This window comes from Aristolochia californica, unplaced genomic scaffold, assembly GCF_029961685.1.
Source record: "Aristolochia californica isolate CCGP_79_NKW_82.1479 unplaced genomic scaffold, dmAriCali1.0.hap1 SCAF_13, whole genome shotgun sequence".
Lineage (NCBI taxonomy): Eukaryota > Viridiplantae > Streptophyta > Magnoliopsida > Piperales > Aristolochiaceae > Aristolochia > Aristolochia californica.
This window is the reverse complement of record NW_027181804.1, coordinates 23,362,924-23,507,102: the sequence shown is the minus strand read 5'-3', so window position 1 is coordinate 23,507,102 and position 144,179 is coordinate 23,362,924. Positions and strand designations below refer to the sequence as shown.

At 38.7% G+C, this 144,179-nt stretch overlaps 7 protein-coding genes, 1 non-coding gene and 1 pseudogene across 16 annotated transcripts; 4 read left to right on the top strand and 5 right to left on the bottom strand.

Moving 5' to 3' along the window:
- Positions 1 to 7,748: 7,748 nt before the first annotated feature.
- On the bottom strand, positions 7,749 to 9,301 carry LOC137948345 (inositol-tetrakisphosphate 1-kinase 1). The gene is made up of 2 exons (XM_068794410.1): positions 9,212 to 9,301; positions 7,749 to 9,079 (listed from the first exon to the last, which is right to left on the bottom strand). The coding sequence occupies exon 2, from the start codon at positions 9,030 to 9,032 to the stop codon at positions 8,028 to 8,030; it is 1,005 nt and encodes a 334-aa protein (XP_068650511.1). The 5' UTR covers positions 9,033 to 9,079; positions 9,212 to 9,301; the 3' UTR covers positions 7,749 to 8,027.
- A 9,027-nt stretch (positions 9,302 to 18,328) lies between these two features.
- LOC137947720 (E3 ubiquitin-protein ligase AIP2-like) lies at positions 18,329 to 19,382 on the bottom strand (annotated as a pseudogene).
- A 22,888-nt stretch (positions 19,383 to 42,270) lies between these two features.
- On the top strand, positions 42,271 to 45,247 carry LOC137948559 (uncharacterized membrane protein At4g09580-like). Its single transcript, XM_068794646.1, has 4 exons — positions 42,271 to 42,980; positions 44,287 to 44,557; positions 44,666 to 44,836; positions 44,958 to 45,247. The coding sequence occupies exons 1-4, from the start codon at positions 42,787 to 42,789 to the stop codon at positions 45,081 to 45,083; spliced, it is 762 nt and encodes a 253-aa protein (XP_068650747.1). The 5' UTR covers positions 42,271 to 42,786; the 3' UTR covers positions 45,084 to 45,247.
- A 230-nt stretch (positions 45,248 to 45,477) lies between these two features.
- Positions 45,478 to 96,209, bottom strand: LOC137949102 (uncharacterized). Its single transcript, XM_068795377.1, has 6 exons — positions 95,500 to 96,209; positions 95,326 to 95,384; positions 59,600 to 59,684; positions 59,350 to 59,475; positions 59,112 to 59,228; positions 45,478 to 46,104 (listed from the first exon to the last, which is right to left on the bottom strand). The coding sequence occupies exons 1-5, from the start codon at positions 95,935 to 95,937 to the stop codon at positions 59,205 to 59,207; spliced, it is 732 nt and encodes a 243-aa protein (XP_068651478.1). The 5' UTR covers positions 95,938 to 96,209; the 3' UTR covers positions 45,478 to 46,104; positions 59,112 to 59,204.
- Positions 65,247 to 65,353, bottom strand: LOC137949153 (small nucleolar RNA R71). Its single transcript, XR_011111725.1, has one exon. It is a non-coding gene; the product is annotated as a small nucleolar RNA R71 (small nucleolar RNA).
- Positions 96,210 to 101,589: 5,380 nt separating the features above from the next.
- Positions 101,590 to 103,755, top strand: LOC137948818 (protein WVD2-like 3). The gene is made up of 6 exons (XM_068794995.1): positions 101,590 to 101,720; positions 102,053 to 102,492; positions 102,635 to 102,752; positions 102,857 to 102,928; positions 103,015 to 103,122; positions 103,242 to 103,755. The coding sequence occupies exons 1-6, from the start codon at positions 101,697 to 101,699 to the stop codon at positions 103,680 to 103,682; spliced, it is 1,203 nt and encodes a 400-aa protein (XP_068651096.1). The 5' UTR covers positions 101,590 to 101,696; the 3' UTR covers positions 103,683 to 103,755.
- A 3,621-nt stretch (positions 103,756 to 107,376) lies between these two features.
- Positions 107,377 to 109,245, bottom strand: LOC137947719 (uncharacterized). Its single transcript, XM_068793491.1, has 3 exons — positions 108,595 to 109,245; positions 108,280 to 108,452; positions 107,377 to 107,951 (listed from the first exon to the last, which is right to left on the bottom strand). Exons 1-3 carry the CDS (start codon positions 109,243 to 109,245, stop codon positions 107,879 to 107,881), a joined length of 897 nt encoding a protein of 298 aa, XP_068649592.1. The 3' UTR covers positions 107,377 to 107,878.
- Positions 109,246 to 113,387: 4,142 nt separating this feature from the next.
- On the top strand, positions 113,388 to 135,906 carry LOC137948872 (uncharacterized). Of its 9 annotated transcripts, none has more exons than XR_011111666.1 (7): positions 113,388 to 113,458; positions 117,348 to 117,645; positions 117,744 to 117,882; positions 119,622 to 119,707; positions 119,845 to 119,979; positions 125,832 to 125,921; positions 135,645 to 135,906. XR_011111666.1 is itself a non-coding variant. In XM_068795068.1 (6 exons), exons 2-5 carry the CDS (start codon positions 117,379 to 117,381, stop codon positions 119,977 to 119,979), a joined length of 627 nt encoding a protein of 208 aa, XP_068651169.1. In that variant the 5' UTR covers positions 113,388 to 113,458; positions 117,348 to 117,378; the 3' UTR covers positions 135,653 to 135,906. The 9 variants fall into 9 exon arrangements, 7 of the variants coding, with proteins under 7 accessions (XP_068651169.1, XP_068651167.1, XP_068651164.1 ...); XR_011111667.1 differs by having other exon boundaries at positions 119,845 to 119,998; XM_068795068.1 differs by lacking the exon at positions 125,832 to 125,921 and having other exon boundaries at positions 135,653 to 135,906.
- On the top strand, positions 124,215 to 124,883 carry LOC137947717 (3-ketoacyl-CoA thiolase 1, peroxisomal-like). Its single transcript, XM_068793490.1, is given in 1 exon segment — positions 124,215 to 124,883. A coding segment is annotated over 1 exon segment (669 nt).
- Positions 135,907 to 144,179: the final 8,273 nt, after the last annotated feature.

Below are 144,179 nucleotides of genomic sequence, written 5' to 3'. Positions count from 1 at the left end.
GGCTCGAGCTCGGCTCGGTTCCGGATTGGTTCAATTCAATTTATCTTGATCTTGAACCAAGTTCAAGATCTAAGGCTCATTTGAGTTAACGAGTTGAGCTCGACTGAACCATGGTTCACGTGCAAGATCACAAACACGTGAAAAAAACTTTGTTTCTTGAACTCCAGCTGTCTCTTCCTCGTGGCTCTTGGAGAGACTCAAATTGTTTGAGGTACTCTCTTAATGCTAACTCCACTCAAGTTTTTCAGAAGAACAGATTGGTAACATTTCAAAATTGGTGCTGTATGAATCCATGCTCCGAAGACAAAACGAAAATGGGCATACAATTAAGTCATCCAAAACCATTTTACTTAAACTTTTTCTCTGTCTCCATGATCTGGTTTTCCAGTCCTTAATCAAAATGATATGATTGAGTACAAATGGAAAAAACTAGCTTTGCTATTAAAAGGAATGTTTTTGTGTTTGATTATTGAATAAAGTATATGCCTAATTATGCAACTTTTATGAATAATTTTATGCATAGTGTATAGATAATTTTATATAGGGTTAATATACAGAGGTTATGTCCAATTTTAAGTAAAATATATGCATAATTTTATATACAATTTATTTACCTTATATTTTATGCAAAGTTTTAAATGTAGGTTGGAGCTCAAACTCGGTTAAAATTATTGGGCTCGAGTTCAATTAAAATTTTAGGCTCGAGGCTAGGCTCGGCTCGGGCTCGAGTTCAAAATATTTAAATCAAGTTCGGCTCGAACATAGGCAAGTTCGGGCTCGGCTCGATTCGATGCCACCCCTAGTTCTCCCTCCCCGTCACTCACTACCCAAAAACCCTAAAGTTATCAATTCACCATTCACCATGTGTTTCACCTCATTTTAGAGTCCCTTTAGGCCACTACAACTATAAAATTTTATATTCCTAAATCTTAGGAGAAACCAACTCCTCAATCCTTATTTTCTTTCCCTATCTTGTATTTTCTAACCAACCTCCCTAACATCTCTATCAAGATATTCTCAGCCAAACCCACAACCTTATACCTTTCTAAATCACATCTCAGCCATGGTCAACATTAGAAACAAGGAGAAAGAAAAAAAACAAAAAAACAAAAGCAACAACACTTACAACCCCTAGCATCGAAGACTTTGCTCAAATCATAGCTAAGCTTGAAGAAATTGGAAACTGGATTTCCATCGAACACAAAAGTCGACAGTGTCAACAATGATTCCCGACGGTGAAGCAAGACCATTGAGTAGCTACGACCAGAGTTTACGCTCTAGTTTCTCGGGAACGAAGACGACATTCGTTGGACAAAGGCTGAGGGTACAGTGAGATCTCTCAACTCTTACAACGGTGGACGGAACCACCACCACCTCACGGGACTGACGGAACAGTCCAGACAGAGAGCGTCGCGCCCTCTAGACTCTCGACGAAGAGGACGGAGCTGGAGAAGATGAACAGTCTCCAAAAATGCTCTTGTGCCTTCCTCTCTCTTCATTAGCTATTTAACCTTAGGTTTAAGAGATTTTTACAAACCGGCCCATGGGCCCAATACAATGCCTACTCTAACTACCTTATTTACATTATCCAAATTGTAGAAATTCTATCTAAATTACAATGCAAGGTATCGTAACAGACAAATGCTCGTTTTCGGACAGAGTCATGCATAGAATCAAAGGTCTAAGGCCTTCTTCCCCCTCACATTAGTTTTTTGCCAAATAAGACACATCTAGGTCAGTGCTTGTTTTTGTCCACCCCACTACCACCCATGTTGCCTACACCACCCATGGTCCCACTAGTCCAAGTTTCCCATCAAGCTTCTCTCTTAGTCTCTCACCCACGTCTCTCATATTCTTCATCCATCTTAGCCGCTCCCTCTTCTCCCTCACAAAATTCTCTCTACCCCCACCACTACAACCATGCACTACTATGCTACACTTTCAGCCACCCACCCCCATGACAAACTCCACCATAATCCTTCCATAAACCACGACACACATTACAACCCTATTTTCTAACTCAACTCTAGTTGAATTCACTTTCCAAACCCTAACCCTAACTGCCCCCAACAAATGAACTCTCACTCATAGCAATAACCAAACACAAACATCCATGCACCACCTTTGTATCAACTACATGCACATTTCCCACAACTCCTCCCAATTGTCCAAGATTGGCTGGACCAAGATCTGGCCTCAAGCTCATCAAGTACTTGCTCAACTTAGTACATTAGCCTCTCTCAGCAAGTTGGGAGCTTGAAGAAAAAATCTTACAAGGATTCCCCTGTCAGAGTGGTTCCATCTACTCTTGTAGGCGGTAGCTTTCCGCACCTAATTGATCGGTCTGTTGGGTTGCATTGGCTAGCCGTTATCATGGTATCAGAGTTGGGCACGCCACGTCCCACATTCAAATCCCATGAGAGGCGGTAGAGAATAGGTGAGGTGGGTGTCAGAGTAGTTCTGTCCACTCTTGTAGGCGGTAGCTTTCCACACCTAACAGATCGGTCTGTTGGTTTGTACTGGCTAACCACTGTTATGGTACCAGAGCTGGGCATGTCACGTCCCACGTTCAAATCCCGTGAGAGGCGGTCAAGAATGGGCGGTGGGTGTCAGAGTGGTTATGTCCACTCTTGTAGGCGGTAACTTTTCACACCTAACAGATCGGTCTATTGGGTTAAATTGGCTAACCGCTATCATCCCCAGCACCTCAACCTTGAGGGCAAGGTTCATCTTTTATGAGGATGGAATTAGATACCAAGTTTTATGTGAAACTATGTGTATCCTAAGGAAGGGTACAAATTGTAATTTGACAGATTTATTTTTAGAAAGTCTTAGGGGCACCATCTTAAGGGTAAAAATAGCAATTTTATTTTAATTTCTAGAAATCTAGGGGGTGCAACTTTGTGGAGGGTAATTCCCTCTTTTTCTTATTTGAAACATCAAAAAGATAGCCAAAAAAGAGTCCCATGAAAGAAAGTCATGATTAGGGAACAATTATTTTCCTATTAGGATTTGTAATTTCCTATTTTATGTAATTTCTAAAGTTAGAAGAGTTAGAGTTTTAGAGTCATATTGTAGTTGTTATTTAAGTCATAGTTAAATTAGAAATTTCTTATTTTGAATTTTAATTGAAAAGCTACATATAGAAAGAGTTAGGTTGGCAAATTAATCAATTGCCCAAAGTCCTTATTTCATTTTGATTTCTAATTTCTCTCTCTCTCTCTCTCTATCTCTCTCACTCTCTCTTCTCTCTCTCTCTCTCTTTCATTTTTAACCTCTATTATTCTTTAATTCCTTCTTGTAATTTTTTTAATTAAAAAAAGTAGGACTTAAAAGGTTTCTATCATCAACCCATGTGAGTTATTGTCATTTAGAAGGGTCCAACATCTATCTTGCCAAGGTAGCACACCTGAACAGCATGGTGAAGATGGTCGCAGACTCTGTTGATGCAGATGGGGGTGGCTGATGAGCTTCCAGGATTGATCGATCTGTTGGTGACCTTTCATCATGAGTTTGAGGAACTGAAAGGGCTATGCCTCCCCATAGCCATGGCCACAGCAATGCCACTACATCATGAGCCATGTCGCTCGGTGTACGACCCCAGTGGTATGTTGATTCCTAGAAGGCCAAGATCAAGAAAATAGTGAAAGAGATGTAGATGATGGACATCATTTATCCAGATTCCATATTCTTTATTGCTTCTATTCGATCTATATAGACTACTAGGAAGTCAACAAGAACACAGCGAAGGACAAACTCTCAATTCCAATAGTTGATCAAGACCTATGGGATATATTATGACTTTCTAATAATGCCTTTTTTTATTTCCTGAATCTCTCTTTTCCACGCACATACAAAGTAATTCAGCCCTATTCCCAAAAAGTTTGTACTCATTTTTACAGTTATATTTCTAACAATTTGGAATCAACTTTAATATGAGAATATTACTCTGCTCCAACTGTAAGTTGCCCTGGGTTTCTCCACGCGAATGTCCGGCTCTTGCTGAATTTTCACGAGGGGTTGAAAGGTGGCGTGAAAAGGTACGGGGCCATTGTTCAAAGGGTTATCACCGTCGAGCTGAGCCCGAATTTACCTATGTTCAAATTTACCTATGTTCGAGTTGAGTTTGATTTAAATATTTCGAACTCAAGCTCGAGCCAAGCCTAGCCTTAAACCTAAAATTGTTATTGAACTCGAGCCCAATAATTTTAACCAAACTCCAACATACATTGAAAATTTTTCAAAAAATATAAATTACATAAATTGTATATAAAATTATGTATACATTTTACATAAAATTGGACATGATCTCTACATAAAATTAGGCATAACCTCGACTTAAAATTATGCATTAAGGTGGCAACGAATTGAACTGAACCCGAACTTTCCTATGTTCGAACTGAGTCTGATTTAAATATTTCAAACTTGAGCTCAACCTGACCCTAGCCTCAAACCTAATAATTTTAACCGAGCTCTAGCCGAGTTCGAGCTTTAACCTATATTTAATACTCTACATAAAATATATGTCCAATAAATTATATATAAAATTATGCATACATTTTATTAAAAAAATGATAGGGGAGGTTCAGGATTGAATCTTGATAATGGATTTGAATCTGGCCATAAATTTACTATGGCCTCCTTAGTGCCCCTAGTTGAAAATTTATATTCTAGGAAAAACTAAAAAAAATTTTCCTATGATACATTTTCAAAAAAAAAAAAAACTTTTAAATAAAATCTTATTACTATTAATGACTTACTAGAAAATTACAATAAATATTTTAAAATTTTCTTAGGAAAATTAAATGGACCATTTTATTGCCTCTTCTAGGGAAATAAATAAAAATTTATAATTAATCTAATATATTACTATACTTATAGATAAATTTTTAATCAAATAAAATATTAAACGCAAAATTGCTATAAAAATTACCTCATACTAAAAGTATTACAGTATCAACTATCAAATACTTATTCAAAAATTTTCTATACAGTTTTCAAAGGAAAATCTTACTTAAAAATTATATGATTTTTTAATAAAAACTTCCAATTAGAAAAATATTTCAAAAAAATACGAGACACTAATAGTCCCTAGAAACGTATTTCTACTAAAAATATTTTTTCAACATTTATTAAAAAAAACCACTAATAGTCCCTAGAATTTTTTTTATTTTTTTTTCTCTTGTTTATGATCTCGCCCATGCGAATTCTTCTTCGGGGGAGTCCTCTGGTTTCTATCGAGGATGAGGAACGACGCGGAGGGAAAAGCTTCCAACGACGCCGACGAGGAACTTTCGTCGAGGATAACGGTTGCGACAGAGGCTGCGGAGCAGGCGGCGGCGACGACGGAAGTGACGGCGATAGAAGCGACAGCGACAAAAACAAGGGGGAAGAAATCGAGCGGCAGCCAAAGAATCGGCAACGACGAAAAGGCAGAAGGCAGCTGTCGACAACGACAGAGGCGGCCACAACAGCGAACGGGAGGGGCTTGGCCGTGACGAGGGGAGGAAGAATCCCCCCCCCCGGATTTCGCTCCCGCTCCGCTCGACCCTCCAACTCTTGGTCTCACTCCCCAATCCAGACTTCCCCAAATACCCCAAATCCCGTGCCACTAGTTAAATTAACAAGCCAGCTCACGAGATTTCGAGCCGAACCTTGATTTGGTCGAATTCGGCTCGTTAATTTAAACGAGCCGATCCCTGATCCCGAACATGGCTTGAAATCAAACCGAGCCAAACTTGAGCCGCTCACGAGCCAGCTCGGTTCAAAACCACCCTAGTAACCGGAAATATGAACATCATTGCCAACCAGGTTGCACCAACTTTGGTGTCGGCAGAGGTATGGCGATCTAAACATTTCAATGCTTGCCACTAACCAATATATGCGTATTTTTTGTCCCTAGCTCGAATAGTGGAGGCATTTGTGAACATCCTAAGACAGGCACCAAATCAATGTCCCAATCACTATGCAGCCAAGATTACCATTTCAGGCCCGATATGGTTGGGCAACGCCAACCATGGCAACCTACATTTGCTCAAATAAGTTAGCGCCTGTCCTTTACTGAAACTTGTCACGATGTGCTTCAAGTGAAGCTCGATGATTCTCAACCCCAAAAGATGTGGGTCAAACACCTTATAGTATTCCTAGCCATCAATGCTGATATTTTACACACGACATGGAAAACAGCATCATTAAGACGCAGAGAATTGGGAAAAACCCTCGCGACTTTTCCCTTGATTGCTATACTTTGTAAAACATTGCAAACGAAGGATCACTTTTGACTTCTTGTGTTTATGTCATTTGAAAGAAAACACCAAAATACAGCGAAAGAAGATTTAAACATCCAAGAACCGAAGCAGAAAGATTACCCAAAGGTCCCACCACATTTCCTACGTGTGTCATCTTCACTTAAACTACAAAGAAGAAGATCAATCTAAATCCATGTTAAGATGGAAATCAGTTTGGAGGAAGAAAGACTCACCACCTATTTATGACTGTAGTTTGGTGTGTATTTCTGAACAGCAACCCACTCATTCCTGTGCTTATGCATATATATATATATATGAGAAAATTCATGTGCCATATGGTCCCAACAATTGCTTGTAATTGCTTGTACCAACCAAAGCTTTCTTTCCTCCACATTCCTCTGGTTTTAGTGCAACCCCGGTCACTCCACATTTCCTAGCTTATATTCTGAAGTTATGCTGCCCTATTCTTTTGCATCTTTACAATTTAGATTCCATATTATCATTTAGAAAAGAAACTGGACCCCCCACCTCCCTGAATATCATTCCTATCACAAGCAGCAGCACCTGAGCAATGCCATGCTGTACAAACCAACCTAACTCCATGAAATATTGCACTTTAATTACTTGAGTCAGTCCCCACAACTCTGGTTCCATTGGTCATGTGGCAGGCTCCAGGTTGCCAGTTTGTTTGCCAGTAGACTGGTTCCCTCACCAGAGAGCTCGTTCAAGCACCCTTCAAGTCCTCCTAAGTTAACACCAGATGCTACAAGCCCATATAATCAGTCTAACTAAAATTGCAATCCCCAACTAAAATCCTAAGAATCTACAAAAACCTAAGAAACTTAGTTCTTCATAAAGCAATAGCATCAGTATCAGCATTAAAACAGAAGATCAACTTGGTTAGCTGCAACGAGGATAATGAGATGATAAATTCGCCCACATATATTTTAAAAAAAATACAAGATTATCTTTCTGAATTTGCAATTCACCTTCATAGGAAATTCTAAAACATAACTCTAGCATAACAAACTTGGTGTAGAAAATTAGTGAAGCACTTCACCAGATTTTCAAACTCTTAAACTAATCTGGATGGCAGACCTTCGTAATTGTGAGACCAAGTAACCTAAGGTAAAACAAGTAATTTGACCTAGTTTACAGAAAACCCACATATGATTACAGATAATTTTTTATATCTAAACTGAAAGAATACCCTGTTAAATATAAAAACAAAAGTAAAATATAGTTCAGCAGGAGACTTCAGTAGTTTAAGTTCCCCCTGTTTATAGAAGAATGATATTGATGGAAATAAAATGCACAAAACAAAATAAATTAAAAAAGCAACAATGCACATTGCGAAGGAAGATAACCATGGTAAGATTATAATCATGCAGTGAAAAATAAAGACATTAGAAAGATATACACATCAAGAACAACACAAAAATACAGCTAGGCAAAATTTTAAATGTGCTGCATTGAAGCTTTTTACTGAAACTTTTAGGTCAATGATAACCATCTTTTGCCACAATGGCATAATACACAAGATTAATGTGTTACTGGCCTCGCACACTAAATCAATGGCTTACAATTGTATTTTATACTAATGTGCATATCATGCCATGGAGGCAGAAAGGCATTCCTGATATCTCAGCAAAAAGCTTCAATGCTTTTCCATCCATATAATATTTTGGATGCTGTATTTATGTGTTACGAATCTTTTAAGTCTTTCTTCCAATATGCCAAATGACAACACCAAAACGTCAAAACATAATTCCCTCATTCTTAAAAACAATTGTTCTTCACAGGCTTTCTCGCCTCTGATTTGTCTTCCTCAGTTTTGGGGTTAACAATCCCCCAAAAGAAATCAGTTAAAACAGTCTCATACTCTGGCATTTTTGCATAGCCAGGGAAGTAGTTTATATCAATAACAAGATACCTGTTCCCGACCTTCACGTCACGAATCACATCAAAATTGAAGAGTTTAAGTCCCATGGCTCTGCCTAACCCTCGTGCAATGTCTGTGATGAAGCTAATAGGAGGCATCTCCACCTCTTCTACTTTCATACTTTCGTAGTAGTTCTCGTTCTTATCCTCACTTCGATCTTGCGTGGGAATATTTGAGACCTGGGAGAAAGATAAGGAAGCCTCGGTAGTACCCAACTTTTCCTCCGATATGTCTGGTAAAGATTTCCTAGTCACACATTTCACGTACTCCCCCACCACATAAACCTTGAAGATAACGCCGCCATGATTAATGAATTCTTGCAAGACTACAGGCGGTTTGAGCTTCAGAAGACCATCACGATTAAAAACCAGAGCCATTTTGTGAGACTTGGCGCTTCCGTCTGCCACCAGAGGCTTCGCGATCACAGGAAAATTCAATCCGTCCAAAGCAGTGGTGTCCGATAAAGCAGAGGAATCATAAATCACGATTTGCTTGGGAATTCCAAATGTGTCGGGCTTCTGTGGAACATGCAATTCGGTAACTACTTGTAGCATGGAAATTCGATTGTGAAGCCGTTCAATGGCGTTTGGCGGATCGATTATGCAGACAGCGGGGTTCTTCGAGGAGTACTCTTCCAATTGACTCTTCCATTCCGGTCCATATAATTTGTGGATAATGCAGTCGAAGGGACCCTGGTCGACCAACGGACGGGATAAATCGATGCGTATGAGATCGATACCTCGTTCTTTGGCAAGATTGATCAAAGAGTGCTGAATGAAGCTCTGCTGCTTCTTGGGAGCGAGGGCGTAACCTATTCCAAATCTTCTAGGAAGCTCCGACATCGTGTTTCTCGATCGTAAGATAAAATGAAACGTCAGTCAGCACAAACCTGAACCACAAATGCGAGCATTTTCCTCAGAAGAGCAAATCAAAAAAGACGAACACGCAGATAGGCAAGAGCAAATATGTTCACAAGAAGAAAAAAATACAAAAAAAACAAAACTACCGTCAGTACACGAACCAGAGAAACATGAGAAAACGCGCGAGGAAAAATTAGGGTTTGGGAATCTCTTTTTATTTTTCTCGTTTTCCTTTTCCAAGGAGCACCGGATGAGAGGCACAAAACCCAGTGAGTTAAGAAGCGCAGCAGTATTTATAACTGGGAAACCATGGTTAGGCATGCCAGTAACCGTGGTTAAACTCTAGCCATGCAGAAAGTGTGAAGCAGTTGCCATATTCTCGAGATCCCCACCAAGCTGGGCGATGCCGATTCGCGGCGCACCATCAAAATGCTAAAATGCTCACCCGAAAAGGAAAGAAATTTAAAGCTCGAAATGGACGGTCAGATGTGGATCGGATTATCAACCAGGAATTAGCAGGCGTCAACTGGGAGAGAAGCAACGTGGCTGGGTTTGACTTTGCGTCATTTGGACGAGAGTAACCGCGTAGGTGCGTGGTGCGTGTTTTTCTTTTTATACTAATCTATTCCATGTGAGACTACTTATTTTCGTCTGTCTCTCTACTAAACTCTCTCATCGTTGTCCCTCGCAGATTGCTTCCGAAATCTTTCATTGCAAATTGTTTCTACTGGGTAACTCTCTAATTGGCTCAGTATTATCCGACTGGGGCTATCCCATTCAGGATGGTTAGATCAGGAGGAATAAAAAATGATTAGATGAGGAGGAATCCATCTTCCAACCAACATTGTAGTATATTATATCCACTTAAAAATGAAGCTTTTCATTCCATCATCATTGCTTATTTTATTTAATTTTGCCCCGAAGTGATGGACCCTGTTAGACCGTAGATCGTAGATTATGGTATTCGCTGGAGACCAGAATTTGTTTAATTCGCATTCCATCCATTAAAAGAGGCTCATACATGACCTGTTACCTTTGGAACAAGAGCATCACTTGATATGTATTGGGAGATATGACAATAACTCTTTCCATCCGAAAAAAGAGGGGTGGGGTAGACTGTATCCCTCTCTCTCATCTATTTGTCAGCTTTTTTTTATTGCATAATAGTCACTTATATAATATATCTAAGTGAGATGTAACATGTAGCCCTTGATACTCACATTTTTAAAGGGGTTACGCTAATACGACCTGATATAAAGAGTATTGAAACTTAGGATTCTAGGATGTATAATCACGATAGAAGAGAATTAAGGGGTGAGAAGAAGAAGAAGAGTAATTGGAGAAAAAGTTTTAGGACGACAAGAGGAAGAATGATGAATTTAGAGAAAGAGGAGGAAGATTAGGGTAGTGGACTATCCAAAACCTCCCCCTTAAATTGTATTTATAGATATTAAAAATACTAATATTACAAGAATATTTTTCACCCTATTAAAAATGAATAAGAGATATAAATCATAAACTAATTACATCAGTGTCATTTTTATGAGATGATTCTTTATTTACCATTATGCCACCACTATGTGGGCCTGTGGACCTTCTCCTTGGTATGTGGATTTGGGCCTATCTTCCAACAAATAGCATAACCTATATGCCCCTCCTCAAATTTCGATATGGAATCAACCAATACCTGATTCACATTGTCAATAAATCCACGCTATTAAGAATGATAACAATACTTCTCTTCAAAAGTAAAAAATAAAAAATAAAAAGAGAGGAGAGGCTGCCTCCACTACTCTCTCTCTCTCTCTCTCTCTCTCTCTCTCTCTCTCTCTCTCTCTCTCTCTCTCTCTCTCTCTCTCTCATCAATTTCTCAACTTTTCCTATAATAATATCATGAATCAAGTGTATCAACTCACATGTCATTTTAACCCCTAATATACACATTTTTTAAGGGGGGTATGTTAATTTGACCTGATACAAGAGTATAACTTGTAACTCCCTCCTCAAATTCCAATGTTATCAGTCAATATCTCATACATATTACCGATATGTTGTTAGGCTCTCTAGCCATGGATCGAGTTACCCGGCGATCTCCTCTAGCTTCCAGATTGAATGACGAAGAAGGGAAGGATTTGGGGTTCTTGGAATGCCCAATGATGAAGGGACGTGAGCCTTTGAAGGAGCTCCAACCTTAGGCCTCTTTAGAGAGAGAACCTGATCTCATTTAGACTAATGATCAATGCTTGCTTTCATTCCATCACTTGACACCCTAAATAGGTCAAGGAAAACATCAAAGGTTCTATAATTACAATTAGACCCTTATGGAACTTCAAATTATAATTAAACCCCTAAGGTACTGAAATACAAGTTTACTCCATCTCTTCTCTTCTCCGGTTAGCCACTCTTGATGCTAAAGAGTCCATAACATCACCCCCCTCCTGAAGAAAGACCTTGTCCTCAAGCTCGAAAGTGGGGAATAGAGTCTGGAAGGACTCGAGTGTCTCCCAAGATGCTTCTATCAATTCCTTGTCTGTCCACCGAACCAGCACTTCCCAAGCGTTGTTAACTCGCCTGGCTTGAAGGATCTGAGCGGGCGTGGGCATGGACCTGCCATCTTTGAGAGGAGGCAGAGGGGTATGCAGCAGTAGTGAGTCTCCCTTGAACAGCTTGAGAAGGGAGACGTGGAAGACGTCATGGAGCTTGGCGTCTGGTGGTAGTTTCAAACGATACGCCACAGTGCCAATACGCTGCATGACCTGGAATGGCCCATAAACTTTTGGAGAAAGCTTATGGCGTTTGATGGCGGCAAGAGATAGTTGGCGGTATGGTTGAAGTTTGAGCCAAACAAATTCTCCAGGTGCAAAGGAAAGGGGACGATGTCCTTTGTCATAAGTATGCTTCATAGTTGCTTGTGAACGTTGTAACTGAAAGCGGACTTGCGCAAGCATTGCATCTCTGTCGGCTAATGCTTGGTCCAATGCCGCTACCCGAGAAGACCCCGGTTCATAAGAAAGTAGGCGCGGAGGTTCGCGTCCATAAACGACTCAAAAAGGGGTAGTACCCAGTGCGGTGTGGTATGAGGTATTATAACAATATTCCGCCCATGCTAACCAACGAACCCACTGTCGGGGCGTGTCCCCCACAAAGCACCGCAAATACATCGCCAATGTGCGGTTAACCACCTCTGTCTGGCCGTCTGTTTGAGGGTGGTGTGCTGAAGAAAAAGCTAACTTAGAGCCATGGAGCTTAAATAGTTCCCCCCCAAAATTTACTGGTGAAGATAGCATCACAGTCGCTGGTGATGGTCTCTGGAAGGCCATGGAGACGGACAATATTATCCATGAAGAGCTGAGCGACTTGTGTTGCTGTATACGGATAGCTGAGGGTCATAAAGTGGGCATATTTCGAGAACCGGTCTACCACAACAAGAATAACAGATTTCCCTGCAGAAGGAGGATGACCTTCGATAAAATCCATTGAGAGATCTGCCCATACCTGTGAAGGAAGTTGAAGTGGCTGGAGCAAGCCGGCGGGTTGTAAGGATTCAGACTTATTCCTCTGACAGACCTGGCATGCTGCAACATATTCAGCAATGACCCGCTTCATACCTCTCCAATGAAACTCCCGACTGAGGCGGAAGTATGTCTTCTGCTGGCCCTCATGTGTTCTATCATGAAAGGAGGCAATAATGGCAGGAAGGAGTACCGACGAAGGATGTAGATATATGCTTCCTTTATATAGAATGAGACCGTCCTGTAGTGTCCAGTTCTTGTCCTTGGAATGGTTTTCGATTTGAGCTTGTAATGCAAGGAGATCTGGATGATGGCTAGTATCCTGACGGATTGTGTCCAGCAAAGGGGACTTGGGGTGGCTCAGTGCGTGCAAGTGTGAATCCCCTAGTTCTCTGCGGGACAAGGCGTCTGCTGCCCGGTTGAGATAACCCGGTTTGTATTCCACCTGAAAATCGAATCTCATTAATTTGCTGAGCCAATGTTGTTGTGGGGATGTAGTAAGGCACTGCTCCAATAAGTATTTGAGGCTACAGTGGTCTGTCCGGATCACAAAAGGTCTGCCCCACAGATACGGCCTCCAATGTTGCACGACTTTGGCCAAACCGATGAGTTCCCTTTCATAAGTGGCTAACTTGTGATGGTGAGGAGCGAGATGGCGGCTGAAATAGGCAATGGGGTGACCCTGTTGCTGCAAGACGGCACCTATCCCTCCCCCGGATGCATCGCATTCGATGATGAAATTTTCGGCAAAGTTGGGCAATTGGAGAACTGGTGCTAACGCTAATGCCTTTTTTAAGTTGTTAAACGAGGAGTCTGCCAACTGAGACCACTGAAAGGCATGCTTCTTCAGTAAATTGTGCAATGGCACTGCCAGGTGACCATATTCTTTGATAAATTTTCTATAATACCCTGCGAGACCAAGGAACCCTTTCAAAGCTGTAACGGAGTGAGGTGTGGGCCAATCCATAACCGATTGTATCTTGCTAAAGTCTGGTTTCACCCCAGATGCCGAGATCACATGCCCCAAATAAGCTACTTCGGATGTGGCAAAGTCACATTTGGCACGATTGAGAAATAAATGGTGTGCTCCGAGAATTGTGAAAACCTGTTGCAATTGGTGCAAATGTGTTTCCCAAGTTTTGTTATAGACCAGTATATCGTCAAAAAAAACTAAGACATGCTTCCGTAAGAAAGGGCGAAATACTTGGTTCATAAGCGCTTGAAAGGTGGACGGGGCATTGGATAGCCCAAATGGCATCACCAAGAACTCGTAGTGACCATGGTGGGTGTAGAAGGCAGTTTTTTCGATATCCTCCAAATAAACCCGAATCTGATGGTAGCCAGATTTCAAGTCCAACTTTGTAAATAATTGAGAGTCGTGTAGCTCATCCAATAATTCATCGACCATTGGAATTGGAAATTTATCTTTGATGGTGCGAGCATTGAGTTCACGGTAATCCACACAAAAGCGCCAAGATTTATCTGATTTCTTTACTAGCAATACCGGGGAAGAAAAAGGAGAATGACTAGGCTGAATAATACCTTGTTGGAGCATCTGTTGACATTGTCTTTCTATCTCATCTTTTTGCACATGGGGATAGCGGTAGGGACGCACTACCACTGGTTCGGTGCCCATTTTCAAACGAATTCTGTGATCACACTCTCGTATAGGAGGAAGGTCAACAGGGTCCTGAAATAAATCAGCATATTCTGCTAACAATGAAGCTAAGTTATCCCCTTTTGAAGGATCCAACGAAAGTGTTTGGAGGCTGCATGGCCGCTAGGCGCTATTGCCCTATAGGGTGATCGGATGGGTGTCTTGTTGAAAACTCATGGTAAGGGATTGGAAATCCCATAAGATCGGACCCAATCGTTGTAGCCATTTAATGCCCAATACGAGGTCAAACCCAGCCAGCTGTATGACCAAAAAATCTGCTACAAAGAAGTGACCTTCAATACTAAAGGGCACTGCTAAACCGAAACCCACAGTGGTGACCTTGTCACCGTTAGCCACTGAGACTGATATTCCTGATTTCTGCTGTAGTGATAACCCCAACTGTTGTGCTGCCTAGCTGCTTATAAAATTATGTGTGATGCCTAAGTCCACGAGTGCTAGCAGAATATGATGGTTCATGGTGGCATGGACCTGCATGGTATTGGTGCTCTGCAGGCCTGTCATGGCATGGAGGGAGATTTCTGGTGTTTCCTCCTCGGTTTGGTCCATATCCTCCTAAAAGTCATCCTCTAAGGGGTCTTCTATTTCTACCCAAAATAGTCTTTTGCATTGATGGCCCTTGACGAATTTTTCATCACAATTGAAACATAGGCCCTGAGCCTTTCTCTGATCAATTTTTGCTTTTGTCAGACGTTTGATAAATCCCGGTGGGGGTGTAAAGGCTGGTGGTGGTGGTGGTGAGGGGTGGTTGGGCTGAGGCCTGGGGTTAGTGGAATAAGGACCATGGGGCTGTGGGCGAGGTGGCCAAGGGGGACGTTTGTTTAATGACTCACAGAAGAGGCGATGTTTGGTGTCCAATGCTCGTGCCAAATTCATGGCGTGGGCTAGGGTGGTGGGGGCTTCCAATTCCACTTCTAGGCGAAGGGGTTCTACCAGGCCAGCTATGAACAAATTGACATAAAGTTCAGGTCGGACCAAATGACTTGCACGACCAAGTTTTTCTTGGAACAATTTCTGATATTGTTCTATAGTGCCAAGCTATTTTAGATTGACCAAATCTCCAACTGGGTTGCTGCGAACCGGAGGACCAAACCATAGCATACAATTTTCTTTGAAAAATTCCCAATCATAGACCACAAACTCGTTTTTGAATTGATGAAACCACATAAGCGCTTCATCGAGCATGTGGAAGGCAGCTAATTGAACCTTGCCTTCGGGCAGAGTTCCTTGATTGGAAAAGAAATGATCACACCTGTGCAACAACATTAAAGGGTCGGAGGACCCATCATACGTTGGAAAATCAAGCTTTGTGTACCTTGGCACGGTAGTGGGTGCTGGATTGAGGCCCCCACGAGGTGGAGGTGTTTGGCGCAGGGGAGGAGGTGGAGGCGTTGGATGAGGGTCGAGATGATCTGTTGGGCGTGAGGAGGATGCCATCTGGACTGAAAGCTGGGTAAAGCCCTCCTCCATGCGTGACAGCAACATCTGGAATTTGCCCTTCAGGCCATTGATTTGAGATTGTAGATCAGCATGGTTCTCTTCCACAAAATTTCGAATTTCTGTAGGGGAAGAGGAATCACCAAGGGTGGTCCTGTCTGATACCACGATGTTAGGCTCTCTAGCCATGGATCGAGTCACCCGGCGATCTCCTCTAGCTTCCAGATTGAATGACGAAGAAGGGAAGGATTTGGGATTCTTGGAACGCCCAATGATGAAGGGACGTGAGCCTTTGAAGGAACTCCAACCTTAGGCTTCTTTAGAGAGAGAACCTGATCTCATTTAGACTAATGATCAATGCTTGCTTTCATTCCATCACTTGACGCCCTAAATAGGTCAAGGAAAACATCAAAGGTTCTATAATTACAATTAGACCCTTATGGAACTTCAAATTACAATTAAACCCCTAAGGTACTGAAATACAAGTTTACTCCATCTCTTCTCTTCTCCGGTTAGCCACTCTTGATGCTATGGAGTCCATAACATATGTCCATTACTAGTGTTAGATTCTAGGGCTTAATCTACTGTAGAGGTTAGTAGTAAGTGAAGAGAGAAGGAGAAGGAGAAGAGAAGAAGAGAGAAAGAGGGAAAAGGGAGAGAGAGCATTTCTCCCTTGGCCACTTAAAGAGAAAAAACAAATATAGACTTAATGACTAATTACATCATATTCTCTTAACACTCCCCCTCAAGGTGGTGGTGCAAGACATCAAACACTTCAAGCTTGTAACATGAATATTGAAGTGTCCTGTTGCAAGTGCTTTGGTAAAGATGTCGTCTATAAGCTGGTTCTTGTAAGGAATATAGTTCATACTAATAACTTCACTCTTAAATTTTTTATGAATAAAATGACTGTCAATCTCAATGTGTTTTGTCATTTTATGAAACACTGGATTTGTAGCAAAACTGAATGGTTGTTTGATTGTCTAAATGAAGTTGTATAGGGGGTCTCCATTGGAAAGCTAAGCTTTGTAAGTAAGGATTGAAGCCATGACATATCACTAACTACTTGTGGCATAGCCTTGTATCCAGCCTCTATACTCGACCAAGCCACAACAACTTGTTTTTTACTGCGCCAAGTCACTAGGTTGCCACCAACCATTATATAGAAACCAAAAGTAGATTTCTTATCATCAGAAGAACCTACTCTTGACCCAGGTGGCTTCTAAATTGGCTTATTCATATTAAAACTGATTTGTGCAAGTAATAAAAATATCATGCATATAATCAATTCAATGTAAGTATAGACATGAACACACCATAGGGACAAAAAAAATTGTTCTTGATGTTTAGTCATCACCCAAGAACCCTTGCTCGGTAAAATTTAAGCTATTACACTCTAATAACTGGAAAAATTACAAAAAGATTCCAGCTCTCTTCAACCATAAATAGCTCAATACACGATTTTCATACAACCCAATCTTCACAAGAGATTGTTACTAGATTCTAGCTCTAGCTAGGTTTTTCTATCTAGATTATCAGGTTCTAGATGAACCTTTCACAAATACATAAAAGAAATGGAAAATTTACACCCTTACTTGGAGAGACGCTTCTCCTTGAAAGATTTCAAGTTTCCTCCTCCTTTGTATCACATTGTAGAATGATCAAGGAGCTTGTACTATTATGCATGCAAGGATGATTGAAAGAGATGAAGGTTTTTTAAAGGTAGGATCACTATCTTTCTCTCTAAAGCACTTTTGAAAGGGAATTTTCAAGATAAAGCTTTGTCGCTTGAATATATGCCAATAAATGCTCTTGCCTCCTTTTACTCTCAGTTTGGTGGGGTATTGTTAAGCGCCTAGCCAATACTACCCAAAATACCGGCTTGGTAGGTAGCGGAAAGCCAAGTACTTAACCTAGGACCATAACATCACACACTCCTTGGAGAAAGAGTTTGCCCTCAAGTTCTTATGAGCCGATGCTCAACAAGCTCCTCTATTACGAGCCGACGTCCACAACGGCCCACTCTAGCAACACCACTAGGTTGCCCCCTTCAGGATTCGCACTTGCAACGTAAGTAATGGCTTCGTTATGGACCCTGATATAACACAGTGGAATCAAGCCGAAGGGAAGCTTAAAAACCCTAGGTTCGTTAAGGAGAACGCACACCCCTAAGCTCGTTGAGGAGAACTCAAAACCCTTGTTTACTCTAAATCAAGACTTACCTTTTTGCATTCCTTTCACCACTTAAGTAGGGTTTACGCTAACAAAGGTTGAAGAGAAAGAATTACAATAATGCCCCTACGGCATATTAAATCATTAAAAGTAAATAGAAATAAAAACAATTAACTTAATACTAAATGACTGAGTCACTACGCCTCTGCATGACTAGGCCGGCTATTGAGTTCATAACATTACACCCCTCCTAGAGAAAGAACTTGTCCTCAAGCTCGAAGGTATGGATACGTGTCTAAACGTCGCCACATCTCCCCAAGTAGCATATGTGGCATCCGCGTCAACCCTCAGGATGACACAAGCGGTGTAAGCATTGCAATGTAACACCCCGGATGGAAAGATTGTGGTATTGAAACCCTACACTAGTTCCCCCTGTTGGCAGAAAGTTTCCTCTGAAAATTAAAAAAATAAAAATCCAAGGACTATACTATGGTAGAAGTACCAATAGTATTCAACATATATTCTCCACCTCGGAGTCTATTTCCTGCTCCTTTCCTTTTGTCTTTAGCCTTCTTTTCACGCTTTTTCCCGCTCTCATATGCATGGTCATCTGTTTGTAGCTCATGCCTACAGATCAGGCACAAATTATGCTCATCCAGCCATGGCTTGAGGCAATTTGGGTGAAATAAACGCTTGCAAGGCAACTCCTGCCTCTTGTCATCTATAACCAAGTGCTCCCTACAAACTGCACATTCTGTCTCTCCCTAGTTTCACTAAGATTTCATGTGTGACGGTGATAACTAGAAGCCTTGCAACCACTTCTTTTGAGGCTGGAGGTGGCTTCTTTGGTCCAACACCAATTTCCTATAGTGAAGCTTCAATGACAGAATCAAGGTCCTGCAAACCACTGATTTCTTGCATAGTATTTACTAACTCTTCCAGCATTGCAGAAGAAGCATCAGGACCACAATTGTTTGGTCTATTACTCTCCCCATGGGATTGAGAAGAGTCAGCAACACTAACCTGCTCTTGTGTGGTAGCAAGATTTGTAAGTAAATTATGTGCCACAAGCCATGCAGTTGGTCGGGGCTCAGGTCCAACTATTAATTGTCCTTCAAATAGAAATAGAGAATCTTTGTGTTGAGTATTTGGAGTGAACGAGTCAGTAAAAATTTGTTGGGAGGGAAAACTGTGTTGGTTGCTGCACCCCCGTGTTGTCAAGGTACATAGAGAAATATGTGCACCACACAGGTTCACAATTTTATACTCTACCAGAATTGACTGTATGGGCAGCACTGGTTTGTAGACAACAGTCAAAAGCACAATATCACACAACTCTAAAATTTGCAAGTGTTCCTCAAATCCAGAAATTGCATCACTATGAAAAACAAAAGTAATTCTAGCACTCAACCCAACCACTCTCTCTATGACAACATCACCATAAGAAATTTGTGCAATCTTCTCTACCAATTGGTCATACACATGTGTAGAAGTAATGCTACTAGTAACTCTCCAAATTAAAGCTCTATCACCCATCTCAATTTTCAAGATTCCTATCATAACTCATAGTCTCACAGGAATTTCCTGACCAATGAACTAATATCCCATGAATACCTTGATGTAGACAAGTTAGAGAAGATGGCATGTAGAAACAACTTTAAAATCTTCCATTGCACAACCAACTCAAAAATGGTAATTATCTACTTATGAATAACACAAAACAGGAAATTATCAGCTATAGCCTTCTTGATAACAGCCTTGAACTTACCATGTCTCCTCACCACATCCATAAGTGAAGTCAATGCAGTGTCACCAACATGCCATTGTGCAACTAGAGCACCCACGTTTGTAGTATCACTAGTTGAATTGTCAATGGAGGGGGGTGAAGGCACTACAGCAGTTGTTGCCAAGGTCATCCCAGGATGAGTCTCTGTACTACTCAAATTCATTTGTGCCAATTCCTCTGTTCCAGGTATAATTCCATGGTTATGGCTGTCTACAACAGAAACCAGTGTGTCACAAAATGGAGGACTGAAATGTGTTGACTCTTCCATCTCCTTCCAGTCCCTACTTCCTTGAGACACATATCCAACCACTATAGTAAATTGATCAGGTTGTAAACCCAGTGCTTGTAGTTTTGGAAACCGAATTAAAGCCTCCTTGAAACAATTAACTTGTATATTATGTTCCCCCAAGTTGCGGTAACCCTCAAGGAGAGCATTCCATGCTTGTAGAACTTTCTGGTTCATGCTATCAAATACACAATGAGTGTCCCCTCTCTAGAAAACAATAGATGACACATCAGGTTGAAGACCACTTTATGTCACCCCACTGAAAAATTCTTGTGCAATTATTGGGTCATCATGTTGTATGCAGTGAGCATAGAGTTCCATGTTACCAGATCTCTGCCATGCCATGCCTCTCCTACCCAACCCAACTTTGCATACATATGAATCAATGCATTCGACACAAAAACATCATATTCAAAACCAATACCTGCAATGCTTGCTCCTGGTAGAAACAAGTTTGTGGATTTGAACTTGTGAAAATTTTCACACCACTTCATCATAAAAAAAAAAATCGAGAGTTTTTAGAGACAATACTCCTATCCGCCATTCTCTCAAACACCTTCTCAGCGGATTTTATAAACTACATTGGAGTTTCAATCTCGTCCCTTCCAAACCCACCCTGATTTCTATAAGGGTAGGTAAATTCGGATGACATCTCTCTGTATTTGCACTTCATCACTCCGACAGTATCTCCCTTGAATCCATAAGGGTTGCTACCATTGGCATGATCCTAAAAATAATCATAAATGCCGGAATGAACATTGTGGCTGTCGGAATCAGAGAGCTCGTTCCCAAGTCACTGCAGTTTGCTGGAATAAGAGAGCTTGTGCCCAAGTTGGTTTACCGCTTGGAGGTCGAGAGCGAGAAACTGACCTGTTCCCGACGGCAAACAATAGCCATATGGGGCTTCTCCGCTTGGAAATTTTCCATCTCCTATTCTGGGAGGAATTTAGGTTGTCGTGCAAAGGGGCGATTTGAGGTTGAACCCAGATCAGACAGTTCCGATAAAATCTTCTTTTCCACAAGTTCTAGAGAAGATGGATTCTTGCGTAATGTCAAACCAAGAGGACTGGAATCCTCATTTGCGAGGGCCCTTATCACTTCAGTAACGCGATTTGCACAAGAAACCTCCGTCTTCGGTTTTCGAGCTTGGAGGTCGAGAGTGAGATCAACAACACGGGGTTGGCACTTGTCAGACTGTTCCGAAGAGCCCTTTGCCCCATAACCCTCCGATTTCATATTTCCAAGTTCCACTCATATTTCCAAGCTCTCGACTTCGGCTCTAGATTTCTCTGCTTAGAGATTTGAGGTCGAACAATCTTCCTCTTTGTGACCTTAGCAAGATGCATCTCGATTGCGGCCCATTCCTTAGACATTTTAATGGAAGATTGATGCATCTCCTGCTGCATATTACACACTGTTGTGCACAAATCTTGATGCATCTTACATATTGTTTTTTGCATATCATGGAGTAGGACAAGTATTTCCTCTCAGGTTGAAGAATCGTTCATTATGTTCCTACTCTGATACCAAATGTTAATCACCTAGCCAATACTACCCAAAAGACCGGCTTGATAGGTAGCGAAAAGCCAAGTACTTAACCCAGGACTATAACATCACACACCCCTTGGAGAAAGTGCTTGCCCTCAAGCTCTTACGAGCTAACGTGCAACAAGCTCCTCCGTTACTAGTCGACGTCCACGACAGCCCACTCTAGCCACACTGCTAGGTCGCCCCTTCCGGATTTGAACTCACAACATAAGTAGTGGCTCTGATACCAGTTTTTATAGTCCTTGATCTAACATAGTGATTCATAGGGAAGAAGAAAAGAAAGAAGAATCAAGTCGAAGAGAAGCTTGAAAATAATAGGTTCGTTAAGGAGAACGCACACCCATGAGCTCGTTTAGGAGAACTCCAAACCCTTGTTTACACTAAATCAAGACTTACCTTTTCTCATTCCTTTCACCCCTTAAGTAGGGTTTACACTAACAAAGGTTCAAGAGAAAGAATTAAAATAATACCCTTGTGGTATATTAACTCATCAATTGAAATAAAAATAAAGTAAAAGTAAATAGAAAGAAAAGTGATTAACTTAATACTAAATGACTCAGCCACTGCGCCTCTGCATGACTTGGCCTACTATTGAGTTCATAATAGGTATTTATAGCTTCCCCAACTCAAACTAGCCGGTATTTGCCTGTTGGTAAAATCATACCAGTGGTTGATCGATCAATTAAGATTACCTCTGGCTATGTGATACAAGTATGATAGATCGATGTATTTTCATTTTATAGATAAGGCTTGAAGTCTCTTTCTGGTAAGGTTCTGACTGATCATTCAATCTGAAGAGATGATCAATCATTCCATGTTAATTTTGTTTGCCTGGACAACTATTATAGATCAATCTCTATGGGATGATAGATCATTCCATGTTAATTTTGATTTGCCTAGACAACTATGATCGATCAATCTCTATAGCATGATCAATCATGTATTATAGTATACAATGGCCATGTCCTAGATGATCGATCAATTGCCTATGGTTGATCAATCATGCTTTATATTTTTTCCTTGCACAGTTCTAGATGATTTCTCTCTAAGTACTTTAACACATTTCTATGTGTATGTATGGTGATTCCAAACATGTCTATATGCAATTAAATATCCTAAAGCTCCAATCTCACAAGTACTTAAGGAATAGGAGTTAAAATACTCTCTTGCATAAATTAACTAAGTTTAAAAATTTGTCTATTGAAGATTAAAGTCTTCATGTTGACTTCTTCCTTATGGGTGCTTCTTCAAAAGATGTTCTTCATTTTGGGCTTGAGGTCTTCATTTTGGCTTTGATGTTTTAGACCTTGAGATGCTCCTAAATTTAAGTATCTGAAATACTAGATTTACAAGTTATTAGCTCAATTAAGTTTTGTTATCATCAAAAAAAATATCAGAGTCATTCTATGGTCAACAATCTCACCCTTTTTTATGATGACAAAACTTAATTTGGAAAAAATAAAGATAACACTTCCCTAAGGTTCAAGTTACATGAATATGCAATTATATCATATGCATTCCCATAATAATGATGCCAGCTGAAGATTGACACGCAGAGATTTGCCTAGAATCTAGGGTCGGATGACTACAGAGACGAGGTAGAGAGATTAACATAAACAAGTACGAAACATCAACAAGAATTATGGGATTGCAGCTCTTACAAGGTGGGACCCACCATGATCACGTAAGGTGGCATGTTGACTCTCACAATAAGAAGTCTTACAGAGCCAAAATTATTATCGAAGCAGGTCTCACAGAAGAGTTTTAGTTTAAAGGTGTTTTAGTTATGTTAGTCTTCTATTTATGTTCAGTTATTTAATTATGCTATGACTTATCTTTGAGTGTTAAATTTTGGCTGTAATTGGGACAAAGGTAGTTTAATTATAATTGGACTCTAATACTTTCCTCTATTATAAATAGGGGTTCATGTACTCTTATTACATCAAGTCAATGAAGCTCTCCACTTCTCAACTCATGAAGAATATCTCTCTAGCCTAAATTCCTTTTCTCTTTGTTCTCTTCTCTCCTTTCTACCCAAATTTTCTCTCTCTCTCTTGCTCTTTTCTTCTCCATCTCTCATCTTGCTTGAGCTTTCAATCATGGGGTCCTAAATTCAACATGGTATCAGAGCATCAAATTCAGGATCCCCACATCAAAAGTTGTTAGAAGTCAACTCCTTAGCGCCTCTACTATTCCCACCTTTGATGACGTATGTGTCACATTACTCCGCATTCCGGACTCCTTTTCTCCTTCTCCTATTGAAGTATCATCCACTATGTACTCCGGGCCTAGGGGAACATCAATCAACGGTGACCAAGGTCGTGGAAGAAATTAGAGAGGAGGGCGAGAAAGAGGTGGAAGGAATAGTTTTGTCATAATAGACAGCAGGGAATGCACCCATTGTGAGAAATATGGCCACACTAAAGATTAGTGCTTTAAAATCCATGGCATACTGGATTGGGTTAAGGCTAATCAACCCTCAGTAAGTGACACAAAGGAGGACCAATGTACCCCCACCAACAGAAAAGAAAACCCTTACTGATGATGAGTATGATTTATTCCAAAAAATGAAAACTTTGATGGCTTTTCCTCCAAGTTCCTCCTCAACTGTTGTTGCAACCACTGCTTCAAGTATGCTCTCTGCCACTTCCTCCTCTTCATCCTGGATAATTGACTCAGGGGATTCCAAGCATCTCACAGGTAACAAAAATCTACTCTACTCAATTTCTCCTTGTCTCTCGAATAAATTGGTTACCATAGTTGATGGTTCCAAAACTAAAGTTCTTGGGAAAGGATCCACCTCTGTTACACCCGTCACTTCCACTCATATATATTCTCTTTGTTCCTAGTTTTCCCTTGAATCCGTTATCTGTTAGTCAACTAACACAACATTTTAATTGCTCAATTACCTTTCTACCCACTTCCTGTGTGTTTTAGGATCATACAACGAAGTAAGTGATTGGTGGAGGCCGTTAACAAGAGGGGGGGGGGGGGGGGGGGGGGGGGGGTGTTCTACTTCTTGGACGTGCCTCAAATAAATGCCATCTCAACCAAGGAAATTGGGACAAGTCTATGGCACAATCGGTTGGGACATCCATCTGCACAATCTCTTCATCTTCTTTTTCCTCCCTTTAAGGATATGTCAAAGTTAAATTGTGAAGTGTGTCAACTAAGCAAATACCAGATGACGACAATACTCACCTCATCCAAAATTTAAGTGTTTCTCCTTTTCTATTGAGTTGATCCACAAATATGTATGAGGGCCCTTGAGCATCTCAAACATTTCCTGAGTCAAGTACTTTATTACATTCATTGATGATTTTACTCGTGCCACGTGGCTATTTGTTTTTAAAGAGTGATCTGAAATACCATCCAATTTTAAATCCTTTCATGCCATGGTTGTCACTCAATTTGGTCAGAAAATCTAAGTACTTAGGTCTAATAAAGACAAAGAATATACTTCTAGAGATCTTGACTATTTTTGTCAAAAGAATGACATTATCCATCAAACATCTTGTGCCTACACCCCCCAACAGAATGGTTTAGTAGAACGGAAGAACCATCACCTTCTTGAGGTAGCTCACAACTTATTGTATACCATGAAAGTCCCATACTGTTATTGGTCACATGTCATCCTTACTACATGTTTTCTTATAAATAGGCTACCCTCTTTCATTCTTGGTCATAAATCCCCACATTCCTTATTGTTTCCACATGGTGATCTTTTTTCTCTTCCCTTGAAAGTCTTCGGTTGTACATGTTTTGCTCATACTACCTCCCCACAATATAGTAAACTTGATCCAAAATCTGTCAAGTGTATCTTCTTAGGATACTCTCGAATGCAAAAGGATAATATTTACTACAATCCCACTCTCCAAAGGTTACTTGTGTCCAGGGATGTAAATTTTTTTAAGACACTTCATACTACCATGACAATGCTCCTCCAGATCTCTCTTCTATACTTAACTCTCCTCGACTGGTTGTGCCACGTGCCACAAAAATAGTTCAACCCTCTGAAGCGCTAGCTGACACCACACCTACAGAGTTTGCGGATCCCATGAAGGTAAGTCCATCTTCTCCTGTTCTTTTTAGACCACAATATGATATTTGACCCATTGCCTTAAGAAAAGAACTCAAAACTTGCACTATGCCCTCTACTTCTCACCTCATATCCAATTTTGTGTCTCGCCATCGTTTATCCTCTTCATGTTGTCAATTTCTTGTGTCTATCTCCTCCATCTCAGTCCCACAGTCCTATCAAGAGTCTCTAAATCATCTAGGGTGGAAAGCAGCAATGGACGAAGAAATGCAGGCACTCTATGAGAATCAAACTTCCTCTTCCATCAGATAAAAAATTTGTCGGTTGTAAGTGGTTTAAACACAATCCTGCTGGGTCAATTGCTTACCTTGAGGCCCACATCGTTGCTAAAGGCTATACACAGTGTTATGGAGTCGATTATGAGGAAACATTCTCTTCAGTGGCCAAAATGAACTTTGTACATATTTTATTATCTCTTGCTACTAATTATTCCTCGTAGGTCTATCAGCTTGATGTGAAAAATATTTTTCTCAGTGGGGATATAAAGGAAGAAAATTATGTGCAACTATCTGGATTTGTGGTTGAGGGGGAGTCGGTATGTCGATTGAAGAAATCCATTTATGGTTTGAAACAGCCTCCTCATGCATGGTTTGATAAATTTAGCCTAACACTCATATGGACCGAATTTGAAAGATGTTTTGTAGATCACTCTGTATTTCTTAAAGATACACCTAAAGGCAAGGTGGTTTTGGCCGTATATGTTGATGATATGGTCTTAACAGGTAGTGATCCCTAGGGCATTCAGGAAACCAAGGAAAATATATGTGAGGAATTCAAGACAAAAGATCTTGGACTACTTAAATACATTCTAGGTATTGAAGTACTACAATCCAAACATGGGATTATACTGTCTCAAAGGAAGTATGTCCTTGATCTATTGGAGGAGACAAGAATGGTGGTGTGTAGACCAGTAGAACCCTTTTGGATTCCAATACAAAATTATCTGTAGGCACTGGAGAAGATGTGGCTATCAAAAAATTCAAAGACTTGTGAGAAAACTCATTTATCTTTGTGTAACAAAGTTGAATATATCATATACAGTAAGTGTGGTGAGTCAATACATGCACAAACCACAACTTAGTCACTGGAAAATGCTAGAAAGAATATTGCGATATTTGAAAGGAGCTCCAGGAAGAGGGTTTCTCTATAAGAACCATGGTCACTTCAACAAAGAAGGCTTCTCAGATGTAAATTGGGCCGAATCCCCAGATGACAAAAAATTTACTTCAAGATATTGTACAATGGTTCGATGGAACTTGGTTACATGGAGATACAAGAAGTAGAATGTAGTTGCAAGGTCTAGCGCAGAAGCAGAATACATGGCCATGACACACATAGTTAGTGAGCTTCTATGGATTAGATGTTTTCTCACTGAATTGGGATTCTATAAATAAGCCCATATGGATCACTATTGCGATCATCAAGTGACAATACATATGACCTCAAATCCGGTCTTCCATGAAAGTACAAAGCACATTGAGGTAGACTACCATTTCATACGAGAGAAATTCCAAGCCAGATTATTATCTCTTGAACCTATCTCCTCACAAGGGCAAGTTGTAGACATTCTCACCAAACCAGTCACTCATAAGATCTTGTCCACCATCTATAGCAAGTTGGGCATTTACGATGTTTTCTCACCACCAGCTTGAGGGGGAGTGTTACAAGGTGGGATCCACCATGATCACATAAGCTGGTGGGACCCACCATGATCACGTGAGGTGGCATGATGACTCTCACAAAAAGAAGTCTTACAAAGCTAAAATTATTATGGCAGCAGGTCTCATAGAAGAGTTTTAGTTTAAAGGTGTTTTAGTTATGTTAGTCTTCTATTTATGTTGAGTTATTTAATTATGCAAGGACATATCTTTAAGTGTTAGAGTTTGAGTGTAATTGGGACAAGGTTAGTTTAATTATAATTGGACTCTACTACTTTCCCCTATTATAAATAGGGGTTCATGTACTCTGATTACATCGAGTCAATGAAGTTCTCCACTTCTCAACTCGTGAAGAATCTCTCTCTAGGCTTAACTCATTTTCTTTCTTTTCTCTTCTCTCCTCTCTACCCGAGTTCTCTCTCTCTTTCTCTCTTTGGTCATTTTCTTCTCCCTGTCCTAAATTCAACAACAACAAATATTCTGACTTATGAGATTGATGAGCGGTGAAGGAGACAACAATGTGTTACGAAACTTCAGCTCAGGATATCCGAAGGCTCTGGATGGAAATGCAGTAGAGATAGCAACACAAGAACCGACGTTCAAAGACAGCCAAACAACAAGAGAAATGCATGAAGAAGGCACAATAATGAAACGAGAGATTGCCCATAGCAGCATAATAGCAGAGACATAAAATGGTAGCTGAGCTAAAAAATTCTCACATCATGTCAATCTTAATGACTCGAATTAATTACCCAGCTTGTGAGTTCTCACCGATGATGACAACTTCCAGCCTCACTCATTTAATGAGATTGACGAAGGTTGTATATCGAGAGTAGGTTGTATACCAAGTTGGCTAGTGTTGGAAGATATTTTGAATTATCATTTTATACAGGAAGATTTTATACACCATTTACAACAAGTTGGGTGTTTATGATGTTCTCTCACCCCCATCTTGAGGGGTAGTGTTGGAAGATAAGCCCAAGGTCACACAACCAAGGAAGGCCCACACATACACGTGTGTGGAAGATGGGCTCAAGCCCAAACATCAAGGAAAAGGCCTACAAGTCCATACAATGGTGGCATGTTGGTAAATAAAGAGTCATCTAATAAAGATGTCACTAATATAATTAGTTTATGATTTATGTCTCTTATTCACTTTTACCAGGGCGAAGGGAATTCTTGTAATATAAGTACTTTTGATATCTATAAATACAACTAAAGGGGAAGGGTTTGGACCAATCCATTATCCTATTTTTCCTCCTCTTTTCTTCAAATTCATCACTCTTCCTCTTCTCCTCTTAAAACCTTCACTCCATAACTCTTCTTCTTCTTTTCACCCCTTAATTCTCTTCTATTGCAATTATACGTCATGGAATCCTAAGTCTCAAGATGGTATCAGAGCGAGAAAAGATTTGAAAAGGAAAAGGAGATGACTATGGAGCAAAAAAGGAGGAAGGAGAAGAAGAATACCAAAAAGAAAAATAAAAAATAGGAGTTTCTCATTTTTCTTTCAGTCTTATTTCTCAAATTTCTATATATCATTGGATGTTTCACTCTATTGTCGTATTTTTCATATAGAAAATTATATACCATTGTAAATATAATTGATTCTAGTTTCCAACTCAATAAGAATCGTTGAAATCAAAAAAAAATTCAAGAAAAAGAAATCGACATCTGAATCAGCAAAAGTAAAGTAGTAGAAAAGTTTCATGCAATAGCAGAAAGCTTCAACTTTTGAGCCATTTTACGCCATCAAGAAAGAGATTTTATATGGAGAACAACATATCAAAACAAATATTTTTAAGTATATTCTCTTACCTATTTAACCAATTATTATTCTGAGTTTTTTAGATGGAGATATCAATCTTGGAAGAGTCAATGGTCATGCTGACCAAAGAAGAAAGAGTATTCAGTTCGGCCACATTACAAAGTTTGAAATATATCAGATTGTTTATCTCAGAAGAAGTATATTTTATGAAGAGAAGTTATACTTGGTTGAAAGGTATTTAAGTCTAGTTTTAGAAGGAATTTTTTTTTATATCAATCTGATCTATATTTAAGGAGATATTTGTATTGGAAGAATCAAAGGCCATGCTAGAATATTGTTGCATGCAAAGATCCGGATTTAAGCTATTTTTTTGCTTAACTTTTGGTGTTGTTGTGATTAATCAACAATATCAGGAAAGTATTTCATGATCTACCCTTGGAAAACTTCTCGGTTTTAAGTAACAATATTTGGAAAGAATCTTTAGAAGATCATCTTATTTTTAAAAAATTTCCTTCATTGATTTGTCAAAGATTGCCTTCCCTAAAGATTTCAAGGAAAAAAGGGCAAGGAAAGGTGTCTTATTTGATTGCTAAGTTGGTACCAATTGAAGGAAGAAACTACCTTATTAAGAAGATTTTTCCTGCCACAAATTTTGTGAGATTTTTTTGGTATTTAGAAAGATTACAAAGAGTTTGATTTGGTATCCTTGCCTAAAAAATTAAGGCAAGATATGATTGAAATATTTGGCTTGGCTTGAGTCACTTGGTTTACAATATTTGAGCTAGTGAAGTTGTTGATACTAGCCTTTTTTTAATTGATCTTACAAAATGGGGATTAGCATTTGAGCCTAAAAAATATTTGTTAATTTCAATCTGGGATCATTGACATTATCTCTCAACTTCAGGGGGAGAATAGAAGGAGAAGCATGAAGGATGAGCACATTGGAGATTGTTTTATTTATTGATTATAAAAAAATACTTAGTTAAAGTTATTATTGGCAGTCTATTACTCGGTTTGACTCACTCACTCACTGTCAAAGCTATTATCTACTATTTTTTATTTGCTATATGTTTCCAGCTTGATTATTACATTTGGTTATCCTCAACTTATTACTTGGTACATTGATTCCTTATTCAAGGATGGACTTGCTGCAGATTATCTTATTGTGTTCTCATTTCTCTTAAGGACTTCTACTTCCTACTGGTTATCTACTGCTATATAACTCCCTAGTTGGTACGTGTTATTTGGGCCCAGGCCCATTTCGGATGTTGCAATTGTATCTCTCTGATTGAAACATTGTTATTGATGGACTTCTCAGTTGTTGATTGTTGTCAGTACTGGTTATTCTAATGAAGATTAAAGCATGTGGTGGCCCCAAAATATTACCTTCTAGTGATCACCTACATACCACCCCCCCCCCCCCCCCCCCCCCCCCCCCCCCCCCCCCCCCTCCCCCTCCCTTATTTAGCATCTTTACTCCTACAATTTGAAAGTTGGTGTCCTGTGTCAGGACATCATGATGGAAGAGTTTATTACTACACTTCTGAGCATTACCTATAGAGGATAGGAGTGTGCCCAACATCCAGTGTGAGTCAAGTCTATTATTCACCCAAGAGATATTTTTCTAACCTACCCTGAGAAAGTTGGTAAACAAAGTGCCCCACAATAGGACTACTTTTCCACCCGTGAAATTGAGAAAAAAATATTTTTACTATGACCATTTGATTGGAGTATGGAGTCATGTCTTATGACTAGGAGTGATTTTACCCTCTCTTATATAATGCCAGTTGGATCTCTTGGAAAAGAATAAAGAGACCACCAACTGTATGGATAGTGTTTGAAGATATGGTGGACTACCATTTTATACGGGAAGATCTTATACACCATTTACAGCAAGCTGGGCATTTATGATGTTCTCTCACCCCCAGCTTGAGGAGGAGTGTTCGAAGATGGGCCCAAGCCCACATGTCCAAGTGTGTGGAAGATGAGTTCAAGCCCACAAACCAAGGAGAAGGCCCACATGTCCAAGTGTGTGGAAGATGAGTTCAAGCCCACAAACCAAGGAGAAGGCCCACATGCCCAAAGAGTGATGGCATGATGGTAAATAAAGAGTCATCTCATAAATATGGCACTGATGTAATTAGTTTATGATTTATGTCTCTTATTCATTCTTATTAGGGTGAAGGGTGTTGGAAGATAAGATCAAGCCCAAACGACCAAAAGACCCACATATGTAAGATTATTATAAGATGGGTCACATGACCAAGGAAGATCCACAAGATGGGTCCAAGCCCATAAGAAGTAGGACCCACAATGATTACCAAGAGCTGGCATCCTTATCACATCAGTAGGAAGATCAAGAAAAACTCACAAAAGTATCTTTATCTTAGGGTCACGACCAAGAAGAGTTTTAGTTTAAGTTATATTTTTCTTTTATCGATATTGAGTTACCTAATTATGTTAGGATTTACCATAAGTGTTAGAGTTTGGGTGTAATTGGGACAAGGGTAGTTTTATTGTAATTGGACTCTACTACCTTCCTCTATTATAAATAGGGTTCATGTACTCTTATTACAACAAGTAATTGTTTTCAATGAAGTATTTCACTTTTCCATAAATTCAACATGGTATCAGAGCAGGTTTTGTGAGTTGTAGGTAATGTGATCATTTTCTCTAAACCCTAAAAACTAGGTCTAGGTTTGTAGTTTTTTTTTTTTTTAAGTCCCTACACCCATAGTTTTTTTTGCAATTTTCACCTCCATACGTAGTTTTTCATATTGAAATAAATATATTGACGGAAATATATTTGAGTCTATTTTCCAAAGAATAATTATTTGTTCCAATCGGAGTTGTCGACAAAGAGATATCGATATTTCAATGAGCGGAGGTCAGTTTTCAAAAAGGTTCGAGCAACAACAGCAATCTTCAGATTCCAAGGTATTTTTACTATCAAGAACTAGACTTTATATGAAGAAATATATATCAAAAGAAATATCTGTAAGTCTATTCTTTTACCTATTTAACCAATTTTTTATCTGAGATATCTACAAAGAGAAATCTATATTTGAAGCAAGAACGATCATATTGAAAAAGAGGTTCGAGCGGCAGCAGAAATCATCAATTTCAGAGGTATTTTATGCTATCAAGAAAGAGACTTTATATGCAGAATTATATATCAAACGAAAGATAAGTAATTCTATTTTTTTACCTATTTAACCAATTCTCGGTATGATTTTTTTATAAGGAGATATTGATCTTGGAAGAGTCAATGGTCTTTCTGGAAAAACAGGAGAAACAGAACTTAGTTTAGTAAGATGACAGAGATCGAAAATATCAGATTATTTATCTTATGATAATTATATTTAATGAATTTAATTCATACTTGGATGAAAGGTATTTAAGTCTAGTTTCATAAGGAAAAAATTTCATGTCCATCTGATCTACATTGAAAGATATATTCAAATTGGAAGAATCAAAGGTCATGTTGGTATCCTGTTGTATTGAAAGATCCGAATTTATGTCGATTGTTTTGTGTCACTATTTGAGTTGATATATCAAGGAAATATCTCACTTCTCCCTGGTTTGAGGGCTTATTTATAAATCCCTGTTATTTTGGATTATTGCTACTTCTATGATATTTGGTTCAAGCTGGGATCACTGCCATTACCTCCCAACTTGAGGGGGAGAAGTAGAAGAAGAACAAGAAAGAGGTATTTTATTCCTTATGTTGTGGATAAGTTTATGTGACCAAAATATTCAAGAAAGGGGGAGCACAAAAGATGAAGCTTGTGCATTAAAGAAGAAATTTTTATATCGGATTATTTCATGGGTTCTTTGAAAAAGTTTACTATTTGGTTCATGTTATATATGTTGGAAGATGGTCGTGTTATATTTAGTTGCAGCTATTATGTCTCTTTGGGGACATTATTATTGAATAAGAGGTGGCCTCATGTCATCATTTATTTTACCCTGTCAAAAAGATCAAAATTATTTGTGGTTGGGAATCCACGACGGAGGAACTTCATCCCCATCGAAAAGATGAAAATTATTTGTGGTTGAAAATCCATGACGGAGGAGCTTCATCCCCGCCAAAAAAATGAAAAGTATTTGTGGTTGGGAGTCCACGACGGAGGAACTTCGTCCCCGTCAAAAAGATGAAAATTATTTGTGGTTGGAAGTCCATGACGGAGGAACTTATGATTACATCTAAATTATCCCCCCCCTGTAATGGTTTTTATGTCTCCTGCCACTTGAGAGTTGTTGTCCTATGGAGGGACACGGTGGTGTACACTTCAAAGTAATGCCGATAGACACACTACCGATAGCAATGGAGTGTGCCCTACATCAAGCATTAAGACTGGAGTATGAAGCAATGGCTTACCGGCTAGGAGTGATTTTTACTCTCACTTATAATGCTGCAGGGCCTCATGGAAGGACGTAACAGTATGAGGGGGAATGTTGGAAGATGAAGGCATATTGGAAGATGTGCCATTTTACACAAAAATATTTTAAACATCATTTGCAGCAAGCTGGGAGTTCATGTTGTTCTCTCACCCCTAGCTTGAGGGGGAGTATTGGAAGATAAGATCAAGCCCAAACGACCAAGGAAGGCCCACATATGTAAGATTATTATAAGATGGGCCACATGACCAAGGAAAACCCACAAGATGGGCTCAAGCCCATAAAAAGTAGGACCCATAATGATTACCAAGAGCTGGCATCCTTATCACATCAGTTGGAAGATCAAGAAGGACTCACAAAAGTATCTTTATCTTAGGGTCACGACCAAGAAGAGTTTTAGTTTAAGTTATATTTGTCTTTTATCAATATTGAGTCACCTAATTATGTTAGGATTTACCTTAAGTGTTAGAGTTTGGGTGTAATTGGGACAAGGTTTGTTTTACTGTAATTAGACTCTACTACCTTCCTCTATTATAAATAGAGGTTCATGTACTCTGATTACAACAAGTAATTGATGTCAATAAATTATTTCACTCCATAAATTCAACAAAGGGTATTCTTGTAATATTAGTATTTTTATATCTATAAATACAACTTAAGGGGGAGGGTTTGGACAAGTCCATTACCCTATTCTTCCTCCTCTTTTCTCCAAATTCATCACTCTTCCTCTTCTCCTCCTAAAACCTTCTCTCCACAACTCTTTTTCTTCTTCTAAGGTGATTCAATACCCTGAAGTGGGCTTCCTGTATTCAGGTGATCTAGCCCAATCTGTATCTAAAAAATCTTCTATGTTGAAGTGGCTATGGTTCTTAAAGAGAAGCACTTTCCCTGGAGCTCCTTTTAAATATCTCAGTATTCTCTCTAAGGCTTGCCAATTGGTAAGTTGTGATTTGTACATATACTGACTCACCACACTTACATCATATGATATATTTGGTCTAGTCATTTTGAGGTAAATGAGTTTTCCCACAAGCCTATGAGAATTACCTATATCAATATCTTCTCCAAAGTTTGTACATAGCTTTGTGTTGGCATCCATAGAGGTGTCTATTGGTCAACACCCCATCATCCTTGTGTCATCTAGTAGACCTAAAATATACTTTCTTTGAGATAATGCAATCTCATGCTTTGACTGGAATACCTGAATGCCCAAAAAATATTTTAGAAGTCCAAGATCCATCATTTTAAATTCTTTCTATATCTTCTCTTTGACTTCTTTTATGTTGTCTGCATCACTGCCAATAAAGACGATATCATCCACATAAATTTCTAGTAATATTTTTCCCTTGAAGGTATTCTTGACAAAGACATAATGATCTACTAAGCACTTGCTGAATCCAAACCACAACATTTTGTCAAACCAAGCCTGAGGAGATTGTTTAAGCCCATATAAAGACTTCCATAATTTGCATATCGACTCCCCCTCAACCACTAAACCATGTGGTTTATGCATATATATCCCTTCTTTAATGTCCCCATTCAAGAAGGCATTTTTTTACAACCAATTGATATAGCTGCGAAGAGGAATTAGCGACTAGAGATAATAAGATGCGTACCGAGTTTAATTTAGCCATTGGGGAGAGTGATTCCTTGTAATCTACACCATAACATAGAGTTTACCCCTTGAAAATGAGTTGGGCTTTAAGGTGAGCAACATAACCGTCCGGATTGTGCTTGATGGTGAAAACCCATTTAAAGTCCATAGGTTTCTTGTAGGGAGAAAGAGGAACTAGGGTCCAAGTCTGATTTTCATATAAGGCAAGTATTTCTTCTTCCATGGCTGACTTCCATCCTCAATGTTGTAGACCTCTTTGAATGACTGAGGAACAGAGATGGAAGAAATAAATGCAAGACATTGATAGCATGAAGAACATGATCAATGGTGAGGAACAAAATTAGATATAGGATGAGAAGTGGAGGGCCTAGAAAAGTCTAAGTCTCCTTCCGTAGAGCTATGGTCTGAGTATCAAATTGGGGCCAAATACAACAAGGGAAGATGGGCTTAATTCAGAGGGATTTGTAAACTCCATAGGAGTGGTGACAATTGAAGCTTCAGAGAGCTGTAGTAAATCCTCATCAAGAAGCATAATGGGCTTCGGAGCAGTCTGAACTAATGAAAGACCCAGAGGAGCATCTTTTGAAGAATAAAAAATGTGTCCTAAAAAAAGTGATATCTCTATAAACAATTATCTTCCAAAGAGAAAGATTATAACAGACATAACATTTTTTGGGTAGGAGAGTAACCCAAAAAAATACACTTACGAGACTTAGGCTCAAGTTTACTCTTCTGAGGGGAAGTAACATGAACAAAGCATGTGTAGCCAAAGACCTTCAAAGGAAGGAGAAGGGGTCTTCAGCTAGAAATAACAATGAGTATGAGGATTTATGGGTAAGTATTGAAAATGGTAGCCTATTAATAAGGAAGCATACTATAAGAATGGCATGAGGCCAGTAAACGTAGGGCACCTTTATAGAGTTGAGCAGGCCTCGAGCTACCTCGAGGAGATGTCAATTTTTTCATTCGCGTAAGCCATTTTGTTGAGGGGCAATAGGCACAAGATGCTTGATCGATAATGCTATTATCCAGACAAAGGGATTGAAATTCATGGCATAGGTACTTTGGGCATTATCTGATCGAAACACTTGTATTCGTTTTCCAAACTGAGTAGACACCATGGCATGAAAAGACTTAAATATGTAAAAAAAATTAGATCATTCTTTGAACAAAAATAGACATGAGCCTCGAGTGAAGTCATCAACAAAAGTGACAAAGTACTTAACTTGAGATATGTTTGAGACACTTAAGGGTCCGCAGACATATGAATGAATTAATGAAAAGGGAGCAACACCTTTAAGTTCAGTTCGAGGATAATATATTGTCCTCTAGTGTTTGCTCAATTGATAGTTGTCACAATTTAAATTTGATAAAGTTTTCAAATATGAAAATACTACTGAACCGATGTTGCTAATGGATGGCCAAACAGGTTATTCCACAATCTTGCCTCTGGCAGAGAAGTGGAAACAACAGTGACTAGAGGCAAGTTTAAGTAATAAAGGCCCCCTTGTTCACAGCCTCCACCAATCACCTACAAAATACAAGAAAAATGTGAGAATGTGATAGAGCAATTAAACTATTCTGTTAACTGGCTAATAGATAACAAATTTAAGGGAAATTGAGGGACACATAAGGCATCAGTAAGCGAAAGTGATGGTGTAATAGAAGAGGATAATTTTCCAAGAACTTTGGTGTGGCTTTTGTTGACTATGGTAACAAATTTGTCTAGTAAACATAGAGAGATGCTCAAAGACCACTGAGTCGATGATCCAGGATGAAGAGGAGGAAGTGACAAAAATCATACCTGAGGCAGTGGTAGTAGCAGTAGTAGTTAAAGATGCATGAGAAGATGGAGGGGATGTCATCAGAGTTTTTATCCTTAGCAAGAGTTCATGATCATCATCAATGATAGTCTTCTTGCCTCTTTGCCACTCAAATCAGTCTACATTTTTCTCATTTTGAACCGAGGCTTGATTGGCAGTGATCCAGTCTGGTTTGTCATGAAGTTTCCCGTAGGTATCTACTAGATTTTTCAATCCACCGCAGTGAGTACAGACCCGATATTTTTCTCCATGAAGAACTAGAGCCAGCTCTACCACCTCTTGCTTGACCTCCTCTATAATTTCTACCCCACCCTCAGATGGTAGAAGATGTGGCCTTATTTTCTGAGTACACAACATATGATACTTTAGTAAGTGATGTGGAAGAAGGATTTGATGGAAGTACAAAGGAGCTAAGAAGTTTGAGTCTTAGCCACTTCAAGATATGGTTTGATGTTTGATAGACAAATAGCAATTGGTAAGGCTTCCAGTTGCTTTTCTTGACCAGAGATGTCGGTGGAGTAGGGTTGAGCAATCTTCTACTCTTGAATCATTCCTCTAAATCGAGCCAAGTATTCATGTAGATTGTCCCCTTGCTTTGTAATGAACATGGTTTAGAACACATCATACAACTTCTGTAAATTTTCCATACTAGAGTACAACTTAACACAAGTGTCCCAATTTTTTTTTTTTTGTAGTTTCAATGTGAACAACATTGTTGGTAACATGCTCCTCCGTGCTATTAATAAGCCAACAAATGACTAAGGTGTCATTCTTGAGTCATTTCACATAAGAATTGTCTTCTTCATCAATGGGTGGAGCTGGTTTGGTTAAGTGACCTAAGAAGTCTCGAGTAATGAGAAACCTCTTTACTGATTGGGACTAGCTCAAATAATTAGATAACCCTCTCAAGGGTATGGTGGTAATTTGAAGGAGATCAATCTTCCTTCCCATATAGTTTTCAGCCATTATAATCAACAAGTAAACAACTTCTTATGTGCAATAGTGAAATCCAACAAGTAGCTTAAGAAGCAAATCGATGCAAATATATGAATCAATTTGAGAAGAGTAAAGCAACTTGAACTCAAATAGTATGCATCATAAATCTTCTATCCAAGAGAGTACATCTCATACTTTTATCATACATGAAATCAAAATCGGATTGGAGAGGGTCTTCAACCGAGAGAGAATAGGTAGGTTACTATCTTGTTTTAAACAACCACTAAAACAGGAATGGGAGACTAATCACATATTGCTCATGCCAATTAGTGAGGATTACAGTCTTCCTCAATTAGGATATTATTCAAATCAAATCAAATCTGGAATTAAACTAGAATCATATCAGAATCCATATCTGAAATCAAATCAAATCTTTCAAAGAGGGAAAATTGCCACGTAGCAAGTGAAAAATAGCACAATCTCTTCTTCATTCCTTAAACTGATTAGGCAACAAATACAACTGAATCTTTTAATAAGGAAAGCTCTAAATCAACCAAAACATTGACACTTTCTTTTCCTAAAACAAATAATTTTCAGATGGCTTTAAGAAGGAAACTTCCCTTCTTTAATTATGCTCCAACTTTGGATGATAGAATCATGCCTTCTTTGGCCCTTTTTTTCTCTTTTTCCCTCAAATATTTTAGGTAATATACCAGAGAGGATAAGCCAGCCAATGAAATACCAAAAAAATGTTACAAAGACCAGCAACCTTATAAAAAATGATCCTTCTCGACACCTTCTCAAACAATCTTTTGTCGAGCTCCTTGGGAAGAGTCAAGAGGAGCAACAACTAACCAATATAATAACTAAAAAAATGGTAGAACAGCAAGCTTAACTCATAATAAACTTGGATGGCAATAATAGATGTAGTGAACCTTGATTCATAAATAAATTCCAATCACAAACATCGGTATAATTTGCAAGAGAGAAATAACACAATCGATCTTGCATGGGGAATAAAAACTGAGCACAATCACCACGGATGAGCCACTTTCAAAGCCAATAATATAATCATCAGGTTCTCATTTAGATTAGACAAAAAATCCATCCATAAACCATCTTATAGAGATAAAGAACTATCAGCAATAATCTCATAAGAAAAAACTTAGTTTGTGCAGCTTCAAGAGAAAATCGTTTCATCAACAAGAAGAACTCTACATGAAGATTGATAAATGGAGCCTTTCAAATTTTCATCTTGACATGGGGATCCTAAACCCATTGTGTTGAATTTAGGACCCCTTTTCTAATATGCCGAGCAAGGGAAGAGAGAAAGAAAAAGAAGAAAAAGAGAAGAAGACTCTCGGGTAGAGAGAAGAGGAGAAGAGAAACCAAGATGTGCGTCAAGCAAAGAGAGAGATTTACTCAAGAAAGAATTGTAGAACTTGATTAATTTTAAATTACAACACCTCTATTTATAGTAGAGGAAGTGATAGTGTCCTTATATATTTAAACTTTAAGTCTCCTAATTACATTCTAACTCTAACTCTGTAAGATAAGTCTATCATGAAAAGATAATACAATCTACTAGAGGTCTAATATAACTTGAACTCTAATCATGTGGATATAAGCGAGGAGGCTGGCTCATGGTCTTATCTTTGTGTGTCCCACGTAATCTTCCAACTCATGTTGATAAGGTTACCAGCTCGAGGTATCTTTGTGGGTCCCACTTGATCTTCAAATCTTCTAACTTATTCCAGCTTGTGCTTCTTATCTCCTAACTCGTGCCAACTTGGGTGAGGACTCGTCTTGGCATCCCATGTCCTCATGGTGGGTCCCAAATTGTAACACATTGCTCTGATACCATGTTGACTTTAGGGTTCAATGACAAGGTCCTTAACCAAGGTAGTGAAAGAGGAGAGGAAGAAAAGGAAGAGATGAAGGGACAAGGGAGAAAGAAGAGAGAACTTAGCTAGATAGATGGAGAGAGAGAGCTTGGGAGAGGAAATAATTCTAAGGACGAATTTGAGAGAGTAGAGGGGAGACTTAATAATCTACCCCATGCCTTCAGCATCTATTTATAGTTGTGGAAGAAAGTTTACAATGACTAAAATACCCTTAGGGCTACAAGCTTTAAAGAACATACATCTTCTTAGATAATTACACCCTTGTGCCATCTTTATGAGAAGACATTTGAATTACCTCCTCTACCACCTCCTTGACATGGGGAAAAAAATTACATTGATGCCACTTCGAGGCGTCTTCCAACATATTTCTAGAAGATCCTTGAGTTGACTCGTGATCCATGTTTGGGGAACGTCCCCTTTTGCATGGCATGCATGGGTGATGTGGACATCACCTTTGCATGGTTTTGCATGCGTGAGGTTGATGTGTTATCCTTTGCATGTCTTTGCCTGAGTGGGTGGTCTTCTCATCTTGTATGTCTTCCTTCAGCATGACTTATGTATTGATGTTTCCTTTTGTAGCTTTATGATGTGCAACATTCCCCCTCAAGCTGGACTAGGAGGTTGACTGAGCGTTTAACTTGTCTTTGAGAAGATGAAGCAAGTTGGAAGAGAGCGGTTTACTAAAAATAGTTGCAACCTAATTGATAGTGGAAATGCCGCAAACTTGAAGGTGGTCCATGGTTAATTTTTCACAAGAAAAATTATAGTTTATGCCAATATGTTTATTGCGATGGCGGTTTGGTTGAGTAGATATGTAAATCTTTGAGAAGAAATTGAATCCATATGATTTCTACACAAGTAGAAGTCATTGCTCTATATTCGGATTCAGTAGTTGATCGAGAGATGGTGGGTCGTTTTTAGGCCGACCAAGATATGAGGTTAGCTCCTAGAAAAATAACATATCCAAATATTGATCTCCGAGTTAGTGGCCAACATGTTAAGTTGTGCGGCCAAAAGAGGTTAGAGAAAACACCTGTAACTGTGTGTGATTTTTCTTGTAAACTATTTCATCTTTATAATGGATTACTACAGCAGCGGAAGACAAGATGTAGTCTCATCTTGAGGTGAACCTGTATAAATCTTGTTGTTGTTTTTTTGTGTTTGTTTTTCTTTTCTCCTGTGATTATTATTATTACTCTCATTAGTTCGAAATTAGGGCATCTAATTCATAACACAACTACCCCAAATTACATTGAAAAAAGCAAGAATGTTTAGAGATGAGGGTTTGGAAAAGACTAAACCATAGTCAAGTGTTCCTTTACGATATCAAAGAATTCTTATTACTTAAGTGAGGTAAAAATTAGTTTGGGAGTGCATACACGATTTACGGAATAGGATATGTAAGGTCTTGTAAGAGTAAGATATTATAGTACTCCATAAGACTACAATAATGAGTGGGGTTGGAGTAAGGTGGCCTTTGAAAATCATTTTTTTTTGTTGGTTGCAATAGAAGTTGTTATGGCTGTGCATGATTCTATAATTACTCTATGTAAGATGTCTTTTAGGTATTGAGTTTGATGGACAAAAAAGTTTTTTTTTTTTTTTTTGAAGAATGGAAACAAAAAAATGACACATGAAGCGAAATGGAAAAGATGGAGTTAGGGCTTTTGGACTTTTCTTAAAATAGTATCGTTTTAAATTTAGGATTTTATAAAACGGAAGCTTATCAATGAGCATAAATTTAATAAACAGAAACAAAAAAGAATATCAAATGCCATAATATGTAATTTTATTTGGAAGTTGTTGAACCGGGTGCAAGGGCCAAAATTCAACTGGGATAAATTCTTGAACAGTGAACAGAGCTTCCAAAATTTAGAAATATATAACTGTTAAGTAGTTTGTTACCTACGAGACAACAAAAGTCTCTTTGCCATGTGAAACGCTTTTCCAAATGTAAAGTTGGTGCGGTAGTAGCATGTGCCTTCACTGCTGCGTTTCCCATCCCCGACTATTTGAAGGTATAATAATACCTGAAACCAACCAGCGTTTGATCCACTGCTTCTCTCTCACTCCATCCATAATAAACAAATTCTCATTGTTATAGTCAGTTACTGGAGATGGATGAGATTTGAGAGACGCTTGAATGTGTCCCCAATGGCTTCGGGGATTGGGTTTAGTAGAAGAATGAAGATAGATCAGCTTTTTCGTGGAAAAACATGTTTCCAAAGAGTTACTACTGCTGAATAGCCATTTTTTGTATGCAAGTCGGTACCCGTGTCCCTGCGTGTGCCTGGCATTGAATCTTCCACTGGATAATCGTCCACACGCTTTTCCTCAAACATGTCCTAGGACGACCGGTGAACTCCAACTCTTCACTCAGGTACCCACTCCAGCTCTTTTGCGTCACGCTGCTGCCCCCCTTTTTTTTTCTATTAATCCCATCTTAATGGAAAAGGATAAAAATGGTTGACGTCTTTGTAATGGGATTCCGGCTATACCCATTTTTTCCCGTGTAACGTTTCTGCCTTCTGGAGTAGAAAAGCCCTCAAACGCGACCGTATTGCTTCAAGCAAATGCTATTGCGTGCCATGTCTCTTAATCAAATTACGTTTTGTTCCTATCTTCTCGTAGATGCGACCCCGGTGAGCCTTAACGGAGCTGATAAATTAGAACTCCGTCTAATGGGTCTCGTCTCCGACGAGTTTTAGAACTTTGGGGTTAATATTTTTAGTCATTTCGTCTTCTGTGTTTTCTATCCGTCCGGTGGTCGGGAGCGATACAAGGAGGAGCACGACCACGACACCTACCCGCAATCTTAGCGTCCCCACCCGATCTGTCCACGTGTGCAGCATCTGACGTGGCCAGAAATATTCTCTCAGTCTTTTTATACCAAACCGAAAACCGACGCCTCTGTTCCCATTTCAATTGGATTACCTGGCTGGAGGTCAGATTTCTCTCTCTGCCTCCGGAGAATATCCGCAGATGCTTGTTGTCTTCAGCCCAGTGGATAAGAGGAAGCAGGAGAGGGAAAACGAATCCAATACTACCTTAAATCCACCAAACTAGGGCGTTTTTTTTCTATCGTCTTCCTTTTCGTGGATTCATAGGGAGAGGTGATGGAGAAGGAGGCGAGGACTGTTTCACGAAACGGGGGATCTAAATTTCCGTTAACGTTGTGGGAGATGGCGACCGCGTCTAGTGTCGTTTTGGGATTTCTTTTGGGACTTGCCTGTGTATATTTTACGATGCCGGCATCGGACTACAGTTTTCTCAAGCTACCACGAAATCTCGAAGATCTGCAAATTCTCAGGTACATTTTAAGAATTTCTGGGTTTATTTTTTGTTCCACTCGGTTTTCGTGTGTATTTATGTAAATTCGGATTAAGAAAGAGAATGTTAGGCCATATTTCTTTAACCTGATTTTTTGCTCTCTGAATCTGGAAGATCTGCAAATTCTGAGGTACATTTTACATATTTTCGGGATTATTTTTGTTCCACTCGGTTTTCGTTGGTACATGTAGAAGTTCGGATCAAGGGGGAAGAAAAAATAAAACCCGACCATTAAATAGATAAAATCTTTCCAACACCTCGCATTTGAGCTTTTCTTTTAAGCTCCTACTAGCCCATGACTGAGCACCTGCTCAGATACCGTAATCCTATACTAGTTAAGTTAGTAGTTTCTTTCACAGCTAATCAACCCAAAATCTTTTTACTCATTTTTCTGTGGGACGAGGAGCACATTCATACTCTTCCTTCTGTTTGTTTTTATCAAAGAAGCACTTGCTGATCAATTCATCTTTCTCTTGATAATTTTCATGACACGGGAATATGATTTTGATCATTCTGGGAACAGGAATTTCAATGGCATCTTGTTTCCCTATTGACTTTATGTTCAAAGCTTTACTTTCAAGGCATGCTTTCAAAATTTAACAATTGTGATACTTGGGACGAGATAGGGCAAGACTGGGTAGCCAAACTCAGAAGTCATCCAGCAATAAGGATCAAATTTAGAATATAATGCTGCAGTTGGGGCTTGGCGAGACTGTTCCAGAACCTTGTGTGCTGGTAGCTAACTTGGATTTGAACAGCTTTTAATTTCTGAATTAGCAGAGTGAGTGGATGGATGGATTGATAGATATTGTATGCTACATACCTGGTGCATGGTTAAGAAGAATCTCAGTTCTAGGAAGTACACAAATTAAAAGGAAGAATAGAATGTTATTTGTTTACTTCTATCCAGGTTTCTATTTGTCGAAATTTCAATAATCATTTTTTTGAAGTTCATAAATTGGAAAGGGAGGATTAAAATAACACGTCTTTATTGCTATTCTGGGCTTCTATACTTCAAATTTTTATTTACTTGGCAGGTTGTAGTTTTTTATTTGCTAACGAGGTGAATATTCAGAAACCTGAGCATATAAGCCTCTCCCAAATTTGCATTAAAATGACAGTATAAAAATTTTGCTAAATTATGTTAACCATATTTGTAAAATGCCCATAAGATATGGATGTAAAGATGCTCTGCTGACTTCTTTTCATTTCTAGTTTCCTGTATATGACTGCCTCCTTATGTCTTCATTGAATTGATATACAGTCTCCATCTCTCCTCTCTGTAGGGGTCACCTTGAGAACTACACAAGTGACTACACGATGCAAGTTTTGGTTGGATATTGTATGGTTTACATTTTCATGCAGACCTTCATGATTCCTGGTACTGTTTTCATGTCCTTGCTTGCCGGGGCCCTTTTCGGAGTCTTCAAAGGCATGGCTTTGGTTGTCTTCGCTGCCACGGCCGGTGCTTCCTCTTGCTATTTCCTATCAAAACTGATAGGCAGACCCCTGGTCTTTTCATTGTGGCCCGACAAGCTTAGTTTCTTCCAAGCTCAGGTGTGCTAGAGGAATTTACAATATTTTGTTTATTCTCATCAAGTTATTTTGCATCGAAGCTGCTTTTTACTAATGCCAGTGGAATTTGGTGTTTTTGCCGGCTTTTAGGTCGCTCAAAGAAGAGAAAAACTACTTAATTACATGCTTTTCCTGAGAGTCACTCCCACACTGCCGAATACGTTTATCAATGTGGCTTCTCCCATAGTGGATGTACCATATCATATTTTCTTCTTTGCCACCTTCATTGGTCTTATACCTGCTGCCTTCGTCACTGTCAGGGTAAATATACTTTTATTTTTTTCCTGCTTCTGTTTCCATTCTTCTTAAACTGCACCATTATGGAACAGTTGGAGACGCTGATTTTCTTTTGACCTTTTGGGTTGGATTGTGCATAAAACAGGCAGGAATTGCCTTGGGAGATCTCAAGTCGATGGGTGACCTGTATGATTTTCAGTCAATTGCCACTCTTTTCCTCATTGGAGCAGTGTCCATCACCCCCACATTGATGAACAAAACCAAGAGATAGCGTATACTGAATTTTGAACCCATGCCCCGCTTCATGTATCAAATTCAACGGGGAAGTCGACCCTGTTCATTGTACAGATATTCGTGAAATAATCAATGGATTATCAGCTTCATTCCCAGTGTCACCTCACATTTTACCTTGTATCACTTCTTAGCTGTTGGTATATCAGTTATGTTACGCGTAATAACCCAATCCATATTAGATTTCAACAACGTTCATCCATGTCAAATGTCATCAGCTCAGCTTTGAAGCGGTATGACCCGTTTCTCTTGACCCCTCCGTCAATTGTAAAGCAAACTGTTCAAATAATTCTTGTTTTTGAGAACAATTGTGTTTCTTTCTCTTTCCAAAACGGTAGCCACAACCTGTCAATGAAAAGAGTTTCCTTCAATAATGCGCGCGGCATAACCCTGGACGAACTTCAAATCTATAACCATGGAAGAAACCCAAGGTTCCGACCTCGTTGAACAAGGAGAGAAGCTGAACAATGGTATTCAAAAGCAAAACGCTACGGTGCTACAACTTGTCAATAATTTACTAGAATATAAAAAGACAAACGCTCTTAACCCATTGTTCTTTCTTATTTCGACGGGCACTTGCTGGGTGCCACCTTCAAGTTTCCTCTTCTTCCCGGAGGTCTTTGAGGGACTGCTGCCAACTCTCATTGAAGCCTTCCTTGCTGCCACTGCTGGTCGTTTTGTTTAACGACTCTTTGGCTCTTTGTATGCCTCCTCTTGGAAGGCGTGTTCCCTCGCTCAATGGTTTACAGTATGATGCGTGATTTCTTCTGGACACCAGATTTTCCAGCTCGTAAACCTTGATATGAAAGAGCACCCTCCCTATACTTTGGTTTTCCGTCAGTGGACGCCACTGCTCTCCTCTTGCTTGGAGAAATATCTGCCCGTGTTATTGAAAAGTTTTTTCTCTTTGATGGCATGGAATCTGATTTACAGTGGTAAAGCCCAAGAACACGATCATGGAGTTTGATATTCTTTTTCTTCACAACCCAGTTGGCAGCTTCCTGTGTTCCATAGAGCATGGCTTCCTATCAATTCTTTATGTTCAAAGAAAAAAAAGGCTATAAAAAAAATACGGATCTCAAGCCTGATGTAAAAGATTTCTCCATCATAATATGACCAAAAAGGTAAGTGTAAATGAAGAACAATTTGCAGATGATAGGAAGAGAAATTATGTTTAAAGAGGCCAGAAAAAACAGTTTTGAAGTGCAATCTCAAAAATCAGATTTCAAGTCACCTCTGAAACAGAGAGAGAAAACATCCCACATTCTAAATAAGGAAACTACAGAAGGAAGATCATTCATTAAATGAAAATTCCGCTCTAATAATCTGTCAAACATTTCCACACTAAGTAGGTTCTTTCAAAAGTAACTCTCATTGTAGGGCCATAAAAAAATGTCATGAAGCATCAAAAGATTGATGCAGAAGATGCAGAACGTCAAGATCACAAATGGACCACATACATCCACTTTAGAAAACAAACAGGTGCCACAGACTGCTTAGTGTTATAGTAGCATGAGTTTATGTTCATAGATCTAATTCAATCTGCTATTACAAGTGAGAGCATGTCTTTGATCTTTTTTTGAAATCAAAAGAGGTTTTCAGTGTATAAAAGAAATAGTTGATGTTGAAGTAAATCTATTCATTCTTCTTAAACTCAAAAAGAAACTTCTTGAACTTTTTGTCCGAACCACCAAATTAATTTCTTGACCATTCAAACTAGACATAATGAATTCTACAACAAAAATTGCTTCATTGGTTCATAACATCCAATGAGCCTATTAAAATACAAACTCAATATGACAACAGTCAAGTGGAAAAATTACTTGCCAGTTGATACATATGAGAAGGTTATTAAATGAGTTAAGAGTGGTTTTGTGAGAGCACCACAATCTTTTTCAATAGATATAATGGAGTCTGAAAAAAATGGATAGATATGTTTCCTCTAAATCCTTTTTGAAATGCTTTAAAACAACCAAAGCCACAGTATAAGTTCCACTAAATTGTCTGTTGGAAAATATGAATATGTAAGAGTGTCATTGCTGTAATTAGTTTATGTTTTTTGTCTCTTCTTCACTTTTACTAGGGTGAAGGGTATAATTGTAATATTAGTACTTTTATCATTTATAAATAGAGTTTAAGGAGGAAAGTTAGGACAAATTCCATTACCCTATTCTTCTTCCTCTTTTCTCCAAATTCGTCACTCTTCCTCTTCTCTTCCTAAAGCCTTCTCTCCACAACTCTTCTTTTTTTCCTCACCTCTTAATCCTTTTCTACTGCGATTATACATCTGGAATCCTAAGTTTCAACATGGTATCAGAAGGGGGAAAGATCTGAGATGGAAAAGGGTAGAAGGGGAGGAAGAAGAAGAAGAAGAAAATGAAAAAGAAACAAGAGGAGTTTCTCGTTTTTCCTTTAGTCTTCTTTCCAAATCATATTTTTCATTAGATTTTTAGCTCTTACCGTATGTTTCATATAGCAAATTATATATCGTTGGAAATATATTTGAGTCTTTTTTCCAACTCAAAAAGAATCTTTGAAATCAGATTTTTCTAAAAAGAGAAATCTACATTTGAACCAGCAAAGGTCAAACAGCAGAAAAGTTTCGTACAGCAACATAAAGCTTCAACTTTCGAGATGTTTTATGCCATTAAAAATGAGACTTTATATGGAAAATTATATATCAAAAGAAAGATTTGTAAGTCTATTTTCTTACCTATTCATCGATCTCAGAAGAGTCAAATGTCATGTTGGCCAAAGAAGAAATAATACTCAATTCGGCTTGATTACAGAGCCCAAAATCTATCAAATTATTTATCTCAAAAGAAGTATATTTTATGAAGAAAAGTTATACTTGGATGAAAGGTATTAAGTCTAGTTTCAAAAGGAGAAAATTTTATGTCAATCTGATTTATACTTAAGGAGATATTCGTATTTGAATAATCAAAGGTCATGTTGGTATCCTATTGCATACGAAGATCCGAATTTTTTGCTTCATTTTTTTGAATTGTTGTTATAGATCAATAATATAAAAAAAGTATCTCATGATCTACCCTTAGAAAGTTTTTGTTTGTTAACTAACAATATCTAGAAAGAATCTTTGGAAGATCACCTTATTTTCATAAACTTTCCTTTGATTTATTTGTCAAAGAAAAGAAATGTTCTTATTCTGAATTATGGCAACTTTCGAAAAAATTAGTTACTTGATTTAATTATGCAAATTACAAAAGTATCTAAGTGTGGACTATATTCATAAACAGGACACATACGTCATTGACTGCTAATTAGCCGGTTTAATATGGCTAGCTCTCGGTTTGGTGTCTGAATTAATCACTGATGCAGTAAGCATGGAAGCAACATCCATTACAGTTTTATACATTCTTCTCTGTTTTTTAGAAGACCTTGCAGTTGCTCTCAGAACCAACAGCAATCAGTTCAGTTATTCTTTTTAAGAAGATTAACAACACACTTGGTTCAACTTATTGGCAGTTTATTACTCGGTTCTAGCTTATTATTTGGTGCACATCTTCCTCATTCAAGGATGGACTTGCTACTGATTATCTCATATATCTTTATTACTCTTAAGGACTTTTACTATTTACCGGTTATCCACTGTTATATAACAACATATTTGGTATGTGTTATTTGGGTATTGGCTCATTATCGCAGCTGCTATTGTGTCTCTTTGATTGAGACATTATTATAGAAGAACTTGTCGGTTGCTTACCTTGGGTTCATTATTTGCTTGCCTATGGTTGGTCCTTTTTATATATGGGTGTTTTTAAGTCCTTTAAGACTTTTTATTGGTACTCTTGGGTTTTTTTATCACCGTCTTGAGAATGACAGGCATTACCCTGATTATTATCATTATATTTGTTTGAAATCATTTGAGGTTGGTTTTGACTTTTTTTTTTATGAAATGTGATTTTATTAAGAAAACAGAAAACGAGCCAACTCCTAACAACAAGAAATTGCAAGGAGGCTCCTTGCTTGGCTAAAGCATTAACCACAAAATTTGTTGATTTCGGAATGAGAGACCAAAAACAATAAAAAAGATTGACAATATCCAAATTTTCAAAAAAGATATCCCAATAGCGCCACGGAGGTGAGGAGGCATTCTCGCACCAGCTGATCACCACCTTAGAGTCTCCCTCGATCAGGATCGGCCCGAAGCAATGATCACGAAAAACAAGAAGCCCATTAAGAAGACTTTGAAGCTCAGCCGTCGTGGAGTCCGCAATACCGAGAGGCCCGGAGAAGGAGACGATTTGGTTCCCAAGAGAATCACGAATCACGCCACCGAAACCGGCTAAGCCAAGGTTACCGAGAGAGGATCTGTCAAAATTCAACTTAAGGACTCCAGTAGCAGGCGGGGTCCACTTGTAGATGACGGGAGGCTTCGAAGAAATGTGGAGCTGGGCAAAGTACCTCCAATTATTTCTAATGGATGATCTCGAGAAGGGGGAGAAGGCTTTTCAAGAGTAAAGCCAAGTAACAATATTGCCTAAGAAGGTTTCAATGACTCTATCTTGAGTGCTGAATTTGGCATTGAATCTTCTTTGATTGCGCTCAAGCCAGAGACCCCAGGGGATGAATGCAGATAAAGCAGAGATCATATATTTCCCAAAACCGGGGATAGGAGTCCCTGCAAGCATTCGGCAGGCAGCAGCCAAATCCTGAGGGAAGCAGAGATGTAGCCCAATTCTGTTAAGTATCGACGCCCATATCCCCCAGGAGAAAGGGCACAATAGAAGCAAGTGGCTGACAGTTTCTTCATTTGCATGGCAGAAAGGGCAGATGGGGTCAACCCCGAGTTGGCCACGAATCTTGAGATTGTCAGCAGAGAGAATCTTGTTGTGACAAGCACTCCACATGAAAAATTTAATTTTTGGGGGAGCGCTGAGACGCCATGTGCATTCCACTACATGTTTGGGACCACAAGTGATCCCACCTCGAATAACAAAATAAGCAGAGGAGACTGAGAAGGAGCTGCTTTTATCTGGCCACCAGATTAATTTATCTGTTTTGTTAGCTTGAATTCTGGTTGGCTGCAAAGCATCCAAAAGGCGACTAGCTTCAAGACCTTCTAGCTCAAATAGACCACGACAAGGCTGAATGTTCCATCCCCCATTATCAGCGACTTCAGCAATGGTACTATTCCTCAATCTGAAGAGGCTAGGGAAGGTGTTCTGAAGTGGCATATTACCCAACCACCCATCTTCCCAGAATCTGATATGATGGCCATCACCCACAGAGAATCGAACTGCCAATGAGAAAGTTGGGGTAAAGAGATAGAAAGACCTCCATATAAGAGATAAATTCCTTTTGTTTCCCCCTTCAATCCACCAATTTGAGGAAATGTCGAGCTTTGAAAGCACCATATTTTTCCAGAGGTTTGGAGCAGATGAGTTGAGTCTCCAAATCCATTTAAGGAGCAAGGCCTAGTTCATATCTTTGGAAAGCCGGATTCCGAGACCTCCAAAGCTCTTTGGGAGGCAGACTTCCTCCCAATTGACCAAATGGTACTTGAAATCTGGGTTGTTTCCTCTCCAAAGAAATCGCTTCTTCATTTTATCCAGTTGCTGACAAACAGAGGTTGGGCAAGGCATGAAGGATAAATAATGGTTTGGAATGCCAACGATACATGATTTCAAAAAAGTCAACCTTCCTGCCTTGCTAAGCAACCGACCCTTCCATGAAGCAAGTCGCAGTTCCATCTTCTCAATAACTGGAGTCCAAATATCTTTGCAAATACGCCAAGTGAACAAAGGAAGGCCGAGATAGGTATAGGGCGTGGATGAGATTACGAAACCAAGCACTTCCGCCATTTCTGATAGGGAATTTGGGTTGATATTGAACCCAATCAAGGAAGTTTTTCTCCAATTGACTTTCTGACTAGAGCAGATTTCGCAGAGCCCCAAAACTGCCATTACTTTTTATATGTTGTCCATTGTTCCTGCTCCGAAGATCAAAGTGTCATCCGCATATTGAAGGACAAGAATATTGAAAGCCGAGTTGCTGGTTGGATAAAGCCATCCACATTCTTTGGCCGAAAATAGCACAGCAGAGAGGAATTCCACCACAATGTTGTAGAGAAGAGGGGAAAGAAGATCTCCCTGTCTTAAACCTCTAGATCCTTTTAAACATCCACAAATTGTACCAATCAAGACCAGAGAGTACGTAACGGAGGACAGGCAGCTCCTAATCCAATATCTCCAACGATCCCCGAAGCCCATCCGAATCATGATGTCATCCAAAAGAACCCAATTTACTCGATCAAAAGTCTTTTCTCAATCCAACTTAAGTGTAAAAATTGGATCATTCGAGCAGGAAAATTGATCAAACAACTCATGTGCTGCCATAGCTGAGTCCAAGATGTTTCTACCCTTCAAGAAAGCACTCTGGTCATGACTGATGACAAGGGGGAGAACAATTTTGAGCCTGTTCGCAAGGAGTCTAGCAATAATCTTGTATGAACTTGATATCAGGCTGATAGGACGAAAGTCAGCAAGGGTCTCAACATTTCTCTTCTTGGGGATCAGTGAGATAAGGAAGCTCCCATGCTGCGGAAGGAGATGGCAGTCATGAAAAAACCTTCAACCATCTTATAAATATCTCCCTTGATCATAGACCAAGCACGGTGGTAGAATTCACCGTTAAATCCATCAGGCCCCAGGGCCAGGGGCCCGATCACATGCCATGCCCAAGACTACCTTTTCAATTTCCTTCTGGGAGAAAGGAGTGTCGAGAATACATGAAGCAGAGATGGGCAGATGCCCAAATTGAAGTTGCTGGACTTTGAGCTGGTTAATAAAATCATCAGTATAAATCTGTGAAAAAACTAAGCAGTTCATTAGTAATATGGATCCTATCTGACGTTACCTCATTATTGATGCATAAGGAGGTAATTCGATTGGATCTCTTCCTCGTCATGCGAGGGAGTGGAAAAATTTTGTATTGGCATCTCCTTCAATTAGCCATTTTAAAACGGGCTCTTTGTTTCCACCTGACTCTTTCCTGAACTAGGAGAGCTTGCAACTCCATTTGAAGCGAAAGGCGAGTGGAAAATTCAGATTGAGTTAGGTACCTTTGTTCTTCCGAAGAATCCAGCTCAGCGATGCGGGTGAGGAGAGAGGATTTCTTTTCTTTGGCAGATTGGCGACGCCAGAAGGACCACTCCTTAAGAATCTTTTTAAGGAGCTTGAGCTTTATCGGAAGAGACCACTCTGGCCTACCCCAAACCAGTAAGTTGGACCACCAGTTTTTCAAAAGCACATCAAAATCTAAAAGGGGAGGCAACCCCATCTTCCACACGAGGTGGATAAAAGGATGGGCCAATGGTCGGATCCTACCCGATTTAGGACTTTTCCGGAAATATCATCATAAAGGGGGGGTTAGTCAACAAAATGAAAATTTGATCTTCATCTTCATCTTCATCTTATGTATCTACATGATCTTCATCTTCGAAATGGGTGTTAGTCAAGACAACTTCATCTTCGAAATCTTTGAAATAGGGTGTTAGTGTGGACAACTTCATCTTCATCTTCATCTTATAGAAATTTAAAATTATTGATTTTAATAATTATAAAAATTAACTAATTAAACCAAAGTGTTTGAGTTAACAATATTTTAATTACCACTATTAAATCACTAATATAATAGAGTGAATAAAAAAAATTCTGATTAATGAATAAAAAATATTATATTAATAACATAAGATAGATTTGCATTGTATTAATTAATAATATATTTTGACATAATTAATGATGATATATTAATCAAATGCATACTTTAATTATATTTTATTTACCAGAGAAAATCTTGTCCTAAAAGCAAGAAATCTTGCAAGACAGAAATCGAATTATTATGCAAATGAAAACGTTATGAACAAAAAAATAATAATATGAGATTTGAAGCTGCATGAACTGGATGTTACTATTCACAACAAATCATCATAAACCTGCAATATTTCAATCCAAAATAAAGAAAGAGCAGATTCGTCACAAACACTAGGTAATGTCACATTGAGCGAGAGAGGGCAGTTGTGCAATTGATCAACAGAGAAAGAGACGGGGGGAAGGCGCTGGTTACAGCAATGTAAGCTGAAACTTGGACATGAATAGGCGATCTTGCTCTGACCAAGTAGAGAGATAAAGTTTTAGGGGAATAAAAATATGAGTTTCACAATATTCAGGGATTAAAATCCAACTCGTGAAATTTACTACATCCACCAAAATTTCTGCCATTGAAGGAGGATTTTGTGGGAGGTGAAAATAAAGTTCACAGTTGAAAAGATTGGATAAAAATAATCATATTTAAAATAATTGGCAGAAGGATTTTCTGAGGGGTGAAAATAAAGTTTATAATTGAAAAGATTGGATAAAAATAATCACATTTCAAATAATTGGTGCTTATAGCACATAGTCCAATCTGAATCACCAGATGAAACCAGTCCACCACCATTAGTGCTTATGGACTCTGCACATCCAGGCAGTTCAAGAGGAACTCTCAATTTGCATTTCCCATCTCTTCTTTGGTCATCCACATATTCAGGTGATCCAATAGTTGTAGGTCATTCTCTTCAGTTAAAGACGAACTTCTTAGATCAGGACTAATACCAAGATGGAAATCAGCTTTGAGAAGATCATAATCGTCGTCTTCTGATTGCCAGCAGTCCAATTCATCCATCTCAAAGATCCTACTAACAAGTCCTTCCCTACATGATATCCTCACATCCGATGCCTTATCAAATTTTGTCCTTTGAAGGTGAGTTCCATCAGTTGAGTTAGATGGTGTGGCTGGATAAGACAACTGAAAACTCAAATCAGGCACTAACAAAGCTTTACTTGTGTCACATGTCACATGCAAGCTTTGAGTTGATGAGCTCACTATTTTAAGAGCCTCCACCATTGACCTCAATTCAATATCATGATCCAAGTAATCTTCCATACTCATCCAAGAGAAGGCAATGTGCTTTTCTGAATGTGAACCAGAGCCAGGCGTACAAATAACATTTTGACTGCCCCAAGATTCAGCTGAATATGGAGAATCCTCTACACGATTGTATCGATATCCCCTTGCTTCTGATAAACAGCTCTTGTTAGCAGCAGTTATAGCTGATGTGGTAGTTGAGGTCCTGTGAAGATCAAGATCACATTGCGATGCTTCTCGTATAAATATGGCAGGGGTGAAGCCGAAGGGTGAAATCGAAGGGGGAAATCCGAAGCCGAAGGGTGAAATCGAAGGGGAAATCCGAAGTCGAAAGGTGAAATCGATGCCTAATCGATGCCTAATCGAGACTAGCCAGAGAGAGAAGGGAATGGGAGGCCGAAAGGGAGAAGAGAGGGAGAAGAGAGGGAGAAGACAGAGAAGAAAGGGAGGTCGGGAGGGAATAGAGAGAGAGAAGCGAGAGAGAGCTTGTCTGAGAGAAGAGAGGGAGTCACGGAGACGAGAGAGGGGGTGCGACAGAGAGGGCGAGGCCGAGAGAAGACCGAGAGTTGAGGCCGGAGACGAGAGGGAACTGAGATGGTGGCCGAGATCAACATCGGGGACGCAAGGAGACGAAGGACGAGATCAATGTCAGGGGCGCAGGGAGACGAGAGTGGGAAAGGAGTGCGGGAGAGAGGAAGAAAAAAGAAAAAGACGACGCGCGATGGGGGGGGGGGGGGGGGGGGGTGGGTGCGAGGAGAGAGAGCGAGGCCGAGAGCGTCGTCCGTCCTTCAATTCGAAGAAGATCAAAAAGGGCCTTCTTCCACATGATTGAAATTAAACCGTGGAGATGAAGGGCCCCTTCATCCCCTGCATCGAGATGAAGCTTCATCTGCGCTCCACTAACGACTTCAATTGTTGAAGGGCGTTATGTGGTTGAAGATCATCTTGTCCTTCAAGTTGACTAACCCCCGAGAGTAGTTGGAGGTCGCTTTTCATCGCAGAAACAAAACGCATTGAAATCTCCCACAAAACTCTACGGAATAGACCATTGAAGATGGAGGCTAGAGAGCTCTTCCCAGAAATTTCTCCTCTCGCAATAACGGTTGGGACCGTAAACTCCAGCGAGGCACCATTGAGAATCAGAGCAGCGATCACGGAAATGAATCCCCACTAAGTAAGTTTCGTGCTTGATGTTGATTGCATCGAAGAGAGAGTTATCCCGTAGAACCATGATTCCACCAGAAAGGCCGATCGAATTTACAGCCAACCATTGCAATGAGGAGCAGTTCCAGAGACCTCGAGCGAGGCTGTCAGTCGGATTTTGGCATTTTGTTTCTTGGAGCACCACAATAGAAGGTTTGAATTGAAGCAAAAAATTATTGCTCGCTTCCGTGAAGATCCTACTCCCCGGACATTCCAAGAGAAGATCATTTAGAACTGATTTGTTGAACTCCCATATCTGGTTTCCGTCCTGGAGTCTGTCCATGGAAAACGACTCCCAAGAGACGAGCCAGATTTATCACGTTTTGCCAAAGTTTCCTCATCGTACCGACTTCATTCGGATTGTAGTTCTGCTGCCATCCTTTCAATTGGAGGGAGGGGAGGTTTGAGCTGGTCAGGGGGGAGTTCTGGTGGTCAAAGCAGTCCCTGATTGGCATCGGGTGAGGCCACTCTTTTCCCTTCTATGGTAGGTAGCCAGAATTGGAAGAGTAGGAAGCTCCAGGTTGAGTATGTTGTTAGGATTGGGCTCAGGTTTTGATGTGGTTTATGGGCCTTGATCAGTTAGTGGGGAAGGTAGTTCAGGTGGTTTCTGCATCCTGGAGATGAGATTGGACGCAGATAATTCAATGGTGTTTGGAGGGGTTGGGGAAGTCGTCACCATATCTGGAGGGGATTGGTTTTGCCACGATTCAAAGTAAATCGTGTCTGGGCAAGGGCTGAACCCATCGGAATTGTTATCCTCTTGATAGCTGAAAAGGGGGTTATGGAAGGCAGAGGTGAAGAAAATTTTTTGATTGTCATCTGGTGGTGGTGATAGGTCAGAATTTTTTGGTGGGTGGGGGTCCCGAGATCCATTTCTAGGTTTGAGATGCTCAGGGAAAGGAAGTTACAAGCTGACTTGCCAGGACACAGTGTTGGAGATTGGTGGTGAGCTGTGAGGAGGGGATGAGTGATTTCTGAGAATTTTTGGGGAATGGCATTTGCCATGGTGGAGGAATTGATCGGTTTGATGGTCGATGCTGAAGCCAGCGAGGTATGAGGGGTCGAAAAGTTTGTATTTCGGAGGGAGTAGGTGGGTGTTGAGGTTCGCATTTCGATGGGAAAGGGAGGGTGCTTCGAGGTGAAATCTAGTGGTGGCGTGTTGGGGGAAGGGGTTGGCTGACGAGGCAGTGTGGGGAAGGGGAGAAAATGCTGCGTTCGAGGATTGAGAGAGGATGGGGGTGTTTTGAAAAAACTGATTTAGATTTTCGAGGTTTAGGGTGGCATGAGGTTTGGGGTGGCGTATGGAGGGAGGGAAATATGGGTTGGGTTTTTGAGGTTTGGGGTGGCATGTGGAGGGAGGAAAAGAGAGGCTGGATTTTCGAGGTTTGGGGTAGCATGTGGAGGGATGGAAGATGGGTTGGATTTTCGAGGTTTGGGGTGGCGTGTGGAAGGAGGGAAAGAAAGTTTGGATTTTCGAGATTTGGGGTGGAGTGTGGAAGGATGGGAGGAAGGGACAGGGGGGGGGGGGGGGGGGGGGGGATGATGGGAATTTTCAAAAAATTTGTGGCATTGTGGAGGCCAATTTGTTTTTTCGAGGTGTAAAAAAAAGTTGGAAGGTTTTTTGTGGGAGATTTGAAATTTGGTTGGAATTTGGGTCTAGATTCGAATTTGGATTTGAATTTGAATTTGAATTTGGGTTTGAATTCGAATTTGGGTCTGAATCTGAATTTGAATCTGAATTTGGGTCTGAATTCGAATTCGGATTTGAATTGGAATTCGGGTTTGTGATTTTGGGTGGTGAGGACGAAGAGAAAGGGGTTTCTTTTGTTTTTTAAGGGGGGTTAGGGTGGTTTTTCTGAAAAAAGGAGGATAGAGAATTTCGGAAAACATTTCAGTTGAAAGAGGGACCTGATTTCTCCGGTATGTAGATCCGCGCCTTGATCAAATTTCCTCTGTTTTGGGTGATTTTGCATTCTCTGGCTCCCTGATATTTGAAAACCGAGATAGAATGACATGGAGTTGGATCGGAACTCAATCTGCCGAGGGGGGTTTTATCACCCATTTCTACGCTTTGAGAATTTATGCCCGGTTTCATACTTATACTTGGGACACCGTGATGGAGGAGATTCTTACTATATCTATGTTATTTGTTTCAAGCTAGGATCACTGCTATTACCTTCCAACTTGAGGGGGAGCGTTGGAAAATATGAATATGTTGGAGTGTCATTGATGTAATTAGTTTTTTTTTTTTTGGTCTCTTCTTTACTTTTTATTAGGGAAAATGGTATAATTATAATATTAGTACTTTTATCATTTATAAATAGAACTTAAGGGTGAGGGTTTGGACAATGTCCATTACCCTATCCTTCCTCCTTTTATTTTTCTCCAAATTCGTCACACTTCCTCTTCTCCTCCTAAAACCTTCTCTCCACAACTCTTCTTCTTCTTCTCACCCCTTAATCCTCTTCTACTATGATTATACATCATAGAATCCTAAGTTTCAACATAGTCGATTCACTAAAGAAACTGCACAGTTGCATCAGCATTGACTAGGGCAAGAGTTTTCATAAACCAATCGTAATTGCAATTGTGCTAATCACATCACAGATCTCTTGAGAGAACATTCGGCTTAGAGGCCCTAGACTGGAAATGCACAAAACAAAGGTAGGTTTAGTGCATATAAAAAAAATAGATCACCTAAAAGTTGAGTTAGAGGTGAGGTACTTTTAGTGGATGATGTATTTGTTTATGTTAGTCTGTAAGAAAATGGAAAATGTGATGTAAAGTGTGCCTCACAATCTATTACAGACCTTATATCTAAACTATCCTTGCAAATTAGTTAAACCCCAATTAATACTGAAATACAGTAAATCAATCGTTGCTAACACATTTTTTATTTTAATCTAAAATTGAAATTGCAAATGACATAATGACACTCCACTTGGACTTTTCTCTAAAGAAAGTAAAATCACAAGCTTTTGGTGAGTTATTCACTCTCTCATATAAGCTAAAGACAAGCCTTCCAGATGAAGTAGATTCCCCTCTCACTTCCCTTCTGAATTAACTTATTGTGTCCAGTTTTTAAAAGTGTTAATTCTTTAGCAACTTCCACCATGCACAAAGACAAGATTTCTACGCCCACTAACTGAAAAAACTGACGGAGGTAGCAACGGTTCAAAATCTCTGTTTCAGCATCTCAGTTCCTACCTATAGCATGTTATGAAAGGATACTGGCTGACTAAATTTACCAAGAACATGTACATCGGGCCTTTGGCATAATTTGCCACATGAAGGGTTTCTAGTGTGAGATCTTGGGAAGTCCCTCTACGGGAGTGGGGTATACTATGTATGTGTAATCAACTTTCCAAAAAAAAAGAAATCCCTAGAACATTGGCCACTGATCATATGTGAGAGATCTGCTAATGGTAAAAAGCTTGCCCATGACACATCTGTGGTAATCTTCAAGTGGTTGAGCACTTGGGCTATGTATTTGATGAAATATCAGACCTCTCCTCTTAGAGGGTTTAATGGAAGCATATGCCTCAACTCAGCTGCTAACCTATCAGCTCTTCTAGCTATTGCAGGAGTCTCCCGAGAACTTCTTGCAGAACAGAGCTCCCTCCTTATATAATCTAGTGATAAATCCCCCTTGTCCCACATCTCTTTGCACATTGTTCTCTTCTCATGAATACAAGCCTACTAATATTTTTTCTGAAAACAAGTGATTGGTCACAGGGCCTCGAAATGTTATGCACATTCTGTTAGTCAAATTTCCATTCTACTAGGGGCTTGATAATCAGTTTTTCATTATCTGCCAAGAAAAGAAGATTTGTAAAAAAAGTACTACGAATTCAAAAAGGAAAAATCATAATCTTACTCTAGTTTTAAACAAAACCCCTTCCCTACACTTGTATGAGGATCTCTGATGACACGAACAGCCTCCATTCCAGATTCTAATTGGTTAAACCCACTAAACAACACATAATTCTTCATCCTGAAAGAATAACAAAAACAAACACTGTAAAACAAAAGACAGCAGTAAGTTTAGCAAATCTACACAAAATGAAGTTTCAATCCCTCAAAGAAATTACAGATATTGGAAGAGAACGAGGCACCTTGACATCGAATGGTAGATTACCCACAAAAACAGTTCTTTTATTATCATAAAGCGAAGCACTTTCTCCTTTCAGTTTTTTACGAGAAGGGTAAGCCCTATCAACACGGATGTGGTTCCGTCCAACCTAATATTCAGATAGTTCAACAACAAAACAAGGTTGTTTGGTTACCATCCCTAGAACATAGTGATTACCAAATTGCAAAGAAAATTGCTGTCCTTATTCAAAAAGAAGATCATGTTGCACATACCTCGGCCATGTTATGTGACAGTGCAGCCTGTGCAGATTTTTCACCTTTGAAACAATGTAAGCATGGACACTGCATGGGAAAAGATCTGTCATTATCAACAAGGAACAAAAAGATACAAGTCGTCATCAGTTGAGAACAATAACTAATAACAACTGCAAATATGCAGACAGAACTCTAGAACATGAACTTCATCACTACATGACAACGCCACTTGAAATGTTGGACCAACAGAAGATGACATACTCAACTAATGAAAAAGGGAAGAAAATTTGACAGAGGATTTCATCTTTTTTCTGAATATAGGTTTGTTGACCTACAAAGGGATCTCCCCGAAACGGCACAACCATAGTTACAATAACAAAGAAAGTTACAAAATTTGAAGTGATGTGGGATCTTATCTCCGATTTGGTCCTCTGATTCAATTTCTGTACACGAACTTGATTTGACCCTCGAATGACTTGTCAAGTGAATTATAGCCTCTTGGTTGACTAGCTTTAATTTTACAACTAGTCTTCATTTGGTGCTTTGACAGAAATTTGGATTCACATTGCAATGAGGGTCCGAAGATGGTAGCAAGGTGCACATGACTGTTTGATGCTACCTTTACTGCAAAAGTCCGTTAGGGCTGTAGGCTAACTTAAAGTTTGAAACATTAGAAGATGACAGAATTACAGTAGAGTGTCTACTTAGTGTAAGGTCTGTGACGGCTTCATGGGAATGTGACAGAGTTCTGGTAGGCGTTCCGCTTGTTGCAACGTTCTGTGAAGAATTTAGCAGAATTTGAGATCTAGAGTTCCTACGGGTTTCTCCGACGAGATCTCCTATTTAAAAGCTCTCCTCTCCCCCAAAGTCCTCCCGGAACTTTATAGAGAATCCCTATTTATAGTATGGTGGTGGAAGTAGTTCAACCACTCCACCTTTTTCTCTCCCTTATCTTCTTCCTCTCTCCTTGACTAGGTACACATACAAAGAGAGAGAAACATGTTGCAAGACTTCTTCTTCCAAGAGAGTATGACACTTCATCTCATTCATTTTGAAGTGGCCACATTTTTTCTTTAGGTGAAGTTTTTCTACAATGCAATGTGTCGCCCATGTGCCACCTCATTTGCTTGGGTGGAACTCTCTTGCAATATCACATGTTACCCATGTGTCACCTCCTTTGCTTATGTAACGCTTAAACGCATTCTTCTATAATTTGGTTTTGATGGTGGCCCTGTTATAATTCACTTCATCTTAACTGTCGATTAAGCTATGATCTTAAGAATGGATCCAAATTTCGACTAAAACTTTGATTTTGACAATTGACTAGTTGCTTGAGAAAACCTTCTTGCCTTGACCATCGACAGCTTCTTATATTTTTTTTAATGATGCTGAATTTTATTAAAACAAAGCTCAAACGAGCAAGATTACAAAAGGGGAAGCCTTCCCAAACAATGAAAGATTACAGGGAGGTTCCGAATTTAGCCAATTTATCAGCCAAGGAATTCGTTGATCTAGGAATGAGATTCCAATTACAATGAATTAAGGACACAATGTCAGTAATACAATCAGTGATAGGCCAATGGCGCTAAGGGGGAAGCTTTCTTTCCAGCATAGGAGAGAATAGAAACTCCACAACTATCTCTGAAAACACCACCTGCTCCTATCGGCCCAAGACAGCCGAACGCACTACTATCAAAATTGAGTTTGATGTAGTCGCTTGGGGGAGGATCGCAGGAAGCATAACAGGAGTCTTGCGAGGGCCCGCCATATGAGCGATCAAGTTCCAATTTTTTCGAAGGCAAACACCTGATAGAGAGGCAAATTCCTTTTTGGTATGCAACCAGCTGGAGATAAGCCCACTACATAAGAAGCAGTATTATCCGAGGTACTAGCTTTCGAGTTGAAAATCCAGTTGTTTCGATCAAAGCCATAAACACCATGGTACATGCGCAAGGCATGCCAAGAGAATTAACTTGCCCAATCTAGGAAGGTGAATCCCCATAATCATCTGACAAGTGTCCGAGAAGTCCTGATGAAGCCCCATTTGGAGGCCAATCTTTTGAAAGATCTTAATCCAAACTTGCCAAGAAAACCCACATTGTAGAAGAACATATTGTAATGTCTCGTCACACACACCACAAAGAGGACAAGTACGATCAAGAGTGGTGAAGCCTCTTTTGTGGAGGTTGTAGGAGGTGAGGATCTGATCTTTGATGGCAATCCACATGAAAATTTTGATCTTACTAGGCGCTGAAAGCTTCCATGCTAGGTTTGCCTTATGCTCAGGCAAGTTGTAGTCGTATTCTCTGGTATGAGAATAGGCGGAAGCTACTGTGAATCATCCATTGATACTGGGCTTCCATGTCAACTTATCAACTGCATGCTTATGGATAGTAATGTTGTTGAGTCTGGAAAGGAGAGCAAAAATCTGCAGCTTCCTCATCATTTAGTCCCTGACGAAACGGGAGACTCCACGAGTGATCGCTCCATGAGTCAGCCACGGAGCAAGAGAGGTATCTAGCCACCCTAGAGAGACCCGAGAAGTGCTCTGAGATGGAGTTGGGGCCGCACCATTCATCCAACCAGAAAAGGAGGGTCCTCCCATTTCCAGTGTAAACAAAAGTCGCATCTCTGAATATAGGGAGGAGCTTTTGAACTGATTTCCATAGCAGAGATAAAAGACAAGTGACGCCACCCTCTCTCCACCAAGCACCCAAAAATTGAAGATAGAACCTCACCATATCCCTCCATAAGTTGTTATGCTTGACGTTGAAGTTCCAAATCCACTTGAGCATAAGGGCTTTGTTCATCTCCTTCGTAGGCCGGATGCCTAGCCCACCCCTATTGCAAGACATGCATATTTCCTTCCAGCTCACCAAACGGTATCTGAAAGTGTCTTCTGATCCTCTCCAAAAAAAGCGCCGATAGATGGCGTCAATCTTGGAGCAAACGGAGGCCGGACAACGCATGAATGATCGAAGATAGTTCGACAGTCCTGCCAAGCAAGACTTGAGTAGAGTGAGTCACCCCGCTGTAGATAAAAGTTTACCCTTCCAAGTAGCTAATATCTTCTCAAATTTTTCAATAAGGGGGGACCAAAGCGTCGCTGAAGGCCGAGAATCAAAAACTGAGAGCCCCAGATATGTAGGTGGCAAGTTTTCTAAGGCGCACCCAAGGTAGTCGACCATGCCCCGAAGCACATATGAGTCAATGTGATAGCTTAGGAGAGTGGTTTTCTTCCAATTAATGCTCTGACCAGAAGCCAATTCAAATAAGCCAAAAACAGTACACAACTTCTTAATCTGATCCATAGTACCAACCCCAAAACGAATGGTGTCATCTACGAACTAAAGGATCGGTATATCAAAGGCCACACAGTCAATGGTGGGGAGAAACCATCCCAAGTTCTTAGCCAAATAAATTAAGGAATTGAATATCAAAAACCAACGACAGCTTCACCGTTGAGCATTGATCAACTGGAGATCTCCTTCCTACTATCTTGATTGTTGAGAAATGTTGACGATCTAGACAGTTGATCGGGGTTCTAATTTTAATTATTAAGTTTTTATACCTACAGATGCCCTCCTTCAAGACTTTGTTCTTTGAGTAGATGGGCAAGTGATAGATGCCAAATTCTGACATGAGAACTAGGTTAATTATAATAGAATAGCCCTTATAATTGTGTTATAGGTGGTTATTTATCTGTTTTCAAATGAAACATGCATTTATTGAATTTGGCATTAATCACTGCTTATATTGCATATTTTTCTCTCTTGAATTATATTTCATTGCTTTTAGGGTTTATTTCTTCCTGAAAAGATTTTTATGGATTCAATTATGGAATTTCAGGAGAATTTTGTGTGGAGAAGGAGATATTTACAAAAATGCCATTAGTGAAAGGGAGAGGTATTTTTAGGGCAAAATTGTTTTGAGGAAGAGGGGGGAGAGAAGAGAGCTCGAGAGAGTCTCAAGCCGAGAGGGCTCCCTCCAGCTGTTGTTGGCTGCGCGCCACCGTTGTCCACCGCCGTCCGGCAACCGAGAACAGACCCGAGGAGAGCTCGAGAGAGTCTCCGTCGCGGCAAGTTAGACACTGCCATTTTCTGCTCGCTAGGCCGAGAGGTGACCCGAGAGGGCTCCTCCGGCGCCGATTTCGCATTCCGACCATCCTCCGGCGTCGATTACTCATTTCCGACTACTTCCCAAGCCTAGTCCAACTCCGACCGAGACTCAAGAGAGCGGGTCAGAGGATTTCGCTTCCATCCCGTCTTCCGCCGCACCACCTCCTCCGGCGCCGATTTCGATTCCTCTTCGCCGACGTCGCCTCCACTTCCAGCCGCTCGCTCCTGCAACCTGAAGCCCTTAATTTCTAGAAATCGCAATAACTGTGAGAACGGAATTGCTGCCTAAGCGAGAGGAAAAAGGGGAATAATCCGTCATTATGTAATTTAATAAGTTTCCAATAGTTTGAACTTAGGTTTGAATGCTTATTAAATTTGATTTGAGATTTGATGTTTATCGAATATTTGTTTTCCAAAATTTCTGAGTAATTAGCTAGTTAGGGCAGGATTATAATTTAGGTTGGATTCTGGTATTATAATCTAATCTTTGTCCTTAACTCGAGGAACCCGAGAGGGGCTAGACGCAAGGATTGAGAATCCGGATTCGTGGTTAAGTGGCACTCGAGAGAGGCACGAATCACTGTAAAATCCAGAGTTAATGTTTCCTGTTGTGCAAGTAGTTAATTAGATCATTGTTTGATAATTTAAGATATAATCAGTGTTTAGTTCAGATTAATTCAACATATTTGGTTAGGCTAGTTGACTGAAGAATACACAAAATTCAGTCCTCCCTGTGGATATGACCCTCACTTCCCGCTAGATTACATGAACGATTCGTACGCTTGCGAGGTATAAAAACCGATGTAATTAAATTTCACATCAAGTTTTTGGCGCCGTTGCCTGGGAGGCACGTATTAAGTGTATTTCTTTGTTCTCCATGGTCTTAGGTTAGATTTATTTTTCTGCTTTCATAATTTTATGTTTTTGTTTTATCTTGATGATTTTGTATGGAGTTATTTTTATTTCTTCTAGTTAGTTTGTATTTTCAATAGTTAGTTTGTTAGCATAATTTGATAGTTAGTTTTGTTTCTTTTTGTGTTTTTATACACGGACGCCGCTCCCTAGGTGAACCATTAGCTCCCTTTGTTGAAGAGGTTAAACATATTTGTAGGAAAACACCAGAAGTCAAGTTAGGAGCTATCATGGCCAATCAGGGCGAACCATTACAGTTACCTGCAGTAGGGGACCATAGAGCCCTGAGGGATTATTCTATCCCATCCAACTTCACATCACCTTCTTGCATTATATTGCCACCCACTACTGCTACCAATTATGAGTTGAAACCGGGTGTGACCCAACTCCTCCCTACATTCTATGGGTTGGAGAAGGAGGACCCTTATTACCACATCAAGGAATTCTTAGATATCTGTGCGACTTTCAAATTCCAGAATTTCTCAGATGACTCTATCCAGTTAAGACTTTTTCCATTTTCACTTAAGGATAAGGCCAAGTCTTAGCTTAATTCCTTAGAGGTGGGCAACATTACTTCATGGGACACATTAGTCACGAAATTTTTGTCCAAGTATTTTCCCATTCAGAGAACTACAGCCCTCAAGAGAGAAATCTCCAACTTTATGCAGCAAGAGGGTGAACACTTTTATGAGGCTTGGGAGAAATGGAAGGATTTGATCCGTAGGTGTCCGCATCATGGGTTTGAGAAATGGCATTTAGTGCAATACTTTTATCAAGGTTTTACACCCCAAGTTAGATCCATGGTAGATGCAACGAGTGGTGGGAGTTTGATGGGTAAGAGTGCTAGTGAGGCGTGGGACTTCTTTGAAACGTTGAGTCATCAATCTCAGCAATGGGGTTCGTCATTTAATGTTGATAGGAGATCCCACGAAGCCAAAAGAGGGGGTCTCTACGAGGTTAGTGAAACACCCATGCTCATGGCCAAGATTGAGGGGTTGACTAGAAAAATTGATGCCCTTATGGTGTCCAAGAGTTCACCTGCTCCTAACCCATCTATTGTCTATGCCATATGCTCTAGTTCATCTCATCCCACACAAATGTATCCATCTAGTTCATCCTACCCGGAGCTCATTGAGGACTTGAATGCAGTCCAAAATTTTCATAGACCAAACCGGAACGATCCTTTTTCGGAAACATATAATCCGGGTTGGGCTAGGCACCCAAATTTCTCATGGTCCAAGGGCCCACAGGTTGGGGGTCCTCCAGGGTTTACTCAACCCCAAGCTCCGCGCCCACACTTCACTCAACAGCCATTGATTCCACAAAAACCTTCACTTGAGGGTACACTTCAATTATTCATGCAGAATACACAGTCCTCCATTGCTAAACCTGAAATGCAAGTGAGTCAGTTGGCCAGCCACATGAGTGAACAGGCACAAAATAGACTCCCGAGTCAAACCATTCCTAACCCCAAAAGCACACATGAGAGTGGGTCGAGTTCCAATCCCCACCACGAGCAAGCCAAAGCCATAACCACCCTTAGGAGTGGTCGCAAGTTGAACAATGGGGTAGGGACCACTAAGTCTAAGGAGTCAAAGGATGACAATGGGGACACATCATTGAGTGAAGAACCTCCAAGTTCTCCACCAACAACCAGGCAGATCCCTAACCAAGTCCCACCAGCTCCTTATCCCCAGAGGTTATCGGGCCCACCTAGGAAAGGAGATAGCATGCATGAAACGTTGGAGCTGCTTAGGCGAATCCCTGCACATGCCCGATTTTTGAAAGACCTTTGTACACAGAAAAGAAAACAACATGTTAACAAAAAGATCTTTCTTACTAAGAATGTAAGCTAAATTCTGAAGCACAACACTCAAAGTTAAAGATCCTGGATGCCCCACAATTTCATGTGTCATTGGTGAACATACCGTCCAGAGAGCTCTTCTTGACTTAGGGGCAAGTGTGAATTTGCTTCTTTGCTTTGTGTACCAGCAATTAGGTTTGGGGGAATTGAAGCCTACCCCCATCACACTTCAACTAGCTGACCGTTCTGTCAAGATACCACGAGGAATAGTTGAAGATGTTTTGATAAAAGTGGACAAATTTATGCTCCTGGTTGATTTCATTGTTCTTGATACAGAACCAGTAGTCAATGTGACCAACCAAATTCCAGTCATCCTAGGACGTCTCTTCTTAGCCACATCTAATGCTGTCATTCATTGTAAAAGTGGTGAGTTGGAGTTGTCTTTTGGAAATTTTAAGGTCTCGTTGAATGTGTTTAATGTCGGGCACCATCCACTTGAGTCTGATGATCTAAGTCCTGCATTTAAGATAGAGACTGTTATGCTTGATGACGAATCCACTCTTGAATCTTTTGAGTCTTACATAACATCTTTAGACATGGACTATTTTGATGAGGAAACATATTTCCGAGAGGTTGACTCTTTACTCAGTTTTGTACCTCTGTGCGAGGAAGCTTATGAGGTTGTCACAACTGATCATCCATAGGATCTTCATCTTGACTTGGACAAACCTCTTGAAACTTCCAAGCTAGATCTTAAGCCACTTCCTCCCACGTCGAAGTATGCGTTCTTGGGGCCCATGAACTCATTGCCAGTCATTATTGCCTCTGATTTGAGTACTGAGCAGGAGGAACAATTGACTGAAGTTTTACAAGCACACAGAGATGCATTGGGGTGGACTCTTGATGTCTTAAAAGGGATTAGCCCCTCCATATGCATGCATCGTATTCATTTGGAGGAGGGGACTAAAGCCTCACGTGAGATGCAACGTAGGTTAAATCCCCATATGCAGGAGGTTGTGGGAGACGAAGTCATCAGGTTGCTTGTGTCAGGCATCATGTACCCTATTTCTGATAGCACCTGGGTGAGTCCAATTTAAGTTGTCCCTAAGAAAGGGGGGATAACGATAATGAAAAATGAGAGTGGTGAATTGATTCCCACAAGAACTACCACCAAGTCGCGTGTCTGCATTGACTACAGAAAACTTAATTTTGCCACTAAGAAGAATCACTTCCCACTACCTTTCATTGATCAGATGCTAGAGCAATTGGCCGGCCATAGTTTTTATTGCTTCTTAGATAGATACTCTGGCTACAATCAAATTCCCATTGCTCCAAAAGACTAGGAAAAGATCACATTCACCGTTTGGCACCTTTAATTACAGACGCATGCCTTTTGGTTTATGCAATGCGCCCGCCACTTTCCATCGGTGCATGATGAGTATCTTTTCTGACATGATTGGTGACTGTTTAGAGGTCTTTATGGATGACTTTTTTGTGTTTGGCTCTAGCTTTGAGACATGTCTGCACAATCTTTCACTCGTATTGTCCCGTTGCATTAAGTCCAATTTAGTCTTGAATTGGGAAAATGCCACTTCATGGTAAAAGAAAAAATTGTTTTAGGACATGTAGTGTCTGAGCAGGGTATAGAAGTCGACAAAGCCAAGGTTGACCTAATTGCCAATATGCCACCACCTACTTCTGTGAAGGGGGTGCGTTCTTTCCTTGGCCATGCTGGGTTCTATAGGCACTTCATTAAGGACTTTAGCAAAATTTCTCGTCCTTTGACGAATTTGCTTGCTCAAGATGTTGCTTTTGCCTTTGATGATGCATGTATTCATGCTTTTGAGACACTGAAGAAATGTTTGTCCACTGCACCCATTGTCCAACCCCCTACTTGGTCTTTGCCTTTTGAGTTGATGTGTGATGCCTCTGATCATGCATTGGGGGCTGTTTTGGGGCAAAAGGCAGATAAAATTCCCTGTGTCATTCAGTATGCTAGCCGCACTCTTCATGATGCTCAATTGAATTACACTACCACTGAGAAGGAGTTGCTAGCTGTTGTGTTTGCCTTGAACAAATTCAGATCATATCTATTAGGGTCAAAGGTTATAGTGTTCACTGATCATTCTGCTTTGAAGTACTTATTATCCATCAAGGACACTAAACCTCGCTTGATTAGATGGATCTTGCAATTGCAAAAATTTGACCTCGAGATTCGAGATAAGAAGGGTTGTGAGAATGTTGTTGTTGATCATCTATCTAGGATCTGTGTAGCACCTCAGGAAGAATCCCTTCCATTAAATGATTCCTTCCTTGATGAACAACTTCTCCAAGTATCCCAGTTGTCTTGGTGCTGACATAGTCAACTATCTTGTAACTCATAAGATTCCTGATTATTGGAGTAAACAAGATCGGTTGAAATTCTTTTCCCAAGTCAAACATTTTTTTTGGGATGACCCTTATTTGTTCAAGTTGTGTCCAGACCAAGTCATTAGGTGTTGTGTACCTGAGCAAGACTTTGCCAACATTCTTGAATTTTGTCATTCCCACACATGTGGTGGACATTTTGGTGCTAGAAAGACCGCGGCTAAAGTCTTGCAATGTGGTTTCTATTGGCCTTCATTATTTAAAGATGCCCATGAGTTTTGTCGTGTGTGTGATAGATGCCAACAGACTGGTTGTTTGTCTAGGACGAACATGATGCCTCTTAACCCCACTCTTATTGTTGAATTGTTTGATGTGTGAGGTAATTACTTCATAGGTCCTTTTCCTGTCTCGTTCGGTGATCAATACATCCTTGTTGTTGTTGAATATGTCTCTAGATGGATTGAAGCTATTGCATGTAAGACAAATGATCACAAAGTGGTAGTAAAGTTTTTAAAAGAAAACATCTTTAATCGGTTTGGTACCCGAGAGCGATCATCAGTGATGGGGGATCTCAGTTTTGTAAAAGAGCATTTGACACCTTGTTGAAGAAATACTCCATCACTCATCGGGTGTCCACTCCGTACCACCCGCAAACTTGTGGTCAAGTGGAAATCTCTAATAGGGAGATAAAACAGATTTTGGAGAAGTTAGTTCGCTTTGATAGGAAAGATTGGTCCACTCGAATGGACGATGCTTTATGGGCCTATCGAACCGCTTATAAGACTCCTATTGGGATGTCTCCATTTCGCCTAGTGTTCGGCAAAGCATGTCATCCACCTGTTGAGCTTGAGCATAAAACTTATTGGGCCATTAAGGCTTTGAATTTTGATTTGGCTCAAGCGGGTGAGGAGAGGAAATTGTATTTCAATGAGTTGGAGGAGATACGTCATGATGCTTATGAGAATGCCAAACTGTATAAGGAGCGAACAAAGCTTTTACATGATAATCTATTTTTTGCAAGTCTTTTCCTGTTGGGCAGAATGTTTTACTTTATAACTCACGATTGCATTTGTTTCCAGGGAAGCTGAGATCCAGGTGGTCATGTCCATTTGAAGTTACACAGGTGTTTCCTCATGGCATTGTTGATATCCGCAATCACGGAGACGGGTCGGTCTTCAAAGTTAACGGTCAGAGGCTCAAACCGTATCTTGAGAATGTCTCCACACCGGATGAGGTGATGGTGATTTTCTTGGAGGAACCTGTCCATTCATCTTGACTGCGTCAGAGTCTTGCTTACGACTATAAACTTAGTACATTGTGGACAATCCCCACGTTTCTATCCCTTTGTACATTACAGTTTTTATTTTTGGTTTATTCAGTGGGATAACCTTTGGCGTACTCTGGTCTTGATTGATTGGAGGTCCCCCGGCGATGTCGGCCCCGTCATGGACTCGGGGTACTCTCTTGCTGGCTGAGAGCGTAAATGGTTCCGGTAGTCGATGACCAAACTTTTAGTCCCTAGTTTGAGAGGTCTGTACTCAAACAACCGTTCTGGGATTGACCAGTTCGAACTTGAAGTATTGAATGAAAACCTTATGGTGAGTAACTCAAGGACTTTGTGTTCAGCGCGTGATTCCTGCTGCCTTCAGTACCCAGTCACACGGAGATTTCTTCAAAGTGTGATGTGGGATAGCGGTTTCATCTACGGATGATTACCTACGGGTACGGCTGATACGAATAAACCTTCTTCGAGGGAGACTATGTATCATTCCTGGGGGTCTTTATTGACTCTTCGGTATTATTGTTGATGACCAAAGACATATGGTCCCACCTATGGATTTGGGAGCCCTGAGGGAGCTTAACCCTTACTCTGCTGGAGTATAACCAGCGAAGTTGTGAGTCAACTGGAGTATAATCAAATATTCTAGTGATTATTAGTTGGTCTGTTTGATGATGTGTCATGCTCTAGGTTAGGGGGTGTTTGCTGATATCTCTTTTCCTTACACTGTTTTGGTTTTGCTTTACTTCTTGTATGCCTATTTGATCTTATTCTTTTTTATATCTTAGTGAAATTCTTTGTTGTAATGTATGAATGCAAACGGAAATGCTCTTGCTTGCAAAAGACAGATAACCTCAGAAACAGCCTTGGCAAACCCAGGGACATGCACCGGAACAGTCGGTTACTTAAAAAATAAGTGCATGTGCAATGAGGACGAATACAAAATGGTGGTAATACCAAAAGTATTCAGTGAAAAAAAAAATGATTATGCTGGTAATAGCGGAAAATGGGTTTAAATCTGGAAGCAATGAGTTTCCTTAACTTTGATGATGAATTGTAAGTTGAAAGAAGTTGCAGGTCAAGATTGAAATATGTATACTTCTTTTGTGAGATTGTTAGACAACAGGCTTACTCTACTATTTTCTCTTACTTGTGATGTGACCAGGATTTTATTGTTATCTGTTGCCTCTTTGTTCTGTTGAAGTAATTGCTTATGGGTCACATTGGTTCAGGTGGAGTACCCGTAAGTGTATTTGGATTGATAATGTGTTATATTTTACACAGGTTTTCAAATTGAGCAGAGTTTCAAATGATTTTCAGACATTTTACGATACTAAGTGTTAGTCATATGCTAATGAGGAGTAGATTTTCTTCAGTTTTCTTTTTATATTGTTGGTTTAGATGAATTTTGTGGGTAAATTCCATGCAAACCCTCACGAGACACAACTCGTCCACTACCGTAAAGTAGGGGTTTAACGGCTTGTTGCATACACAAATTGCAATCGTGTTCACTACGAAAGTGGCATTTTGTTTTCCTAGGCTTAATTTTGGTTCCATTGTTGTTTTGCTAGGGACTAGCAAAGATTTAGGTTTGGGGGTGTGATAGATGCCAGATTCTGATATGAGAACTAGGTTAATTATAATAGAATAGCCCTTATAATTGTGTTATATGTGGTTATTTACCGGTTTTCAAATGAAACGTGCATTTATTGAATTTGGCATTAATCACTACTTATACTGCATATTTTTCTCTCCTGATTTATATTTCATTACTTTTAGGGTTTATTTCTTCCAGAACTGATTTTTATGGATTCAATTATGGAATTTCAAGAGAATTTTGTGTGGAGAAGGAGATATTTACAAAAATGCCATTAGTGAAAGGGAGAGGTATTTTTAGGGCAAAATCGTTTTGAGGAAGAGGGGGGAGAGAAGAGAGCTCGAGAGAGTCTCAACCAGCCGTCGACCGAAAGAAGAGAGACCTGAGAAGGCTCTCTCCAACCGTCGTTTGCCGCACGCCACCGTCGTCCACCGCTGTCCGGCAACCGAGAACAGACCCGAGGAGAGCTCGAGAGAGTCTCCATCACGGCGAGTTCGACACTCCCATTTTCTGCTCGCCAGGCCGAGAGGTGACCCGAGAGGGCTCCTCCGGCGCCGATTCCGCATTCTGACCATCCTCCGGCATCGATTACGCATTTCCGACCACTTCCCGAGCCTAGTCCGACTCCGACCGAGACTCGAGAGAGCCAGTCAAAGGATTTCGCTTCCATCCCGTCTTCCGCCGCTCCACGTCCTCCGGCACCAATTTCGATTTCGATTCCTCTTCGCCGGCGTCGCCTCCACTTCCGGCCGCTCGTTCCTGCAACCCAAAGCCCATATTTCTGGAAATTGCAGCATCCGTGAGAATGGAATTGCTGCCTGAGCGAGAGGAAGAAGAAGGGGAGTAATCCGTCATTTTGTAATTTAATTAGTTTCTTATAGTTTGAACTTAGGTTTAAATGCTTATTAAATTTGATTTGAGAATTCATGTTTATCAAATATTTGTTTTCCGAATTATCTGAGTAATTAGCTAGTTAGGGCAGGATTATAATTTAGATTGGATTCTGGTATTATAATCCGATCTTTGTCCTTAACTCTAGGCACCCGAGAAGGGCTAGAAGCAAGGATTGAGAATCCGGATTCGTGGTTACGTGGCACTCGAGAGAGGCACGAATCACGGTAAAATTCAGAGTTGACGTTTCATGTTGTGCAAGTAGTTAATTAGATCATTGCTTGATAATTTAGGATATAATCAGTGTTTAGTTCAGATAAATTCATCATATTTGTTAGGCTAGTTGACTGAAGAATACACAAAATTCAGTCCTCCCTATGGATATGACCCTCGCTTTCCGCTAGATTACATGAACGATTCGCACGCTTGCGAGGTATAAAAGCCGATGTAATTAAATTTCACATCAGCAAGGCTAGAAGCATTTTTTTTAATCGGCTCCAATGGCTTGCATGGGACCAATTTATGCATACTTCATCACGTTGATCAAGAAAACAATGTGCTTTATTAATCAATCCCATCAGTGAATGATCAATCTAACAAAAGTGGGACCACCTTTGCAACTCATGGTTGATCAATTTAATGATTGTGGAAGATAGCCCAAGAAGTTGTGACTCACTATAGCTATGTTTAATCAATTTAATATCTTCAATAGATGGGCCCATTGTATGTTCTGTCTCTTTTTGATTGAGAGTTCCCTTAATCTTGAAGTATTTCCATGTGGCTTGCTTCAGTAGCAACTAATCAAATTTGAATTCCGTGAGATCTCTATTTCTATCCAAACTTTGAACTTTGTTTTACCTTCAATGGAATTCAAACGCTTGCAGACTGTAATGAGACTTATCTTTTGTAGAGATGTACAAAATCCTCGTTACAGTTGAATTCCTTTCAGAATCCAACTCATTACAATGGAATTCCTTTCAGAATCCAACTTTCACGAATCTTCACCATCCTTATCTTTGGAATTAATCAAAGAGCTTCTTCTTCGGGCTGCAGTGACGCCTGATTTTCCTTCTCAGCATTACATTTGGCAAGTTTTCATTTGTTTTTCTTGAAATCTTTTAGCACCTTATCGAGATTGTAAATTGTAGCAGCCAAAGCAGGAAAAGTTTCTGGTTGGTGGACTGATGGAGGATTGCCCAAATGCTGCCGGCCTTCAACAATGTTGTCAAATGTTACAACGTTACGGGCGGTCGTACAAAATTCTGGACAGACTAGTTGGTGGGTCCGAAGCAGTTTCAATGTCAGTCATGGGAGTATTTTTCATGTGGCTACAGAGAAAGATGCCACCATATATGCGCAAGGGCTTAATTCTGGTGAGTGGAACTTAGATCTCCGACGATCATTGTCAGACGTCGAAGCTCTCGAAGTTGCAGATCTTATCACGAGTCTCTCAACAGTACGCTTCAAAAATACTCCTGCCACTCATCTAGACTCCATACCGGCAAAAGGTATGTTCCCTACTGCCTCAACCTATAACCTCTTGCTCTCTCTCTCCACTCAACTCAACCAAGCCATCTAGCAGCTTATGCATGGTCCTTAATGTTCCCCCTCGTGTGAAGTTTTTTATTTGGTTCGCGTGCCGAAACAAAATTTTGACTTCGGACTCGTTAATTCGTCGTGGAAATAGTGTTTGGGGCCCCTTATGCCCTTTTTGTCCTTCCACCCCATAAACCGCAGATCACATTCTTTTGCATTGTGAGTTTGCCCACTTTAGGAACCCCTTGCAAAAGAAACTAAAGAAATACGTCAAATGGGAATGGACACCCACTGATAATCTAGAAGTAATCAGGATCAAACAAATGATGAAACACCTCCCGGTGTCAACTCTACCAGATCCAGATGCAAAACTAATTTTAGAAACTGACGCCTCGGATCACACTTGGGCAGCAGTCCTAAAATGCAAAATCAATGATTCTGCGAGAATATGCAAATATACATCGGGAACATTTTCGTCTGCTGAAACAAACTATCATTCTTATGAAAAAGAAATTTTAGCAGTAAAAATTGGGATAAAGAAGTTTTATATTTATCTTACTCCCAAAGAATTTCTGGTAAGAATTGACTGTAAAAGTTTTGTCGGTTTTATGACAAGAAATTTAAAAGATTCACTTTGTCGCGGTAGACTACTCCATTGGCAGCAATGGTTCTTCCAATTCTCTTTTACTGTCGAACACATTAAAGGAGATAAAAAATATTTACCTAATAATCTTACTGGAGAATTTTCTTGTATTACAGACAGGTAAAATGGATCCACTCAGCAGCACACTGACGGACCTAGCAACAGCAATTGCCACCTCACGATATTGCTCTCAACCCTACAGTCACTCTTCGACAGTCTTTTAGTTCTCTCAGAACGAGGAGACATATCTGATAATTGTGCCCGTTACGGGTTTAGTGGAGATCTCCTACAACTCAAGGTTAAAGAATTAACTGAAGGGTTAAAAGAACTCACTAAACGGCATGATATGCCAAGTTCCTCCGGGACTTCTACCGGATCTCCATCGCGAGAAAAGGAAGCCACAACGTCAGCTAATCAGCAGACGGATGACTTTAGTGTTTTAATAAACACAGGTCGACCTGGGATTTCTACCGGTCATGCCAGGCATGAGAAGGAAATCACAACACAATCTTCTTTGAAGATAGGGGAATCAGGGATTTCTACCTGCCAGTCTAGAGCTGGAAAGGAAACCTTAACGATTTCGATGAAATCGAAATCAAGGACTTCTACCTGGCAGTCTTGAGCTAGAAAGGAAGTCACAACGGATTCATCTTTGATGGAAATGGACTTGTCTAGAAATGAGAAATCATTCAAGACAAAATTGGTTACCCCGTCTGAGTTTACAAGGTTGAAAAGCCTCAATAGGCCAGACATAACAAGTTTTAATGAGTTTCAGTTTTTAAAGAAATTTATACCTCTGAAACTTTCAGACATCATGTCTACAGAACCTTCGCTACGCCCTCAAAAGGTGGACAGCGATAGTTCACAAAATGAGTCCGACCACACCGTTCAATTCAAAAGATGGAACGAGCAAATTAGACGAGGGATGAATACGGGATTCTTCACAACCGAGCCAAGCAACAGTTGGAACCAAGTGAAGTTGAGTCACGAAGTAGACTCTGAATATGCATCCATACTTTATTCCTATGGATTCATAAAGCAGATAGTGCTTCACTCCACCGATTTATCGGTTTTGGAGAAGTTGCCAAAAGAAATTATGGAGGTTTGCAAAAGTTTTATCTCCATAACAAAAAGCAAAGGAATCAAGATTAATGTTGTTTCTTGCATAGTTGATATTGTTACTGACATCAAGTTGTTTCCAAACATTTCTGTCGTAACCCTTGAAGGCATCAAAGAAGGTGAAGCTACACTGGAATATGATCCCAGACATATTCCTAAGGCAAAGCCATGCCCAGAAGCAGTCTGGCCAACCAGGCGTATCCAAGGGCTCAAGAATCTGATACAGCTCACACAACAGCTGATTCAGAAAAAGAAAAGCTATGTCTACAAGACCTCCGTCCCACTGACGATCGTCTCGAAGAGCTATAAAGAGACTCTGGCACCTGTCCAGACCAGTCTCGAAGTAATGCTAAAGAAACTCCTCAGAGGACATATCCCCTTCAGCAAAGAAACAAAGGAAAGCTTCTGCAAGATGGCCCAGAAGACATTTCTAAAAGAGCACACCTGTAGATTGTGCACAGAAAGGCAATTGTCCGAATGAACAGTTAGCAGCCACGTTAGCAGACAAGTCAGCAGCCATTAAGGCCAAAGACAAAATCAAAGTCAGCATAGGCGGCTATAAAAGTCAACAAAGGCGGCTACAAAAGTCATCAAAGGAGGCTACACAAAGTCAGCAATGGTGGCTACAAAAGATTCTTGCAAGTCAGCAAAATGACGTCACAAGAAGAAAAGTCATTTCTTCCCCTACTTTTGGTGCCGAAAGGTAATAATGCAAGGGCAAAAATGAAAAGCCAAAAAGACAAAAGTTACCCTTTGTCTTTAAACACACCCTTCATTTAAGGGTAAAAGAGGAAGAAAAGAAAATTATTCACCTATAAATTCGAGACTCCTCCAGAGGTTGAGACATTCAAAAAATACTCCACTCTTTCATTCAAAGAAGAAGAAGGCGATTTCCGGCATGCATCCTCCAGCAAGTTCCTTAAAGCACGGTATGTGCAAAACAGCCGTAATGGCTGAGTAGTAAAGAGGGAACCGACCGGTAGCATGGTCGGTAACTCGGGAGTTATGTAGATATGTAGTTTTTATTTTCCTTTTTTAAGGATATGTATTTAGTTGTATTTAGTTGTTTTTTGTTTTGTTTGAAACAATGTTTTTTATATTTCCACATGTTTGTAATATTTTGATTCGTACAGTTGTTGTTATTGTTAATCTTCCGTATCTATATATATGAATCTCCGGTGTTTGTTTTTACTATTCAAGAGTTACTGTTCAAAAGTATTGTTTTTACTATTCAAGATTTACTTGCGCCGCACCCTAATCCGGGCTGGGTGCTCCCCCTCAAAATCAAAGCCCTGAAGGCGAAGATCCGCACTTGGTCGATAGATCATCGTGCTACTGCTGCTTCCCAGAAAGATTCAGCACGTTGCCGCACCTCTGAGCTTGATCTACTCGAAGAACAAAGGTTTCTCTCACATCCTAATTTACTTCTCAGAAATCATCTTAATCAGGAATATTCAACTTTACTTCGAAATGATTTTGTTCATTGGAAAGAGCATGCAAGATTCCGCTGGCTGGCCGAGGGAGATGGAAATACTAAATTTTTTCATGTCATCGCCTTGCCAGGAGGAGGGCAAACCGTATCACTTCTCTCTGTCATGGAGATCAAGTGATCACGGATAGTCCCTCTATATCTAACCTTCTTGTCAAGTACTTTTCAGATCTATATTCGGAGGAGAATTTCAACAGCCCAACGCTATTCCAGCTCGACTATAAGCTCATCTCACTTTCTGAAGCAGATGAATTAGAACAGCCTTTCAGCCTTGAAGAAATTGATTATGCTTCCCTTGGCCTTCCAAAAGACAAAGCTCCTGGCCCCAATGGTTTCAATGGTGAATTCTACCACAAATTCTGGGACACAATCAAATCGGATGTGTATGCCTTTGTCCAAAATTTCCACCAAGTCGGCATCACTCACAAAGCAGTAGGTGCCTCCTTCATTGCTTTAATTCCAAAAAAATCCAATTCTGCCCTTCCTCGAGATTTCAAACCTATAAGTCTAACCACTAGTTACTATAAAATCATTGGCTGACTTCTTGCAACCGTCTTAGATCCCTCCTTCCCAAAATCATTAACCCTTGTCAAAGTGCCTTTATCTGTGGCAGAAATATCCTGGACTCCGCAATGGCTGTTCACAAACTCCTAGACTCTTTCAAAAAATCCAATCTTCCTAGATTTGTCCTAAAACTTCGACCGTGCAAACTAGAAATTAATTGATTACCTTTTTGACAAAATGGGATTTGGGACTCAGTGGAAATTTTGGATGAGAAGTTGCATATCTACTGTTTCATACTTTGTCCTTGTTAACGGAAAACTCTGTGGCTGAACACCTAGCTTCAATGGTCTGTTTTGCTAAAAGTTCGGGCTGGCTAAGCCCTATCTCAAATGATCCCAACTAAGATATTGCACTTCTTCAGTATACTGATGACACCATACTCTTTGGCGAAGGTACAATGATCCAAATCTCTCATATGAAAGCTCTGCTCAACTTATTTGAACTCACTTCTGGGCAAAAGGTAAGTTGGACAAAATCATCCATAACTAGGTTCAATATTGACCCTTTTGTTCTGAATTCTATGGCTAGTTATCTGGGATGTAAAATTGCATCTCCTCCTTGTACATATCTAGGACTTCCTCTGTCATCAACACTACCTTCCAAAAGTGCTTGGCACCCTATCATTGAACGTTTGGAAGGCCATCTGGCTTCTTAGAGAGGAAGGTTCTTGTCCAAAGAAGGTAAGCTAGTCCTCATCAAATCCTGCCTTCACGGTATTACTTCTTATTTCCTTTCTCAGTACTGTAGCCCTGCTTCTGTACAAAAAAGAATCGATTTCCTCAAAAGGAGGTTTCTATGGGGTGGGCCTAACGGTGAAAGGAAGTACAACCTCGTGGAATGGGCTGAGGTATGTAAACCTATAGCCATGGGAAGCCTTGGGATCCATGATACAGCAACAACTAACTCTACTTTGTTACTAAAATGGATCTGGAAATTTAACATGCATCCTGATCTGATCTGGCGGACTATTGTTGCTACTAAAGCAAACAAAATAACTGGTTGGTGGAGCGAAGGTGGGAGATATAACAAGTTATCCCTCATATGGAAAAAAAATTGTAAAAATGCTTCCAAAATTCAAAAAAAGCAGTCAAGTGCTTCATCAGATCAGGATTGTTAAATTGGGTCCAAGGCCCTAACCCAAAATGACTAGCCAACTTAAGAAACCTCTTTTCTAGCTAACAAACTCAAGATCTTTGTACTCAGTAATCCATGTGGGACTATTTATTAACACTCCCTCTCACGTGTAGACCCTCTTATGTGGCCTTACAAGTGGATAATTTAGGAGTAGGCAGTTTAGGTGTAGGCCCTCTTTTGTGGGTCTACAAGTGGATAGTTTTAGGTGTAGGCCTCTTTTGTGGCTCTACAAGTAGATAGTTTAGGTGCAGGCCCACATGAGTACCCACTCTGATACCATGTTAAATTGGGTCCAAGGCCCCATCCCAAAATGACTAGCCAACTTAGGAAATCTCTTTTCCAGCTAATAAACTCAAGATCTTTGTACTCAGTAATCCATGTGGGACTATTCCTTAACAAGGATGTCAAACAAAATTTTGGTCAGACTGGTGGGTGGGGCCGAGCTGCATCAATATCAGCCACAGTCAAGTCTTCTCCTTGACAAGAAATAAGGATGTGACCATATCTGAACTTCAGACAAACTCTAGAGATTGGATTTCAAATATTCAGAGAGCGTTGTCAGATACTAAAGCACTTGAAGCTTCCAATCTCATCACCTGTCTCTCCTCGACATGGCTCATAAATGGACCCGATTCACTCATCTGGACTCCATGCAGACAAGGTACGTTTTCTACTACCTCAGCCTACAATTTCTTCCTCTCTCCCAACCGCCCTCAAGCATGTCAACCCGCAGCCATTGCATGGTCCTTACTTGCGCCACCCCAAGCGAAGTTCTTTATTTGGAGCGCTTGCCGAAACAAAATCCTCACATCCGATTCCTTAATCTGTCGAGGAACTCCTATTCAGGACTCCCAGTGCCCCTCTTGCCAAACCTCCCCCAAAATTGCCTCCCACATCTTTCTACACTGCAACTATGCCCACACTATCTGGACCGGCCTACTCAACAAAATCGGTCTACAATATTGCCCTTCTCAGAATCTTTCATCCACAATCCTCACTGTCACTAGTGCTCATCTCCCTAAGCTCGAAAAATTGTTTATCTCTTGCTGCATTGGTCATATCATTTGGGCCTTATGGAAGGAAAGAAATAACCGCAAATTCAATCTAAAATCTCTTCCTTGCAACGTTCTTATTGAAAAAATCGTGGGCCAAGTTTCCACATGGATACTCGTGCGTAAGGAATTTCGAAATTTAAAAGGCTCCAACTTACAAGGAAATTGACGGTTGATAGTTAATATGTCATACCCACCCTGCCCTCCAGCTATGGAAACTTGGGCCCCTCCTCCAATGGGACATTTCAAATTAAATTTGACGGAAAGTTCTCCCACGGAAAATTCTTTGTGATTAGATGATCGGTCAAGTAACCTCTTGGGTTCTCCAACGCAAAGAATTCTACAACTTGAAAGGGACAAACATGCGAGGAAATTGGTGAAATGTTGCAAGTATGTCTAATAGGGCAAGAGCCCTTGAAATGGTTGAATGGTCCAAACCCCCTCCTGGGCACTATAAACTAAATTTTGATGGAAGTGCTCTTGGATGTCCAGGACTGGCTGGTTTTGGCGAAGTTATTCACGATGAACAAGCCAATCTTATCCTCACATATGCGGGTCCAATTGGTGTATCTGACTCTACTAGCACGGAATTACATGGGCTGTACAACGGTCTGAAACTTTTCAAGCAAAAAAAGGAAGGTACTCTCTTAGTTGAAGGAGATTCTCAAGTCATTATCAATTGGTACACAAAGCCATCCAAACCTCCTTGGCGTCATTAGGAGTTATTTGAGGAAATCTGTAAGTTAATTTCTATTTTACATTGCACTTGGAAACATGTTCCAAGATCAGCTAATACTTAGCCGATGCTCAAGCTAAAAAAGGTGTTTCCCTCCAACACCTTGTTATGGAGGAAATGTCTCTTTAGCTTTAAGGGTTGTAATATTTTTTCTTCAGTAGTACATTCACACTTACTTCTCAAAAAAACAAAAAAAAATTCAATTGCAATGTAATTGGAAATACATTCCTAGGTCAGCTAATCATTTAGCGGATATTCAGGCTAAATTAGGCGTTTCACTCCAACACCTTGTTGTGGAGGAAGGTTCTTTTTAGCCATGTATTGTAATCTTCACTCTTTTAATAAACATTTACACCTTTTCTAAAAAAAAAAAAAAAATGTGTTGTTCTTATCTCACAAATTATGGCCAACCTCCATATGAGTATCCATTGGTTTCGCTCCTAAAAGGCCATACTCACATAGCATTTCAATAATATACTTCCTTTGGGAAAGAACTATCCCTTGATTATTCTTAGCAATTTCAATCTCCAAAAAATATTTTAGAGACCAAATATCCTTGGTTTGGAAATGTTTGCTTAGACTTTCACTTCTTCAATCTCCAGGGAATCACTACCAAACAACACAATGTCATCTATATATACCACATAATTACACTCCCAGATGTCCGATGTCAAACAAACAAGGAATGATCGCAGTGGCTCCTAACAAAACCAAACGTCATGATAACCTTATTATACTTATCGAACTAGGCCCGAAGACTGTTTCAAACCATAGATAGATTTATGCAACTTGCAAACTTTTTCATTCTCCTATTGAGTAACATACCACAAGAGGTTGCTCCTCCAAAAGGTCACCACTGAGAAAGACATTTTTTATGTCCAGCTAAATCAAAGGTCACTTTTTAGTGTTAGCGACAAAAATCAAAATCCAAACGGCGGTCATATAGGCTACTGGAGAAAAAGTGTCAAGGACATCCACACCATATGTTTTGTTGCAACCCTTAGCCACCAGTCAAGCCTTATATCTTTCAATAGTTCCATCAACATTATATTTGATAATGTATAGCCAACAGCACCCCACAATGGTAACATTTGTAGGATGTTCAACCAAGGTTCAAGTTTTCCTAGTGTGCAAGACATCTATTTCCTCATCCATAGCCTTCTTCCACACACGTGAACACAAGGGCATAAATTATAGAAAGAAACATACTTTGAAATAGGATGACGAGTACCTTTTTCTTATGGTAAAGAGAAGATGTAAATAAGTCAAGGCAGGATAAGCTCTGGTAGGAAGATGATCCAATCAAGTCAGAGGGCCATAGAGGAGCCTTGATGTTGCCATTGTTGGGCTATTGGCTGTGTACATATTTGCATCAATATACCTGCAATGGTAGAAGAGGCAAAACAGTGGAAGGTACAAAGGAATTATCCATAACTAGAACAGGAACAAGGGATAATAGCCACAATAAAATGACATGGAGTCTGAGGCAATGCGCTAAAAAATGGGGGTCTAAAAAAATGTTACATTTATTAAAATGCACTCTAAAGCCTATTAGCAGGATTGTAACACTTATAACGTTTTTTTACGATATGGATAACTAAGAAAAATGCACTCTAAAGCCTGATGAGACAACTTGGTAGCGCAAGGACCAAAAAAATGAACAAAAAATACAAAGAACGAAATAGTGTGTGTGACTTCAAGTTAGGAACATTCTGGTTTCAAAACTTGCAATAGATTTTTTCCTTCCAAAACAGAGGGTGGCATTCTACTAATTAAGTGGCACCCGGCATGGTCGAATGGTCCCCCCCTCCAGATAGCATCAAACCAAACTTTGACGGTAGTGCCTTGGGTTGCCCGGCCTAGCTAGAGTTGGAGGCATTTTCAGCAACTCTTTGGGTGAGGCCATCTTATCTTATGCGGGTCTATTGGGTGGTCTATTGGGTCTCGCTAATTCTACCACAACTGAAGTCTCTGCTCTCCTCCGCAGTCAAAATATTTCAAGGAACGGCTCTCAAGACATCTTCTCATTGAGGAGACTCTAGTGTCGTTATTAGCTGGGGGTCGGGATCAGCTTCCCCCCCCCCCCCCCCTTGGCACCACTGGTCTACCCTACAATCTATTTCCAATATCGAAACCATTATTTCATGCTCTTGGAACCATGTAATCCATTCGGCAAATTCTTTTGCAGACAAATTAACTAAATCTAGGACTTCCTTCCCATCTCTCACTGTATGGGATGGTCCCCCCTAATATAATTTTCTCTATTTAATACAATTATCAGCACTATTTCAAAAAAAAAAAAAAAAAAAACCATTGCGGTTTGTGGATTGGCTTGAGTAGCATCTAGATGGTAGAGGCATCCTCTTTCATGTCTAAAAACAATCATCATCCTCGTCTCCAAATCTAGAAAAAGTGAGTAGGAAAGAAAATGACTGGACAATTTAACAACTTGGTAATCTGACTCAAAGACGGTAAGTTAACAGGGAATTTGGGAACGAATAATAAAAATAATAAGGAAAGATGATGAATTGGTTGAGCCACTCCACCTAAAACAAAAGAGAAAGATCCATCTACTAATATCACGGACTTATAGGAGGAAGCAGAGGCCAAATTGGTAAACAAGGATAAAGTACCTGAGATATGGGCTAAAGCCCCAAAATCAATAACCCACAATGGCTAAGAAGAAACATGTAGTGCAAACATACCTAGCGTAATTAGATTGACATGAGCGAAAGATGATGTACCAGCCACAATAGAAGCAGTCACAGGTATAATACTGAGTTGTCCCAACCAATGGAGTAACTGCTGAATTTCATCTTGTGGATTAATAGTAGATTCAGGTGCACTTCCAATGTCTTCCGAGATAGAGGAGTTGGTCCATGCTGGTTTCCAAATTTCTCCCAAAATTTATCTGAATTGTGATTGGTCCGTCCATAATGTGAACACTTCCTCGTCCTCAGTCTCTGCCTCCATCATGACCACGTCCTCTACCTCCCCCTCTCCCCTAGTTGTCTCAAAACGAGGAGTAAAGGTTAAGAGTTTTAGCATCTGAAGTTTTAGGTTCCCGACACATTATTGCACTCTCTCTAATTACCCTATTATAAGCCTTCTCAAGAGTGGAACATCATCATCCGCTATTAGAGCCTCATATTCTGACACCAATCCATCCAAAAATCTGGCAACATGTATTTGTTCATCCTTTTCTCTTAGTTTCACAGAATGAGTAGTAAAAGGATGAAGTATTGCTATCTCTTGCAACACCCAAAGCATCTCAGTCAAATATTTCCTCACAATTTTGTTTCCCCTGCTCATGCTGAAAAACTTAATATATAGTTCATACACACGAGACAAATTGCTTTCTTGATAATAAAAAAATAGATCTTAGCATCTTCCACATATCCTTAGCATTTTCACAAGTGATAACCTGATTACCAACATGAGGCTGCATAGAGTTCAGCATCCATGTTTGTACTCGATGATCCTCAGCCTCTCAATCTTCAGTTATGTGAACAGGTGGATCCTCTCAAATATATTTAGCTTTCTTTTTTGCAATCAAAAACTTCTTAAATGCTCAGGACTAGTTCAAAGAATTTTCCCACCTAACTTTACAGAAGTTATCTGAATGTATTCTCTGTTTTCTGCAATTTTTGAGGATCTAACAGAAGTAATCACTTCTCCATAATCTATCATGACCACTTCTATAACCAGCCACCAACACAATAGTAGTAGCAAAGCAACTTTATTGACACAAACTTTTAATCGAACACTTAACAGATTCAAAAGTAATATATGCAGGTATATGGATCCACAATCCACAAAAACTCATCTAGGATTGAGAAAAATCACCTTTAATATCCTTAAAGCCTCTTAGAATAACAATCAAACCTATTGAAGAGGTTGAAATCTCAAAAATACAACTCCAAATCAATCTGGGCAAGTGGACATGTGTCCTTGGCTAGGTGAAGCAGGCAATAACTTCTCCAAACAGTAGTTTGATCCCTCAGTAGAGAAGAAGTCTACTTCAAATCTTGGTTTCCAAACCGATTTGCTCTTATACCATGTAAGAAAATAAAGAGAGAGAAGCGATTGAAGAGAGAAAAGGAGAAGAAGAAGAAGAATAGGAAGAGAGAAAAGGAGAAGAAGAAGAAGAAGAATAGGAAGAGAGAGCCTGCTATGGTGGGAAAATCGACCCCCATCTCCCTTTTACAACACACTTGTGTTACGAAAAGATTAATCTGCCCCTCACATGGGGTTGAGTACACAAGTGACAGAAAACAGTTTCTAAACAAAATAAAAAGATGCATAATATACCCCAACTCCACTACCAACCTGGGATCTTCTAGATAAATTATTATAAATTTATCATAATTATGAAATGACTAAAATATCCCTGACTTCTCACACTTAATTTAATTTGAAGTGAGTTGAGAACTTCCACCACTATTGGCTCAAAGGTACCAAATGTGATTTTGAAATAGGCCATGCTTGGAATGTTTGAACTTGTTTTAAAAAAGTTCACTGGTCATTATTTTGCTTTGAGGTGAGGCTGACTTCTTAGCTTTTGAGGTTTACATCTTAACCATTGTCGTTTTAAAGGTTTGATCACAACATTCGATGTTGCAACTTGTTCACTCTCTGAATCAAGAACTACTCCTTGTTCGATAAGCTCAAAGAATTTATCTTTCAAGGTAAAACATCTTTTTGTTGAATGTCCAACCATTTGATGGTACTTGCAACACCGTGATCATTTGTTTTGTAAACCTCTTTGGCCGTTTTAGAGATGGAAGACTTATCAGTTTTTGTTCAAGTTCTTTTAGCATTTCTAGAACATCCTCGGTTAAAAAATGATATTTTTTTCTCGTCTATCCCATAGCATGTTAAGTCCACCACCAACTTGCTTTGTTGTAGAAGAGTTTGCCTCTAAGTTAGTTGCAATGTTGACAACATACACTTCCTAGCCTAAAGTCTCAACACAAGGTTTTGATTCTTCTATCTTTTGAGGTGCAGAGATTGGTGTATTGTAGTTTTCTTTAAAAGCAATTAACATCACGATATAGTGGGCTTTTATGGCTGGCTCTTGAAATTTTTTGGCTTTTTACTTCGAAACAAGTATAGCAAACCTCACTTCAGTCCTTGCATGCAGATTTGGATTTCTATCTCTATCGAAAGGCTTGGGCTATCTTTGTAATTCAAACTCAATTTTTGACAACGGTTGATGTAGTCAATTACTTTTTCGTCCCTCTACTGCTTGGTATTGATGAACTCTACTAATGTGATACTGTTGTGATCAGCTGAGGAATTCATTTTCGAGTTGCTACCAATTGTCAATAGACTCCGGAGCTAGTTAAACAAACTAATCAAATGCATTTCCTTTCAAAGAGCACCTGAATTGTTTCACCATCTAGTCGACTAACAAGATGTCTCCTTTTACGGGTTGAAGAACTTGTAGGCTTGTTGTTAGAGCAAAAAATGTACCCTCTGAAGCTGAGTAAGGATGAAGGGGATTTTTGGAATGGGAAGATTCTCCAAGATTTGTCATTAATGACTCAATTTTGTACATGAGTTCTGCAATTTAAGCATCTTTTGCTTTGATTTGCTCATCCATTTTCTTCATCGCTTTTGCAATTCTACAACTTGCGCCTCCAAAGTTTTAGCATGTACCATCATGATGGATATACAAACTTCTGGAGAAGTTAGTTGTAGCGACCATTCTTTTCGTAATCATTGCAGATTCCCCACAACTTTTTGAGAAAAACTATTGCAATGCCCCTCATATTGTGAAATGTCTTCGCCGGCAAAAAATCCCAAAATGGTAATATGGTCTAGACCTCCTGCTGGCCACTTCAAATTAAATTTCGATAGAAGTGCATTAGGATGTCCAGGCCCGGCTGGATATGGTGGAGTAATACATGATGAAAATGCGAACCTTCTCTTCTCATATGCGGGTCCACTTGTTATTTTAGATTCTACAAGTGCTGAGTTACATGGGTTATACAATGGGTTGAAACTTTTCAAACAAAAACTGAAGGGAGTCCTCTTAGTTGAAGGTGATTCTAAAGTTATTATCAGCTAGTGCACAAGGCCCTCGAAACCTTCATGGTGTCATTGGGAGCTATTCGAAGATGTTTGTATTCTAGCTACTGAAATGCAGTGTAAGTGCAATCATATTCCCAGATCGGCAAATCATTTAGTCAACGCTCAAGCAAAAAAGGGTGTTTCCCTACAATATCTTGTTGTGGAGGAAAGTCTTTCTAGATAAGTATTTTATTTTCTCTCTTCTCAGTTATATATTCACACATTTTCCTTAAAAAAAAAAATGCCCCTCGTATTGTTTTACCATAGCCAACACCATGGGGCTTGTAGAACAAAGGAGAATGATGGAGTCTTGAAGCCAAAAAAATCATCTACAGTTGTTGTAGACATGGTGAAATTCTTCATTTACAATTGTTTTACTATCTATAGTTGTTGTAGAACTTTGATCAAAATCTGGATCAATTGTTAAGATCATAGCTTAATCAAAAGGTAAGATAAAATGAATTGCAATGATATCACCAAAATCAAATTAGAGAAGAATGTTATCTAAGTGCCACATAAGCAAAAAAGGTTCGACATGGGTGAGAGTGGTATTGCAAGAGAGTTCTTGCCAAACAAAGGAGATAGCACATGAGTGACACGTGGCATCGTAGGAAAGCTCCATATAAGAAAATGTGATATTATTTCATGATTGGGTGTGATGAAGTGTCATACTCTCATGGAAAGAACAAGAAATTTTGCCACGTCTCTCCCCTTGCAAGTGTATCAAGTCAAGGGGAGAGGGGGAAGATAAAAGAGAGAGAAAGGTGGGGAGGTTGAAACCCCCTTCCCCACCACACCATAAATAGGGACCCTCTATAACCTGCAAGGGCTCTAGATCTCGAACCCTTGTTAAAATCCTCACAAAGCTAGCAACAAACAAAAATCCTACCATAACTCTACTAAATTCCCTTGAAATCGTCATGAAGCTTGCACTAAGCAGGCACTCTATTGCAATTACGATATCCCCCTTAACGCCTCAAACTTCAAGTTAACCTAAAGTCTTACTGGATTTCTACAATGAGGTTAGCATTAAGCAATCATCTATGTCACTACTTTGCCACTATCTTGAGACCCATCACTGCAACACTAGGCAAAATTTTCTTGTCAAAGCATTAAGTGAAGACTAGCAATAAAAGTAAAGCTAGTCAACCCTACAGTTCACCTGACAAGTCACTCAAGGCTAAAACCTAAGTTTGTACATATGGATTTAATCAGAAGATCAAATAAGAGATAAGATCTGACATCACTTGAAATCTTATAACTTTCTTTGTTGTTATAGTTACAATCGGGTCACTTCGCAAACCAAATCCCTTTTGTATATTATTGGCATACCTAGTGAAACTATTCACCGACATATGACTCAACCAATGACACTTATGGATAGATTCCAATCATGCAACCAATCATTTTTTTTATGAAGGGTGATTTTATTAAAAAAAAGGAGAAAAAAGGGGGAGCTAACCCCTAACAACAAGAGATTGCAAGGAAACTCCCTGCTTGGCCAAACAATTGGCCATAAAATTTGTTGATTTCGAGATGTGAGACCAAATACAATCAAACAGACTAACAATTTCCATAATTTCAAAATCATCAACCTCCACGAAAAAAGTAACCAAGTGTTCCAGATTATACCTAAAGGGAAAAAAAAGAGTTCAAGCATCTCACAAAAAGTGAAAGATATGAGAAAAATGTGAGAGAAATGAATGCAAGCAAGAAGAAAAAAACAAAAAAAAATCACAAAAATGTTGCTTTTCTTAAAAGCAGCTTTTGTGTTTCTTTTTTGCTTTTTTCCTTTTTTCTTGCTTGCACTCATATTTTTACTTCTTTTTTTGCGATGTTTGAACTTATTTTTTTCTATAGGTATAATTTGGAGGATTTAGCAACTTTTTAGTAATGGAAGTTGTTGGACATTTTGAGCCTCTAATCATTGGTCGTATAACTAGAAACCATCCGAAAGTGTTGTTCGTTCAAGTTGTAAGTCAGCATTTTCGTGACCAAGTCCTGCAAACTTTAAGGCAAGTAGCCTCAGTCTTCTACCATTGATTTGTTTGTTTACCCAAATCAATCAAAGATGGTGTAGGTTCAGTCATGAGCCAACCTTTCTTGACTTTGATTCAAGTGAACAAATTTTCTAGCTCCCCTTTCACCTTCAATATGGCCACACAACTAGTTCCATCCTTCGGTTGCCCCAATTTGCCAACATTGAAGCGGGCAACCTCTTGATTTCTGAACAGTGTGACCATTCATCTTGGTTCAACGTGATAGGGTTGCTTGGTTATTTTCCCAAGCTAGTGTGGTCATCCTGAGCCTCAAATCATTGGCACACGATTGGAACCCATCCAAAAGTATCACTGGTTGAGTTGTAAGTCATCTTCATAGTCTTGTGCTATTGATTTGTTTGTCTACTCAAATCAATCTAAGATAGCACAAATTCAATTCATGACTTTATGCAGGCAAACAAAGTTTATTGTTCCACCATCTTCTGTATAGCTAAGTAACTAGTTCCATCCTTTAGTGCCTCGACTTGCAAGCATTGAGGAGAGGCCTCCTAAATTCTATAATGGTGTGACCATTTGCCTTGGTTCAACTTGATGGTGCTACTGAGTTATTTTGCCAAACTGGTGTGGTAGGAACATTTTTTAGCCTCAAATCATTGGTCACACAACTGGAACCCATCCAAAAGTGTCATTAATTGAGTCATAAGTCAACATTTTCGTGACACAATCCAACAAGCTTTGAGATAGGCCGCCTCATAGTCTTGTACCATTGATATGTTTGTTTACCTAAATGAGTCTAAGATTTCGTAGATTCAATCATAAGCCAATCTTTTGTGACCTTGATTTGAGCGAACAAAGTTTCTAGCTCCCCCTTCACCTTTAATACAATCATGCAACTAGCTCCATCCTTCGGTGCCTCGATTTGTACCATTAAGGCAAGTAACCTCCTAACTTTTGTACGAGTTTGACCATTCACCTTGGATTAGCTTGACAGTGTTGCTAAGTTATTTCCCCCAGTTAGTGTAGTAGGATCATCAAACAAAGCAAATGCAAACAGATCCAAGACAAAAAGAAAAAAGGGCCTTCACCATTATTGATTTCAAAGTAACCAAGACCAATCCAGGTAGTAGAAGAAGGCCTTCAACTGGATTCTTTCAAAGTGTTGGTTTGTTGTATTAAGATGACATGGAGATTTTAAAAAAGAATGTGCAGGCTGGAACTGCTAACCGATGTTGTTGCGCCATATATAGGAGAATTAAGCTATGATTCTGCCATACGTGCAGAATTCTGGACAACTAGCCTGGCCATCATTGGAGATTATTGTTGTTATTGTTGTTGTTGTTGTTGTTGTTGTTGTTGCATCAAGATTTGTTGTTGCTAGCTTGCCTGCTACTGATTTGCTTGGTGTTTTTGTTGTTGTCATTGTTGTTGTTGTTGAAGGTTCTAAAGGTCGTTGTGTTTGTGAGCAACATGAAGAACTTTGTCGAAACTTGTTATGGGAATTTGTAGTTGCAAGGAGGTTTAGCCAAAACTTGTACCGGCGTCCCCGAGTAGCAGTATGGATTTTTCTCAAACTTGTAGTAGGATTTTCCACATGAGATGATATTTAACCAAAACTTGTTTTGGGCCTCCTAGAACATTGGGACGAATTTTGTTAAAACTCATTTTAAGCTTTTCCGATTGTGAAGAAGTTTAGCTAAAACTTGTTTTGGGTGTCAAATTGTGCCTAAACTTGTCGTAGACTTTTCGAGTTGCAACGAGGTTTAGCACTTGTTTTAAGCTTTTCCATCAAGCAACATGACAAATTTTACTGAAACTTGTTATAGGTTTTTCCATCTGCAAGGAGATTTACCCTAAAATTTGTTTTTGGTGCCACTAAACAGCATGACAGATTTTATTAAAACTTGTTTTAAGCATCTGTGAACAGTATTACCGACTTTGCTGAAACTTGTTATGGGCTTTTCCAATTGCAAGTTTAGCCAAAACTGGTTTTGGGCATCCCCGAGCAGTGTGATGAATTTTATCAAAACTTGTTGTAGGCTTTTCCAGTTGTGAGATGGTTTCCTGTTTATAAATTTATCCAAAGATCAAAACTTTGGGTGAACTCCGCTACTAAGAAGAATTTCACCCCCCCATCTGTTTGAATCTTAAGAGTTTTGAAGATGGTTTTTCACCTTGCAAGTTGCTTAAAGTTCAGATTTGAAGCACAACTTCAACCATTGAATTTGCAAGTAACTTGAAGAAATGGAGGAGACTTGCCCCAATTTTCCTTGAAACTAGCGTTCTAAGGACAACTTCTTGCCTACGATTTGTTTGAAATGTGGATTTTGAAGACAACTTTTTGCCTGCGATTTGCTTGAAATTTGGCATTCTGGAATAGTTTACCCCAAGAGGTGCTTAAATGGGCTTTCAAGGATGATTTCCTTGAACTTTGCATTTTTAAAACGATTGTCAACCCCCTAGTTTTTCAGATGCCTAAAATTTTTTCTAAGGAATCTTGTACGAAAGTTGAGAGCAATTTTTCATCTCTTGTTGTTTCATGCTTGGAGTTTTGAAGATGACCTTTTTTACCATAAGTTTGTTTGGAAGATGAAGATTTGGAAGAATGTTTCCCCCAAGTAATTTGTACTAGAAGAGACTTCCTATAATGACTTTATGCCGTTTTCTCTTTGGTATAGTGCATTGCATGTTTTTAGCTCTTTTGGCATGAACTCTTCGAGTGTGATGCGTGATTGCAAACAATAGTTATAAGTTTGCCTTCATGGAAGTTTCCATTCAACTTTTGGCAAGAAAAGTGTTTGTGTGCCCTTTACTTTTCGTTTTGGATGAACTTAATTTACTCCAAAGTAAGTTGAGAATTTCCAAAACTATTGGCTCAAGTTTACCAAAGCCGATTTTGAAGTAGGATATTCTCAGAGTGATTGAACTTGTTTTAGAAGAGTTTTTTGTTCATTGATAATTTGCTATGAGGCGAGGCCAACTTCTTAGTTTTTACTTAGCCATTATTTTTTTTTAATGGAAAACCATTATTGTTTCGAAAGTTTGATCGTGACAAAATTTGATGTTGCAACTTGTTCATTCTCTGAATCAAGAACTATTTTTCTTTGTTTGATTTCTCTGGATCAAGAATTATTTCTCTTTGTTTAATAAGATTAAGGAATTTATCTTTCAAGGTGAAACATTCTTCTATCGGATGTCTAACAATTTGATAGTACTTGCAATACTATAGATTATTTGTTTTGCCAACTTTCTTTGCCCCTGTCAAAGATGGAAGATTTATCAATTTTTGTTTGAGAAGTTCTTTAAGTGTTTCCAAAACATCCTCCTTTGGCAAGGGATACTTCTTTTCTCGTCTTTCTTTTAGAGTCATATTGAGTCTGCCACCAACTTGCTTTGTTGGAGAACAATTTGCCTCTGATTTAGTTGTAATGTTGATTGTTTGTGATTAATAGATCAAAGTCCCAACACGCGGTTTCCCATAGAAGCAATCGGCATCTCCATATTGTGGGCTTCCATGGCTTGCTCTTGCAAATATTTCGGTTTCTCACATTATTCCTTGTGTGCACATTTGGATTTCCATCACTGATGAGAAGTTTGTCCTATCTTTGCAGTTCAAACTCAAGTTCTGCCAACGATTGTAGTTGATTACTTTTTCCTCCCTCCACTACTTGGTACTGATGAGCTCTACCAATATGACACTACGGCAAGTGTTATAGAATCGGTTTAGGAATTCTTTTTTTAAGTTGTTGCTAGCTATCAATCGACTCCAAAGCTAATTCAACAAACCAAATTGTTTCCTTTTTAATGAACGACTAAATTGTTTCACCATTAAGTCACCATACGTTCATGCATTGTTGCAAGTTTCGATGAAGTTGGTAACATATTGCTTTGGGTTGCCATTTCCATCAAACTATTGGAACTTGGGTAATTTGTATCCAAGCGGCATTCTTAAAATTTGGGCTCTCCTGTTGTAAGGCTAAAAAAATTTTGAGACGTCGTTTGTGCTTCGTTTGTTAGTTGAAGGTCTCGAACAACACTTTCAATGATCATCTTGAGAGAATCAATTGACAAAGTCTCACCTTTTGCGTGTTGAAGAACTTGTTGACTTACTATTTATAGTAAAAGATGTACCCTCAGAAACTGAACAAAGTTGAGGAGGATTTTGGGATGGAATCCAAGATTTGTCATCAAGAACATTTTGGACATGAGTTATGTAGTATAAGTATCCCTTGCTTTGATTTGCTCATCCCTTTCCTTTGTTGCTTGTTGTAGCTCTATAACTTGTTTTGTCAAAGCTTTTGTTTGCACCATCATGACAGATACACCAACCATTGGGAAAGTTGGTTATTGTAAACTTTCTTTTCATGATAACAAGATATTTCTCACATCTTATTTAGAAGAACTACTGCAATTGTCCTCGTATTGTTTTACCATCGCCAACACTGTAGGGTTTGAAGGATAAAGGAGACTTGTCGATGGAGTTTTGAGGCAAAAGTCTTCATCTACAATTGTTATAGACGTGGTTACCAAAAGATCAACATATATACGATCTTCTTTGCACATTTGGAAGTCTCAAAGTCTCTCTTTTTTTCCACTTTAGGACCACTTGAGCCCTTGCAATTTCTTTTTCATTAGTTGAATGACTAGACCAGAATTAGTTGTTAATATAATGCTTAAAGAAACATCCTTTCGCTTTGACAGCTCCATGATGGATTGTGTCCGGCTGCCTCTTTGGATTTAGATGGATGACAATCAGATCTACATTTTTTGTACTTGAGCAATTAAGATTTGAGCTTGTGGCTTTGAGATAATCACTTACGTTGTGCCTTGAGATCTAACTTAGGGTTGATTTTCTTTTTTTAAGTTTGTGGATAAATAAATGAAAAATAGAGATGTCCCACAAAGTATGCCAAAAATGTCAACGTATAAAGGGATCTAGTCCATGACACAACGTGATCGTGGATACAACAACAAAGAAAGTTACAAGGCTTCAAGTGACGTGAGGTCTTATCCCTAATTTGGTCCTCTGATGTAATTTCCACACACGAACTTGATTTGAGCCTTGAATGACTTATCAGGTGAACTACAGCCTCCCTTTGTTGACTAACTTTAATTTTTCAGCTAGTCTTTATTTTGGTGCTTTGACGAGGAAATTTGGCCTCGTATTGGACCAAAGGGTCCCAAGATGGTAGCAAAGTAGTCACATTGATGATTGTTTAATACTACCTTTACTGCAGAAATCCAATAGTGCTTCATGCTAACTTGAAGTTCGAAGCATTAGGAAGATAATGGAAAGTATCTACTTGGTACAAGCTCCATGACAGCTTCAAGAGAATTTGATAGAGTTGTGACAGGATTTCTACTTGTTGCAAATAGCGGAGTTCAATATCTGGAGCTCCTACGAGTTTCTCTAATGATTTCGCCTCTCTAAATGCTCTCTTCCCCCCCCCCCCCCCAAAAGTCATCCATTAACTCTATAGAAGGATCTTATTTATAGTGTGGTGAGTTTGGTTCAATCGACCACCTTTTTTTCTCTATTATCTTCTCCCTATCCCCTTGACTAGGTACACATGCAAGGAGAGAGAGACATGTGGTAAGACTTCTTCTTCCCATGAGAACATGACACTTTATCTCACCCATTTAGAAATGGTGCCACATTTTTCTTTATGTAGAGCTTTCCTATGATGCCATGTATCACCCATATGGCATCCCTTTGCTTGGGTGGAACCCTCTTGCAATGCCACTTTTCACTTGTATGCCACCTCCTTTGCTTATGTGACGCTTAGGAGGCATTCTTCTCTTATTTTATTTTGGTTGTAGCCCTATTACAAATCACTTTATCTTAACCATCAATTAAGCAATGAATTTTAACAATGTTTCAAATTTTGACCGAAAGCCTGATTTTACCAATTGATTGTCTATTTGACAAACTTCAAGCCTTGACCATCGAGAACTTTGATTTTGATCATTAATCAACTGGCAATCGGGTTCCTTCAATCTTGATGGCTGATCAATGTCAGACGATCTAACCGTTAATAGGATTTCTAATTTTGATAATTAAATATTTATACCTACAAGGTTACAAATGAGACATCAAAGAGGCCCCATGAGACTTGAGTCCCAAGACTGACAAGCAAAAGATGACATTGACTGATAAGGATATCCTCTTCATGACATAGTTAACAATGTCGAATGAGAGAAAATGTGCATACATATTATATACAAATCAGAAAACTTCATATCAGATCAAAAGGATTAAGGCCTGGTTAATGAAGTTTCCAGGACAATTGGGACGTTCGGATCTACCTCAAAATAGAATTTTATGGAGCATTGCAAGTAGTTTGATAACAAAAGTAATATAAACCATAACTGAACCAGAGGTAAGAAAAAAACTCATTGCAGTAGAACAGATGGACTTTCATGAAACTTACCTATCAATAGATTCGTTGATTTTGCCCTCAAAAATAGCCCACTTTCTCGGAATTTTACTCTGACAAAATAAACAAATATTGAGTTCATCAATTGCTAAAAAGAAATATGAAAACCACTTGAACGAAATTACTCTAATTTATCGAAGGCTAAAGATCGATAAGTCAGCTACTCACATCCAATATTGGTACAGATCGAATTCTAACTGATTCAATATCTCCAATGCACTTATATTCTTTCATCAACGTCATCTTCTTCACTTTCACTGGCAAGTTCCCCATAAAGACAGTTCTTTGAAGCTTACTCTCATCGTCGTAAGCTTCTGCAGAAAAAACCATTGGTTCCGCTGAATCATCTCTTGTTTTCCTCTTCTCTTCAACAATCGTCCTACGAGATTCAGAGTCTTTCTTTTCAGTCTCTTCTACAGTTCCGTACCTTTTTCGCTTCGTATTCCTCTTCAATTTCATTCCGTTTCCTCTTTTTCTTATCCTTCTCGAGGGTTTCTGTATTTTCATCGGTTTTCTTCCGTTTTTTGCTTTTCTGCTAGTCATTCTCGACGACAAAATTTCCCCTCTTTTCTCTGTCTTTCTTCTGACTATTCGGCTCAATCGCATGGATGTTTCTCTCGGCAGAATCTTCCGATTTAAACGAATCCCCAAGTTTAGGCTTCTCTGTGGGTTGAAGTTTCGGAATTAACAAGTTTTGCAGTGGCTCGGGTTTGGGCTTTCGACAAAAGGACTCGTAAGCGAAAAGAGGGAGAGGAACATATTCTGTTTGGAAGATCCTCCGAAGATGGTTTTGAAGACATCCGTTGACCGATCTTCGTTTTTCACCATTGTTGCTGACTCGTTTTCTTTGAAGACCAGAGATGCGTTGCAAGAAGACATTCGGGAACTAAAAACCAACCCTAGGGGACGGATATCGCTGAGGCACCGGACACAACCCAACTCGTCTTTTAATTGCTTTCATCCCCTGAAAAAAATATAAATTAAAAAACCACTCCATCTTCAACCGGATCTCACAACTGAGTGTTTTTTTGGTTCAGGTTCTCCACACCCTTCTTATCCAGTTGCAAACACAACAAATCTCTCTTGTTTACGTTGTCAATTAAGGGGAAGGGAGATTAGTCTGATCATGTGGGATTCTTTAGGGGGGGTTAGTCAACATGACTCAAGACATGAAGATCAAGCGCATTATTCAGTTCATGTCCTGATGTCGTCGTTAGGGAGCGCCAAAGATCATGTCATGTACATGATTATCCATGACTCAGAAGTTCATGTCCCAAGAGTAAACGGTGAAAAGCGTTTTCCGCCCAATTTTGAGAATCATGTACATGACACTCACGAGACGCTCTTTCGGGCCTCTGTCTCTCGCACACCGTCTGTCTCATTTTCGCTCATTTTCAATCTACTAAAATGAATCAGGTTGGTTGATTTTTATCTATCGAAGACCCAAATAAAGTAATTAGTATAATAGAACTCGATTCAATCAGTTTATTTATCTAATTTTATAATATTTTTCTCACCCAATGTTACCAAACTAAAACTAAAGCATCTAATGAAACCACATTCAATCAAATCGATCCCCTCATCAAATCACATATATGCAAAACTAATAAATAGATTAAATGTAGTTGACCAAAATGAGTTGATCAATTGAACTAATGAATTGGTTAACACGACTAGGTCAACGTGAATGACAATTTTTTTCCTACATGAACCTAAACAAAAAAGAAGGAAAATAGGTGCATTTCCGGTCTTAGTTATCCCCACAATTCCCTATTGTTTTATTAACTTTCCACTAATGACTTTGTCTAATTTGGTATATAATCACATTCTTTATTTAGGTTGACCTTCATCTATATTATGATAATAACAAAACTTAACAATGTTTATACTAATATTTGTAATCGAGCATTTAAGATGCAACTTCTTCAAGAGACATAAATCAAGGTGTTCACAAAGAATTGACAAAACTCAATTCAAAACCTCAAACCCAATTGTGTTAAATCATCTTGATGAAATACCCACAAGCGAGCAACTGAAGATTTGAATACTAGAGTCTAGGCGGTATAGAAATGTTTCAAGAACTCTATCCATGTAAAGAACTCCAATTTTGAGATACACAAGAGATTTTGGAGGTCAAGAACTCTAATAGGGCATCAACCATTCTTGAGGATCACCCCTATTTTGATTGATGTAAGCATGTATACTGGTTTACCATCCCCAAAATATAATCCCCCCCCTATCGAATGCACAACATTGTGTGTTACCTCGTCATGCCATAAATCAAATTGAATTTTTTCCTTCAAAAAATAGACAATATAGAACATCATGATTAAAATTAGCAACAGAGGCAAGTACAAAGAGAACAATAATTGAAAAATATTTGAAGTTTACTTCAATCTAAGAGAAAAAAAATGTGTCCATTGATCGGCCTTGTAAGCTTTGAACTTTTTTACCCATAGTGGCAAATGGTTTCTGTACAAGAAGAAGAAGAAAACTATCCCGTGTAATCATGAATGCCATAACTGTAATTCTTACATATCTAATTCATGGACGTACAAGGGTAGTTTAGACCCTTTGTCAACTTCTTCATTCATTATAAATAAACATGGGAGAGGGCTAGAGCTCATTAAAGTGAGTCAACTCACCTCTTAGGCTTTCTATCTTCTCTCTACATGTCCCCACTCAAAACCTAGTCTTTCTCTCGTCTCTCTCTTTCTACTTTTTTCTCACTGTCTCTAACACTTCTTCTACATCTCTTTTAAGCATGAATCCCTAGATTCGACATGGTATCAGAGCAAGGGGTCTAGGGTTTCATGATGTTGCTCTACATATAAAAAAAAAGAGAAGAAAGAAGAAGTCTCTCAAAGGCCATCCAAATTCCAGCCACAATAGAAAACAACAAATCAGAATTCCAGCCATGATTATGGGTAGATGAGTGCTCAAATATCTCTCCTTCTTCAATCCAAAATCATTTTTTTTATTGAGGATAACTTGTAGGATACCCAATTCATGTCATACTAGAGCTTCTATCTCCATAACTCTAATATTTTTTTGTTTGATCTACATACTTTCTCAAAGTTTTATTTTCTTGTCTTGAAAAATCCTTCAAAGAATTAGAAAACTCCCCCGAATTGTGACCTTGAGTTCATTAATTGCTTGCTAAAATATTTATTTTTTGTGGCTCCAAACCCTAATTTAGGATTTCATTATGAACTTTTTTTCCTATTTTTTTACGCCCTATAATTCTATTTTTTGGTTGCCATCTTAAGCCCAACCATGCATGGAATCTATGATGCCTCATACGTTTCAATTCTGATTTTTTATTACCATGCATGTTAGCCTTCATGCATGCGTGGTAGTTTAAATTGCCACATTCTAAGTTGAGAATGTTTAGTTGATTGTGATCCACCTTCCTTGATTTGTCTCTTATTGTCATGGTTTTCCAAGGTTTCATCTTTAAAAATCAAACTTTTGTTTGAAAATCATGGCTTGAAAATTCAAATAAATCACTTACTTTCTTTGTTGAATTCAGCAAACATGACTTCCTAAAGATTACTTCCATCCCTCTTAAAGGCCGATCTAATTTTTCCTTCATGGTCACAGTTTATGAAACATTTTTTAATCCCAAGAGATCTTGTTGGACACCTGACCTAGCCTCATCCATAGATTGATGAAGATGCTCCCTCCTACTGAAGGTGGTTGGATGTCACCATTGTCACAAACTGGCTAATTAATTGCATGGAAGAATTTGTAGTTAAACTATATTCCATTTCTAACAGCCTTCAAAAGCTTTATGATATTTTTTAGGCAATGTGCATGACCAAGCAATGTTACAATCTTAACAAGTACTTTGTTTGATTCTGAACACTGCTTCAAGAATGGAAGTTTGCTTAGCCTTATTGTATAGATTTTTCCACTAAAGAACAACAAAGAGAAGCCCTTGTCTTAGCCATCTGCTTACTAATTTGAAGCCCTACTCCATAAGAAAGTTTTGTCATGTTCTCCCAAGAGAGGAGAAGTGACAGTTATGGTAGTGCAAAAGAAAAGGTGGTAGAAGTGGTGGTCAATGAAGAGGAAGACGTATTGGTCTCTTATTCTTGATCAGATGGTGGTAATGATTCTTCCATTAGAACATGCACTTACTACGGTCTCAAGAATCATGTAGTATAGAGGAGTTGGAAGCTACATGGAAAACCAAATTTCTTCAAACCAATCAAACCTCTATAACTATCTCTAGAGCAAGCAAATAGGACCCTCTAGAACCTTCTAAGAGTAAGGAAACTTTCACAAAAGAAAATTATGATCTCTTGCAGAAACATAAGAGTTTGATTTCCTCCACTAGTTCTCCTACTGTAACAATTGCCACTAAAGGTATGCCTTTTTTTTTTCACATGTGCTAGTCCTTCATCTTGGATCATTGATTCTAAAGCCTTTGAGCATCTTACTAGTAAAATTGGAAATTCGTCTTCTCTCCGTCTTATAATATGAACCGATTTGTTTTCGTTGCAAATGAAATCCTAACCAAAATACAAGGTGTGGCTACGCCCACTTTATTTGTTGACTTATCTCTTTTCAATGTTCTATTTGTTCCTCAGTTTCTATTTAGTCTTATATTTGTTTGCCAATTAATAAGAAATTCAATTATTTTGTCACATTTTTTTCCATTTCACTATATTTTTCAAGACATCAAGATGAAACAGGTGTTGGGCAGAAGCCATGAGATAGGAGGCCTTTAGTACTAGGACAATCAAGTAATTTCGACAGTGGTGTCATCAAACCAACATGCGATCCAGTGGCATAATAGGGTCAATCATCCCTCCATGTCAACACTACAATTCCTTGTTCTTTCCTTAAAGTATCTTACTAGTTTAGCTTGTGATTTTATGAAATGGCAAAACACCATAGAACCATGTTCTCTTTTAGATTTGAAAATTTTAGTATCAGTTATTTTTCTTTAGAGCATTAGGACGTATGGGAACCAGTTCATGTTCCAAATATTACTCAATTTTTTATTTTTATTTTCAGGACTCTTTGGTTTTAGCTCATAGAGCAAAAAAAATCCATTGGGAAAAAACTTGAAGAAAAAGAGGTTATAGACTTGATGTCCTAACCCTCCCCCTTAAGCTCTATTTATAGATTAATGAAGTTATTGCATTACAATAATACCCCTGAACTTAGGGTTTATGGTTTAGGGTTTTCACCCTAGAACTTTAACCTAATTACATTAATGTTATTTCTATGAAATAACTCTTTATTTACCACCCTGCCAACATTGTATGGGCATGTGGGTCTTCTCCTTGATCTATGGGCCTTGAACCCTTCTTCCACATCTCTTGGATGTATGGATCTTCCTTGGTCTTATGGGTTCGAGCCCATCTTCTAACACACTTGGATATGTGGGGTTTTCCTTGGTCGTGTGGGCTTGGGCCCATCTTCTTCCGCCCAATGCTATGACGGAAGCGGCCCTAGGGGGCACTGCGAGGGCTACGACGGAGAGCTATAATGGAAGTTGCGCTGAAGGCTCTACGAGGGCTAAGACGGAAGCTCTGGTTGGAAGATATAGTGGCATACTGCAACGAAGACGTCGGGATAGACCAAGAGGGAGAAGCGAACGGGAGAGAAAGAAAAAAAAATTCAGCCTCCCGCGACGCATCCCATTCGCTTCATCCGGATGATTCGTAATATACTTCGGAATCCAAAATCCCAAAATTAAACCATGGATTTTATCTTCGAATTCATCTGATTCATCAACATTGGTGGTCCATATCATGCTCGTCTTTTCAATTCTTTATCAGCCTAATATTAGTTTTTTTATGTTTATATATATTTATGAATAAATTATGCTCGTGTCATAAGTTTATTAAAGTTTGTTCCGATTATTAAACTTCTGTTCTATTTAATAAACGCTGGGGAAAAAATCGAATAAGATTTACAGCATTTTTCCTTGTTATCGTCGTGTTTCCTCAAGCTCGAAGAAGCATCTGCCGCCCTCGCTGCGTTGACGTGATAAGTTGGACCCACAGTGACGCTGTGATAATGATTCCCACTGCAACTTCCATCATGCCAGGGCCATGTAGGTGTGGTCCGGTCCGTACCCACGTAATGGCGCACTCACCAGCCGTCCATGCAGTCTCGTTTCAGGGTCCAGGATCGGGCAACCCATCTAATCAAACCAATTTAGCCTGTAAATTAAAACCATCAAATATATAAAAATTAAATTCCTCACCATTTCATAATATTCAATGCTGTCTTGCCGGCGGTTGACCGGCGCTGGGAAGACCTTTAATTGAGCTGGACTAGCTCCTTTCAGGCTACGTCCGAAGCAGAAATTCAGAAGAGAACGAGGATCAGATCCAGTCTCTAGCATGTCTTCAATTAACAGTTTTCGAGTAATTGATTTTTTTTGCCGTTTCCCTATTCTCTTCTTCCCTCCTTTTGATCAACACGCTAGAAATGTCGATCTGAATCTCTAGAGATACTTTTCCCTTTCAATTCTTTCAACTGATTGAATTGTATTACAATAGGCATCTGCTAATTAGAGATCTACCTGCAAACAATTCTGTGCATCTATCGTGTTTTAAGTATGAAGTAGGTATCTACATACTTGATATTGATAACGAAGCAGTAACAAGATTAGGTTTAAATGTCCTTGTTCCCTTTCTCACATTCTTGTTTTTCTTGTTTGTGTTCTGGTTTCTGGTATATTTCTGCGATTGGCCAGATGGAAGTCAGCAGAAGTCCTCAACCAGAGCAAGAGAATGGAGAAGAATTGCCACAAGAAAAAGAAGATAAAGACGTGCAAATACCAGAAAAGATTGAAGAAACCACTGTAGCCCCCGAGGCAGAGTCCGGAGTAGTACTGCAGCAGATCGGCTTATCTGAGACAGAGAGAGACGTATCAGAAAAGCAGAAGGCAAATCCTATGGTTGAAGAGGGACCAGTTTCAGAAGCTCATGGAATTAATGAAAAAGCAGTGGATCAAAGCCAGGTGACTCAGCGCCGAAAGCTAAGAGTGAAGCCGAAGCAGAATGACAAACCTAAGCCGACTGTGCCTCGACCTTTCAATTTCGCGACGGAGACGAGGACGTCCAGAGAAGGACGAAGAGAATCGGACAAGTTCAGAGAGCTCAAGCCAATTTTATCAAAGTCAACAAGCTTAGGGTGAGCTTTCTGATCTATGTGTATCAATTTTGCCGGCCGTCCTCATTATTCGCATGAGTATTTTGCTGATGCAGTTTGATGTTACTTACAAGAACAATCTTGTTCAATCTTGACGAATGCTACGAAATTCTCAAATTTACAGTGTCCGTTCAGTGAGGTCAGCACGAAGCTCTTCAGGAAGGGTGGGACGAAGCCCCGAGCGAGGCGGAACGGGGCGAGACGGTTCTACAGGCTGTGAGCGTCTTGGAAAGAAGGGAGAGGTGCCTTATTTCTGTTCAAATTCTTCTCGACAGCTTTCCTGCTTGCTCAATTAGATGCTTTTACAAGGACTAAGCTACCAAGTTCCGTCTGTCCATTCTTGCAGTCCGGTCATGGAACAGAAAAGGAGTTACGACGGAAGGAGATGGAAGTCCAGAAATCACAGAGCACTATCACGGTCGATATGAATGCTCAATGAGATAAGTTCTTCTACTTTTGAGGCGTCCCAGTTTCTGATATTTATTTTATGGAAACTTCCAACAGGTTGCAGAAAATTCTGAGATGATGAAGAAGAATCCTACTTTCAAATCATCACCATTGCCTAACTTCCCTCACGAAAAAAAATTTGCTCCGAAGCCTGAATTAAAGAAGGTAAACAAGAAGCTAAAGCATTACTTTAATGGCAACAAAGATGGAAATTTTCAAATGGTATAAAGAGAAATCATTTCAGTTACCCTTGTAATCTTTTTTCATCTGGTATCATCACACAGACTCCATCGACGCCAGTCAAGCCTCCGCTTCTTGGCCATGGCCTCCGCAAGTCCTTACCCGATCCAGAAAACAGAGGATCAGATACCACTATTCCTGAGAGTCCCAAGAATGCTGTCTTGGTGACCAAATCAAAAAGCATTAGAGCCGAAACTACTCCATCTCTTATTCTCAAAAATGCTACAGGAACTCCCGGATTACAGAGGACTCGAGCAGAGACTACTAGTCCAAACGAAATAGCAACGGTACCTATGGCAGGACTAAGTGATACAGAGTCATCTCGTAGGAAAAAGAGTTCTCCCAAGACAATCAGCAGCAGTTCTAAGGAAACTATAAACAGATTCTTGAGAGCATCACAGAGGACTCCAGCTACTAAAATTAAGGATCCAGTGAAAGAAGAAATACCCTCAAACAATCAAGGGAAAGCTTTGCTTGCCGAATAATTGTAGCTATTATTATTTTGTGCTTCAAGTCTGCTCTTTTGTTCTGTCAATAGCCAGTGTCTCTGTTGCTGAATGGTGGTGATGAAACTGGTACTGTTCTTCGATGTTTTATTCCACATCAGAGCTTAGTGTATGGGAGAAGCACTGAAATGGTCTGTTTCAGTTTTTAATTTGGACCGGGCTACGGTGAGCCCGCGTTCTTACCTGTTTAACGGGTGAGAACGCAAGCACCGTTAAAACATTAATGGACGAGTTTTGTATCACCTAATTTGCTCTTTGTAGGGCGAGTTTCACCTTTAACCCAGGTGACTAGACTGAGTTCAACAAACAAAATAGAGATTGAACCGAGGAATATTCGTTAAGAGGGAAAGGATTCCGTTGGTGGTCTCACTTATGAATTGTCGCATATCAAAACCAAATTTGGTAATATTTTTATATTCTGGATAACTTCCGCGGCAGGTAGGGTTTTTGCAAGCGGAGGACAACGCACTCATTTTCAGTAAAAAGTGATTTTTGGGTTTTCGGATTCAATCAAGGAAACTTATAAACATTTGTGAGGTTTTTTTTTTTATAGCATTTTGGATCTATTGGATTGTGTGTGATCATTAAAATTTTACTTTACGGGGTTAGTCTACAAAGAACTTGAATTGAAGTGAAGAATTAAAGTGATTCAAATTCAACTCATCTGTGGGTGTTAATGTAGATAAGTTCAAGTGCACTAGAAAACAAATTCCAGTGTTAGTGTCCCCAAAAGAAAAGTATGATATAAAGAAAAGAATGAGTAACCTTTTATAATATACTTAAATAGAATATATACCTAAACAGATAATTGACATAAACATGATTACTACATTTATAAGTGATTTAACATGTAGTATTAGAATATATTAATATCTTAATTAATGAAAAACTATATTATATTACTTAATGATTATAGTTTATTATAAATTAAAACAATAATTACAAGTGACTAGAATAAATTATTTAAAATAAATAAAAAAGTTAAAAATAACATAAGTGAATATAATAAATAAATAAATTATTTTTTAATAACATAAGATATAGTTTAACATTAAAACTCATAATTTTAATAAAAAATAAAAAATACATAATAAATAAATAAATATATTAATTTATCAATAACATAATATATATTTTACATATTATTAATTAATAATATATTAACTAAAAAAATTATTTAATTAATTGGATAATTAAACAAATTATGACAATGGTTTAATTTTTCCTAACTTAGGAAAAATTAAACATCGTCTTCCTTAGTGCACGTCGTCTTCCTCAGCGACGGGCCAGCTGGCAACGGCAACGGAGGTGACTCACAGAACCCATTCTGATATCAAGTTGAATTTTTAGAAAATACGAATACTTCATTGACTTGTTGTATTTTGAATTCAAAAAACTTTTATTTATAATAAAGGAAACCAGTAGAATCCTATTACTATTAAATTACCCTTATCCCAATTATACCCAAAGTTAAACACTAAAAGATAAGTCCTAGAACAATTGAACATAAATAAAAGGCTAACATAACTAAAACACATTTAACTATGACTCTTCTATGAGATCTCTTCCGTTGAGACTCTTATAAGACTCTACCATATTAAGTTTGGCCTTGTGAGACTTGTTACTATGAGAGTCATGTAAGACTCTTCTATACCTGCTCTTTAACACCATTTAAAATACATGCTAATCTTTTAAACAATTTTGATAATATAGATAAAAACCACTCAAAAGATGTAATCAAAACCCAGATCAACAATCATGATATTCAAGATGTAAAAGTAAGGTTTTGATACTTAGCTTGTTTGAGACACAAAAACCTCAAGTTGATGACTTCAAATTTCCAATTTTCAAAATTGGGCACCAAAGGAAAATTGAGTATGACAAGAATGCTTAGAAATTTCGTGGCTTTGGGTGTTCCAGAATCTAGAGAATACTTGGGGTATTTATAGGTTTAGATTTCAATTTGAAAAACTACTTGTTACTAGTTGCATCCTGGTTTCTAGTTCATGTCAAAGTCTTGATGAAAAACAATATGAAAAACATATAAAAATATTTAAAATAATCTACTTGTGCTACTTGCCATTTTGCTACATAGTTTGAAGGTCTACAATGAAAATATTGCTTGAGAATTCCATATTTGGAGTTTGGGGTTTAGTCTTTTCTCCAACAGTTCTTCTAAGGGTTGAATCCTTCTTCTGTTTTATATAGGGGTCGACTCCTTTGTATGTACGCCTATGTTCTTGATCTTCCTACAAGGATCAACTTCTTAAAATTATCAAAACCTTTTATAACTTGGGTTTGTCTCGTTTCTTTCAACTTGTATGTACTATACTCCTTCATTTCGGGGTTCTCCTTCTAGTGATATGATTTAAAATTTTGAAATCTTTGAGCTGACTTTTCTTCTTTATGATATGCTCGACTCCATGTGCATGTGTTTTACTCCAAATGTGTATGGGTTTGATTCCTGTTCTTCTCAACTGTTGCATCTAAAAACTTTTCAAAATTGTTAATTAGCTGTTTCTAATTGTGTTATTCTTCAAGGTCATGTGCTCAACTCCAAACCATGTACTCATCTCCATCAACCTGTGGACGAGTTAAAACTTTGAATTTGAAAATGTTGCCTTCTTCTCCTTCTTCATGTGCTTGACTGCTTTCCTTGCGAAGTCGACTCCTTTTAACCAGTATTTAGTGTATCTAAGCTTTATCTATTCACACTTAATACTAATGACAACAAAAGTCCACATTTTTTATCATAAAAATCTGGGTAATGAGAAGTCTATGAGCTTCTTTGTCCTCATCCCCTTAGTCTTGATTAATATTTATATTGGTGTCGGTTCCATTTTATGGAAGAGCCAAAAAACAGCTTGTGGCTCGCACTAGCTTCGCAGCAAAATATCAACTCCTGGCGTATGCTACGAAGTACATTAGTTGTTGCACTATTATTTGACCACAAAAAGCTTTCTACTTTAATGTCTTTTCATCACAGAGAAAGACTCTTTACATTGGCAAACTCTGTCTCCATTTTGGTTGCTCAAGTTGAGGGGGGGTTTTAAGGATAACAAAGAAATAAAAAATATTGATAAATCAAACAATTACTACTCTCACAATTCCTCATCTTACAAATCAGGAGATAGAACAGGTTGGTACTATCAACTCTCAATGAATAAAACTGGAACTATAAGGACTAAAAGTTAATTCAGTTTTTCCTCCCATTCTCATGGACTGTGGCGAACTTCAACGCATTCTCTTCTTTTTTCCCAAGCGAAAAAAAGGAGAGGGAAGAACCACTGCTTTTCGTGTATGAAGAGGGAAGAATGAAGTAATTGTTTAAAAAATATTCAAGTAAATTTAAATTTTCATTTTAAGATTACGGAACCATATTTAAAGAGTCCAAATCAAATCCAAACAAGATTGGTGTTCAAATGTTTGAAGAACATAGAAAGAGATGACATATAAGCAATTATTGTCTCAGAAAAATCAATGATTTTCATAAAAATAAAGATTGGCAATAGCAGTCACTTTAAAGAAGCAAAAACAATGATTTACCTTAGAAAAATCACTAATTTAGCCTGAAGAATCTAAAAATTTCTAGAACCAACTATTATTTTCTAAGAAAAAGTAGTGATTCAGTGAGTAGTTTACCTTAGAAAACCACCTTTTCTATTCCTTCTATTCCAATCTCCCGAATCAGCCTATACAGAATTCAAGTTATGGCATTATTGACGAGAGTCTGTGATTCATACTGCCATTTACTGAATCTCACCGACCTCTGGACTGAAGCGGATTTTGGTAGACGCCAGCGATCATATTTTCACTCCCTCTATAAGAAAGAAAAGAAGTCGAATTATATATTTTCATGTCTCAATCCCCTTACCCGAAGCTTTTACTGTACAACTATGGAGTATTCTTCTACTCTCATGATCGTTCCGGCTACGTTATTTGGTTACTGTTACCTCTGGATGTCGATATTATATTTTATTAATCGACTTTATAAGTAATATCAACACAAGTTCACTCTTTTCTTCTTCTCGGCAGGCTCGCAGTCAGGAACCTGATCGATGGGCAAAGAGCTGCTCAGAGTAGGGTTTGGTTAGTGAACAAGGAGTCAATCGGCCAGCCCACCGCTTGCTCGGCACGTATATGTTCGTCAAAAGGTAGCAGCCATGGACGAAGATTTAAGCTCCTCTTTTTTCTTCTTCACCCTCCTCCGCATGCCAGAGAAAATGAGCGTAGGATCCGAGTACATAGCTGCATATGAACGAAAACCACATCTTAACGTAAAAAAATAACAGTCCAGCGGTTAAGCTTTAGTAGCAAGTTCTAAGAATGAGATGAAATATAAATTCTTGGGGACCTAAAATGTAAAAGCGTGACTTTGACTGATCAATTGCCCGCCAATTCAAGAGGGTTTCCTTGAACTATGCACATTTCGTCCCCTAAACCGCAGCGCACGCCAAGAACCCGTGATCGATGGCGGAGATTGACTAAGTTCAGTCCTGGCCAGGGGAGGCTAGATGCATGCGTATATTGCTATTTTTTTTATTTATTTTTTTAACATTAACAGATGAGATCTTACCAGTCGTCGGGGGAGGCTTTGATGGCCTGGTCAAAGTATGCTTGAGCTCGTCCTTCGTCTTGTTTGGTCTCCCATATCAGCTTCCCATAGAGCGCCAGAACCTCTCCATCTTCAGGACTCGCTAAAATTGCTCTCCCGTAATACTCTTCCGCTCTCAACAGATCCCTCTCGACCTTTATGACACAAGAACAACAAGAAGAACATAAAAAAATCATGTCAACCACAAAGGCAGATTGTCGAGAAAGTTTTAGGAACTAATAAAAAACATGTACGAAGATTTGAAGTGAAAACAAGAACACGAAAGGAATCATCTACCTCATGCAAGTACTTTCCATAATTTCTTAAAAGAAGAGGATTTCCAGGATTCGCTTTCAACATCTCCTGGTAATAAACTCCCATACTGTTCTGATCGGCGCTTCCCCCCGTAAGATCTCCAATTCCATCTCCGCCTCTTCCTCCACCTCTGCCTCCTCCGACTATTCTCCCTTTACCCGTACCCCCGCCGGTCAGTTCAAACTCCTCCGGCAACACCTCGTTAACCGACCAAATTCCAAGACGATCAGAGATCCCGAATTCCAAACCTCTGTGCTTCAAGACAACAGATCCATCATCGTCCTCTGCCTCGGCCTCCGCCTTCAAGTCGCACCTCTCTTCCGGAATGTCTTGCTCCTCGGCAATCATAGCCGGAAAAGAGTGAGAAAATCTCCTGATCAAGCCTCGGCCAGAAGTAGCCTTCTCCGACGGATCCAGATTGGCTTCAGACAGATTACGTCGGAAAGACCTCGAAACATTATTCCTTTCATTCACCCGAACATGTAAACCGGATTTAGGAGAGGGCGAGCAATTTCTGCCTGGAAATGAGATGACGGCACCGGCATCTTGGTCAGAGAAAGCTAGTCTCGGAGATCCAAAGGAGGCAGAGGCTTGGATCGGACCGGAAGTCGTCCTGAGAAGTACGGCCTTCATATCTGATCGAATACAAAACATGAAGAGAAAGATCCGAGTCGACGAAGCTGCCGGAAGGTGGGTATATGTACTTAAAAGAAATCCCCTGCACGACAAAGCGCCGGCAATTCATCAGTTGACACGTTGCCCGCTGCACGTGAGTCCCCGTCGATTCGCAAAAAACCACGCAGAGTCGCATCTTGGGACACGTGTTCAAAAGCAAAATGACGACTGAAGAATGGTCCCACACTTTCTCATGTACGTAATCGTACGATGTGGAAACGTAGGGGGTAATTCCGAGATATGAGAACAATTAAAGGTCTATTTTGAATCTATAGGAAAATAAATTAATTAATTAAAATTTAATTTGATATTATCTTATTTTTACTAACTATTTTAAAGAATAAAAAATCAAATTATTGTATGGTCCCACTAGATTCATGAATTAGGATTAAGATTTGATTAAGAGATAAAGTAATTTGCATGGAAAGATACCAACTTCACGTGGCTGCTTTTGGAGAAATATCTCCTAGGAAGAAATATCTCCTAGGAAGGGATGGGCGGCCATGCTGGGGAAACATGAACATATGGGCACAGACGACCTCCACCACCAAAAGCCAAAAAGCTCAAACTGCTTGAGAAGTGTCCTGTGAGAGAGTTGTCGCTTGTGATCTCCTTTCTTCGCTTCCATTTCACTCCAATTAGTGTTCTTCTCAGCAGCATTGGCCTGGATCTCTTTCGCCAAAACAAAGTGAATGCAAACGGGTTCGTTTCAAGAACCAATTCCAACAGCATTATTTGGTGTTTGCTTCGCCTTTTTCTTCCAATTCATTCTTGGGTATGAAAATGGACGAGTGATAAGTGATAATCTGTCTTGACTGTAACCAAAAGGTTGAAAAATTGATTCCGATTTCCTGACTCTGGAATCTGTTCGTTTTTCGGCAGTATTATCAAAAGGGTCCCATCGCCTATGGAGATGAGTTGAAGCTTGAAAGTTGAACCCACCAATGATGGGTTGCTTCGCTGTGCGGCCTTGACAAGAATGAGTGCGCCTGCAGAGATAGTGGAGAGTGGAGAGCCCTCTAAATCACTCTGCTGGAAATGAAACAGTTTTACCAGTTTGCAGATGCCGACAATTCACAGAAATCTCAGAGGTGGATGGCCAAACTGGTAGCGTATTACTGGTACTCTCTACGGCATTTCGACAAACACCCTGTCTGCCTGCCCACTATGGCCCAAACGAAGACAATGAAAAAAGACCAAACTGGACAGAGCTTCCGCTGCATTTTTTCTTGTCTTGTCGTATTCATGAATCGTGATCATCTCATAATAAAGAAACATTGGCTGAATCTTTCTAAATCATCCTAAAGTGTTTGTTGTTGAAAACTCTGATCTCATAGTAGACAAATGGCTTTATCTTTGACAAATTAGCTTCGTTGGCTAAGTCAATCCCATCCACTGCCCAATTTGATATTGCTTCTTTTCTGTCTTGTTCTGAAACTTGATACTACTAAGATACATTTAAAATTTCATCCCCGAAGCTGTCAGTTTTTGTCTTTTTCAACATTCCGAACTCGCTTTGGGCCCCGAGTAGGCATGATGGAATGAGTTTATCTTCTCCCTGTAGAAAAGAAAAAATCTCTGGAGTTTATCTATTCGCCATTAAACAAATCCTCCAAGATGAATCACATTCATCAAATATACGATCGTCTCCTCTGTTGTTTAGACCGTTTCTAGTGCGGTTATCAAATTGATCAAATTATTTGTTTAACACTGTGTCAAGGTAAGGTAATGAATAGAATTCTTGTATCATTTGAGAATATGTAGGATTATCCATTAGTCTCCCTTGCTCATGAGGAGAAACAAAAAGAAGGGAAAGATCAACCTCTGTCGAACAAGCGATGAGCATATCAACATGAAAATATTTATAAGGAGAAAAATATGAACGTACTGAAGAATTAATTTCAATTGGAGGAACCGGAAAGACGAAAGAAAAGGGTAAAACATATCAAAGCAAGCTCACAAAGTATAAAATCTTAGACATGAGTTGGAATATAAGATTGTTTGGGATCTTCAAAGTCCTAAGGTTTCCAAACTATTTCCTTGATATAGTTGCTAAGCAAGTAGGAGTTGTATGGAACCAGTGGTTTGCGAGTGGCTCAAGTTATGCTCGGTTCGGGCTCTGTTCGATTCGATTTATTAGTTCAATATCCGGATAAGGCTCGTTTAAGTTAATGAGTCGAGCTCAACCGAACCATAGTTCGATTCGAAAGCTTACGAACTAGCTAGTTAACTTAACGAGTGACTCAGGATTCGGGGAGGCGGAGTAGGGGTGGCATCGAACCAAGCTGGGGTTAGTCAACTTGAATCAGGAGATGAACTTCAGTCGCATTACTCAATTCATCTCCTAACATCATTAGTAGAGCATCAACACCTGATTTGTGTTGGTGAATCAGATGAATCCGAAGGTAACACTCACGATTTAATTTCGGGATTTTGGATTCTGTAGTATATTGCGAATTATTCGGATGAAGCGAGTGGGACGAGTCGCAGGAGGCTAATTTTTTTTTTCTATCTCTCCCCGCTCGCTTCTCCCTCTTAGCCTCCCTCTCTTCTCCCTCTTGGTCTGTACCAGAGTCTCCGTCGCAATACGCCACTGTGCCTTTCGGCCTCCCGACGCCGAACATCGTCTCCGTCGCATCACCGCCTTCGTCGCAACCCTCATAATGCCCCCACCTTCGTCTCAACCCTCACAATGCCCCCTATGGCCACCTTCATCGCAGTGTCGTGAGGAAGAAGACGATGATTTAATTTTTTCTAAGTTAAGAAAAATTAAACCATTGATTTTGCCCGAGTGTCGGACTGGACCCGCCCAAGTTCAATCGAGTTAATATTGGTCAACTCGATTTAAAAAAAAATTAACCCATTTTTATAATTAATAAAACAATGGTTTTAAATTTAACGAAAAAATATTATTAATTAATAATACATAAAAATATAGTGTGTTAAAGTTAGCATTTGATCTTTTTTTGTTTAATCATTCATTTTTATGTTAAAATAGATCATATGTTATTATTTAATTAATAGCTTAATTTATTATATTTGTTTATGTTATTTTTAACTTTATTTATTTGTTTATAATTAATCGTGTGCACAGTTAATTGTCTCACATAATTATTATATTAATGTACAATAAATTACAATCATTAAATAAATTAGTTAGTATATTAATATATTTTAATTATACATTAAATTACTTATTCGTGTAGTAATCATGTTTGTTTTACCTAATCGAGGGTTTAGGTATTATATTTTATTTAAGTATATTATTACAAGTTATTCGTTCTTTTGTTTTTTATATTTTTCTCATTTAGGGGCACTAACACTAGAAACTGTTTTTCGGTACACATGAATTCGTTCATACTAACACCAAATTTGAAGTTGAAGTTGAAGTTCAAATTTGAAGTTTGTTTTATTAGGGGGGTTAATCAACAAACATAAAAATTGAAGTTTATCTTCATCTAAATGAACTTCATATTCGAACTGAGTGTTAGTGTGGATGAATTCATGTGCACCGGAAAACAATTTCTATTGTTAGTGCTCCAAAATGAGAAAAATATGAAAAATAAGAGAATTAGTAACTTGTAATAGTATACTTAATTAAAATACAATACTTAAACATTAAATTAGGTAAAACAAATATTATTACTACACCAATAACTAATTTAATGTACATATTATATTAGTTAATGATTACTATTATTGTACATTATATACAGTAATTATGTGAGCCAATTAATTGTGCACATGATTAATTATATAAAAAAATATTAAAAATGACATAAACGAATATAATACGTTTACTTATTAATTTATTGATAATATATGGTATACTTTAACATAAAAAAATCATAATTAAATACAAAAAATCTATTAAATGTTAACTTGAACACACTATATATTTTTACATATTATTAATTAATAAAATTTTTATATTAATTTTAAAATAATTGATTTTATTAATTATAAAAATAGATTAATTAAACCAAAATAATTGGTCAAATGATTGAGTTAATAATATTTTAATTACCACTATTAAATCAGAGTAATTACAAAATAATATAATTAATATATATTTAAATCAAACTGCCGTTTCTCTTCCTCACGAACGCCGAAACCAGGACCCAGAGGCCAGAGCCAGTGGGACGATCGTGCGTGCCTTCTCCGGTTACAGGTACTTTTCCCCCTTCTCCCTTGTTGTGTCTCTTTTTCTTTCTTCCTGTAATCGTCTACTGGAGCATCGTCTTTTATTTTTTAAACGATGTATGAAGTTCTGCTAGGGAGCTTGTTCCGACTGCGTCAAACCAAATCCGGGACGGTAAGGAGGAAACCCTGTATTCGCTTTTGTTCCTGTTTTTCCATCCCGAGAAAGCATATTCGCTTTTGTTCCTGTTTTTCCACCCCGAGAAAGCATAACTGATTGACCTTCATTTTTCTGATCTCTTCTTTGCCCTCGAGCTACAACCTTCTCTCAGATTACTTCAATTTTCATCTTGTTTTTCAAGTGGCGAATATCTTCTTCCCTTTTACAGAAATAAAAATCTAGTTCCCTTTTACATTCTCTCAGATTTTTCTGTTCGTTTTTTTTATTAGGTTCCGATATTTCTGTAAGTTATGCTTTACACTGATTTTTTCTCAAATAAACTAGCGATCCTTGTTGATTGCATCACAATATATGTATCTGTTATAGTGTTGAACACTTGTTTGATAAAATGTGCATGTGAAAACCGTTAGGCTAGAATATCATAATTTCTTTAACTGTGATACAAATGTCTTGCTCACCGCATGAGTGTATTGTTCCAAACCTGACCAAGGAGATACAAAGAAAAGTGAGAAGTAATGCTGAACTTTAGATGTTATGATGAAGGTACCTCTCTCTAAATACTGCAATTGAGTATAACAAACATGCATACTCAAAATTTAAGTCATATTGGAAAATAAGACTTGATGGGTTTTTCAAGCCAGCTGTAAACTAGTTTTACCCCATCCTAATGTAAGAAGGTGTTTAAGACGTAGATGTATACTGAATTATATTTTTTTGTTTGGGTGATTGTAAATTTGATATTGATATTACATTTAACTTTTTGTGTTTGATTATTGAATAAAGTTTATGCATACTATTATGTTGTGTTTATGAATAATTTTATGCAAAGTGTATAGACAATTTTATATAGGATTTATGTATAAAAGGTCCTGCCCAATTTTAGTAGGTTGGAGCTCGAACTCGGTTAAAATTCTTGGGTTCGAGTTCGATTACAATTTTAGGTTTGAGGCTAGGCTCGGCTTGAGCTCGAGTTCTAAATATTTAAATCAAGCCTAGCTCGAACATTTGCAGGTTTGAGCTCGGCTCGACTCGATGCCACCCCTACTCTTATCTACTGATTGGAGTCATTTATTCCGTAGACTTTAGCAACAAATCAACATGGATTATTAGCTGACCAGGCCTGCCTCTCCCTTGGCACATACCCAATTTTATGCAGCAATTATGTACATAGGTCATACCCAATTTTAAGTAGAGGTCATGCCCAATTTTATGTAAAATTTGTGCATAAGTTTATATACAGTTTATTTGACATGTATTTTTTGAAAAGTTTTAAATGTATGACGGAGCTCGAGCTCAAACTCAGCTCGAGCTCGAGCTCGAGCTCGAACTCGGTTAAAATTATTGGGCTTGAGCTTGATAACAATTTTAGGCTCGAAGCTGGGCTGGGCTCGAGTTTGAGTTCAAAATATTTAAATCAAACTCGGCTCGATGCCACCCCTATAAGCAAGGCATTGTATGATATTGAACTGCTGAATATAGTATACCTATGTATTGCTCGAGTGTTTCAGGTTCAACTACAATATCAAAGGCTTGGTCCCTTTTCAATAAAAAAAAAGCTTGGTCTAAGATATTATCCAAAAGTTGTTTATGTCCTTGAGCTATGAAGTGCGTTTTATATCTACAAAATTTTATCTCAAATCATATACTTGAAACACTTAGCTTGATCCAACTACATGCATATGAAATAGATCTCTTTATTTTATTGGAGAGCTTGAAATTTAGATATTATAGTCCCCTTCCAAATGGGGCCTTGTAGGAGCAATTATGGGAGGTAACTTTATTATCTTATTTCTCTTAGAAGAGTATTTAAAAGTGCTAATAAAGTAGAAATAGATAGGGCTGACTCTAATTAGCCTCCAGTTATTGAGTAAAGCTTATCATGAAGAAATTTAAGGTTTGGCTTAGAGTCAAGCTTGTAGGAAGCATGATCAGGCTTGTGTGTTTGTAACACTATGAGTTGCAATCCATGATGTGACAACAAACACATGTGGTTTGCCTAGAAGTTTGAGTTGGCTCACAAATGCAAGAGCTGACTAGTGACTTGTGGGAGAGTCACCTCTGATACTAGGTATTAAAAACATCGTATGCCTACTTTGTATTAGCATCCATAGGGATATCGGTTGGTCAACATCCCATTATTCATGTATCCTCAAGTAGAACAAGAACATATTTCTTCTGAGATTGGACAATGTCGTTCTTGGACTAGAATATTTTTATACCCAGAAAAAAAATTGAGAAGTTCAAGATATTTTGTTTTGAATTCATTGCATATCTTTTGTTTGACTTCCTTTATGTTGTCTGTATCAATACCAGTCAAAACAATATCGTCCACATAAACTGACAGTAATATGATTCCCTTTGATGTATTCTTTACAAATACTGAATGATCTACTGCACACCTGTTAAATCCAAATCGAAGCATCGCTTGGTTAAATTTGTCAAACCAAGCACCGGGAGATTGTTTTAAACCATACAAGGATTTTTACAATCTGGATATCGACTCCCCCTCAACCACAAATCCAAGTAGTTGATGCATATAAATGTCTTCCTTAATGTCACCATTGAGGAAATCACTCTTCACATCAAGTTGATATACAGACCAAGAGGAATTAGCAGCAAGTGATAATAAAATACGTACCAATTTTAACTTACCCACAAGGGAGAAAGTTTCTTCATAGTCAATTCCATAACACTGAGTGTATCCCTTCACTACTAGATGGGCTTTGAGACGAGCCAATGAACCATCCGAATTATGCTTAACGACAAAAACCCATTTACAACCCACAAGTTTCTTACCTGGAGGAAGAGGAACCAATGTCCAAGTCTGATTCTCATATAAGGCACTCATTGCCTCTTCCATCACCGCCTTCCATCCTGGATGTCTCAGGGCCTCTTTATATAACTGAAGAATTGACAAAGAAGAAATAGATGCAAGGAAATGACAACAAGAAGGCCATAAACGATGGTGAAAAACAAAGTTAGATATAGGCTGAGAAGTAGATGTCCTAGTACAAGTCTGAGGTTTCTTACAGAGGGCTATGGGCCTAGTATCAATAGGTGGACCAAAAATAGGAGGAAAATGACTTACCTCAAAAGGATCCATAGACGCCACAAGCGTAGTATCGACCGATGCTTTAGGGGGTTGTAGAGAGATATCCGCATCAATGTGCACAATAGGTTTAGGGGCTGTAGGAACTGAAGAAAGACCCAAAGGAACATCCTTGGAGGAGTAAAATGATTTTATCTTCAAAAAAAGTCACATCCTTGGAGACAAACAATTTGCAAAGAGAGGAATTATAACAAACGTATCCTTTTTGGGTACGAGAGTATCCCAAAAAGATACAATTAATAGCTCTCAGATCTAACTTACTATTACGGGGAGATGTGGCATGTACAAAAGAAGTACAACCAAATACTTTCAAGGGAAGCCCTGGACATATATTCTTTGGCACTATCAGAGCGAAGTATTTGCAATTTATGACTAAATTGATTTGCGACCATGGCATAAAATGATCTAAAAATAGAAAGAATTTCAGGTCCATCCTTGAGTAAGAATAGCCATGTCACTTTAGTGAAATCATCAATAAATGTAATAATTAAGTAGCTATTTAGGTTCGCAGCCTTTCCAATACTACCCTTCTCTGTCCCATTTTCTTGAGGTCTCTGAATTGTCACTCAAAGAGTTAGAAAGATTGGCATTTTTCTGAGCTGCTTTCCTTTTTGTTTGTTTCATTTACAGGCAATTTTGGAAGAATCTAACAATTTTTAAGATGACTGAAACGAAAGACAGTAATCCACATGGCCTGCTTCTTGCAAACAATGGAACAATTCGTGCATTTCTTCTTTCAACGTCTCAGAACCGACAACTAAGTGATGAACTTCGTGAGATTGCTTCAAACCTCTATTCTCAAGACTCTATTCCCTACAGATCTCTCAAATCTCTCTGGGGTGCTTCTGAGCCTTGCACAAGACCAAAACTACTCCATCTTATTTCTGGTTCTGGCTTCATTTTCTTAAGCCCAAAACCTAGGGAAAAGGTAATAATTAAAACTTTTATACTTTTTAATATATTTATATAGGCACCAGGGAGCAGATGCTGGAATTTGATGTATAAGTTTCTTTTCTGGAATTTCAGAGTGAGGAATTGAAAGAGAGACTACAGAAGCTGACTGAATTGGCAGAAAGAAAAGCCTACAATGAGCTGGTAAAAGATATCACTCCAAGGAACGACACCATAGAACCCTTCTCATCATATAAAGATCAACTGGGATTTGGTAAGAATTTCTTGTGTTTATTGCTTTTGATTCATATTATTGTGAGGCAAGAATTTATTTTAGTAAAAAAAAGAAAAAATAGGTCTTATGACAATGATTTGATCATCTTTTTCATATTCTCTATCTTTTTGAATGTTAATTAATACACACATAGACCCCTTCCTCCTTGGTGAGACTTGAACTCAACAACTCACACTTTAGCCCCCTCCTCTCTATCTTTTTGATAGGAAAGGCGAAGGAGAGGCCCTCCTGCTGCCCCTCTGGTTTGCAATGGGAGGGGATGCAGGAGAGCCTCCCCTTATCACCTTTTTTATTTTTTTTCAAATTCACGGATTTTTGATAAATCTCTATCATCTGGTTTTTGTAATAAATGGATGTAGTTAAATGTTATTAACAAAATTCACACACACACACACACACACTCCCCTCCCCCCCTCCCCCCCTACAGACACACACACTCCTTATGTGTGACAGGAAAGGGGGAGGGGAGGCCCTCCTACTACCCTACCCCTCCCAGGGTACAATGGGATGGGATACTGGTGAGCCTCCCCCATCTTTAGTAACTAAATATTTATCAACTTTTTATTTTTTCAAATTCATAGATTTTAGTTAAATTTGTCTACCATCTGGTTTTTGCAATAAATGGATGTAGTTAAATCTCACTAATGACAAACTTTTAAAATTCATGAATGTTCTTAAAAATTTATGTATTCCTATAAATTCACAGATTTTGAATCCTCATTTTCAAAGTTCAAATCTATCTAACCCTCTCTTAGTGTAATAGAAATTGGTGGCTTTCCCTTACTTATTCTTAATATGGACTGAACTAAGTTTATCTGAGTAGCTTCTTCTAAGTTGAATAAATTTGAAATGGACTTCTACTAAAGTCAAGGCTCATTTAGTAGGTTTGACAGAGAAGAATACATAGATAAACGAAAAGTGTCACAATTTTAGATTAAAAGTAACATCTTTTATTTAACTTTCTCTTGTCCACTGGTTCAAAAAATGAATATTGGAATTTTCAAAAAAAGTTATTGAACTACAAAATTCTTACACCATCACCATCATGCAGTGTCGCTTGTAACAGTTGTTGACACTTAGTTTATATAGTCTCTTGCACAGTTCTGTGGTAAATCTTGAAAACTGCATTATTCTTGGAATTATTTCACCAAACTATCTTTTTGAATTTAACTTTGGCTTGTTCATTAGTTCACTGCCATTTATTACTAAACGTGTCTCTGCCACTTGGTTATTGCTGGCAAAAAAATGAACTAATGACTTTCCTAAGCTGGTTAGAAGATGTTTACTGATATTGATTTTGAAGTTACAGAAATTCATTACGTAGAATCATACTGAACTATTTCTTTACTTGCCTGTATCTGTTTCCATCTGTCTTCTGGGGTTTATCTGAAAAATGCGTTACTTCTATGAACATGCATTGAATGTCTTAATGAATCTCCAGCACATAAATCTAGGACATACCTGAATTAGTTAACCATTTCAAATTGATGAATAGGTTATGTACATTAGTTTCTTTTGCCTTTACTTGTACTGAAGGTATATTGTTGATTTTAGATGCTTGAATTACTTATCTGTTCTCTCTCATTTCATGAGAGTGGAGGTTTAGAAAGGCCTGATACTTTATGGAGCTATAAGTTTGACATGTATGTATCCTATTATAAATGAATACGTCTTACAGAGTGCATTAAATCAAGTTCAAGCTTCTTTGTTCTTTACAGGTTTGCATGTAGTGTTGATAATGTTCACTGGCTATTTGGTTGGATATGCCACATTCAGAGCTTTGTTCAATCATAGTGCTGTCATGGTACCTTCCAAATATTAATGACCAGTCCATTTTAAGATATTATAGTTCTTGGAGGAAAACAAACTGAGAAATTTTATATTGGTTTCCTTCGTTACTAAAACTTTTTAAAATGCTTTGTTGCAATTTTGGTATTGCAGAATGCTGCAGGAGGTGTGGTTGGGTTGGTGTTTGGAATGCTTCTTGAAACAGTTCTTTTTATTATTAGATTCTCTAATCATGACATCCCTTCTAGACGTTCTAACGATGCAACAAGTCAAAAGAAGAATTTATAGGTATTGCCCCCTTTTCTTGGTAAGAAAAATGATGCATTTAGTAGTTGTAAATATCCCACTCATTTTTTATAATGTTGCTACTTCAGTTTACTTCTGACTTCTTAGTTCTATATGATAGAGGCTGATCATTTTATTTTATTTTTATTATTATTATTTTTTTGGGGTGGTGGGGGTTGAAGGCTGGTTGTCAACATAACCTCCCTAAGACTGTTTTTAGTTTGTATACCTTTAAATTCTGTGGTTCCCAATGTGATTGATAAAGGCTACCCTTATTCCGTTCTCCTTTTGCTTGTGCATATTTTCTTACTCAGTGTAAGAGAGACATTCCTATACGTTCTAAACCTGGATCCATTTTGAATTGAAACCCGTAGTTTTAATTATAAGGACATCACATAACCATCAAAAGCTAGGTATAAATATGGTTGGGTGGATTAATAAAGATTTAAATCTTGTCCATTCACTGAGGGCCCTAAAAATTAAGAGACATCCAATGAAATCTTACCTAAAGTCCTTTCCTTTCTCCAATTCAGTGCAGGATTCCCATGGCACTTTAAAAAAAAAAAAGCTCCCTTAGCCTCTGTTAGTGCCCGTTTCAAAAATATTAAAAACATATTTCCACTCAAACATACCATCTTTTATGTGGCTTTACATTATGGAAAGAATTACAACAAGGGACAGTTTAAAGAAATGGGAGTTTACATATGTTGACAGCTGTGTTTTTTGCCTGTACCTTGATTTTCTTTGTTCTGCTTTTACACTTTTGTTTCGGAGTAAATTGTCTTCAACTTTTTCAGTGACGTGTATTTTTTAAAACATTTTACGAGATTTTCTCAACCAAACACCTCATTTTACTTCAAATAATGTTTTTTCTTAACTTATTTAGGAACATGTTATGCACGTAATAATATTGCTAAGTTATTTAGAGTCTAATTAGTTGTTTTCTTTACTTTATTTTATTTTATTTCAGTTAAAGAATTAATAGGCCACAGGGGCCCTTTTGTAGTATTTTATCTTGAACCTTGTAAGGGTGAACCCTATTTAAGGGGCGAGAGTAATGAGAAAAAGCAAGTATTGATTTAGTGTAAACAAGGGTTTTGAATTCTCCTCAACGAGCTCAGGGATGTACGTTCTCCTCAAATAACCTAGGGTTTTCAAGCTTCCCTTCGGTTTGATTTTCTTTTCTTCTCTCTTCTGCCCTACGAATCGCTGTGTCAAATCCGGTACCATAACAACTGGTATTAGAACGGGAACACAATGATGGATTCTTCAACCTGAGAGGAAATACTCGCCATACTCCAGGATTTGCGCACAACAGCAGGTAAGATGTATCAAGATGTGCGCACCCTAGTATGTGAGATGCGTCAATCTTCCATTAAAATGTCGGAGGAATGGTCTGCAATTGAGAGGCATCTGGATGCTGCAGAAAAGAGGTCATACGACCTAAACTCGCTCTCGAACGGGAAAAAAGGCCATGGGCCAGAAAATTTCAACATCTCCGAGTAGGGAGGTCCAACGAAGGGCCAGAAAAATTCAATATCCCGAGCATGGAAATCAGACGGCGGGGACTCAGAAATTCCGAAATTGGAGGGGTATTCAGCACAACCCTCGTCGGAAAGTTCTGATTTGGGTTCGGCATCGACAACCCCCTTCTCACGGGAAGCAAAACGTCTACCAGAACAGGAGACGAAAAAAATCCGAGAGACCTCTGTCTCGGAAAATCTCCAAGCGGCAAAGCACCAAAGTCCTGCTGTTTGCCATCGGAAAAGTGTGAGGCTCCGTCGTAAAAAAATCCGGTGGGCTTTGGCTTCAGGACTCTCCCTCTCAATCTCACTCTCGGTAGCACAGTGGAAAACTGACTTCAACAAAAATTGGGGTAAGCTTCTGAGACGAATTTCTCCGAATTTCGTCTTCTCTTTTATCAAATCCCTCAATGTTTTACAAAATACATCTCCAATGGTGTTGGGATTGTTCCGTGAAGCAGAGCAACAAAGCTATTCCTCCATTTTTTACGGATTTCCGGCTTGTGTGTCTGAAATACGAGATGAGAATTTTTTGGGGATTCCGGGAGCGGTAAAAAAATTCTTTGGGTGATGTTTTATTTTTCTGTTGATGAGAACATCACCATTGCGTCTGTTCATTGTCAATTTGAAATCGTTGTGCTTAATTTTGTTGGTCCCCTGTATGCTGCTTGGTCACTATTTGTAAAAATTCTTCAACCCGGTGTGAATTCTGGAAATGAGAGGGTATCCAACGTGAGAAATAAGGGTGAGACTGTTAGATTGAACAGTCTGACGAATTGTCTACTTGCTGCTGCTATTGCAGTGAAGAAAGGGCTGAGGGCAGGGGCTCAAGTAGATAGATTGGTTGGAGCTAATTCAGAGGAGACAAGAGAAATGGAAGAGGCCGTGCAGCTGCTTGATGAAATGTCTGACAGAAAGGTGAAGTACAGGAATACTATGCTAAGGAGTTTGATGTTTCTGGGAATGGTAGAGAAAGGGCTGTGGGGGATGATTTTGATTACTATTGATGGTAAAAAAATCAAATTCTGGGCAGAGTCTGGCAGAGTATAAGTGCTGCAGTTTTGTGTGGGCATATTAATTTTGCGTCTGATCCATGGCCATCAATTTCCAGTGGTGCAAAAGACCTAGTAAACAAAAATATGCTGAGAGCGGCTCCTAGAGAGCGACTTGCTGCAATTGCAGTTCTAATTCATACATGGAGACATAGCTCAGTGGTAGAGCACAGACTGACCGAACGTGTTCACAACCATCTGAAGGACGGTGCTGAGGAACGTTTGCACTTATCAAGATGAACAGCTTGTGCTTACGCTCATGGGTTCTTCAACAAATTTTTTTTGTGCTGCTGCTGTGGCACTGCAGAAACCAGTGCTGACAACAGTAGCACTGCTGAAAACAGTGCTGACAGTTCTGAGAGTAGAAGCAGCAGTGCCTTATGAAGCACAATTATCTGTTGTTGTGGGCACAACAGATACTCCTCTGCAGGATGTAGCTAATTCTGGCCGAAAAGGGACAGCAACAAATGTAATTACTGTTCTTACTGCATGTGCCAGTCGTGGAGCTCTTGAGATTGAGATGATGCTGAAATTTAAAATTACTGCTGCTATTTCAGTGAAGAAAGGTGCAAAACATCAGAAATGCAAACTGAGAGTCAGGATTTGGATGCAGCAGGTGTCCTTCTTTATTTTGGAAAGTTTGACTTTATTTCATTGGTGGCAAATCTGGGTGCAGCCAGTGGAACATTAGATGCTGCCAACCAAGATAATGGGGCAATGTTGATGGATGTATATGCCCACTGTGGGATGATTACAGTCAATTTTTTTTTTTTCAGCACTGAATACTGTTCCAACAGTATTGAAGGCTACTCTGTTCCAGCAGAATTGAAGTTCAATCTGCCCACAGTTCATATAACTCATATCTTGCAGTGGCCTATTCCTATACTGGATGAAATTCCTACGATAGAGGTGAAGTACTGGAATTATATAATCAGAGGTTATGTTAACAAGGGGACTGTTATACTTGCAGGAAAGTTACACGGAATACAACCAGGCCATTGGCTGCCACTGTATAGGGAGAGGGAGAAGTTGGGTTGGGCTGGAGAGGCCAACCATATATTTACTAACATGAACCGCAAACTCCTACAAGGACGTAGGGACTGGACGGAGCTAAGGCCAACCATATATTTACTAACATGAACCGCAAACTCCTACAAGGATGTAGGGACTGGACGGAGCTGGAAGAGACAACCCATTTCAGTCCTACATTTTATGACAATGGGTTCTGCGGTTGACAGCCAGAACAAGGGAATTATACCTGGAACAGAGAAAGTGGCACAGAGGAGTTGGAGCATTACAGAGATACATCCTGGGTTGAACTTGGCAGCAGCTGCTGTAATGCCTTCATTCCCCTCCACTGACAATTCAACAAGTGATACTACAAACTTGGGTGCTCCAGTTGCTGAACAAGCACTGCTTCCAAATACTGAAAACGATGCCTGCTGGGTGGCTGTTCTCAGTCGAGCAAGTCAGCCCCAGCATATGCCAACTGAAGAGGCTAATGGGTTCTTCCACCACATGATGTCTGCTGTGCCAGTGCAGAAAACAGTGCTGCTAGACAGCTTAGAAAACAGAGCTGTTGTGAGTGCAGAAACCAGTGCTGAAAACAGTGACAGTGCAGCATGAAACAGACGACGCTGCTGGTTTTCCAGCCCATGTTGGCATGCGGGTTTGCACAATGCAAGCATTCTATGCTGGTTTTCCAGAAACGGTGCCAATCAGAACTGTGAAACAACAAGGTTCTTCTAGCCTTCAGGCTGTTACCGCTGTTGCTGCAGCTATACAAGCTGGCTTCGATGACATAAGACTTGGAGCTGGATTAGATTCGATGACCGCAAATCCTATGGCGCGGGAAGGCTCAATCCACGCTAAGATAAAGAATTTCCAGCAAGCTCCTGATTTTCTTCCTCTGGGTATTACTTCTGAATATGTTTCTCATCGAATTGGTGTCACCAAGCAGAAGCAAGACCACACTGCTGTTCTCTCCCATAAGCAAGCTGCTGCAGCAACTGCATCATTGGCTACAAAGATCATTGACACTAAAAATCAGGAGGAGAAAAATGTGGTGCTTTCTGTGGATGATGTCTGCCGACATAATGCATTTGTGTCCGACCGGGCTAAGCTGGTGATTGTTTTCAAGAAGGATGGCACGACCACTGCTGGTAACTTGAGCCAAGTTAGTGATGGTGTTGGTGCAATCCTCTTTATGAGAAGATCAGTTGCAGAGTAGAAAGCATTATGAATTCTTGGCGTATTCAAGAATTTTACTGTTGTTGGTGTGGACCCTTCTGTAATGGGCATAGGTCCACCTGTTGAGTTTTTGCTACAGTGAAGGCGCGGTATGAGGAAGTAGTTCTTGCATTCGATGTCATGGTGCTTAACCGTATTGGCGTGTGCTCCAACAAGTGATGTTGGCCGTGTCGTAAAAAAAATAAAAATTGCTTCTTGGGTGGAATGCTCTAGTTTTGTAGTCCAGAGGGCTGATCCAGATACCGCGGATGCTACTTGGGAACAGGTGGAGACGTGGGCAAGCAGACCCTACCTTCGAGGTTGAGGACAAACTCTTTCTCCAAGGGGGGTGTAATGTTATGCACGCAATAACATTGCTAAGTTATTTAGAGTCTAATTAATTGTTTTTCTTTACTTTACTTTATTTTATTTCAGTTAAAGAATTAATAGGCCACAGGGGTATTTTTGTAATATTTTATCTTGAACCTTGTAAGGGTGAACCTTATTTAAGGGGTGAGAGTAATGAGAAAAAGCAAGTATTGATTTAGTGTAAACAAGGGTTTTGAGTTCTCCTCAACGAGCTTAGGGGTTTGCGTTCTCCTCAAAGAACCTAGGGTTTTCAAGCTTCCCTTCGGCTTGATTTTCTTCTCTTCTCTCTTCCTCCCTACGAATCGTTGTGTCAGATCTGGGACCGTAACAGAACACTTGGAGTAACTTCTTCATTTGGGTAGTGTGAAAGGAGAGAAACCTAAGAGTAATTGGCAGATCCTCCCTTTCAATAACTACTGCCTTTTCTATCATTTTGCCACAACTTAACTGAATTTGTCAATGCCAACCTGGAATATGTCGTTAGTGGTGATTTGGAAAAGCATATATTTGCATTTTGGGGCTTAAGGCAACAATTAAGGAGGCCACAGGAAGAGTGGAGGAGTCATTAGTGATGTGGAGAGGAAAATCTTGTTGTAGTTTGCTCTCCCTTTACCTTTTAGTTTGAAAGAATTGCAATGAAGTATGGGCAACCTACATATCTTATTGTTTAAATGTCAAACAGGTGCTTCTCAGGGGAGATTCCTTCCTAACTATTAAGACCATCAAGGTGGAATAACAATCGCCATGAAAGGTCCCCCTTTTTCAAGAATGGGTAACGGATCATGTTTTCAGAGAATTTTTTGTTAAAATCTGGGAAGAATGAGCCTCACCTCTATGTTTGTAATTTTGACTGCAAGAAAAATTATGTGTCATCCTCTTGTTCTGGTGTAACCTTCTTATGTATTTGACCTTTCTTTGAGCTTTATATTTCTCATGTTTCCCAAAGAAGAAACAGAAAAAACAGAAGAGAACATTAGTTATTGTTTCCAGGGTGGCAATTTAATCCATTGATCCTTCTATTTGGCTGCTTTCAAATAAATATAAAATTAAAACCCTTATCTACTTAAAGAGTTAGGTGATTTTACTTGTTTACCTATTTAGCACTTATTCCATACTTGATTTCTTTAAAATATTTAAAGATAATTTATAATTTATATTTTACTAATGTAACAACTTAATAAGATCAAGAAATGGATAATATAATAGTTTTTTTTGTATTTTTCTGAAATGGTAATGGCATAAGTGAAAGGTAAATGAAATGGCCTAAAAAGTATCCATTAGCTTTACTATCCCTTACCCATTTACAACCTAGAAGGAAAGGTTACAACAACCTCGTCTAGAAAGTGAAAAACTCTAGATTATTTACAATCAATAGAATAAAGGAAAAATACAATGCAACAAAAGCAGAAAATAATAAACATAGGGACTTAGGCCACCCAATTGACCATTTCAAACTGCTTATAACTCACCAAAACACATGAATAAAACAATAACTAGGTTATCCAACCTAGACCCTCAAAAGGAATTTTCCCACAACAAACCAAACAATCTTGCCTAGAATTACAAAAGGATTTTGCAACAAATCTTATTAGGTAAACTAGGCCTATACCCATATAGGGACTTTTCAACACCGATTGCTTACACAAAGACTTATGGTTTGCAACAAAAACCAAGGCTTACCATCCTTTACACTTCAATCTCACTGGTTGTTCTCAATCAAATTGAGATAAAAATGGTATTGTCTTGTCAAGGTTTGACTCAATAATGCAAGTGTTACTTGCTTACAATTCAGCCCTGCAAGTTCAAAAACCTCTCAATAAGACAGATATTTCCATACATCACTAATTAGATACGTACAACAATCCTAAGTGCATATTCTATATGTAAATAGAAGCTCAATAGGTCCTAATTTGACCAGATCTCAAAGTTTAAAGCTTAAAATAAATTGGATTGGTTTTTAAATATGGGGGACACGTGAAAACAACTCAATCAAATGATGCTTGTATAATCTAAGTCCACATGTAATATTTTGAATAGTTTTGATGATTTTAAAGTATAAGGACTCCAATTTAGATACACTTGACCAAGATCAATGTTGGTGTTTGGATCTTTGAAAATTCAGTCATTGCTGATCCTAATAATTTCAAATCAATACATATGTCACTTCAGATTTACTTTCTAGAACTAAAAATACGATTTCAAAGTAATTGAAAGGGACCTTGTGTCCTTTGTGAAACTCGGTAAAATCTCAACTACAACTCTTGATGAAATACTTAAAATTTTAAAGACCTATCTTGCCCAAATCGCAGCATTCGTTCTTATTTTTTAACCTTTTGAAATAGGTCATTTGGACCAATAGGACAGTCATTGTTAAAAAATTGTTCTTCTTCTGGATGTTCAGCTTCTTTTCCTTAGTGTTATGACGGTTTGTCAAACAGATGTTTCAAGAGGCTTTTCTTTATCCAATCGATTAGACATGAGCAATCCAGCCCATCAACCTTCATCATTGCCTCTTCCTCTTCATGTCTTCAGGTGCTTGTTTCGTTTAGTTATTTGGGCAAACAGTCCCAACCAAATTCTCATCTCTCTCTTATAATTTAGTCAAAAATCAGGCGGTCGGATGATCTTTATTACTTAAACCTTTTTCCTCCTTTTCTCTTTTGCTTCTAGTCGAACACCTGTACTTTTTGGCCATACTTGTTGTGCTTAGCTCTCTTGTCTAGTCAAATGATGTGGTGTTTAGCATGAGCTATTTGCTTCTACTTTTGTATGGGTCGTTAAAATGGATCATGACCGGTTGAATGGATATATGCTAAAAATTTCCTTTGGGGTTTTTTTCAGTTGGAAAGTATACTTAATGAGTTTCATTCATAACTTAAGTGTTTTTTATCATTAAAAGTATCTTGATGGGAATTTTGAGACCAACAATCTTCCCTGTTTAATGATGGCAAATACTCATAAGCATATAAAATACATGCATAAATGAGTACATGTTCATAAATAAATTTTGGTTGACTCCCTTGAATTTGTTATCTACTTTCCTAGCTTTGTCCCGCTAAGCTTAATGCAAAGATAGTGATTCACTAAGATTTTTCTCCCTTTTTTGTATGCCTCCTGATTTTTACTTACGACCTAATTTTTCTCCCCCTCTTGACATCATCAAAATTTTTATTAGGGACAATAGGTATTCTCCCTTATAGATATGTTTTCCTCTGTCATCATATAGAGCTTTCTCTCTTGGCATTGCATTTTACTCCCCCTTTTTATAGTATGTACATTATCATTATGTATATCTATTCCCACTGTTTATTTTCTACCCCCATATGTTCATGCACTCAATCAGTCTTAAGTAGTCTCAAACAATATTATAATTAAACTACAACCCCCTTTTGAGGGATCTTGAGACTAAACATTGTGTTTCATTTCACACATACAAGGCATCACACACTAACTAGAACAATGGTTAGATTGAGGGGTCTTATTTCTCTTCTAGAGTTGAGCTTACAATGGCTCTACTTTCACGTATATCTACTAGGTGGTTTTCTAAAAGTTATATTTTCATTATCCAGGGTGTGTGGCCTCCTTTTTGGTTATATTTTCTTCTTTTCTTGTTGCTCTTTTTACATTTTTGGGTTTCTTCCTTTGTTCATCAGTTCCCAATCACTTCATTTCTCTTCTATGTCGCTAATTTTCATTTCATCATCTTCTTCTTCACTTTTGGCTCTTCCTTTTTCTTCTCAATTTTCCTACCACCTTTGCTCATTAGACACTGTTGGTCTCATGTTTAGTTTTCTCAATTTGAGATGACTTCTTCATTTCTCCTATGCATCACCTTTCATTTGGTAGATATCGAATAAGATGCTATAGTTTTAAATTCTGAATTCTCTCTTAATTTCATGGATTTAGCATTTGCTAGCTTCTATCTCAAATTCCTTATGAGGTTACTTCAGGTTTCAATTGAGACTAAGGGGGGTTAGTCCAAAATGAACCAGAATGAATTACTCCATCATTACTTAGTTCATTAGATTAAGCTGTTAGTGTAGAATGAATTCCACTTCTTTTGAATCATGTCAGGTAATTGAATCAGGCAAAATCGGGGAAAGCTGATTCAGACCTATTTTGCGATTCATTAACATGAATCGCACGTCCCGTGTAGCTCACCCCCCCGCCCCCGCAAAAAATTTCCTCCCACTCGGCCTTCCTCCCCCAATTTTTTTTCTCTTCTCCCTCTCGGCCTCCCTCTCCTCTCCCATAAAAATAATAATCTATATTTTTTATTTATAAAATAATTATTTTTATTTATTCAATATATTCATTTTTTTTAAATGATGCTGATTTTTAAGGAATAGTCCCACATGGATTAGTGAGTACAAAGATTTTGAGTTTATTAGCTGGGAAAGAGATTTCCTAAGTTGGCTAGTCATTTTGGGATGGGCCTTAGACCCTACTTTTTTTTTGAAATGACGCTGATTTTTATTAAGACAAAAGCTCAAAAGAGCAAATTACAAAGGAGGGAATCCTTCCCATACAATGAGAGATTGTTGGGAAGTTCCGAATTTAGCCAATTTATCAGCTAGAGAGTTGGCTGATCTAGGAATGAGATTCCCATTACAATGCAAAGAAGATACAATGTCAGCAATACTATCAGTGATGGGCCAGTGGCGCCAAGGGGGGAGGCTGTCTTTGGAACACCAACTAATAACCGTCTTCGAGTCGCCTTCATTGATTAACTTGCCATGGAGACGATCTCTGAAGATTTGGAGGCCAAACAACAGAGCACTAACTTGTCCATGAGACAAATAAAACACATGAAAGCAATCTTGAACATCTTTGAAATGACGTCTAGTCAAAAGATTAGCTGGGAAAAAAACAACAATTTTTGGATTTAATATTGATGCCTCTATCCTCAACTCAATGGCGAACTATCTGGGTTGTAAGGTAGCATCAGTTCCGAGTACATATCTGGGCTTACCTTTAACTCCGTTCCTGCCTTCGAAAAATTCCTGGTTTCCGGTTGTTGAGAGGCTTGAGAAGCGCCTGGCTTCTTGGAAAGGAAATTTTTTATCTAAAGCTGGTAAACTGGTTCTAATTAAATCATGCCTTCATGGAATTCCATCCTATTTCTTATCTTTGTACCATTGTCCAGCTTCTATTTGGAATAGAATTGAATTTTTGAAAAGAAGATTTTTATGGGATGGGCCAAATGGGGAAAAAAAGTTTAATCTTGTAAAATGGGTAGATGTTTGTAAACCAATTGTAATGGGGGGCCTCGGGATTCGCGACGTTGCTACCGCAAACAAGTCTCTGCTCTTAAAGTGGATTTGGAAGTTCAACATGCAACCCAATCTATTGTGGCACCGAATGGTTGCAATTAAATCCGGAAAAGAGAATGGCTGGTGGACGGATGGGGGAAGATTTTACAAGTTATCCCCTGTTTGGAAGAAAATTGCATAACTCTTTCCTACCTTCAAATCTGCCGTCAAATGCTATATTGGGAGTGGTACAAATACTCTATTCTGGTCAGATTGGTGGATAGGGGCTAGTTGTTTAAAGGAAAGTTATCCTCTTTTATTCCAACTGTCAAGATCTCGTAGCTCAATGATTTCTGACCATTGGCAGTCTTCGGGTGGTTGGAATCTTCATCTCAGGCGAGCATTAAATGACTCTGAAGCTGTTGAAGCTACCGGTCTGATCAATTTACTTTCTGGTGTGGCCTTAAAAAATTCTGCCGATACACTCATCTGGATGCCCAACAAACAAGGTATGTTCTCTACTGCTTCAACGTACCATCATATGATTTCGTACTAGCCTCTCCATGCAGAACATCCTGCTGCTTTTGCATGGTCGCTCCCGATTCCTCCTCGCATCAAATTTTTCATCTGGACGGTATGTCGTAAAAAAATCTTAACTTCTGACGCTTTGCAAAGACGAGGCATTAATACTCCCAATCCAGAATGCCCATTTTGCAACACATCTCCTAAAACAGCAGATCACACGCTTCTACATTGCGAATATGCTCATATGATTTGGACCGAATTAATGGACAAAATCGGTTTAGTATATTGCCCTTCGCAAGATTTACAAAACACTATTTTAACTTTGGTTAGCTCTCGTCTTCCTAAGTTACGGAAAATCTTAATATCTTGTTGTGTTGGACACATTGTGTGGAATTTATGGAAAGAAAGAAACAATCGCAAATTCAATCAGAAAGCTATTCCTCGGAATATTCTTTGTGATCAGATAGTCGGTCAAGTTAGCTCTTGGGTTCTCCTTCGCAAAGAATTCTGTGATCTAAGAGCAACAAATATGAGGGAAAATTGGTGAAATGTTGCGAATATGTCTCTTACTTCGAAGGTTCCTATTATGGTAGAATGGACTAGACCTCCTCCTGGACACTTTAAATTAAATTTTGATGGAAGTGCTTTCGGGTGTCCGGGCCCAGCTGGATTTGGTGGAGTAATTCACGATGATCAAGCGAATCTTCTCTTCACTTATGCGGGTCCAATTGGAGTGTCAGACTCTACTTGTGCGGAATTACATGGCTTGCTCAACGGGCTGAAGCTCTTCAAACAAAAAAAGGACGGTGCTCTCTTGATTGAAGGGGATTCTCAAGTCATTATAAATTGGTGCTCCAAGCCATCAAAACCTCCTTGGCGTCATTGGAAGATTTTTGATGAAATTTGTAATTTAACTTCTGTTTTATTATGCACTTGGAAACATGTTCCAAGATCCGATAATCATTTAGCCGATGTTCAAGCTAAAAAAGGCATTACCCTCCAACATCTTGTTGTGGAGGAAATGTCTTTTTAGTCTCTAGGTTTGTATTTTTTCTAATTGAATACATTGACAACTCTTCTCAAAAAAAAGAATCGACAATGCCCACCGGACCCGCATAAGAAAGAATGGGGTCTCTATTGTGACTTCTGAATATACCACCTGCTCCTGCTGGACCAGGACATCCAATAACACTACCATCAAAATTCAGCTTTATGCAGTCACAAGGGGGAGGATCCCAGATAACCATTCTAGGAGCTCTGTTAGGGCCAGACATGTGAGTGATCAAATTCCAATTTTCTTGAAGGGAAACCCTGAAAGAGTGGCAAAATCCTTCTTTGTATGAAGCCAACTCGAGATGAGGCCGATGGCATGAGAAGCCGTGTTGTCTGGGGTACTAGCTTTGGAGTTGAATCTTCGGTTGTTCCGCTCGAGCCAAATGCACCATGGAACATGCACAAGACGGGCTGAAAGAATTAACTTGCCCAGCCGAGGAAGGAGAATCCCTCGAACCATCTCAAAGGTGCCAAAGAGGTCCTGATGTAGTCCCAGTTGGAGCCCGATTTTCTGAAATATCTTCATCCAAACTTGCCACGAAAATCCACAGTGTAAGAGGACATGCTGGATTGTCTCTTCACACTCACCGCAAAGGGGACAAGAAAGATCGGGGGCAGTGAAGCCTCTTCTGTGAAGGTTGTCTGAAGTAGGAATTTGTTCCCTAATGGTTGACCACACGAAGAACTTGATTTTGCTTGGTGCTGAGAGTTTCCAAGCCATATTTGCCTTGTGCTCATGAGGACTAAAGTCTTGCTTTCTGATATGAGAGTAAGCCGAAGTGACAGTGAATCGGCCATTGTTACTGGGCTTCCAAATCATCTTATCAACTGAGTGCTCCCGAATAATAGTACTGCTGAGTTTAGTAAGGAGAGAACAAAAAACCAACGATTCCTCATCATTTAATCCCCGACAAAATTGAAGACTCCACGAGTGATCATTCCATGAATCAGCTACAGAGCAAGAGAGGTTTCAATATATTCATTTTATAATTAATGTATTAAATTAGTGATTTAATAGTCATAATTAAAATATTGTTAAAATAAATATTTGATAAATTGTTTTGGTTTAATTATCCCATTGCTATAATACCAATGGTTTTAAATTTTGTGACAATATTTTATTAATTAATAATACATAAAATATATATTATGTTATTGATAAAATAATATATATATATTTATTTATTATATTAATTTTTTATTACTGTATTAAATTAGTGGTTTTTAATGTTAAAATATATCTTATGTTATTAAAAAATAATTTATTTATTTATTATATTCGCTTATGTTATTTTTTACTTTTATTTATTTATTTTTAATAATTATTCTAGTCACACGTGATTATTGTATTAATTTATAATAAACTATAATCATTAAGTAATATAATATAGTTTTTCATTAATGAGGATATTAATATATTTTAATACTACACGTTAAATCACTTATAAGTGTAGTAACCATGTTTATTTTGGTTAATTATTTGTTTAGGTGTATATTCTATTTAAGTATATTATAAAAGGTTACTCATTCTCTCTTTTATATCATACTTTTCATTTGGGGTACTAACATTGGAATCTGTTTTCCAGTGCACTTGAACTCATTTACACTAACACCCAAGGATGAGTTGAAATTGAATCAATTCATTTAAGATGAATTGAATTCTTCACTTCATTTCAAGTTCATTGTGGACTAACCCCCCCTTAGTAATTTCCAAGTTTTAGTTGTTTATCACTACATCATTTGCCTAAATTTCACGTCTATAGTCATTTTTTTTACATTGCCATAGACACTAGACATCATATTAAACACATTCATGATCAAAGAACACAAACCATAAAGACACACAAGCATACAAATGTAGTATTAGATTTCAAAATAAAATTTCATTATATCAAATTGAGTCTCTTCATGAGATGGAGAGTGGTTGTACTATTCCATATAATAAGGGCCTAAGCATCTAGCAAAAACTGGCCTAGAATTATCTTTTAGTCTAGGTCCTCTTCTATTGCATTCTTTTGAGTTAGACTTCTATCCTCAACTCTTTTTTTAGCCGTTCTCTAGTCTAGAGTGATTTTCTGGGTAAAAACCTTCTTTGTTTCCTACCATTGGGCTTCTTTCCCTCTTGTTTCTTTTCTCTTTTTTCCTTGTTAGTTTCTTCCTCCAACAATTTCATCCTATTATCTATTGTCTATGGATCCACGGCCATCTATTGCTATTGCTCATAGTCCAACTAAGATTCTAGGCTTACCTTTCTCTTCTTCCTCTACAAATTCCAAATGAGGTGAAATGATTTCAAAGTTTGGTTTCATCTCATTTACCTCCCATATCTTCTTCCATTTGCCTTTTTGAAAAGTTCATCTTTTAGTTAACCATCTCCTCCAACTTTCATGCACCAATATGACTTAGTCATTGACTTTTCCACCTTCGCTATCATTTTCTTTCTCCTCTAAGGATCATATCTCTTGGGACTGAATAGGAAACTCATGTTCTTGATTTCATAACCTCATTGTCATGAATCTAGGGTGATCTTTTTCATCCTAACTCACCTTCATTGGACACTATCTCCTCATTACATCCTTCTACTTCTTCTCTACAATTACTAGATGGTTTCTTCTTAATTCTTGATCTTATATTAGGAAGTTACAACGCAACTAGGCATTTCCCTAATTGGCCTGTTTCAACTAAACGAGTTATCTAGGGGTTAAAGGGTCATGGTGGGTACCTTTGAGGGGTTTCTATGGGAATCTAGCCAAATGTCAATTTTCCTAGGAGACTTCCTTTCCTAGGTTTCCCAATGGTCTATTCATCCTTACGAAACGTATTGAGGCAGTTTAAGGCACTTTGCATACATGTCATCACCAATCAATTTTTTTCGTTGCTAACATTGTCACCTCAATACTAACTTTTTGAATTTCCTTGGATTTTACAACCCAGAGCCTAGTCGTTCAAATGGTTTTTAGTTGTCCAAACAGTTTGCTTGAAACAATTTAGTGTTTCACTGCGTTTAACATCTCCCTTCGATTCACCATTTGACCAGCCAATGTTGAGGATTTCAAAATTTTACATGCACCATTTGGACGGTCATCAGCCATTAAAACAGTCAATTCCAAGCATTTTGCTTCCTATTTCAAAATTTCTAAGCTCTAAAGTTGGATGGTATATACGGTCTATGGGTGTTTAAAGGCTTGTGCCATTGGGACTTTTGGTTCATGAGAGGATCTCCTTATCCTTCTCAATTCAATCCTATATTTTTCCATCAACTTCTCTCAAAATCATATTTTGTTGTTGACTTTTGACTTAATTTTAAAGTTTGTGCCTATAATGTCAGATTTGCCAAATTTTATTATGAAGCTTGAATTGTTGTTAGCTCCCCTAGGAGGGATTTTTTTTCACGAAATTTGTTCAAATCTTTAACATTCATAATCTTGACTAGATGTCAAAATTTGTGCTTGTTGAAAGTCATAGACAAGCTTATGTGGCATTATTATAAATATCTTATGTTCTTTGTTTTTCTTTCCCTTTCACTAGGGTGAAGGGTATACTTGTAATTTATGCACTCTTGATATCTATAAATAAAGTTGATGGGGAGGATTTGGACAAGTTCCACAACCCAAATTCTCCTCTTCTTTCCTCAACGTGAATTCTCACTTCCTCTCCTCTTGCAGCAGTGCAGTGATTTCAGGATTCCAATTTGTTTCTTTGCTACTCAGATTATGAGACGTTAAGGGGTTGTTCGGTGTTGCAGAATGCATGTGTCTGAAGTACTAGTTCAGCACATAGGTATGTATGAAGTTCTGTCCAGAGAGGCTTTATGTTTTTTTTTTTTTTTGCTTCATATGTAACGTCAGAAGCATTATCTTCATGGAAGAATATAGATTATTTTGCCTCCAGTTTTCTGCATCTACAAAATTGCCATGGCTCTCGATATAGTCAAGGAGGACAAGCAGGAACCAGCACACGATGAGTTTTTGGTTCTGTCTCATATGAGTCTTCTAGATAATCCAGTGTCTCTATTTTTGCTGTTGTGGTTGGTAGTAGTTGCTCTATTTCTCAAAGCATTTAGTTGCTTTCCCATTTTCCGCTTCTCTCCATACCATATGGCCAACTTCGGAGGTCATCTTTCCTAGACCCAGCAAGGTTTCAAGGAATCTCGGAAATGTATCCCAAAGTGAAGGTGAGAGAAGCAGTCGAACCAGTTGCTGTTGAAGAGTCCATGAACGGCATAAGATAATTCCTTGAGAAAGTTACTGAAAATAGTGGCTAAATGCTAGGCTTCTTGCCTAAAGGTGCGAAGCCCATTAGTTATAAATGGATATTTAAAACCAAGCATATGATGTTTCATATGCTTCTTCTGTTTCTTATTCTGAGAATATCCTTCTCACATGCATGTTGCACAGGTCGATCGATCCTTTTCTTTGAATTCTTTTGAAGATTCTACAACCTGAGAGTCCTCTTCTCTTTGAACTCTTCTTACCAATGCATCTTCGAGTTCTACAAGACTGTAACTATCTTACTACGAATGCAGCAATGAAATCATGAATCAAAAACAACTTACAGCATTCAGAAACTTGAACCAGAACTCTTCTTTCAGCAATCAAACTTCACCAAATTTTTTTAAACCAACAGATTAATTCTCTCCATGAGAGTATATCACTTCTAGAGTTGTAGATGCTCTTTAGGTAATCCAAGCTCAAGATAGAAATTACTCCATGAACCCTCCTTGGGTTCCCTCTAACTCAAAAACATAAAACTAAAAGTAGATAGCATAAACTTCCCACCTGATTCTTGAGACTTTAGGTAAATGAAACCTGGTTGCAAAGCTGAAGAACCTTTTGAACTCCTCTAACTTGCCTGCTCTGATACCAAAATTCAGTTTAAGGCTTGATTATTTTGAGTCCCGCGATTGGATAAAGAAGAGAGTAGAAGAAGAAAGGAGATAAGGAAAGAAGAAGAGAAGAGAAGAAAGAAAGGGAAAGAAGAAGTCAAGTTTGGAGAGAGGGCAAGCTGGACAAGTCTAGCTCCAGATTGCTTCAGAACGAACCCTTACTGCTTCAGTTACCAACAGACTGGATTTGGATTGGCAACTGAACAAAGAGCAGAAGGTAGATTGAAACCCCTCTTTACATTCATAACTTTGAATAGTGAACTTCTAGGATAGAAAGAAGCATCGAAGCAACGAAATTAAGCAACAGAGCTCGCCATCAGTAGTAGTCGTTAAAACCCTGTTGCAGGCCACATTTGGCAGAGAATTCTGATTCGTATACACAAGTTTATTGGAGTATAACTGAGAATTTCTCTCTATCTCATATATTATGAAAATGAATACACTCACCAAACCATTTGATCTTCTAAATAAAAATAAAGATATGTTTACAATGCCATGAAGGAGACAAAACCAATGGGAACATGATCATTTTGTGATAGTATCCATCTAATAGAGGAAAACCAACAAAATCTTTCTTAATCTGTCATCATGAGGGCTGCTGAGCTATTCCTTTTCTTCAAAACTAATTCACCAGTGAGCTGCACTGACTAGGTTGTGTCAAATTTTAGGTATTACTTAGCTCAGAGTCCTGGCCTCCAAACAGTACCAGTTGATGGCCTTCTTCTCTAATCACCCATTATGGGTCTGTTTGAAACCCATGGAAAAGAAAAGAATAGAAGATGAGAATTTAATCATTATTATTCCCAAAAATATTTAGTAAAAAAGAGAATTTGATCATTATCTCAGATTTCACTAATTAATTTTGGGAATAAAAATGGTCAAATTCTCATTTTTTTTCTTTTCTTTTCTAGGGATGCAAACAGACCCTATGAGTAGGAGTGGCTTCGAACCGAGCCGGTTCACGAGCTGTTCGAACTCGGCTCGGTTCGATTCGGTATACCTGGATCGGCTTGTTTAAATTAACGAGCCGAGCTCGACAGAATCAAGGTTTGGCTCAAAAGTTCGCGAGCCGGCTCGTTAACGGGCTGAGTTAGGGCCGGGAGCGACGGGGGGAAAAATTCTTCCTCCCCTCGTCACTGCCGAGCCCAAGCCGGCACGTTAACGGGCTGAGTTAGGGCCGGGAGCGACGGGGGAAAAAATTCTTCCTCCCCTCGTCACTGCCGAGCCCCTCCCGTCCGCTATTGTTGCCGTCGACAGCTGCTTGCCGACCGCCTCTATGGCCGTCAGTTCGATTTCTTCCTCCTTTCGCCTTCGCCTCTGTTTCCGTCGCCATCGCCTCCGTCGCAACTGTCATCCCCGACGACAGGTCCTCGCCGGCATCGTAACCCCCTTCCCTCCGCGCGGCTTGAACTCGGTTAAAATTATTAGGCTTGATCTCGATAACAATTTTAGGCTCGAACCTAGGCTCGAAATATTTAAATCAAGCTCGGCTCGATGCCACCCCTACCTATGACTTATGATCCCTCATGGAAGTTATGTGAACAAGACAAAGCACAAACTTTGAATGCAAGACTAAGTCGCTTCAAAAGTATTGAGTTTTTCTTCTGCACCTTTGGCCAATAATATTCTTATGCTGACTGTATATCGTATGGCAAGAATGGATTGTTATTGTGTCATTTGGCGAAAGAGGCACCTATTTGAATAAGATGCCTTTGTTTCTTATCATTGTTTGACAGCTGAACATGTGCTTTTGCATCTATATAGATGCCAGAAACAAGAGAGAGGATATTAAACACCCAAGTATCTATTTCCTGGAGGCATAACTATACATTTCATGCACTAATATTTTGTAAATCTGTCTGTCTTGTTACATTTCAACATTAATGTGGTAAACCTATATGTATTGCACTTGAAATAACATGAGAATAAGGTGTGTATGGATAAGAAAAGGTATGCTTCTCTCCATCCCTCCCTCTTTTGTCCAAGAAATTTTTTATTCTCCCATCTTGTTCTTCTATTTTAGGTTTTTTTTCCACCATTTTCCCTACTATCTCACTTGTTCCTCCTTTCTAGAGATCTCAAATTTGTTGTTCTCTCCTTCTGATTAGCTCTAATTGTATCAACCCTCTGGTTGAAACTATGAAACTCATTATATAATGTGCAGAATGGTTCATTTGACTCTAACATTTTACAGAAAGTAAAGTTTTGAGAAGAAATGAAAAAATGTGCTCTTTGCACAGGAACGTGCTTGGTATCATCCTCTTGGTTTTTCAAAAACCACATTTTGAGCAACCCTCCCAGTTAGGTTCTAATAATAATGGGAAATTCTCATTTGCTTTTGCAATAGATTTTCATTGAAGTTGAGACCTAGGGTGTTTTATGTTTGTATATATTGTCCATCTTTTTCGATATAATATTAACATTATGAGGCTATTTCTCATAAAATAATATTCTATAATAGAGCAACATAGTTATTCTGTATTGTTTAACATAGTTGTATTGTATATGCACACATGGTGTCATTGCCAATAAGTAAAAAATATTCTTAGGAGTTGGTAGGGAACACACTGTTCCTTAAAGCAAATACTTTATTATTTGAGGGGGGAGGGAGTAACATATTATTTTAATTCTCTTTACAATATGCTTTATTGTTTTTTTACTATTGTTTGGCTATAAGGGGAGGAATAAACGTCGTTCTCTTTATTTGAATGTTAGTGTAATTTCACTTTATACAATAAATTTTGTCCTTGATGCCATCTAAGACGGCACCAAACAAGAATTTGGTGCTCTTTGAACCACAATTATGTTTTTTTTTTTTTATAGCATAGTATGTTTTATAGCACATAATGAAGAATTATTAATTAATAATACGTTAAAATATATAGTAATTTTTAAATGTTAAAATATATCTTATGAAGTTCACGTGCATTACATAGTTTATTCAATTATGCTGTTAGTGGTGTACTAGCGCTAGTGTTATCTAAAAGACGTAGGTATTCAGCTCAGGCTAAAATCGTGGAATCGTGATTCAGCCCAAATTTTTGAATCATCTACTTGAATCGTTCGAGACGCATCAAAATTTTGGGCTTTGTCTCTCACTCTCTTCTCCCTCTTGGCATTCTTCCAAAATTTTTTACCCCCCATCTTCTTTCTCTTGTCTTTATACTCCCTTTTCCTTTTCCCTCTCTAGTCTCCCTCTCTCTTCTCCCTCTCGGCCTTTGTTGCAGAGTTGCTATCGTCGAGCCTCTGTCATAGTTGCCTGTTGCTGCTCCATCGTAGAGCATCCAGGTGGATCGTCTTTGTTGCAGGGCCTTCAGTGTACCATCTGAACGCCTCTGTCGCCATTGCCTATTGGCCTGTCGTTGTCTCCTTTCCATTATCAGCAACGTGGGGAAAATGACGTTGTGATTTTATTTTTCTGAGTTAGGAAAAATTAAACCATCGTTATTTATTCAATACATTTATTTTATAAAATAATCCATCTTCTGTTATTAATAAATTAATTGTTTTTATTTATTTCGTAAAATCATTTTGTACTTATTGTATTAAATTAGTATTTTAATAATCGTAATTAAAATATTGTTAATGTAAACATTTGATCAATTATTTTGGTTTAATTATCTCATTCCTATAATTAATTAAACCAATGGTTTTAAATTTTGTGGTAATATATTATTAATTAATAATAAGTAAAAATATATATTGTGTTATTAATAAAATAATATATATATATATATATATATATATATATATATATATATATATATATATATATATATATATTATTACTGTATTAAATTAGTAATTTTTAATCTTAAAATATATCTTATAAAGTTCATGCGCATTATATAGTTCATTCAATTAGGTCGCTAGTGGTGCACCACTAGTGTCATCTAAAAGATGCAAGTAATCGTCTTAGGCTAAAATTGTGGAATTGTGATTCAGCCCAAATTTTCGAATTATCCACATGAATCGTTTGGGACGCATCAAAATTTTGGGCGCCGTCTCGCACTCTCTTCTCCTTCTCGGCCTTCCTCCCCCAATTTTTTTCTCCCGCTTTCTTATTTTTATCGTCTTCACATTCCCTCTTCCTTTTCCCTCTCTCGTCACCATCTCGGCCTCTATTTCAGAGACGCCATTGCTGAGCCTTCGTTGTAGTTGCTTGTTGTCGTTCCATCGTAGAGAATCCAGTGTGATTGTCTCTGTTGCAGGGCTTGCGGCGTACTGTTGGAGCGCTGCCTCCGTGACGTTGCCTACTAGCCAGCCGTTCTCCTTGCCATTGTCGATGCTGTGAGGAAGACGACGATGTGATTTAATTTTTCCTCAGTTAGGTAAAATTAAACCAACGTTATTTATTTATTATATTAATTTATAAAATAATCCATCTTTATTTATTAATAAATAATTATTTTTATTTATTCAGTATATTTATTTTGTAATTACTGTATTAAATTAGTGATTTAATAGTTGTAATTAAAATATTGTGAACGTAAATATTTGATTAATTATTTTGATTTAATTATCCCATTGTTATAATTAATTAAACCAATAGTTTTAAATTTTGTGGTAATATACTATTAATTAATAATACGTAAAAATATATATTGTGTTATTGATAAAATAATATATTTTTTACTTATTATTTTATTTTTATTATTGTATTAAATTAGTGATTTTAATGTTAAAATATATCTTATGTTATTAAAAAATTAATTAATTTACTTATTATATTCACTTATGTTATTTTGTACTTTATATATTTATTTTTATAATTTATTACAGTTACACGCAATTAATATATTATTTTATAATAAGTTGTAATCATTAATTAATATAATATAATATAATATTTTATTAATTAGTATATGAATATATTTGAATACCACATTAAATCACTTATTGGTGTAGTTACCATGTTTATTTTAGTTAATTGTATGTTTATGTATATATTCTATTTAAGTTTATTATAGTTAATTGTTTGTTTATGTATATATTCTATTTAAGTTTATTATAAAAGTTATTAATTTATCTTATTTACATCATATTTTTTCAATTTGGGGCACTAACATTGGAATCTGTTTTGTAGTGCAGTTGAACTAATCTACACTAACACCCAAGGAAGAGTAATTTCAAGATATATTTTAACATTAAAAATCACTAATTTAATATAAAAATAATAAATAAAAAAATATTTTTCAATAACACTATATATTTTTATGTATTATTAATTAATAATATATTGCCACAAAATTTAAACCATTGGTTTAATTAATTATAGCAATGGGATAATTAAACCAAAATAATTGAACAAATGGTTACTTTAACATTATTTTAATTATGGTTATTAAATTACTAATTTAATACAATAATTACAAATGAATATATTGAATAAATAAAAAAAATTATTTTATTAATAACAAAAGATGGATTATATTATAAAATAAATATAATGAATAAATAACAATGGTTTTGTTGAATTTGTGGAAAAAAGAAATACTTCATAGAATTCATTAACTTATTATAATCAGAGTACATGAACCTTTATTTATAGTAGAGGAAGGTAGTAGAGTCCAATTAATATAAAACTATCTTTGGCTCAATTACACCTAAACTCTAACACTTAAAGTTAAGTTCAAACATAATTAAATTACTCAATATAGATAAAAGACAAACATAACCCAAACTAGAACTATTCTAGGACGTGACCATAAGATAAAAATATATTTGTGAGTCCTTGATCTTCCAACTTATATGATAAGGATGCCAGCTCGTGGTAATCATGGTGGGTCTTACTTCTTATGGGCTTGGGCCCATCTTGTTGACCTTCGTTGGTCGTGTGACTCATCTTATAATACTTTAAGATATGTAGGCCTTCCTTAGTCGTGTGGGCTGGAGCCCATCTCCCAACATATTTAATTTTTCTTAACTTAGGAAAAATTAAATCACAACGTCATCTTCCCCACGATGCTGATAATGGCAGGGAGACAACGGTATGTCAACAAGCAACGACGATGGAGGCGGCGCTCCGACGGTATGCCAAAGGCCCTGCAACAAAGACTATCCAATTCAATGCCTTGGGATGTTGCGGCGGTAGGCAACTTTGATGGAGGCTCGACGATGACGGCTCTGTGACGAAGGCTTGACGATGGCGGCTTTGTGACGAAGGCTTGATGATGGCGGCTCTGTGACGAAGGCTGAGAGGGAGAAGAAAGAGGGAAAAGGAAGAGGGAATGTGGATATGAGAGACATAAGGGAGTAGGAGAAAAAACATTTAGGGGGAGGAAAGTTAAGAGGGAGAAGAGAGTGCGAGATAGAGGCCAAAATTTCTACATGTCCCAAATGATTTAAGTGGATGATTCGAATATTTGGGCTGAATCACGATTCCAAGATTTTCCCGAGACGATTACCAGAGTCTTTTAGATGACATTGGCACTGGTGCACCACTAACAGCCTAATTGAATGAACTATGTAAAGTGTGTGAACTACAAAAGATATATTTTAACATTAAAAATCAATAATTTAATACAATAATACAAAATTAATATAATAAATAAATAAATATATTATTTTATCAATAACACAATATATATTTTTACGTATTATTAATTAATAATATATTACCACAAAATTTAAAACCATTGGTTTAATTAAATATAGCAATGGGATAATTAAACCAAAATAATTGATCAAATGTTTACTTTAACAATATTTTAGTTACGACTATTAAATCACTAATTTAATACATTAATTACAAAATGAATATACTGAATAAATAAAAATAATTATTTTATTAATAAAAATAGGTGGATTATTTTATAAAATAAATATAATGAATAAATAACGTTGGTTTAATTTTTCCTAACTTTAGAAAAATTAAATCAAAGTGTTGTCATCCTCACGGTGCTGATAGTGGTAGGGAGACAACGACTTGCCAGTAGGCAACAACGACAGAGGTGGCGCTTCGACGGTACGCTAGAGGCCTTGCAACTGAGACGATCCAACTGGATGCTCTGCAATGGAGTGGTGGCAGGCAACTACGACGGAGGCTAGGCGATGGCGGCTCTACGACGGAGGCTGAGAGGGAGAAGAGAGGGAAAAAGCAGAGGGAGTGTGAAGACGAGAGAAAGAAGAGAGCGGGAGAAAAAAACAAAATTGGGGGAGGAAGACCGAGAGGGAGAAGAGAGTGTGAGATAGAGCCCAAAATTTCAACTTGTCCCGAATGATTCAAGTCGAAGATTCGAAAATTTGGGCTGAATCACGATTCCACGATTACCTACATCTTTTAGATGACGTTGGCGATGGTGCACCACTAATA

Bases quoted from the DNA above. Each gene is read 5' to 3' on its own strand.
- LOC137948345 (XM_068794410.1), bottom strand. From the start codon at position 9,032: ATGTCGGAGCTTCCTAGAAGATTTGGAATAGGTTACGCCCTCGCTCCC.
- LOC137948818 (XM_068794995.1), top strand. From the start codon at position 101,697: ATGTCTTCAATTAACAGTTTTCGA. The intron at 102,493-102,634 runs GTGAGCTTTCTG...TCAAATTTACAG, and splicing joins TCAAAGTCAACAAGCTTAGG to TGTCCGTTCAGTGAGGTCAG. The intron at 102,929-103,014 runs GTCGATATGAAT...AACTTCCAACAG, and splicing joins AATCACAGAGCACTATCACG to GTTGCAGAAAATTCTGAGAT.
- LOC137947719 (XM_068793491.1), bottom strand. From the start codon at position 109,245: ATGAAGGCCGTACTTCTCAGGACGACTTCCGGTCCGATCCAAGCCTCT. The intron at 108,453-108,594 runs GTAGATGATTCC...TGTGTCATAAAG, and splicing joins ATGGAAAGTACTTGCATGAG to GTCGAGAGGGATCTGTTGAG. The intron at 107,952-108,279 runs GTAAGATCTCAT...GTTCATATGCAG, and splicing joins AAAGCCTCCCCCGACGACTG to CTATGTACTCGGATCCTACG.
- LOC137949102 (XM_068795377.1), bottom strand. From the start codon at position 95,937: ATGCGATTGAGCCGAATAGTCAGAAGAAAGACAGAGAAAAGAGGGGAA. The intron at 59,685-95,325 runs GTAAGTTTCATG...TGATAATGACAG, and splicing joins ATCAACGAATCTATTGATAG to ATCTTTTCCCATGCAGTGTC. The intron at 59,229-59,349 runs GTGCCTCGTTCT...TTATTCTTTCAG, and splicing joins ATCTACCATTCGATGTCAAG to GATGAAGAATTATGTGTTGT.
- LOC137948872 (XM_068795068.1), top strand. From the start codon at position 117,379: ATGACTGAAACGAAAGACAGTAATCCACATGGCCTGCTTCTTGCAAAC. The intron at 117,646-117,743 runs GTAATAATTAAA...CTGGAATTTCAG, and splicing joins GCCCAAAACCTAGGGAAAAG to AGTGAGGAATTGAAAGAGAG. The intron at 119,708-119,844 runs GTACCTTCCAAA...TTGGTATTGCAG, and splicing joins TCAATCATAGTGCTGTCATG to AATGCTGCAGGAGGTGTGGT.
- LOC137948559 (XM_068794646.1), top strand. From the start codon at position 42,787: ATGGAGAAGGAGGCGAGGACTGTTTCACGAAACGGGGGATCTAAATTT. The intron at 44,558-44,665 runs GTGTGCTAGAGG...GCCGGCTTTTAG, and splicing joins TTAGTTTCTTCCAAGCTCAG to GTCGCTCAAAGAAGAGAAAA. The intron at 44,837-44,957 runs GTAAATATACTT...TGCATAAAACAG, and splicing joins CTGCCTTCGTCACTGTCAGG to GCAGGAATTGCCTTGGGAGA.